This window comes from Trichomycterus rosablanca, chromosome 1 (assembly GCF_030014385.1).
Source record: "Trichomycterus rosablanca isolate fTriRos1 chromosome 1, fTriRos1.hap1, whole genome shotgun sequence".
Classification (NCBI taxonomy): Eukaryota; Metazoa; Chordata; class Actinopteri; order Siluriformes; family Trichomycteridae; genus Trichomycterus; species Trichomycterus rosablanca.
This window is the reverse complement of record NC_085988.1, coordinates 58,699,849-58,820,249: the sequence shown is the minus strand read 5'-3', so window position 1 is coordinate 58,820,249 and position 120,401 is coordinate 58,699,849. Positions and strand designations below refer to the sequence as shown.

General features: G+C 38.1%; 1 protein-coding gene across 1 annotated transcript; it reads left to right on the top strand.

Annotated features, from left to right (window-relative positions):
* The first annotated feature begins 3,236 nt into the window (after positions 1 to 3,236).
* On the top strand, positions 3,237 to 58,266 carry LOC134324859 (chemokine-like protein TAFA-2). The gene is made up of 5 exons (XM_063006777.1): positions 3,237 to 3,289; positions 28,675 to 28,775; positions 34,432 to 34,587; positions 47,076 to 47,200; positions 58,216 to 58,266. The coding sequence occupies exons 2-5, from the start codon at positions 28,676 to 28,678 to the stop codon at positions 58,264 to 58,266; spliced, it is 432 nt and encodes a 143-aa protein (XP_062862847.1). The 5' UTR covers positions 3,237 to 3,289; position 28,675.
* The last annotated feature ends 62,135 nt before the right edge of the window (positions 58,267 to 120,401 follow it).

Genomic DNA, 120,401 nt, shown 5'->3' with positions numbered 1-120,401 from the left:
GGGGATTTCATAATCAATAGAAAAGTTTGCTTCTCATCTCTCTGTAGTCTGAAAAGTATTATGCTCCCGATAGTTTGTCTATGTACAGTTTATTTCTTTCTTTATAAACTCAGCAAACTCTAAAGAAGCTCAGTTACACTAGCAATGGGTTAGACAAAATGTCTAAAGTCTAAAGCAGTTAAAAACACTACTTGGGTAACTGAGTTTGGGGGGGGGGTGGTATTGGGGTTGGGTTGTCATAACATGAAAATCATTATTTAATGACTGCCGTGAAATGTGGCACTTTTCTTTAAAAACCTAAAAACAAAAATTGAGGTATGTAAAATTAAGCACATTTTCCCATGGATTTAGTATGGCCCTAATTATTACTTTACTCCTAAAAACCTATACCAATATGTATCACACCTGTTACTAAGGTTGACTGCCAGTTGTCTCTTTAGTACTTCATTACCTAGGGTGAAGTCAGGTAATTTGGAACATGTTTTGATGGATTACGGACAATGTCAAAAAAGTTTAAAAGGACACCAAACAAATCAGCTTAATTGAAGAACAACTATATCATGTTTTTTGTATTTACCTGACTTTACCCTGTGCAATGAAGTACTAAAGGGACCACTAGCAGTCAACCTTAGTAAAAGGTGCGATACAGATTGGTATGAGTTTTAGGAGTACATTTATAAGTAGTATTTTTCATGAAGAGTAATTGAAATAATCCCAATGCGTGTTAATACTTTTAATAAACTGCTTCAGCTTTAGTGGGTATGTCTAAGTTAATGTGAATTACAAAGAGTAATGACTTATTTTCATTATTAGGTTTAGGCATATACTGTATTATTAATTTACATCTGAGCTTATAAACATCGTTTCGAATGTTAATTACTGGCATAATGTTCAAAGTAATGCTAAATCTTTCTAAACATTTCAAACATTATATATAAACTTGTAGGGCAGTTGTAGCCTAGCGGTTAAGGTACTGGACTAGTAATCGAAAGGTCCCTGGTTTAAGCCCCACCACTGCCAGGTTGCCACTGTTGGGCCCTTGATCAAGGCCTTTAACCCTCAATTGCTTAGACAGTATACTGTCACAGTCCTGTAAGTCACTTTGGATAAAAGTGTCTGCTAAATGCCGAAAATGTACATGTAGTTAAGTGGGAGCTGTAACTTTACCCACTACACCATGATACTTACATTTACATTTTCAGCGTTTGGCAGACACGCTTATCCAGAGCGACTTACAGAAATGATTTCACAAAATACAAACTCCGCACAGAAAGGACCTGGACCACTCCACCTGGAAATCAAACCCAGAAACATTTTTGCTGTGAGGTGACAGTGCTAGCCACTGAGCCACCCAACCTTACATACAGGCAAAGTTAATTTAATTTTTGGAACATATCAGCTACATAATTCAAGCTACTAGGTTTAATTTTTGTTTGCATTTGTTGTAGCCAAATAGAAAGTCTGTAATATGAGAGCGGCACACAAGCCACGAGCATAGTAACTCATGATTTAGCCTAAAAACCTGCTGGTTTCCTTTCAGAAAAGTGTCCCATTTTAGCTGAATGTTTTGTCCTAATTTATCTATTACATTTGATAGCCACTGAAAACTATTTTTCATTACAAGTAAAGTGTATTGTTACAATATCAGGTCAAATAATTAATAAATGCAATATTCTACAAACATTTTGTTTTCATACATTCATTGTTTTAGTTGCAGTACTCTTATTCTTCTTCCTCTGGTCTTTGGGATCATTGATGATCCATGGCGACACTGTGGATAGTAACTCTGTACATCCTTCTGTCTTCAGCCATTTTGATTAACGTTGATATCGTAGTGTTCATTGTTTCTGTGATGTTGTCGTTCCATCGTGTTGCAGGTCTTCCATGTCCGCGTTTTCCACTAACTTTGCCAAGCATGATATCTTTCTCCAGTGATTGGTGTCTAGCAATATGTCCAAAGTAAGATAGTCTTATCTTTGCTATTTTCGCTCGTAATCTCATTTCAGGTTCGATTTCGTCCAGTATCGATTGGTTAGTTCTCCTGGCTGTCCATGGCACTTGGAGAATCCTTCTCCAACACCACATCTCAAAACTGTCTATCTTCTTCCAATCAGTCTTCTTGATTGTCCAGCTTTCACATCCATACATCATAGTTGGGAGCACCAGACAGTTTACTAGTCGTACCTTGGTTCTAAGTCTGATGTCTTTGCATTTCCATACTTTGTCCATATCTTTCAGTGCTGTCTAGCGAATCTTCGTCTGATTTCTTCTGTATTCGAGGCTTTGTTGTTCACGATTGATCTGAGCAGGTGAACTCATTGACTATTTCAATGGTTTCCACATCTATCTCAAATTCATCCATGCTGTTTGTGGCCAGTATTTTTGTCTTATTCATATTCAGTGTCAGGCCCATTTCCATGCTGCATCTTTTCACTTTGACCATTAGATCTCGGAGGACTCTTATTACCATAGAGAAAATCAACATGCCACATGGCTTACATTGCATGTCCTAAGACAAGTAATTTTTTTAATCTTTCATTTGCCAAACTTAGTTATCTCAGATAACTTGTAATAACATGTTTGGTGATTGGCTGCCAATATTTAATCAGCCCATGATGCAAAACCTTGTCCCAAATATGTCTCATTATGCCAGATGTCCCATAAGTTACAGTTATTATATACTATTAATTCCTTTATGGTTTAAAATACAGAGTAACTCTTTCCCTACAGCCCACTGGGTTTGATCTTTTTCCTTTTTGGACATTTTAGGGGTGTTACCCAATTTGTAGCAAAAGTTCGATTGCGTTACCGAGTAGAGACAGACAGCACACAGTGTGTGGTGGAGGAGAGCTGTGCAGGAAGCATCTTTCAGACACTCACGGACACACTCATTTACACTCACTCACTGAAACAGACTCTCACCCTGACTGAATCCAGTACTCACATCAGAAATACACACATCGGGATTTTACCACCTTGACAGCACAGAAGGAGATTGAGAGGTTTCCACTCTGCAGTGTTGTTGGTTGGACGCACCGTCTCTGGACGCACGCTGAGCGGGAGCAGGTTTTTACGCGCATCCTAGACCATTTACAACCTCTGGATTGAGACAGATGTTGGGGCGAAAAGAAACAGACGTCTCAGTTGGGCACTGCGAACCCGGCCGGGCTGAACGATGCTGATATCTGGCTGGTTTGCTGGCGGAATTTGTTCGATCTGTTGGATTAAAGACGTGGAAAAGATACGAAGCCAGGGAGAGAAATAGTGCAAACTCGAAGCGGTGCAGCAGGTACAGCAGCATCCCAAATACACTACTGAATCACACTTTATCTAATCATGCTGTAATACTCAACACTTTATCCTCTAATACAGCTAGTCTGGTCATTCACTAAATTACTTAAAGAACTAATAACTGTTCGTTTAACCTATTTGTAAAATGTGCCTAACTTTAGATTTTGTGTATTTGAGTTTATTGCTTTTAGGAGATGTCGAAACAGGTGTATTTAACACACGTTGTATTACTTATTAACATAAGTTGTCTTACTTATTACTTATTAACATCTAGTTAAGAAGCCAGTGTGTCTCTTTATAATGTAACACAATGTGTGTTATAATGTTTTATTTTCTAATCCCAAAAGCACCACATAAACTCATTTTTACTAACAGATAAAACATACATGCAATTCAGTCAGTAGGTTTCTTAGATTACACATATAAAACACCAATAATTATTTATTTAAAATATATATTTAATAATTAGAAGTAGGACATCCTTACTTATCTTAGACTTACCTAAAGATGTTGCCAAAATATTGTCAACTCACTGATCTGTTACATAATACACCTATAAGTAATAAAACCTTTATGTAACATGATTTTAAGGAACATAATATATGCACAAACAGATCAAACATTGAGCTTCATTTATCTAAAGTGTGTACTGTATGTAAAGTTTACATACATTTGTAAGGGACATACTGTATATGCTATGACAGTCTTGGAATTTTAAAAGTTTCTCAAATTGGTTTGTGGTTAAATAATCGAAACACATACAGTCCTTTTTTGTCAGTTTATTTTGAGTTTTCTTTAATTCTGTTTAGTCAAAATGATAAAAACTGCAGCTTAGAATATTCATTAGTAATATAGACAGTTAGTTCTATGATATACTGTACAGTACTTTAACATACATGCAATTCATAATCAGTAGGTTTCTTACATTACACATATAAAAGACCAATAATTATTTATTTAAAATATATATTTAATGATTAGCAGTAAGATATCCTTACTTACCTTAGACTTACCTAATGAGGTTGCCAAAATATTGTCAACTCACTGATCTGTTTTACAATACACAATTTGTAACATGATTTTAAGGAACATAATATATGCACAAACAGATCAAACATTGAGCTTCATTTATTTAAAGTGTGTACTGTATGTAACGTTTACATACTGTACATTTGTAAGGGACATGTATGTTATGACAGTCTTAGGATTTTAAAAGTCCTTTTTTGTCAGTTTATTTTGAGTTTTCTGTAATTCTGTTTAGTCAAAATGATAAAAACTGCAGCTTAGAATATTCATTAGTAATATAGACAGTTAGTTCTACGATATACTGTACTTTAACTCCTGATTTATCACTATTGATTGTTATTGCCTACAGCTGGTGACCACTTTATTAATTAATGTATTAATTATTATTAATGTTTTTTTATTTATTAACTAGATAGATAGATAGATAGATAGATAGATAGATAGATAGATAGATAGATAGATAGATAGATAGATAGATAGATAGATTCAACTTTATTGTCATTGCTTAGTACAGGTACAAGGCAACGAAATGTAGTTAGCATCTACCAGAAGTGCTAATAGTAGCATAGTGCAAAAAACAGAGAATATTAGTAACATATACCTATGATTAATATGAATATAGAGTTATAACTATAGCTAGTTACATATATGAAATTATATCTATGTACATATTACTATATACATAATAGCAATAATAACAATAAGCATATTAGTAAAAATGAATGTGTAATATAATAATAACAGTAATAATAATAAAGATTAGTTAGGTATATATTAGTAATAACAGTGCTGGGATAAAGGATGTGTAAATAGTAACTATACAGCTGTAACTATAACTATATAGGATGGTGAAAATATAACTATAACTATACATATGACGGTTGTGTAAAGTGCAGGTGCAATGATAAAGAATTACAACAGTCCAGTGTGCAGTCCGGGGTGATGGTAAAGTGCAGGTGCAACTTGTGCAATGATAAATGTGCAATGATAAATAACACAACAGTCCAGTGTGTAATCAGAAGGTGCAATGATAAATAATAAATAATAGGTCCAGTGTTTAGTCCAGAATGTCCAGTGTTAACGGCGAATAGTGGTGTTCAGTAAAGTTATTGAGGTTGGAAAAAAACTGTTTTTAAACCGACTGGTCCTGGCACGTATGCTCCTGTATCTTTTCCCAGATGGTAGAAGGTTAAACAGTGTGTGGCTGGGGTGGTAGGGGTCCCTGATGATGCTGTGTGCTCTGCGCACACAGCGCTGGTGGTGAAGGTCTCCGATGGTGGGGAGCTGTGTACCGATGATTCGTTGAAACTAATACAATTAATAATCCATTTTGCTGAATAAGGTGAAAAAAAGACATGGCCAGACACATTTTTCCCAGCATAATGGACAGCTCGACAAAGACCACATTTTCCTGAATTTGTAAATAGGCGCAGTTAGTTAAAAAGTGATAATTAGTCACCAGCTATAATTAATCATAATAACTAGCAATAAATTAGGAAGTGGTCACACAAAGTTAAATGACAACTAACTTTTTCTACCATCATAAAATTTTAATTTATGTGGTTTTATGTACCAATTGCCAGAAATGTTTGGACATTTAGTAAAATGCAGTGAAAAGAAGAAGTATTATTTTTTTGGAATCTTCATTTGGGCATCACAGTGGTTCCATAGGTAGCACTGTTGCCTTACAGCAGGAAGATCAAAGCATGAAAAAACTACAGACTTCTCTCTAAAATCCCAACATACACCTCAGAATATTGGTACATCTAAATTATGCCAGTCATCCATGCCTTGCATTGATGCCTCCACATACCATGACAGATGTTGGCTTTTCCATCTTTTGCTGTAACAGTCTGAATGGTCATTTTTGTTTTTGGTAAGGAGAACTTCATGTCCCTTTTTCCCCAAAACAAGCTGTACCGTGGAGTCATCTGACCACAGCACACATTTTCAGACGTACCAGCAGTTCTGTATAGAATTGATGTATGGCTTTCTCATTCTTAATGCAGCGGCAAATTGTGTTAAGTAACTATGGTTTTCTGAAGTACCCCTGAGCCCATGTAGCTATATTTATTTCAGTAGCATCTGCTTTTTTTGGTAACAATTTAAAACACAGTGACTTAAATATTATATGAACTTTTCACTCTTAATTTGTCCTGTACCAACGTTTTTTAACTGTGCTACAGGAATTAAATTCTAAACATATTTATATTTACAAACTAGAATAATCAGTGAAAACACTGATTTTTTTCTACTTTTTTGAGTTAAAGATAAAGATAAAGATTCTAAAAGCAGATTCTTCTTTTTATTGCATTTTACTAAATATCAAAAAAAAAATTAGGTTTTTTTTATGAAATAGGGTTTGTATATTTATGAATCAGTATATTTTCATAGTATCAAATAACCTTATAAAAATGCAAATTCATTTTATTAGGAAAGAAAGATTCATTCCAAAAACAATGATTCAGTTACAGAAAAAAATACACACTGGCCAGTATGTCACCTACAAATGTATTTATCTTAAATCAACATTAAGCTTGAGGCATACATCAATTAGTTTAATTTGTTTTTATATATCTTTCTTAAAAAGCTCTCAAAGCCATTAAAGGTCGATGTATTGTTTAGGGTAAATAGTTTTACATTACTGGCTTAGTCTAATCCAGCCTAGCTCTTTACTTAGATAAGAGGGGAATAAGCTCTTAGCTGAATACAGAATATAAACACAACATTTAAAAATTAATACTCAGTATAATGTTTGTATAATTAATTTAGCACACCGTAAACACTACATACACATACTCAGAATGGAGATAATATGTGTTAACCTAAAATGCATTTTTAAAATTCATTATTTTAGGAGTGTACGTATTTCTTTAGGTTATTTTTGCTTCAAAAGTTTAAATGAATTAGTTATATAGAATGGAGTAAATACACATTGTACATAGTTGCATTACTTGACTAAGGTGGTAACACTGGTAATAATAATCTAGGTGAAATAAGACATAGTTTATTAAAGCAATACAAATTCATAGCTTTTTGTTATTTTTGGAGGTTTTGTTTCTTTTTTGTTTGAAAAAAAGTATTATTGTAATTTAACTGTGTACATTCTAACTACAATAAATGTTTTATTACAATGTTTTATTATTATAATAATTTATACAACAATTATGAGGTTGTTATGTAGTTTATTTATGTGAAAATAGTGTACACATTTAAATTATGTAAACTCAAGGTAACAGTTTTTTGTGCATTTACTTTTTAAATTTTTGCTTTTATTATCATTTACTGGTCTGTTTAAATTGTGTTTTACACTGGCTGGCATGGAAGTATTGTATTTGTATCTACTTTAATGAAATATACATTGTATTTTTGTAGTTTTATTTTTGTTTAACTGTAATTATCCATATGTAGCACTGCCCTTCTAACACTGGTAAAGTTTTGAATGACTTCCCATGATATTGTACGAGGTTAGTCTGCTATACAAAAAGCTAAAGAATGGAAGCCCTGCCAAAAATCCACCTCACATGTACTTTGCTGTAATTTAAAAACTTTAATGTTTTATTAATACAAAATGGTTGATTTAAACCGTTTGATGTTAATTCAACACAGTATTTGTATTGAAAACTATTGATACGGCACCAGTCCATTGCAGGACAATACTCACTTTATTATGTCAGTGTAGAACAATTATCGTGTAAGTAAATTTTAAACTTATGAATAATAAAGTGTATCTAATTAAAACAGGACTGAATAATACATTGCAATGAGATGCTGGACTTTCTGTGATTATAATGTTATAATTGTTATGGCATCATCTTGAAAATCCTATTTATAACTCATTTAAAAAAACACCGTAACAAGTTTAAAATAATGATAAGTATGATAAGTAAACATGTCAGGGTGCACTGATAATATGTAATCTGGTTTATTAACTCTTGCTTTAATGCTGTCATGGTATACAAATACAATATGAAAGTGATTTTTATGTATGCACAGTTTCTGACTGTTCATGCCCAAACAGCTTTGTGAATAGAAGGAATTTAAACGTCTGCATCTATCCTGTGTGTTTGCCTCAGGGTGATATTAGAGATAATGGCTGCAATGAAATGGATAAAATAATCAATACGATACATTTTTACAATATTAAAAGCGTTGTCCAATATCCAATAGCATTGATCGCCTGTATGATTTTAAGTCAAAATAAAGCCATTTAATAGCAACTTTTATTAAGTGGAGCACTAGTTGACATCTAGTCAGATTATTTTAATTGTTTAATTTTATTATGCGCTGTAGAAGCTGAAATATGCAAATCCCTTTAATTTTTTTTTCTGATTTAAGGGTGGACAATTAATTGCCACATGATAAGATAATATTGTTAAAAAAAAAAAAAGCAATTATTTTTAAGGGTATTTAGTAATCTTTATACATAAATATATGTATGTATTTTGCAAATAGTGATACATCTCTGGCAAATTGTCACAACCCAGTCAGTAATTGTTATAGCATTTTTTATACTAGTCTTTCCAGCACATTGTACTTATACGTATGCTGTATACCTGAATAAATTTGTTTAAAATTTTGCAGTAACTTTTGTTTATTATTAAATATATATTTATTTTTGTTAGAGACATATTAAACTATTATTGTTGTCCATTCGTGTTATGATAGATACTATTTATCAAAACTTATTATTTTAGTATACAGTATGTAGACAACACAAACACCAGACCAATACAATTATATATAGTATATAAATTTACATAACAAAACACCTGTATAGTACAAAATTTGAGACATTAGGAAAAATGTAAATAAGAAAAAGACAAAAATTAACAGCGAATTCTTTTTGAATTGTAATTTCATCACTTTTTGTCCTGGTCAGGGTCATGGCGGAAAGACTGGGAGTAGAAATTGTTCCATGAAAATGATAAGGAGTTTAGTGTACTTCAGTGGCCTCCCCACACACCAGGTTTTGATTTAATAGAACAACCATGGGAGGTGATAGAATTGAATACTCGCAGCATGAATGAGCAGCTGACAGTCTGCAGCAACATGGGCCAAAATCTCAAGAGATTCTTTTCAACATCTTGTGGTATCCATGCCACAAAGAACTGTTGCTATTTTGAGAGCAAAAATGAATCCTACTTTGTTTTGTGTAACTCCATCGACCACCTTTGGGATTAACTGGACATCAAACTAAGCCATGCCTTCTCACTCAACATCATTACCTGACTCACAAATGCTGTTTTGACTGTATGGGCACAGAAATCCAAAGGCATACTTTGAAATTTTGCAATATGCCTACATAGAAGAGAGAATGTCATTTTAGTCCATTAACTCCATATTAACGTCCATGGTCTTAATGTTTTGTTATGGGATGTCCAATCAGTTCATGGTCAGGTGTCCACATTCTTTTGAGCATAGGGTATATGCGCTTTTTTCTGCACTTAATGCTGCATGTTTTTATTAGAATATCAGATCAATTAAAGCAAATGAGTTCAGTTTTTATTTTATTGTTATTTAACTAATAAACACCAAAGTAACAGAAAGCACAGTTACAGTACATACGGCCTTTAGTGTGAGTATGTATTAGCAACATGGGTTTTGGGGACTTTGGGTTTTGATCCTTTACTTCAGCCATTGTCTGTGAGAAGTTTGGCATTTTCCTCCAACCTTTCAGAAAGATGCTAAGTGTGTAATGGCCTAAATGTGAGTGAGTAAGTGGGTATTTGATTTCCTGTAATATATGCAGTGTTTCTGGGTGGCAGACCCTGATTGGGTTGATGTGGTTAGTGACAGTGAGTAAATGATTACTATCACCCAAGTGCTACATCTGCTTATAAATAATATTTTAGAACAGTTTTCTGTTTCATGACATGGATGCATCATGTGCAACCCTGTGCCTGTAATGTTACAAAAAATATATCAAATCACATAATACTGAACCATGATAGAACAATAATGTGGTTAAAAAGCCATGACAATAGGGGAAAAATCATAACTAAACTTGTAGTTGGCATATCACAACAAAGACCAAATTGTAAATGTCATGCTACAATAACCAGCGCTCTTTGTGGTAACTGCTGTACCAACAGTGCAACAGTACGGGGTCGTTGTTGTCACATTTTTCTTTCAAAATTCTCCACACATTCTTTATTGGGGACAGGTCAGGACTGCAGGCAGGCCAGTCCAGTACCCGTACCCTCTTCTTCCACAGCCATGCCTTTGTAATGTGTGCAGCAGGTGGTTTTGCATTGTCTTGTTGAAAAATGCATGGACGTCCCTGGAAAAGATGACGTCTTGAAGGCAGCATATGTTGCTCTAAGATCTCAATGTACTTTTCTGCATTAATGCTGCCATCACAGAAAAAGTGTTAATGACCTTTGCCAAGGGCACTGACACGACCCCATTCCATGACAGACCCTGGCTTTTGGACTTGTTGCTGATAACAGTCTGGATAGTCCTTTTTGTCTTTGTTCCGAAGCACGCGACATCCTTTTTTTTTTTTAAAGACCTGGAATGATGATTTATCTGACCACAGTACACGTTTCCACTGTGTGATGGTCCATCCTAGATGCCTCCGAGCCCAGAGAAGTCGACGCCGCTTCTGGACATGGTTAACATAAGGCTTCCTTTTTGCACAGTAAAGATTTAAGTGGCATTTGTGCATGTAACTCTGTATTGTAAAGCTTGACAAAAGTTTGCCAAAGTAATCCCTCACCCATGTGGTTATATCAGCTATTGTTGAGAGGCGGTTCTTGATGCAGTGCCGTCTGAGGGATCGAAGATCACGACGTTCAGATTAAGCTTGCGCCCTTGGCCTTTATGCACTGAAATTCCTCCTGATTCCTTGAATAGTTTAATGATATTATGCACTGTAGAGGAAGAAATATGCAAATCCCTTCCAATCTTTCTTTGAGTTACAATGTTTTTAAACATTTTAATAATTTTCTCACACATTTGTTGACAAACTGGAGATCCTCTGATCATCTTTGCTCATCAAAGATTCAGCCTTTCCTGGATGCTGCTTTTACAATCACCTGTTGACATCACCTGTTTGAAATCACATCATTATTTTCTTTTTTTTTAGTTTAATTATTTATGTGTGAGTTACAGCAATGACAATCCCTGGTTTACAGCTAAGCTCAGGCGGTTAAAGTTGCAATCAAATAAAAGTAAAAGTAAGGGACACTGCATTTTTATTTTATTTGCATTTTCCATACTGTCCCAACTTTTTCTTATTTGGGGTCGTATAAGTAGTAGGGATGTCCCGATCCGATCTCAAAGATCGGGATCGGGGCCGATCAAGGCGTTTTTTAATTGATCGGAATCGGCTTTACTAAACCCGATCTTAATCCCGATCTTTTGTGTTACGTCATCATGTCCGCTGTGTGGAAATAGTTTAAATTGAAAAGTAAAACAAGTCCAACAGTGAAGTGTAACGTCTGCAGTGTGAGCGTTTCACGAGGCGGTGGGAGCAGAGCTGCGTTCATGTGTGAGAGTGAGTGAGTTAAGGATCACACCGGTTTACAAAACAACGTAGTGATGCACTCGTTTAATAAAGAAATAAATGCACAGTATATTCACATATTGTCGGGAGTAGAACACTTTATTAACTTCTTCTGTTACGGTACCGAATAGCCGACAGTTGAGTCAAGCACACTATTTCATGTTCTATGGAAGGCCTAAAGGGTCAAAACACACTTACTTCGTGTACAAACGTCCATCAAACCATTGTCACAATACAAGCACTTTAAGAACTGGCTTTCCTTCATAACAAAAGAGCCTTTCCATTTTATTTTGGTATTCAGGTTTTACTGTAATGCTTTTAAGTAACTTTTTTTCTTATATTCAAGTTAAGCTGCTACACAGATTTCTGTTCATTTTTAGTGTATCACTGCATTAAAAATTTTTTTTCTTTGAATGTAAAGTACAAAAACATTAAGCAATAGCTTGGATGCAGCATTTTTCCCTTCAGCACTGCAGAGCTATTTAGTTGTTAAACATATACACTGGATTAATTTGAATAATTGTAATGTACTTGAAGTGTGCACTGTGTGAACAGTATTATCTAGTTCTTATCTAGACAATGTCTAGAAAATACAAGTATCGGTTTGAGAATCGGTATCGGATCGGGATCAAAATTAATAATCGGGATCGGTATCGGGAACAAAAAAACGTGATCGGGACATCCCTAATAAGTACCATAATCATAAGGCCATGATAGGTGTAAGAAGACATAGTATAATAGTTGAAAGGTAAATAGATTCTCTAGATACAAAATCTATCCCACTTTCACCTCAGGGGAAATTGCTAAAAGTGATATGGTTGTCAGTATCTGGAAACCTCCGCACAGTTCATGAGGACAGGAAACTCTAATTACAGTGTGTCAGTGTTTCTTAATCCGGCAAAGAGGGAGGATTACAGAGCTTCTTATTGAGAAGCTGTTTTAACACCTCAGGTATTTTTTCAACACTCGATACAATGAGAATCTCCATTCAAAATGCTGTGTAGTGTAGGACTAGGCTTAATCCCTGTCTGTGAAACCAACCCTATATGACTGAAGTACATAGACAACTGACCATGTGCTTATTGGACATCCCATTCCAAAACAATTATTTTTGGAGTTTGTGCACAGTTAGAACAATGTCCACTTTTTGGGAAGACTAATGTTAAACAAAAAAGGACTGGCTCAAGTTGTCCTTCCAACTTATTTCAAAGGTGTTCCCTGTGATGGATTTTTATAAAGGGTAGTATGAGAAGTCATGCTATGCCCCATGTGAATCTCCCACAGCATCAACCAAATGTAGAGATCATTTTATGCAGCAGCAATAAGGGAACCCAAACCCCAACCATACTTCCCTTTTTAGATATGGCCAATTTTGCCTATTGGATACCCAGTCAGGATGAGAGCTTAATTGGTTAGATTGCTATACCACTGGAGTCCTATTTATTCCCATTAGCTCTATATGATCAAAAAATCTTTGTGAATGCGTATACTGTAAGGACTGGAATATTTTTAGGACTTCTACCAACAAGTTTAGTAAGGAGGTAAAAAAAAAAACGTAACAACTATACTCTGAGAAACCAGCAGCAATTCTCAAATAGTAACTTGGCTCCTTGACTGGAAGGGTTTCAGACATATTGCTAGCTTTAAACCAAAAAAACAATACTCTACAACCCCCCCCCCCCCCCCCCCCCCCCTTCCAACCACAATAACAACTCTCTCAGTTCTGGAGAGGGACGTAAACAGAATATTCAAAGACAGAACCCCTGCAAGGCAGCAGGACCTGACTCCCTTCACCCTGAGGCACTGTGCTGACCGACTGTCTTCAGTGTTTACATACATCTTCAACACCTCCAGCCTACCGGCCTGCTTCAAATCTTCTATAATCATTCTGTCCCAAGGTCCACAGAACTCAAGGACTACAGACCTGTCGCCCTGACCTCTGTGATCATGAAGTGCTTTGAACGCCTCATGCTGTCATACCTAAAAACCGCTGCTTTATTCCCAGACCCCTGCAGTTTGCCTACAAAGCCAACACATTTGTAAACGACGCAGTAAACATGACCCTCCACTTCATCCTACAGCACCTGGCCCAGAGTCCTCTTTGTAGATTTAAGTTCTGCTTTTAATACAGTCATGGGACAAGCTGAATGTGTCTGTTTCCACCTGTAGGTGGGTCACAGACTTTCTAATTGGCAGAAAGCAGCATGTGAAGCTGGGAAAATATGTCTCTGATTCCCAGACCATCAGCACAGACTGCCCACAAGGCTGTGTCCTTTCTTTTCTACTCATCTTCCTGTACACAGCTGTTCCTCCAGCCATGAGTGAGTCAAGCTGTGCCACAAGCCACTGATGAGTGGGCTTTTTGCTACATATGATTGGTGTGAAGATCTGATCATGTCTTATCATGTTGTTGGAAAGCCCAGACCCCTACCCTACTATTTCTGTTGGTTTCATCATACAGTGAAACTGTACCGAATGAACTGAATTAATTTACATTTGTAGCATTTCATTTTGAATGACCTTTAAAAGACCTTGCCACTTTAGATAAAACTAGGAATATTAATGTCTATTTTCATTGCAAATATAGGGTTTAATTTTTCATGAGGAAAAAGAGGTTGTAATGGGTTGTTTTACATTCCATGCAGCTGGCCAGTACATTTAATAGAAGATGTTTGAGCAGAAATTATTCAGCCGTTAGGCTTCTGGACTAGTGGTCAAAAGGTTACTGGTTTAAGCCCAACCACTGTCAAGTTGCCACTAAGCAAAGCACTTAGAGTATTTGGTAGGGCTGGCACCGATCTGTATCGGTCCGATATTGGCCCAAATCACTGGATCGGATATCAGAAGGAAAAAAACGTGTAATCTGAACCAATGTAAATAAAGCCATTGTTTGTGTGTAAAGGAAATAATACACGAAGATACATTCCAACAAAGTGCCGTTTATTGCCAGCTCACTCAGCAACTGCCGTAACATTTAAATTTTTGGCATTTAGCAGATGCTCAGAGCGACTTACAGAAGTGCTTCCAAAGTAGACATAACCTTGCTCTAGTTTAAGTAGACAACAGACCAAGAAGACAAATCTGCTGAAACTCTTTACCAAACTTTTTGGTAACAAGGTGTATCTTAATGACTTCATTAACCTGTCCCACTGATCTACCACTCATCTGCAACAGCCATTCAGAAATTAAAACACTGATTTACTTAAACTTTTAGCATTTTAAAAAATTATCTACTACTGCCACATCTAAAAACACTGTTTAAACACAATAAAAATCGCTTTATAAATGATAAATCGCTCACCTGAGATAAAGAAAACCTATCTTGTCCCGGCCTGGAGATCTTTCACATCCTCAACCATTAATCCATGAAATAAAACAAACGACACCGTTTCCCGTTTAGCCACAGATGTCCTCTCCAAAATCCAGCAGGGTTTAATAATCTAAAAATGTGACAGAACGGAAAATCTCAACTCTGCGTCAATTCTAATTGGTCCATCGCGTTTGATTGACATCCACATCTTCCAATTGTAGACACTTTTGTTAAACAAGCCAAAAATGCTGCTAAATGTTGTGTGTATAAAAGTTCAAATAAAAACAGCAGTTTTGCAGAAGTGTGATGTTGTAGATGATGTATTTATTCCTTTAGAATATTTGTTTCACAGTCTGAGCATTATTATTTAGATAGCTACTTTAACCATGGTGTGTTATTACTGCTTAGTTGTTTGAGAGGAGAAATGACGGTATCAGATTGGTATCGGTATCGGCAGATACTCAATTTGCAATATCGGTATCGGACATAAAAAAGTAATATTGAGCCAGCCCTAGTATTTGGTCTCGATTGTACTGTGAGTCACTTTAAAAAATCAGAATTAATCAAGACTTATTTCTAAAAAAAAAAGGTGAAGGTGTATGTCACTCCTGACTTAATTCCATTTATAGAGACAATTTGAATTTGAAAGTACAGTATGTACATATGTATTGGAACCCTTAAAACCTTGGAATACTTAAGATAATTTGCCAAAAAAAAAAAAGAAAGAATAATTGCTTAATGTAGACAGTTTAAAACTGTACTGTATTTGCCAGATAATAATAATAATAGTAATTTGTCAAACCAGAGCTTTTTTTTCTTTATCAAACCAACAAAACGGAGATCAAATACAGACATGAAACAAACTCTTTAAATTCTACCAGTCTTAAAAGTTTTACAAAGTCATTTCTAAAGCTCTGGGCCTCTAGAAAACCACAGTTAGAGCTATTGTGCATAAATTGAGAAAACAGTAGTGCACTGTGCTAGTGGCTGGCCTGCCAAGATTTTATGATGATTAATTTAGGAGGTCCCAAAAAACCCAGTCAAACATCTTACAAACTGCAGGCTCTTGTCTCAGTCAAGGTCAGTGTAAATTATTCCACAATAAGAAAGACCCTGAGTAAAATGGCATTTATGGGAGAGTTGCAAGGTGCAAACCACTGCTGATCATAAAAAAACACAATGGACACAAAATACATTTAGACCACCCTCAAAACATTTGGGATACTATTCTGTAGACTGATGAGTCAAGAGTAGAGCATTTTGAAACTTGGTATTATAACATCTGGCTTAAATAATAACATCAAACCAACAGTCAAACATAGTGGCAGTAACGTGATGGTCTGGTACTGCTTTTCTTTTGTGCTCGTCAGTTCATGAGGTAAAGCTCAAGCAGTTAGGTTATGCAGCATGACTGATATAAAGCACATCCAGTTCTGAATAGCTTAAAGAATCCGACGTAAGCTTTTGGAGTGGCTGAGTCAAGTTTTTGAGTTGAATTTCATTGAGATGCTGTGGAAAAACTGCAGAACTGTAACTGAATTAAAAATCCTCCAAAGCCTGCATGGGTGGAATTTCCACCACAGTGATGTAAATTACTTATCACAGTTATTGCGAACATTTGATTGCAGTACTACTTAGGGTGGCACAACCAGTTATTAGGTTTAAGAAGGGCAAATAATTTTTTACATGGGTAATATAGGTTTTAAGTAAATTGATCATTCAAAAGCTGCATTTTGTGTTTACTCATGTTGCTTTTATATTGAAATGAATCAGAAGATCTGAAACATTTAAATTTGTCAAAGAAATTGGGTAAAGAGTAAATACTTTTTCACAGCACTTGCTTATAAGTAAATTTCAGATCTTATAGATGTACGAAAGCTTATACATTTTAGATATGTAGAAGTTGTATTTATTGGAGTTCAATGGAACTAAACACCAACTAGCCCTGTGTGTAAGTTTATATGTACCTATAAACTTAATAACTGACTGTACTTCCCAATGTTGCCTCTCACTGGAGGTTCATCTTCTTTGTCACTTTGGAGACATTTAATCATTAATTGCAAGCATAACTTGCAAACCTTCAAGCAAGGACCTGCCACTACATCAGAATATGGTTCAAGTTAGGTCTTTGACTAGACCATTTCAAAATACCATTTTATAAATTTCAAGCCTTTTAGAGATGACAGGAAGCCATCTCAACAGCATCAAATTTAATTTACACTGTCACTCGTCCTCCATCAGACATGTTGCCATTAGTGCTCAGCTATTAGTAAGTTAGAATGTATTTGCAATTTTTTTTGTGCTCTTGGCTAAACAACAGATTTAAAAAGAACAACGAAATAGGAATTTAAAATTGCATAATATTTGATTTTTTAAATTAAATTTTATTATACAGTATAATAAATGAATTTGATTTCACGGCTGGTAAAAACATACAGTATTAACATACAAAATTAACAAAAAATGTTAAAAAGTAGTAAAAAGCAAGTTTTTTTTTTTTTTTTTTTAAGTATTGACACTATATTAATTCCACATTCTATATTTTGTAAAAATAAAATAAATAATTTTTTTTATTTCAGTTTATGCTTATAAAGACAATATTTGGCTGAAGACATGTGTGTTGAATATTAAAAAAAAAGTTAAATAATGATCAGTATTGTAAGTTCCAATAAAAACACAGTTCACTCACATTTATTACAGGTTTTATTTTTATTATTAATTTACCAAAGACCCCAGAAGCACCTATATACAGCGGGGAAAATAAGTATTGAACGCATCAACTTTTTTCTCAGTAAATATATCTCTGATGGGACTATTGACATGAAATTTTCACCAGATGTTGGTAACAACCCAAGTAATCCACACATACAAAGAAATCTAAACAAATAAGTCCATAAATTAAGTTATGTGTAATAAAATGAGATGACACAGGGAAAAAGTATTGAACACATGAAGAAAAGGAGGTGCAAAAAGGTATGGAAAGCTAAAACACCAGCTGAAATCTGTCAGTATTTAGAAAGCTATCCTGCCCCTATCAGTGCAAATTAATATCAGCTGGTTTAGTCCTAATTGATGGCCTACAAAAAGGTTTTTCATTATCAAGGTGTCACACAAGAAGCATCTCATGATGGGTAAAAGCAAAGAGCTCTCTCAAGACCTTCGCAACCTTATTGTTGCAAAACATACTGATGGTATTGGTTACAGACGTATTTCTAAACTTCGGAATGTTCCAGTGAGCACCGTTGGGGCCATTATCCAGAAGTGGAAAGAACATCATTTCACCATAAACCGGCCACGACCAGGTGCTCCTCGCAAGATTTCTGACAGGGGAGTCAAAAGAAAAATCAGAAGAGTTGTCCAAGAGCCAAGGACCACCCACGGAGAGCTTCAGAAAGACCTGGAATTAGCAGGTACAGTTGTTTCAAAGAAAACTATAAGTAATGCACTTAACTGCCATGGCCTTTATGCACGCTCACCACGCAAGACTTCATTTCTGAAGAAAAAGCATGTTGAAGCTCGTTTACAGTTTGCTACACGGCATTTGGACAAGCCTATAAAATACTGGGAGAATATACTCTGGTCAGATGAGACCAAAATTGAACTCTTTGGATGTCATAGCACAAAAACACCATACCAACAGTGAAGTTTGGAGGTGGGAACATCATGGTGTGGGGCTGTTTCTCAGCATATGGTACTGGTAGACTTCATGTAATTGAAGAAAGGATGAATGGAGAAATGTACCGAGACATTCCTGATAAGAATCTGCTGCCATCCACCAGGATGCTGAAGATGAAACGAGGGTGGACATTTCAGCAAGACAATGATCCCAAACACACAGCCAAGGAAACTCTCAAGTGGTTTCAAAGAAAGAAAATAAAGCTGCTAGAATGGCCCAGTCCATCACCTGACTTAAATCCAATTGAAAATCTATGGAAAGAACTGAAGATCAGAGTTCATAGAAGAGGCCCCCGGAACCTTCATGATCTGAAGACAGTTTGTGTGGAAGAATGGGCCAAAATCACAGCTGAACAATGCATGCGACTAGTTTCTCAATGCAGAAGGTTTCTTGAAGCTGTCCTTACCAACAAAGGCTTTTCTACTAAGTATTAAATAAATTTCAGTAAGCGTGTTCAATACTTTTTCCCTGTGTCATTTCACTTTATTACACATAACTTAATTAATGGGCTTATTTGTTTTGACTGCTTTATGTGTGGATTACTTGGGTTGTTTCCAACATCTTGTGAAAATTTCATGTCAATAGTCCCATCAGAAATATATTTACTGAGAAAAATGTTGATGCGTTCAATACTTATTTTCCCCGCTGTACATCTGGTAACATATAAATTAATTCATAATAAATTCAGTATTTCAATGTCTGTTAAATCTAATGAAAGGTGCATATTTAAAAGGAATTAATATCCTGCCTTCATTAACATTTCATTGTGAGAAAGGAGAGTGTAAGTAAAAAGATGCAGTAAAGCAGAGCAGTGACTTTTATATAACAAAAGTATAATTTAAGGGACAGTGGTAGCCTAGTGGGTCTGCCATGCAGCCACTGTTGGGTCCTTAACCCTCTCTGCTCCAGGGGTGCCGTACAATGGCTGACCCTGCACTCTGACCCCAGCTTCCAAACAAGCTGGGATATGCGAATAAATAATTTTGTTGTACTGTACATCTGTATATGTATATATGACAAATAAAGACAAATAAATTTGGTTAGTTGGACAAAAGTAGTGAAAGCTTCTGTACTGCATGTGTTCTTGCATGTTGTTGACTTTGAGAGTATTAATGAATAGGACAGCTGAGTGGTGGAAGTGCACAGTATGGATGTTATTTGTTTTTTAACTCTCCTGATATTTACTGTTTTAATAAGGAATTCAATGTTGCTTTATGAGACAAGGGGGCTGGACATGCTCCACAAGTGGTACGGTAATGAGTCTCACAGCCTTAACTTGCTTCCACTGGGCAAATTATCCATATAATGTCTTATTGTTCATATGTGGCACAGATACAACTGACTTTAGTCCTTTCTGAATTGAACACTAGAAAACAGCAGAGATGACTATGTCTATTTTACCTTTATAACTATGAAGCCTTAAATTAAATCATTGTCACAATTCCAGCCTCTGTACCCCTGTTGTTTATGTGCCACACCCAACACTCCGGGAGCACGTTTTGTGTTCAGCCTCAAGCCAACGCCCCTCATGATGATTGGTCCCATGCTGCTAATTGCTGGCAGCTGCACCTCAACTGGGAGCATGAGCTTGAGGCATTTAAGGAGGCAGTTTCCAAACAATCTTTGGAGACCATTTTGATTGGACCTTGTCCCGTCGGTCTGACTCTGACCGGTGGTTTGACTCTTTCTGTTTGCCTGTCTGCCCTTATCTTTTTGCCTTATTTGGTTTGTTTAGTTTGCCCCATCTGGTTTTTTTGTTCTGTTTGTCTTAGTCTAGGTCTTGTTTAGGTTTAGCAGTCATAATGTAGCTTAGTCTGTTTGTAAGCGTTACTTTAGCATAGCTTAGTCTGTTTGTATGTGTTAGCTTAGCATAGGGTTTAGGGTCATGTTAATATGTGTTTAGATTAGCTTTAGCATGGTTAGCATGAGCATTTAGCTTAGGTCCTTGGTCAATGTGTCTTGTCTTCAACCCTGTCTTGTTTATTGTTTAAAATATATTTCTGCGTGTGTCCGTCCCCTCTTGTCTCGGCCTAGCCCATATCATTACAATCATTTTTTAAAATACATTTTGTGCAATTTCTTGTTGGATTAATCACAAATGCAACAGCCTACATTCAAGGACATTAATTAACATACTTAAAAAAGCTCATATTTTAAAAGAAAAAAAAATTAAATCACACTCATACTTTTTCAGGCATAACAGTCAGGCACTTCATTTTAGTTGGTATACACCTGCAATTTATTCCAAAAAGCTTCACCGCATTTACCACCAGAATTGAGGGACAGTTGCTGATTAATTTAAACAAATTCCTCATTTTTCTTTTCATCTTACTTTCTGTGGCCCTGACATGCAGACTGTCTAGACACTAACATGGTTTCCTACGGAGGTGTCTGATTTCTCGGTGTGTGTTTGCACGGATGCCATGATGAATGTGTGGGTACACACATATGAATGAAGTGAGAAGAATCTCAAAATAGATGAAATATCAAATTTTGTAGAATGTTCTAATAAACTCCAATGAGACGAAAGTCAAAGCACTTAATAACTTAATAACTGCTGGCATTTCTAGCTTTAGCTGTGGTTGGTGTTTATAAATACACAATAATAAAAATACACAGCAAAATTGGGATTTATTAGGGATGTAACGATGCACCACAAGACAGTTTAAAATCGATTCACATGTGTAACGATTCAAATCAGTTTACATGGATAATGAATCGATATTCACTTTAAAAAGCAGAGGGCACTGGCGCTATTCACCTCGCCTGGTTGACGGCACTACAGGGTTGCCAGGTTCAGAATTTTCCAGCCAAATTTATTTATGTGAGGATACGTTCTTTATTTCTATTATTTATTTATTTATTTAATGTGGGATTTATTTCATTTCAGTTGCATTGTTTTGCATAGTTTGTACCTACCTCAATAATAAAAGGGCATTCATTATTTAGATTAATAAAATATAAGCACAAATACAGTATTTTTTCAAAGAGAAATAATGAAAGGAAACTTTGTCATAATTTGTCTTTTATAATTTGTCATAATTTAATTTTGTTTAAAAAATTTAGAACCCCGTATCGTAAATCGCATCGTATCGTGGGTAAAGTGTATCATTACATCCCTAGGATTTATAGACAACAAGCGGATGTTCTTTTGGGCTTTGTACCCTTTGACATAGGCCATTGTGCATTTTATGGGATTTATCCTGGTGAAATACAGAATTTATTTAAATCTATTTGTTCTATAATGACCATGTTTATTTTTCCAACTTGGTGCTGCCACAGTATGAAAAGTAAGTGCATAGTTCAACGCTGTCCTTCTGCCTTGTTGCAATTTCTAGAGTTCTTCACCGGACTCCCACCTTCAATAGGATAGTCAAACATATCTTAGTCTCCTCTCCCTGTTGTTCCCACACGCTCTACCAATAAGTTGGAAGATGATGAGATCCACTTTATCCATTTCTGTGGAAAGAGTTGTGGAAAAGGTGAATAGAAACTTGCATTAAAAACCCTTTGTAGGAGTTGGGATCCTGTCATATTTCTTGAGTTTGGTAAGCATAGAAGACCATGGGACAATAGGGAGTTGACTCACAAGTGGTCTTTACCTGGTGAGTGATGTTGGTCAGCATAATAGTTTGACCACCTTCCTGATATTGTGTTGGTCCCCAAAACAGCCCTGACCCATCGAGGCATGGAGCAATTTGAGCTACAGTAGCTCATCTGTTGATCGGACCACACAAGCCGGCTTTCGTTCCCCACGTGCATCAATGAGCCGTGGCCACCCATGACCCTGTCACCGGTTTACCACTTTTCCTTCCTTGGGCCACTTTTGATAGATACTGACCACTGCAGACCAGGAACTCCCAACAAGAGCTGCAGTTCTGGAGATGCTCTGACCCAGTCATCTAGCCATCACAATTTGGTTCTTGTCAAATCCTTACGCTTGCTCATTTTTCCTGCTCCTAACACATCAACTTTGAGGAAGATTATGTCAGTGGTCATAATGTTATGCCTGGTCGATATATGTACTATTGCAAGGTTGCAATTGCGATGTGCGGTCGCTGACTGGATATTTTCCTGACCTCAGGATGACTGAACTTATCAAAACGATGCTTAGAAAACCTGGAATAAACATGAACTATACATATGCACACATTTAAGTTTTTTTGTTGTTTTAACACAGGTACCTTATTGCTGGAAAGGATAACGTTTGATTACAGAGTATGCCTAGACCTTTTATGTCTTAAGGCAACACAGTAATCTCAAAGGCCCTTAGGAGTAAAGAGGATGTACAGTACATTTAAAAATCTTTAGGCATTCACATAAAACTATTAACAGATGAATCCTTCACCTTGACTCTTTCCTTGATATCACTGCTTCTTCTTTCAAAACACAGTGCTCTTTCTTAACATTAAGAGATGAGCCTTTGAAAAATGCTTTTGTAAGCTTTTCTAAAGTTAAACCAAGATACAGAAAGGCTTATGCAATTTTAAATATGCTACATTATTCATTTTACAGTGAGTGTTTGGTAATAATAACATGTATGCAAAGATGGTTTTTAAAGTTTACTTTTAGCTTCTACTAAATAAATGCTATCAATTCAATTCCAACTTCTGGCAACCTGTTTTCTTGAGTCACCCTAATAACGTTGGTGTTATTAACTACACTGAACTAAATTTACAAAGGAGCTCCTATGGCTCCAGTTCATAAACAAGTACAGTAAATGATTTGGCAATGAATTTAGCTTTTTTAGTAGTTTCAGTACAGTTTTCCTTTAAGTATAAAGTATAAAATAAAGTAAAATGTGAACATTGTACAACCCCAAATCAGAAAAAGTAAAATAAAATAAAAATGCAGTGTTCCTTACATTTACTTTGACTTTTATTTGATTGCACACAGGATGAACCTGAGATATTTCATGTTTTGTCTGCTCAACTTCATTTCATTCGTTAATATACCTCTATTCCTGCATTTCAGGCCTGCAACACATTCCAACACATTCCAAAAAATGTTGGGACAGGGGCAATTTAGGGCTAGTAATGAGGTGAAAAAACTAAATGATGTGATTCCAAACAGGTGATGTCAACAGGTGATTTTAATCATGGTTTGGTACAAAAGCAGTATCCAGGAAAGGCTGAGTCTTTGATGAGAAACGATGGACAGATGATGTACAGTTTGTCAACTGATGTGTGAAGAAAATATTGAAAGAAAGATTGGAGGGGGTTTGCATATTCTTCCATCTACAGTGCATAATATAGTCAAACAATTCCAGGAGTTACATTCACAAATGCCACTTAAATTGTATTATTAAATGTGTTTGGTGATTATAAGTGTTTATTAGTGTTGAACCTGCCTATGAGGTTGATTCATTTTTTAATTTCTAAAAAACAAGAATACAAAAACATCACAGACACACAACTCCAAAGTTGTTTAAGGGAAACCATAGAAAGATAGTGAATATCTACCAGTTGGTCATAGTCGCACCCAAAATAATTACACAGAAATACACACTGGACATTGGTAAACCAATCAGGGTTGAGAAGCGTCTAAGAATTAGACCAAAAACTGGGCGCAGTGTGGAAGATCACCCTTGATAGGTAACCCATATCATCAAATACTCTTATTTTAACTCACTTCTGTATAATGTTATTAGTTAAAATTTTTTAACAAACTGGCAAGCTCTAAATATACACTGATCATCCATAACATTAAAACCACCTCCTTGTTTCTACACTCACTGTCCATTTTATCAGCTCCACTTACTATATAAAAGCTCTTTGTAGTTCTACATTTACTGACTGTAGTCCATCAGTTTCTCTGCATGCTTTGTTAGCCCCCTTTTATGCTGTTCTTCAATGGTCAGGACTCTCCAAGGACCACCACAGAGCAGGTATTATTTAGGTGGTGGATCATTCTCAGCACTGCAGTATCACTGACATGGTGGTGGTGTGTTAGTGTGTTGTGCTGGTATGAGTAAATAAGACACAGCAGCACTGATGGAGTTTTTAAACACCTCACTGTCACTGCTGGACTGAGAATAGTCCACCAACCGAAAATATCTAGCCAACAGCGCCCCGTGGGCAGCGTCCTGTGACCACTGATAAAGGTCTCGAAGATGACCAACTTAAACAGCAGCAATAGATGAGCGATCGTCTCTGACTTTACATCTACAAAGTGGACCAACTAGGTAGGAGTGTCTAATAGAGTGGACAGTGAGTGGACATGGTATTTAAAAACTCCAGCAGCGCTGCTGTGTCTGATCCACTCATACCAGCACAACACACACTAACACACCACCATGTCAGTGTCACTGCAGTGCTGAGAATGATCCACCACCTAAATAATACCTGCTCTGTCGTGGTCCTGTGTGGGTCTTGACCATTGAGGAACAGAGTAAAAGGAGGTCAAATACGTATGTAGAGAAATAGATGGACTTCAGTCCACTAATTGTAGAACTACAAGATGCTTCTTGATGGTAAGTGGAGCTGATAAAATGGACAGTGAGTTTAGAAACAAGGAGGTGGTTTTAATGTTACAGCTGATCAGTGTATGATAAACAGAAATTAAATTGAACAAGAGGAAAAAATAGATGTCATCATTTTATAATCACGCTTGAAAAACTGTGCAAAAATCCTGTTCAATTTCTTCTAAAGTATTCCAGTGTAAATTTAGACTGAGCCATTAAAGTGTTATGAATATGAGTTTACTGAATTTATAGCCTGTAAATTATAGCGCTCTGACTGACTGGATGAATCTGGCCACTGAGATTAAAGGTAGTCAAGCTGAGACATCGGATGCATTTCCGAACCGTATTCATAATTGATGTGGCCAATGGCAATAAGAGCAATTAAAGCTGGATTAAAAATAGGCTGCTTGTATTACGAGCCCACATTGAAGAGGATCGCAAAATAAAAGCATGAAGAAAGAGAGGCATTTAGATTGATTGGTATGAATGAGCTGAACAGCTAATGGGTGCCAGGCGGAATTTTAGGGACATTGATTGAAATACCACACCAGCATTAGGTGCAACAGGAGTGGGAGAAAGAGAGAAAAGAGAAACCTTTAATCAAAAGACCGCTACGAAAGCCTTAAAGGCTGCCAAGCTTGAAATCTTTAAACAAGACAGGTCATCTTTATTACTGGGTGTTATTATAGATGTTTTCTTGCTGACGTGACAGGACAGTGTGGTATGATATCACCGGCAGGCTCCTCAGTCTTAACCTTTATGATCTATTTGGGTCACAATGGCCTATTTTACATTTTATAAAAAGTAGAACAAGAATGCTTAACACTCATTATAAAACTTAAACCCAGTATTTAACTTTATTACCTTAAACCAAGTGTTTAACTTAAAGGGGCCTTTAAGCCTATCCCAGCTTTTCAATAGACGCAAGGCACACAGTAACACCCTGGACGGGGCGCGAGACACACACATACACACACCCATTCACCTATAGGGCAATTCAGTGTCTCCAATTAACCTGACTGAATGTTTTGGACTGTGGGAGGAAACCGGAGCACCCGGAGGAAACCCATGCAGACACGGGGAGAACATGCAAACTCTGCACAGAAAGGACCTGGACCCGGACCACCCCGCCTGGGGATAGAATCCAGGACCTTTTTGCTGTGAGGCGACAGTGCTACCCACTGAGCCACTGTGCCACCCCCAATGATGCTACACTGCCTGACCAAAAAAAAGGTCACACACTCTAATATTTGGTTGGACGCATTCGCTGTGGCATCGTTTCCACAAGCTTCTGCAATGTCACAACATTTATTTCTGTCCAGAGTTGCATTAATTTTTCCCCAAGATCTTGTATTGATGATGGGAGATTTGGACCACTGCGCAAAGTCTTCTCCAGCACATCCCAAAGATTCTCAATGGGGTTCAGGTCTGGACTCTGTAGTGGCCAATCCATGTGTGAAAATGATGTCTCATGTCTCACCCCAGATCATAGCACTGCCCCCACAGGCTTGTACGGTAGGAACTAGGCATGATGGGTGCATCACTTCAGCCGCCTCTCTTCTTACCCTGATGCGCCCATCACTCTGGAACAGGGTAAATCTGGACTCATCAGACCACATGACCTTCTTCCATTGGTCCAGAGTCCAATCTTTATGTTCCCTAGCAAATTGAAGCCGTTTTTGCCGGTTAGCCTCACTGACAAGTGGTTTTCTTAAGGCTACACAGCTGTTTAGTCCCAATCCCTTGAGTTCCCTTTACATTGTGCATGTGGAAATGCTCTTACTTTCACTATTAAACATACCCCTGAGTTCTACTGGAGTTTTTCTACCATTTGATTTCACCAAACGTTTAAGTGATCGCCGATCACGATCATTCAAGATTTTTTTCCGACCACATTCCTTCCTGGAAGATGATGTTTCCCCACTGTCCTTCCACTTTTTAATAATGCGTTGGACAGTTCTTAACCTGATTTTAGTAGTTTCAGCAATCTGCTTAGATGTTTTCTCTGCTTGATGCATGCCAATAATTTGACCCTTCTGAAACAGATTAACATCTTTTCCACGACCACAGGATGTGTCTTTCGACATGGTTGTTTAACAAATGAGAAGCTACTCACTGCATCAGTTAGGGTTAAATAACTTGTTGACAGCTGAAACATAATCACCCATGCAGTAATTATCCAATGGGAGGCTCTCACCTATTTGCTTAGTTAAATCCAGGTGGTGACCTTTTTTTTGGCCAGGCAGTGTATAATAAAAACAATAATAATAATAATAATAATGAAATAATATGGAAGGAGGAAAGAGGAGAAATTTATTAAAAATGTTTGCATTGCAGAAGTCAGTGGCTGTAATTGAATATAATATTTATAGATCAACCAAATCCAATGTGGTTCACCAGTAGGGCCATAATGGAAGGTTAAACTCCCCAAAAGAAACCTTTTGACCTAAATTGTTAGTGGCATGTTTCTTCACATCGCACTGTAAAATAGATTGCTGGTGGCATTGTGTGATGCTTTTCAACAGTAGAGACTGAACGCTTTGACAATAGAAATGTGTGAATTTGTCATGTCAATAAAGCAAATTGAATTGAATTGACTGGCAAACAGAAGATTCATAAAAAACTTTTGGTGCAGAGTACAGCCTTCAAAAACTCGCTTTCCTCTGCCAGCTACACTGAGATAAAGTACACTGCCTAAATGAAAAAAGCTAATCAGTGGGTAGAATTCAAAAGTTTTGTATAACACTGTTCACAGACTTAGTTGACAGACCTTAGGAAAGGAATGGTGCAAAAGCACCATTTTGAACTCATACTCATGATTTTATAAATACTAAATAAATACTATTTTTATAAATACTTTTGTGAATAGATTTCAGTTTTTGATTAATAATTTATTTTCAAAAAGTTTGATTTCTAATTTATTTTTAAATAACATGTCAACGTGAATTTTTCACTTCATTATTATGGGTAAATAAGTGTAGATTGTTTGGTACAAATGGCAATTAAATCTATTTACTAACATAACACACGTATGCAAACTGGTGTCATTAAAATTTGTGGTTGATACCATTATTGTCTTTAATGATAATGTGCATAAGTCTGACAATTTGGAATCATCTGGACATGATGTTTATACTTCATTAATTATAGTGACTCTCTCAGTCATGTTGGGTCTGTGGCAAGTGGAAATGCACCTTGGACAGTAGTTCCTTGCAGTCCATCACACCTTTGCCTCTTATATATTATATCACGCATATTCTCAATCTGATTGTCAGTTCAGAGTAGCAAATACACCTACAGGCATGTTTTTGACTGGTTAATATTAAATGCTTAACCTTTTCTGGAATGCATGTTGTATTAATTTCTGCTATTAATCTGTCTTTCCTTTCTCTTTTCAGGATGATTAAAAAACATAGACAGAATGCTTTTACTCAACTTCTGCTGCTCATTTGCATTTTCACACTCTTGTTTTCACCAACCTACAGTGCAGGTCATAAAGGTGAGTGTGTATATCAGTTTTATACTAAGCTTGTAATCACATATCATTAGATTTACAATTACAATGCATTTAGAACATTGTTTATGAACTGGCAAATCACTAACAGTTTCTACATGAAGGAGCTACAAATGCAGACATTTAGAGAGTGGGGGGCTCAAAGGACTACGCCTGAGTTTTCGGTATGTTTTTAAAGCAGTGTCTACAGGTGTGGAGAGTAAGGTTGATTATGTACAGAAAATGCTCTAAAGTTCATTTTAAAGAGAACATGTTTCCCCTATCTCTTAAAAATGTCCCAGTAAGTGAATAGGTTACTTAAACTTACCCCTACCCCTCACTGAGTTAGTGACTGTATAATAACCTGTGATGGATTGATGGTCTGTTCATGGTGTATCCTGCCTTGCACTGAGAGTTTCTGGGATAACCTCTTAAAATCACTGCGACCCTGATCAGAATGAAGCAATATAAAGAAAATTTATTCGTATTTTTAACCTTACACTAATTTATTTAAATTATTAAGGTGATATTACGATTTACTATTAAAGCATATTGGTGTATGCAGTAGTGGTATTAATAAGCGGATTTTAATGCTACTCCTATACCCTACTGTCATGCTTTTTCCTTGCACTGATATTATTTACTGACCATTCATAAAGATAAACACTTGAAATAAAGAATAAAAAATGATTGATTTATCTTCAGTATCTTTATAATTATTAGGGTTGTGGTAGCAGCCTATTCTGATATCCTTGGGTTCTAGTTGGGAATACATTCTGGACAGGATGCCTTTCCATCAAACATCCATTTGCTTACTTGTTTACATTTTCAACCAATATAAAGAAGCTAATTTAGAGTAGACAATCCACCTTCTTCTAGGTGGTTTTTGAAATGTGGTAGAAAACCAGCATACACAGAGAAAACCCATATGGACATGGGTCAACACGTCGGGGCCACACAGTAACCAGAGAAACTGGAAGTATGCAGCATCCATACTACATGCTGCACAACCGTACTGCCATTTAATTAAATAGAACGAGAAATCAGAGATTTTAAAATTGTTTAATTATATGTTTAATTACCTTAAATGAAGGTTTATTACAAAGTCCTGAATACATATCAGCATTATTTAGCATGAATTAAACTACATAAAGCACTACATAGCCCATATGTTTATTATTAGTCAGAAAAACACTATTTAATTAGATAAGCATATCTGGCTTAAAACATCTTGAATAAAACAGTAAGGTAGTTGTATAAATTCTTTTAATTAGTTACCACATTAGCAAAAATAAAAAAATCCTTTATGCACAGAAGGAGGGCAACTGTCACACACAATTAAAAAAGCACAGTCACTTTTTAAATAATTCAGACATTAATGCTGGGTGAGCCGAGAACTGGCTAAAAATACAGAACACTGCACTTTTTAATTTTATTAGGACAGCTGCACTTTTCTTTGTCTGGATTCAACATTACTTTTGTAGTTTTTTCCTTTTTCTATATCAAAACCTTATAAAAATGCATTTTAGTCATAATTTTCTCTTCTCAGCATCCTGTTTGTGTGCTCCATAAATAGCTAATAATTCATTTTCATGTCACTTTGTTACTTTTCAGATTATTGTATACACATCCTTTATAATTAGTTGCTATTTTTAAAAATAGTATGTGCGGGTTATCTGGTTTTTACTGGATGATCTGGGGCAAGTTAGTGAACTGAAAGATAGAAAAAAGTATTCAACTACTTTTTGTTATTTTTTATAATTTTATCCTTTGCTTATTATTTATTGCTTATTAATATACATAACATCTAAAATCTTTTGATCTTGTAACTATAAAAATAAAACAAAAATATGTTGTTTTTTGGCATTGTTTAAGTAAATACTTTATTTGTTAAAATAAAGAAAAAATGGGGGAAAGTATTAAGACAAAAAATTAATGACATCGGCAGCTCTGAGATGTGTACACTAAGTAATAATAGGGAAATTGGACCCACTGCAACCCTATCAGAATAAAGCAGTGTTAAAACATGAAAATGAAATGAAAAAATACATATTCTTATTTGTATAGCTGTTGTTTCTGCTGTTTTTTGATCATCCTGCAAATAGTTTTGTTGGTTGCTATTGTTGGTCTCTTATAAAAAGTCAAAAGACAAAAACTCAAAAAAATATAAACTATGCAGTGAAAGTTGTTGTAGTTTGCTTTTTGCGAAAACTACACTGCAGACTATAAACTATGAATGTTCCTACACAGTTGTTTGTTTTCAATTAAATACAAAGATAGTGGACAAGATAATGAAAACACCATATAAATATTAGCTTGACTTTCAAGTGACTTACAAACACAGGGGAATAGTAAGTTAAATTATGTTAACATGAGAGATATTAAAGCAACACAAGGCAACTAACAGAGTTCCAATAAGTAGTGGGTGCCTGGAAAACTGGAAAAGTATTTCTTCAAGACTTACAGCCAAAACTTTTTGGACATTCACTTCCAAAACCATAAGCATACAAATGTAGCTGTCCTCTGCTTTGGGCTATAACAGCTCCTACTCCTCCTCCCTGAAGACTTCCGACATGTTTTTGTTGTTTCTATGGAAATTTGTGTCCATTAAGTCAAAAGAAAAATTGTAAGGCCTGACTTAAATTTACTATACACTTAAAATGTGTTAAAGAAGTCGAGGTCCTCCACACCAAATTTGTAAAACCTGTCTTTATAAACCTTGCTTTATTGCCAGAAAGTTGAAAGCAAATATTTGATTTACAGGCAAGGATAAAACCAAATTCCTCAGGACCCATGTTGCTGAGTGGCTAATACAAATACATTATCAAAATACAATATACTTTGTCATCAACCACTTTATCCTGGTCAGGGTCATAGCTGGTCAGGTTTTACTGGGAAACACTGGGTGCAAATCAAGGAATACCCGGGACACGGCACCAATCCATCACAAGGCTTCAGTTATTCCCCCAAATACATAGCCAATCATGTCTGTGTAGACACCCTGATGATAGCTGATAGCACTGCTGTGTTTCAAACCCAGTTGTGGGATAATGTAATAGACCACTGCATTACCAGAGCACATACAATTACTTATACTAGAATAAGTAAATATTAGATTGTTTTTAGTGCCTGTGTGGCCGCAACTGGCTCAGGCACATGACACAACCGCCGACTGAGGGGCAGTTCAGTTAATCTAATTGTTTTTTTTATTTATTCCATTTTGTCCGACAATGTCACCTAAGGAATTTCACCCTAGGAAATGTAATGCAGGTAAAACCCACAAACACACAGGTACGTTAAGAAATGTAAAAGATGTGAGATTGAGTTCAATGTATTCTTTTACTGAATATTTTAAAAGACAATACACATCAATAGTACGATAACCTAAAATTCATATATCTGACATCACAAGCAGGGCCTCATCATTCAGGTACTATGAACAAGAAAAAGGAAACAGGCGGGTATACTGGCTGTGCAAATTCTAACACTGGGCAAATGCTCTATTATTATCCCAGAGAAAACCAACTCCAAACTCTCCAACACTTGGTTCTATGTACCTGAAACAGCACACTAAGAAATCACACACATACCAGTTACAAAACCACCAAAAATAGTGACAATACTACAAGCTAGGTGCAAGACAAAGGTGCAAGAGCGAGGGCGCTACAGCCAATATACACTGCCTGGCCAAAAACAAGGTCACACACACTAATATTTGGTTGGACCGCCTTTAGCTTTGATTACGGCACTCATTCGCTGTGGCATCATTTCCACAAGCTTCTGCAATGTCACAACATTTATTTCTGTCCAGAGTTGCATAAATTTTTCCCCAAGATCTTGTATTGATGATGGGAGATTTGGACCACTGCGCAAAGTCTTCTCCAGCACATTGGATTCTGTGGTGGCCAATCCATGTGTGAAAATGATGTCTCATGCTCCCTGAACCACTCTTTCACAATTTGAGCCCGATGAATCCTGGCATTGTCATCTTGGAATATGCCCGTGCCATCAGGGAAGAAAAAATCCATTGATGGAATAACCTGGTCGTTCAGTATATTCAGGTAGTCAGCTGACCTCATTCGTTGGGCACATAACGATGCTGAACCTAGACCTGACCGACTGCAGCAACCCCAGATCATAGCACTGCCCCCACAGGCTTGTACGGTAGGCACTAGGCATGATGGGTGCATCACTTCAGCCGCCTCTCTTCTTACCCTGATGCGCCCATCACTCTGGAACAGGGTAAATCTTGACTCATCAGACCACATGACCTTCTTCCATTGGTCCAGAGTCCAATCTTTATGCTCCCTAGCAAATTGAAGCCGTTTTTGCCGGTTAGCCTCACTGACAAGTGGTTTTCTTAAGGCTACACAGCTGTTTAGTCCCAATCCCTTGAGTTCCCTTCACATTGTGTGTGTGGAAATGCTCTTACTTTCACTATTAAACATTTCCCTGAGTTCTACTGCAGTTTTTCTACCATTTGATTTCACCAAACGTTGATCGCCGATCACGATCATTCAAGATTTTTTTCCGACCACATTCCTTCATCAAAGATGATGTTTCCCCACTGTCCTTCCACTTTTTAATAATGCGTTGGACAGTTCCTAACCCGATTTTAGTAGTTTCAGCAATCTCCTTAGATGTTTTCTCTGCTTGATGCATGCCAATAATTTGACCCTTCTGAAACAGATTAACATATTTTCCACAACCACAGGATGTGTCTTTAAAAATGGTTGTTTACCAAATAAGAAGCTACTCACTGCATCAGTTAGGGTTAAATAACTTGTTGCCAGCTGAAACATAATCACCCATGCAGTAATTATCCAATGGGAGGCTCTTACCTATTTGCTTAGTTAAATCCAGGTGGTGACCTTTTTTTTGGCCAGGCAGTGGTACCTTTCACCATAATTATAATAAGAGAAAAAAAAATAAAAATAAAAGAATACATTCAAAACACAGCCATTAAGTAAAGAATCGGGTATGCAAAACCAATAAACCACATAAAGATTGATTTTAATTACAATAAACAACAGATAAACCTAAGCGAAATGCCCAGTATAGGTAAAACAGCAGTGCTTGAGTAGAACGCTCCATCCTTTACACCTGAATGCCACCTAGACCAGCCAGATGCTGCGCCGATGCAGAGCCTTTAAACTGCAGTTACTAGTCACAGCAAGGATGACCATGCTCCACACCAAAACCAGCGCTGATTCCTGAACCCACCCGTTATTCGGCACGCCAACATACACGCCGCCAGTACTGCCTACACCAACACCCAATAGCAGCTCCGACCCCAGCATACTAAGTATATGCTGCCGCTAATAACTAACAGCGTGAAAACTGAGAAGGGAGGAAGCGACACCCGTATCCAGTAAACACCTTCAGGCAAAATGTCCCCCAGTAGCAAAGCCCTGAAGAACAAGCCCCGTTATGGTGGTAGCACGAGCTCAAACGTCAAGCCTGCTGCCATACCTATATACTCACCGGTACTAATAACAAACACCTGGAGTACCAGGAAAAGAGGGACGGGGGCTCCTCTGCACTACGGTGGCTGCCACAGCCCATAATTAATTATTGGCCAGAGTAACAGCTCTATCTGTTACACCTGCAACTTATTAGTGCCTGCAAAATTTTTAATTTATGTCTGGTGTGTTTTGTTCAGCAGTTCATCAAGTTCGAGCAGGAACTTGTGAAGTCGTAGCGTTACATCGATGCTGCAATAAGAACAAGATTGAGGAGCGTTCTCAGACTGTCAAATGTTCCTGCTTTCCGGGACAAGTAGCTGGAACCACACGAGCTGCACCCTCCTGTGTAGATGGTACAGTTTTTTTCATTCAATTAACTCCTATTGCTTGTATTTTTTAATCTCTATTATATGTATACAGTATACCTTTAAAGGTTCATCAGACATATAGTCTTGTCTAAAGAAACGTACAGGAATGCAGTTGTAACATACAGTTGTAAAATAAATTGTGCACCCTTCAAGCATAAAAAGTACAAATGTAATGTGATTGGATAAGATAATGTGTTTGTAATGACTTGTCATAAATTCAGACAACACTTTATCGTAACAAAAAGCTAGAAGTGTTAACAGGACACAGGTGCATAGATGTTAAAATCATGGTGTTTATTAAAAAAACAGGCAATAACAAGAAAAAATGACTACACTTAATATAGAGGACAAGGTCATACTATGAACTATTATGCAAAGAAAAACTCATGATTCTGAAGAAATGGCTCCAAGTGACAGAAATTCCTGATTAGTAAGAAACTATAAAACACTTTATTAATTATGCTTAAATTCTGTGGCTTAGTCTAATGTGTGCAGTCTAATTAGTCTAGTTTGGACACAGAAAAATCACTAATGAGGAGTTAGAGAGGTATGCCAAGGTTAATTGCAGAATTATTCATTTCACCAAAATAATCATGTACAAATATGTTGAATTATTTAATAGATGGCAAAAGATTGTCCTTATGTCCTTATGTCTTTTTTACTACAAATATCTGAATGAGTTAATTATAATCATGCAGTATCCCAGCAACAGCAAAAAATACAAATACCCCATAGATACTAATTTACTGGGTGGTCAAGAAACTGAATTCTACAAAGTGTGTTAAGTAATCCTATGATTTTTTTAGAATGTGTGAAAGTTGATTGTGTAATGTTTACCCTCACTTGTTTCTGATTTTCTTGCTTGCCAGAGTCTGAACTGTTTTGTATAACAGTTTCCAGTTATTAATAGAAGCGTAAAGAATATCGTATTGGTGTTGTCCAAAGTGAAGAAAAAATTTGGTGCTGTACTAAAAAATGGTTGCATTTCCATATTTTGTCCACATGACCCAATAATGTACTGCATTATATTACCACAATGATTATTAAATAATCATTGTGTTCTTTTAAGTTCTTTTAATATACCTTCACTCTTGCATTTCAGGCCTGCAATTCAGTCCAAAAAAAGTTGGTTAAAAAGTAAGATTGAGTAATGAGATGAAAAAACTAAATAATGATGTTATTCCAAACAGATGAACATTACTGACTTATCAATGTAAAAATTATTTAATTCTAATATTGTATAATATTGTATATAACAGTCGAATTGTAATAAGTACAAGTACTGAGACACTATAATGAAAACTAAAACAATTTTATATTTATTCAATTATAATTATTTTACAAGCCCAAATCAGAAAAAGTTGGGACAGTATGGAAAATGCAAATGAAATAAAAACACAGTTTCTTACATTTACTTTGACTTTTATTTGATTGCAGACAGTTTGAACCCAATATATTTCATGTTTTATCTGCTCAACTCCATTTTATTTGTTAATATACCTCCATTCCTGCATTTCAGGCCTGCAACACATTCCAAAACAAGTTGGGACAGGGGGCAATTTAGGGCTAATAATGAGGTGAAAAAACTAAATAATGTTGTGATGTCAAACAGGTGATGTCAACAGGTGATTGTAATCATGGTTTGGTACAAAAACTTTGTCAACAAATATGTGAGAAAATGATTGAAATGTTTAAAAACAATGTACTTCGAAGAAAGATTGGAAGGGATTTGCATATTTCTTCCTCTACAGTGCATAATATCATTAAACGATTCAAGGAATCGGGAGGAATTTCCGTGCGTAAAAGCCAAGGGTGCAAACTTAAGCTGAACATCCGTGATCTTTGATCCCTCAGACGGCACTGCATCAAGAACCGCCACTCAACAATAGCTGATATAACCACATGGGTGAGAGATTACTTTGGCAAACCTTTGTCACACACTACAATACGGAGTTACATACACAAATACCACTTAAAACTTTACCGTGCAAAAAAGAAGAAGCCTTATGTTAACCATGTCCAGAAGCCGCTGATTTCTCTGAGTTTGGAGGCATCTAGGATGGACCATCACACAGTGGAAATGTGTATTGTGGTCAGATGAATCAGCAGTCCAGGTCTTTTTTGGAAAAAATGGACGCCGTGTACTCCGGACCAAAGACGAAAAGGATCATAGAGACTGTTATCAGCAAGTCCAAAAGCCAGGGTCTGTCATGGTATGGGGCTGTGTCAGTGCCCTTGGCAAAGGTCATTTACACTTCTGTGATGGCAGCATTAATGCAGAAAAGTACATTGAGATCTTAGAGCAACATATGCTGCCTTTTGAAACAAAAAATGCGACAACGACGACCCCGTACTGTTGCACATCTTAAGACGTGTTTGCAGGAAGAATGAGACAAATTAAAAGCTGAAACACTAAATCACTTGGTATCCTCACTGCCAAAACATCTTTTAAGTGTGGTGAAAAGGAATGGCAACATTACAAAGTGGTAAATGCTTTACTGTCCCAACTTTTTTTGGAATGTGTTGCAGGCCTGAAATGCAGGAATGGAGGTTTATTAATAAATGAAATGAAGTTGAGCAGATAAAACATGAAATATCTCAGGTTCATCCTGTCTGCAATCAAATAAAAGTCAAAGTAAATGTAAGAAACTCTTTGTTTTTTATTATTTGCATTGTTCCATGCTGTCCCAACTTTTTCTGATTTAGGGTTGTACATATTAAAGCTTCCAATGATTCTTGAAGTAATGTTCAAGAATGTTTTGCACAAACCTGGTGTAATAGACATTTTTCTCATCAGTAATTTTGACATTGAATAGTAGGACAAATACAGGTGTTAAATAAAATTAATTAAGGATTCCTATTAGGTAGGGTTTAAGAGAGCCAGGTTCCTGATATTGCTCAAACTACTTAATAAGGAAAGAGAACTCCTTGAAAAGGGAACAGAACTCCTTAAGAAAGGAAGTGGAATGAGCTTCAGGTATTGTTATGACACGTCCAGGGTTAGGTTAAACAAAAATTGGGTGTGGTTAGATGGAAGCAGTTTTGTTCTAACTGGAAATACTGTGTCATACAGAACTCAAAAAACAAACAGATGAAACTGAGACGTAACATAACAGTATTAGAGCTCAGGCGATAATGAGTGCGATCCACGCATCCGAGGGCGAAGCTTGCCGTGGGGCATGTTGGGAATTGGAGTCTGTAACACATTGTGGTGGCAGCATCATGCTGTGGTAAAAAGGCAATGAATACATTGCATTTTTAAAGAAAACCTGCTTCAGTCTGCCAGATATTTGAGACTGGGATGAATGTTTACCTTCCAGCAGGACAATGACCTTGATCATATTGCTGTACTACACTACTGGTTTAAAAAGAAATATTTAAAGTGTTGGAATAGCCTAGTAATCTAGTTAAGAATCTGCAGCATTACTTTGACTTATGCACACTAAAGATGTCTGGGGGGTGCCTTAATTTTTTTCCCTCAAATTTTACTCCCAATCTACCAATTAATAAATGCAATTACCCGATTGCATTACGCTTCCTCTCTACTGATATTGATCTCCACTCCTGATTGAGAAGAGCGAGACTGACACACGGTGCCGGTATGAGTGGATAAGACACAGCAGTGCTGATGGAGTTTTTAAACACCTCACTGTCACTGCTGGATTGAGAATAGTCCACCAACCAAAAACATCCAGCTAACAGCGCCCCGTGGGCAGCGTCCTGTGGCCACTGGTCTAGAAGATGACCAACTCAAACAGCAGCAATAGATGAGTGATCGTCTCTGACTTTACATCTACAAGGTGGACCAACAAGGTAGGGGTGTCTAATAGAGTGGACAGTGAGTGGACACGGTATTTAAAAACTCCAGCAGTGCTGCTGTGTCTGATCCACTCATACCAGCACAACACACACTACCGCACCACCACCATGTCAGTGTCACTGCAGTGCTGAGATTGATTCACCACCTAAATAATACCTACTCTGTGGGGGTCCTGAGCATTGAAGAACAGGGTGAAAGCAGGTTAAAAAGTTATGTAAAGAAATAGATGGACTACAGTCAGTAATTGTAGAACTACAAAGTGCTCCTATATGGTAAGTGGAGCTGATAAAATGGACAGTGAGTGTAGAAACAAGGAGATGGTTTTAATGTTATGGCTGATCAGTGTATGTATATATTACAAAAAAAAAAGCATTTTTCATCTTCTGCATTTGTAAAAAGCACCTGGATATATCCCCAGATGTTCCATGGACAGACAAAACAAAATTGTAGCTTTTCAAATTTTTTTGTCTGGCTAAAAGCAAAAACACAGCAATTCATCGAGTGGTGTTGGTAGTGTGAATATGTGGAGGTGGATTTTCTGTACCAGGACTCACTCAGTTTCACAGGGTCTAACAAGATATAAGCCTGAAGAATCTGTTTGAGAGTTGGACTCTGGCAGCTTGGCCTTGCAAGACTAGGACCTTGAAGACTTGCTGTAATTAAAGAATTGATAAATTCCACTCTTTATCAGAATTTTTTAAAGAATTTAATGTACAAGCATGCAGTGCAACAGTCCAAAAACATGAAAGCAGTTCAACATGTAAGTAGATTTAAAAAAAATGTCATAGTTTTGGAGTCGCGATTCACAGCAGCGGAAGACAAATTGGCTCTGCTAAATCAGGAGAAAACGGGAGACAATGCATAAATAAATAGAAAATAAAATGCTAAATAAATAAATAAAAAAGTTTTTTTTTTGTTTAATAATATGAAATTTATTAGTATAAGAAAATATGTGATGATAAAGGTGCTCTGCTGGGCATTAATATTAATTAATAATAATAGAATATTTTAACATCAAATTTGGCCCTGACCAATATTAGGAAATGTGACTTTCATAAAAAAATATAGTAAGAGTAACAGGTGTGCTCATTCAATGTGCTATTAAAGGCAGTTTTACAAGATATGAGGTGTAAGCAAATTTGTGAATATTTGGGTTTATTTTAGGCTCGACTTTGGATAATTCATTAGCTGTTAGATAGCTAGTATGCTTTTAGAGATTGCAGGAGGTCATAAAAGCAAGATTGTACTTTCTTATACTTACTGATGTTGATATTTAAAAATGGGTATTGACCATTTATTATCATTTTATAGGCATTGAAAAGCGTTTAAAAAGTTTTTGTACATAGACTAGATTTAATGATTTAAAACTTCAGGCTCAGGACTATGTTTGATTGATCAGATTGAATAATTGAATAATTGACATGCTTTGGCCATATAGTGTACATATAAACAAAGCTACCGTGAACACCTGACCATGAGCCTGATAGATACTGAATTCCACAACCATGTGCATTAATTAGAGTTCCTTTGTTCCGATAACAGCCTCTTACAGCTTCTTTCTTGAAGACTTTTTACAAAATTTTGGAACGTGTCTGTAAGAATTTGTGTTCATTCAGTCAAAAGAGCATTTTTCGGGCTCTTTTCCGCTAGAGCACTAGTGCTGGAATCCTGAACTACCCGGTCGGCTGGGCGCAGTGCCTGCAGCAGCCAAAATTGGCCACCAGTCTGCTGGGTGGATAAAGACCGGACTAATAAGTGGGTGCGGTCTTCGGCGCTGTATAAGGACCCTGGTTATGTATTTAAGAAGAGATGTCAGTGGCAACACAACATGAGCAAAATTTGGGCAGAATGATCGATAGTATCCCACCATACCAAGAAATCGACTTAATTCACATTTCATACTAAATATCGTACTGAACTATAACTGAGACTTTAGTCTCAACAGGACGCCTTTGTCCTTGTCCATCTTGTTTGCCAAGATACACCGACCAGGCATAACATTATGAGCACTGACAGGTGAAGTGAATAACACTGATTATCTCTTCATCACGGCACCTGTTAGTGGGTGGGATATATTAGGCAGCAAGTGAACATTTTATTCTCAAAGTTGATGTGTTAGAAACAGGAAAAATGAGCAAGCTTAAGGATTTGAGCGAGTTTGACAGGGGCCAAATTGTGATGGCTAGACGACTTGGTCAGAGCATCTTCAAAACTGTAGCTCTTGTGGGGTGTTCTCGGTCTGCAGTGGTCAGTATCTATCAAAAGTGGTCCAAGGAAGGAATTGTGATAAACCGGCGACAGGGTCATGGGCGGCCAAGGCTCATTGATGCACGTGGGGAGTGAAGGCTGGCCCGTGTGGTCGGATCTAACAGATGAGCTACTGTAGCTCAAATTGCTAAAGAAGTTAATGCTGGTTCTGATAGAAAGGTGTCAGAATACACAGTGCATTGCAGTTTTTTTGCATATGGGCTGCATAGCCGCAGACCAATCAGGGTGCCCATGCTGACCCCTGTTCACCACCAAAAGCACCAACAATGGGCTTGTGAGCATCGGAACTGAACCACAGAGCAATGGAAGAAAGTGGCCTGGTCTGATGAATCCCGTTTTCTTTAACATCACGTGGATGGCCGGGTGCGTGTGCGTCACTTACCTGGGGAACACATGGCACCCTGCCACAAAGCAAAAATGGTTCAGGAATGGTTTGAGGAGCACAACAACGAGTCTGAGGTGTTGACTTGGCCTCCAAATTCCCCAGATCTCAATTCAATTGAGCATCTGTGGGATGTGCTGGACAAACAAGTCCGATCCATGGAGGCCCCACCTCGCAACTTACAGGAGTTAAAGGATCTGCTGCTAACATCTTGGTGCCAGATACCACAGCACACCTTTAGGGAGTCTAGTGGAGTCCATGCCCTGACGAGTCAGGGCTGTTTTGGCAACAAAAGGGGGACCAACATAATATTAGGAACGTGGTCACAATGTTATGCCTGATCGGTGTAAGTAATTGTAGCTTTCCCAAATTGACATGTAGCCAGGTTTAATGTAGGAGATGCATCTCTTAAACAACTGAACACTGTCTTTAATGCAGCAATGTGATCACTCCAATTCGAAGAATAAATCAGTTCGTCATCCAGATATGCGTCACAATTATCAATTCCAATTAACAAGACATTGGAAGGTAGCTGGGGCATTTTTTAATCCAAAAGCCATCACTTTATACTGAAAAAAGACATCTGGAGTTACAAAAACAGACATATCTGAAGCACGAGGTGTGAGCGGAACTTGCCAATATTCTTTTAACAAATCCAATTTGGTGACAAACTAAGCGAAATCGTCTAGGGTCGTAAACCCCCCCCCCCCCCCCCCCCCACACACACACACACCCACACCACCACCATAAAACAATATAGGTTTTCTGTAATTAAACACCTAGCCATGATAGCACATCTGCCACCAGAGCCTTTATTATTATAATTAGTAGTAGTAGTATTATCATTACTTTATCAGAGCCTTTCTTATGCTGAATGTCCAGATAAAAGTCTTGGACCAGTAAAGCCCAACGCATCAATCGCTGGTTCAAATTTCGCATTCGATGCAAAAACCCATGTGTGTTTGGTCAGTATACACAACAACTGGCAACAAACTGGAGCCCAGGTATACTTAAAAATGTTGTAAGGACATTAAAAGAGCAAAAGCCTCTTTTTCAATAGTGCTGTAATTTAACTGATGTTTATTAAACTTCTTGGTAAAGCAACACACAGGCTTTAAAATTCCATTTTCAGCTTCTTGAAGAAGCACCGCACAAGCACCCACATGACTCGCATCCACCTCCAATTGAAAAGCCATGGAAAAGTCAGGAGCTGCTACAGCTGATACAGTCAAGGACAATTTTGTATCTCCAATTCACCTCACTTGCATGTCTTTGGACTGTAGGAGGAAACCGAACCACCCAGAGGAAACCCACACAGACACGGGGAGAACATGCACTGCACACAGAAAGGACCCAAATCGCTCCACCTAGAAATTGCACCCAGGACCTTCTTGCTGTGAAGCGACAGTGCTACCCACTGAGCCGCCCAAAACACCTGATTTAAACAGAGTAAATTTGCTGTGGCAAGACGTAAAGGGAGTTGTTTTTACCCATAAACCTACCCATGTGTGTTGATTTAAAGTGGTTCTACAACGAAAATGCAGTTTCTTATTAGTATAAGAAAATATGTGATGATAAAGGTGCTCTGATGGGCATTAGGTACTTTTTCCACAGAACTTTACAAGATTTAATAATAATAATAGAATATTTTAACACCAAATGTGGCCCTGACCAAGATTAGGAAATGTGACTTTCATAAAAAAATATAGTAAGAGTAACAGGTGTGCTCATTCAATGTGCTATTAAAGGCAGTTTTACAAGATATGAGGTGTAAGCAAATTTGTGAATATTTGGGTTTATTTTAGGCTCGACTTTGGATAATTTATTAGCTGTTAGATAGCTAGTATGCTTTTAGAGATTGCAGGAGGTCATAAAAGCAAGATTGTACTTTCTTATACTTACTGATGTTGATATTTAAAAATGGGTATTGACCATTTATTATCATGTTATAGGCATTGAAAAGCGTTTAAAAAGTTTTTGTACATAGACTAGATTTAATGATTTAAAACTTCAGGCTCAGGACTATGTTTGATTGATCAGATTGAATAATTGAATAATTGACATGCTTTGGCCATATAGTGTACATATAAACAAAGCTACCGTGAATACCTGACCATGAGCCTGATAGATACTGAATTCCACAACCATGTGCATTAATTAGAGTTCCTTTGTTCCGATAACAGCCTCTTACAGCTTCTTTCTTGAAGACTTTTTACAAAATTTTGGAGCGTGTCTGTAAGAATTTGTGTTCATTCAGTCAAAAGAGCATTTTTCAGGCTCTTTTCCGCTAGAGCACTAGTGCTGGAATTCTGAACTACCCGGTCGGCTGGGCGCAGTGCCTGCAGCAGCCAAAATTGGCCACCAGTCTGCTGGGGGGATAAAGACCGGACTAATAAGTGGGTGCGGTCTTCGGCGCTGTATAAGGACCCTAGTTATGTATTTTTTTTTTTTTTTTTTTTTTTTTTAATTTTTACCCCTTTTTCTCCCCTTTTTAGCGCATCCAATTGTTCAATTAGCATCGCGCTTCCTCTCTGTCTATGCCGAACCCTGCCCTGACGGAGGTGATTGAAGCTAACCCGTATCCCCTCCGAAACACGAGCAACAGCCAGATGCATCTTTGCCACCCACACATTGACGAGTTTGGCGCCACCTAGCGTTGCATGCGGAGAGACACACCCTAAGTGCACCCCCTCCCATCTCTGTGTAAGCGCCTCCAATCAGCCGGCAGAGAACGCAACCGCATTCTGACAGAGAGAGACCCACATCCGGTTCTTTGTCCCACCCCCGACATGAGCAACCGGCCAATCGTTGCTCATATAGCCACTCAGCTTCGAGCCGGTAAAACAAGGCTGGATTCGATACGACGCTTCTCAGAATCCAGCCCTGGTTGCAGCGCGTTTCTTTTTACCGCTGCGCCACCTGAGCGGCCTCCTAGTTATGTATTTAAGAAGAGATGTCAGTGGCAACACTACATGAGCAAAATTTGGGCAGAATGATCGATAGTATCCCACCATACCAAGAAATCGACTTAATTCACATTTCATACTAAATATCGTACTGAACTATAACTGAGACTTTAGTCTCAACAGGACGCCTTTGTCCTTGTCCAACTTGTTTGCCAAGATACACCGACCAGGCATAACATTACGACCACTGACAGGTGAAGTGAATAACACTGATGATCTCTTCATCACGGCACCTGTTAGTGGGTGGGATATATTAGGCAGCAAGTGAACATTTTATTCTCAAAGTTGATGTGTTAGAAACAGGAAAAATGAGCAAGCTTAAGGATTTGAGCGAGTTTGACAAGGGCCAAATTGTGATGGCTAGACGACTTGGTCAGAGCATCTTCAAAACTGTAGCTCTTGTGGGGTGTTCCCGGTCTGCAGTGGTCAGTATCTATCAAAAGTGGTCCAAGGAAGGAATTGTGATAAACCGGCGACAGGGTCATGGGCGGCCAAGGCTCATTGATGCACGTGGGGAGTGAAGGCTGGCCCGTGTGGTCGGATCTAACAGATGAGCTACTGTAGCTCAAATTGCTAAAGAAGTTAATGCTGGTTCTGATAGAAAGGTGTCAGAATACACAGTGCATTGCAGTTTTTTTTGCGTATGGGCTGCATAGCCGCAGACCAATCAGGGTGCCCATGCTGACCCCTGTTCACCACCAAAAGCACCAACAATGGGCTTGTGAGCATCGGAACTGAACCACAGAGCAATGGAAGAAAGTGGCCTGGTCTGATGAATCCCGTTTTCTTTAACATCACGTGGATGGCCGGGTGCGTGTGCGTCACTTACCTGGGGAACACATGGCACCCTGCCACAAAGCAAAAATGGTTCAGGAATGGTTTGAGGAGCACAACAACGAGTCTGAGGTGTTGACTTGGCCTCCAAATTCCCCAGATCTCAATTCAATTGAGCATCTGTGGGATGTGCTGGACAAACAAGTCCGATCCATGGAGGCCCCACCTCGCAACTTACAGGAGTTAAAGGATCTGCTGCTAACATCTTGGTGCCAGATACCACAGCACACCTTTAGGGAGTCTAGTGGAGTCCATGCCCTGACGAGTCAGGGCTGTTTTAGCAACAAAAGGGGGACCAACATAATATTAGGAACGTGGTCACAATGTTATGCCTGATCGGTGTAAGTAATTGTAGCTTTCCCAAATTGACATGTAGCCAGGTTTAATGTAGGAGATGCATCTCTTAAACAACTGAACACTGTCTTTAATGCAGCAATGTGATCACTCCAATTCGAAGAATAAATCAGTTCGTCATCCAGATATGCGTCACAATTATCAATTCCAATTAACAAGACATTGGAAGGTAGCTGGGGCATTTTTTAATCCAAAAGCCATCACTTTATACTGAAAAAAGACATCTGGAGTTACAAAAACAGACATATCTGAAGCACGAGGTGTGAGCGGAACTTTTAACAAATCAAATTTGGTGACAAACTAAGCGGAATCGTCTAGGGTCGTAACACCCCCCCCCCCCCCCCCCCCCCCCACCACCACCACAAAACAATATAGGTTTTCTGTAATTAAACACCTAGCCATGATAGCACATCTGCCACCAGAGCCTTTATTATTATAATTAGTAGTAGTAGTACTATTATTACTATTATTACTTTATCAGAGCCTTTCTTATGCTGAATGTCCAGATAAAAGTCTTGGACCAGTAAAGCCCAACGCATCAATCGCTGGTTCGAATTTCGCATTCGATGCAAAAACACATGTGTGTTTGGTCAGTATACACAACAACTGGCAACAAACTGGAGCCCAGGTATACTTAAAAATGTTGTAAGGACATTAAAAGAGCAAAAGCCTCTTTTTCAATAGTGCTGTAATTTAACTGATGTTTATTAAACTTCTTGGAAAAGCAACACACAGGCTTTAAAATTCCATTGAAGAAGCACCGCACAAGCACCCACATGACTCGCATCCACCTCCAATTGAAAAGCCATGGAAAAGTCAGGAGCTGCTACAGCTGATACAGTCAAAGACAATTTTGTATCTCCAATTCACCTCACTTGCATGTCTTTGGACTGTGGGAGGAAACCGGAGCTCCTAAAAAAACCCACGCAGACACGGGGAGAACATGCAAACCACACAGAAAGGACCCAAACTGCTCCACCTGGGAATCACACCCAGAACCTTCTTGCTGTGAGGCGACAGTGCTACCCACTGAGCCGCCCAAAACACCTGATTTAAACAGAGTAAATTTGCTGTGGCAAGACCTAAAGGGAGTCGTTTTTGCTATAAACCTACCCATGTGTGTTGATTTAAAGTGGTTCTACAACGAAAATTAGTTCTTTATAGTCATGAAAAAGTATATTATTAAATAAAAGATCTACTTGCAGTCACTGTATAAGCAATAAGTGTATAAGCAATAAGTATGGCTGAAACATCTAAACTAATAAAGCTTTTGACCATATCTTCTTGATATAAAAACAACCATACAATATAATTTGTATGTTTGTTTAATTTCTAGATGTTCTACAATAGTTGAGTTGTAATAAAATGTCTGAGAACAAAGCAATTGGAGAACAGCCCCTCAAGAATAGCCCCTCAGTGCTGTCTGACCTATAGGATGACATTTTGTGTCTGACATTATCTTCAAATTAAAGCATAGCACTAATGTGCTCACTGCAGGAAATCTTGACAAAACGATAAGTACTTAACCTTTTCATTATCTCCATTACATATTTAGATATAACACCTTTTTTAGCTGTATGCAATATAATGGCTTCTTAGAAGGGTTTGTATTTCTGTTAAGGCTAGAAAAGAAATCCTGTTCTTAGTGATGTAACTTAAGTAGGTGTGGCAGGTTCTACATTACCAGACATTACATACATAATTTCCAGAGCGGACATATCTGACAACCATCAGAACACCTTTTAGACCACAATATTGATGTTCCCTATCAGTCCACATCAACATATATGCTTAATCTTCAGGCTTATTGATATACTCAAATTAAAAGAGTGCATTTATCCTCCCACAGCCTCCATAGTGGAGCAGAAGTGGTGGTGTCAGATGCACCCGTGCTTGGATGGGGAGGAGTGTAAGGTTCTGCCTGATCTTAAAGGATGGAGTTGTGTCTCAGGAAACAAGATCAAGACCACAAAGGTACTTACATAACATACTGTCGGTTTTCATAATATGAGGTCACTGCTATGATGTAACATGCACAATGCCCCATACTGAGTGTACAGTAATACTAAATGATCACATACTGATATTTAAATCACAGGAGTATCTCCAGACATATGTCTCTGTCAGGTATAATTCACAGAGCGAACTTGCATTTAGTAGCAGACGTTCAGTTGTCTATGCTGTACAATATTTTACAATACCTACAGAAATTTACCCTTTTTTGGTCAGGGTTGCAGTGGGTCCCCAGACACAGCCATCATATCTGTATCTAGATATCTAGATGCCCGAGCTGCCAAAGACACCACTGGGATTAGAACCCTGAATCCCAGAGCTAGTGTGATAGCATAATTTAATTCTGCACCACCCAAGTGACACATATTTTAAAGATGTTTTTTTTGCATACTTCCCCAATTTTCCTCCCAATCTAATCGTATCCACTTACCCAGTTGCATTATTCTTTCTCTCTACTGATGTTGATCTCCACCCCGAGACTGACACATGCCCCCTCCAACACATGTGCAGTAGCCGACTGCATCTTTTCACTTGCACGAGGCAAGTTCAAATGCGGATCAGCTTTGTGTACGGAGAGCCACACCCTGATCCTCATTATCCCTCATCTCTGTGCAGGCGCCATCAATCAGCCAGCAGAGGTTGTAACTGCATCAGTTATGAGGTCCTGTCCGGCTTCCCTCTTGAACAACAGCCAATCATTGTTCATGTAGGTGCCCAGCCTGACGGATGGCAGAGCTGAGTTTCGAACCGACGAATTTGAAATGTCAGCTCTGGTGTGCTAGCATGTTTTTACCTCTGCTCCACCTGGGCGCCCCGAATATGTTTTTTTTTTTTCTTAATTGTTGGGCATCAAGAAGGTTCTTGGTTCGATCCCCAGTTGGAAAGGTCCAGGTCCTTTCTATGTGGAGTTTGCATGTTCTTCCCGTGTCTGCTTGTTTTCTCTGGGAGCTCCGGAGTCCACAGACATGCAGTAAGTAGATACTAACAGTCTGTCTAGGTATGAGTGTGTGTGAATGTGTATATGTATTGTTGTCCTGTGTTGGACTGGAAACCTGTTCAGAGTGTTTCAAGTTTTTTGCCCAGTGAATTGGACCCACCGCGACCCTGAGTAGGATTAAATGGTGGTAAAACAGACAATGAATAAATGAATTTTTCTTTTGATTAGCACCAAGTTAATACTCTTTTGATACTGCTGTATCCAAATCAAGGTTGCAGGGGTCTAATACATTGGGCGACCTGTCCAGAAACACTTCGGACAGGTCACCAGTCCATCACAGGGTGGATGGAGTGAAATGTAGCAGAATTGTTGTAACTAAATCTGACACCTTTTATATGTAGCCTTTTATATGAAAAAGGCTCATTCAATTTCAACGAATACTCCATTTAACTGATACAACTGATTCTTTATATTCAATTAAGACACCTGTATTTAAAATCTCACAAATGTGCATTTATATTTTTCTTTTATGCTGGCTGTTTCAGTACCATGAAAGTAATAATTGAAAGAAGATTCAGTATCAGGAAAGACTTGGCAATCACATGCATGTGTTTCTATAATGGGTGGGCTGCAGAAAATTCATGTGGGTGTGCACTGCAAGTCTGGACACAGAAAACATATCTTTTAATCATGTTGCTTACTTGAATTACTGTATTTGAATTTAACCCCATGTTGCATTTGTGGTCATTTGAAAATATTGTCACTGTCGCTGAAAGATTTTAAGATAGTTGCTATATAACAGTAAAATATGTTGTGTATGAAAATAATAATGGAAAAGGAAAACTACGTTCTGACCAGTGGCGGCTGCTGGTCTTTCAAAGAGGGGAAGCTCATTGTCGGCTTACATCATAAAATTTGTCAATTTATTTATATATAAATTGTGCCCTCTGTTCCTTTTCAAGAAAATGACCTGAAATGGGTTGCAGTTTGTCTTTCGACTTCACTCGCAAAATCCGCGATGGGACTGAAGCTCCCAGTGATAGCTGTCAATCAAAACGGGATTCAGCCTTTCGACTGATCCTCCAATCATCTTGCAGAAGCTCAGCGTCCAGACCCGCCCACAGCTCCATTCACCCCCAGAGACGCTCAGCGTCCGAGGGCGGGACAAAATCGTGGCATTTATCCAATGACCGGCGAGTTTCGATGCAATGAAAAAAACCCTCCCATGCAGCCCCATTGAAGTGAATAGACGCTCAGCTTCTGCGGGCAAATGCATTGATGCTAAGGGAATGTATGAGAAGTTCGAGTCAGTCGATTTGTGATAAGTAGCTGATTCTGAATGAACTCGTCTTCGAGATGAACGTGTTCTAACACATTTGTAGTCAATGAAATGTTAACACAACTGTACATATTTGACCATTTAATTTTTGACATTTTAGGGGAAGCTGAGCTTCCCTTGCAGTCTTAGAGAAATCGCCACTGGTTCTGACAGATTCAGTAACAGATGGTCAGTAGAATGTGGATGCCTGTATCATTCCTCCTCAATCTCAGTTTCGTCATCACCTCGGTTTTCCAACACATTTTCAGACTTGTGTTATATTCTTGTAACTCTGCCCAGGACGTTTTAATACCCTGTGTGTCTGCCACATCCTCTGATTGCATCTTCGATAATTCTATCCCTTCTTAGGAGCCTGATTACATAATGTCAAAACAAAAGTTGTAGCTTTTCAGCTTTAAAGGTTCTAAGCCTTCTGGACACTTTTCAGCTTTCCAGGCTCTTGACAGCCATACCAAAATCAAGCAAGCCACATCCAACCTTCTACAATAAATACCCCTTTTTTCCTTTGTGCCTTATCCACTCCATCTACTAGAGCTGGGTGTCCAAGGTCTCAATTAACCCGGATCCTATGAGTCCTCTGATTGGCTTCTGCAAAGTACACCGGAAACACAGCAGACTCCGATGATTTGGCTGAACCGGCTTCACCCAGTCCTTGAATCTAAGTAATAAGTTAAATATTCCAATAAACAAGCGGTTAAACACACTGGTGTAGTTTATTTGGCTACTTTAGGACTGTACCACTTAAGGAGTACCATGGTTATCTATCCAAAGTGCGTGAGTTGGTATTTTGAAATGCCAACATGTTTGTTTGTTAGGATTTTAACGTCATGTTTAACACTTTCGGTTACATTCATGACAGAAACGGTAGTTACTCATTACACAAGATTCATATCGAACACAGTCGTGGACAATTTAGTGTTCACCTCACTGCATGTCTTTGGACCGTGGGAGGAAACCGGAGCACCCGGAGGAAACCCACGCAGACAAGGGGAGAACATGCAAACTCCACACAGAAAATACCTGGACTGCCCCACCTGGGGATTGAACCCGGGACCTTCTTGCTGTGAGGCGACAGTGCTACCCACTTAGCCACCGTGCTGCCCAAAGGCCAACATGTAGGTGATTTATGCATAAATGATGTGTAGTTTTTGCACATTTTTGTCTGCATTTTTGCACGTTTTATTGTATATTTATGTATATAGTTCTATACTTTTTTGCACATTTTGCCTTTTTTCAGCTTGGTTGTACCAGCTTCAGCAGTGCTTCTGTGGAAGTTTGTGCCTATTTAAACAATATTCTTCTGAACTTTTTGCACAGGGGCACAGTGATGCTAAAAAGAATACCTCCTTCCTTTTTTTGCACCCAAAATCATGCTCAGTTGAAACTCAGCTCCCTCTTATCACTGCCGCTGAGGCTGTCACATGCCCCCTTTGACACTGTCGAAGCTGATTGCTTTTTTTCATCTGTCAAGGATGAGGTCCGACAGAGTAAAGTTTTGCACACAGGGAGCCACGCACTGCCATCTGTGATCAGCCGCCCCTAGTGCATTCACCTTGACCGTTCACCAGACATACCTACACCAGTGATAAGAAATCCTGTTTAAGTCATTGTCCCTTCTTTATAGACACACAGCCAATTGTGTGTCTGTGTAGGTGCCCAACCAGCTGATAGTAGAGCTGAGATTCGAACTTGAGAGCTTGAGATCTCAGCACTGGTGGTAGCACGTATTAGCGCTGCATCACCCAAACATCCTAAAACAAGAATAATTGCCTCAAAGTTGGAGGTCACCTTGAAAATCAGTGTCAATTGGTTCTGGGAATGGCACTGAGTTTAAAAGGTGTTGAGTTTTAAGGTATTTTTTCCCATAAGGATGTATAGGAAACCTGTTAATGCGTTCCATGGTCCAGTGGAACTGCATATATTTTAGGCTAATGTAAAATAATGTGGTTGTTTTTGACACTATTACACTGAAAATAACACAAATATAATATAAGAACACTGAACTACAATAAAAAAAAAACATTAAATATTATCCTGCACTTTACCTTTACTTCTTTATTTTTTCCTTATGCTTCTTAATCATGGAGACATTTAATCTTGGAATATTCCGTTCAGTAAAGGCGCATTCACAAGACAAGTGGCAAAATAGCTTTTGTGCCAGCTATGCTGTTTTTTCCTATGAAGAAGTCCAATTATTTTTTGCTAGTTAGTTCAATTTTAGTTCAGTTTAATTTTGTGTATGTATGATTTGTTTAAATCCTATTTATTTAAAGTATCCTCCAGGCCACCCAAGGAGGATGGGGGTCCCTGCTGAGTCTGGTTCCTCTCAAGGTTTCTTCCTGTAATTTTAAGGGAGTTTTTCCTTGCCACAGCTTGCTCAATAGAGGTTTTTGGTCTGTTGGTCCTGGATTCTGTAAAGTTGCTTTGAGACAATATTCCACATTTTTACATTCTACAGTCTGGATGCTAGGGTATCATGACAACAATAAACACTGAAGTGACTTTCTGTAGTGATAGTGTTATCACACTTTTTCCCCTGCACATACAACAGTTATTCAGTTTCACACTTCTGCTTGCTGCTTTAAACTAAATATATATTCAGCACAACAACACTAAAATAGATGTTTGCAAAATCTGTTGAAAAGTGTAACTGTAAACAAATTCTAAAATGTTTGTCTGGTTGGAAGCTTAATTTAATGCTAATCTAATAATGAATGTGTATGAAAAAGAAGAGCATTTTTCTAAAAATCTTGGGGTCATAAAGGTGTTTTGACAAATGTGAGACAAGCCTTTGTGTTCCTCCTGTAGTCAATTAAAAAGCTCAAATACTTTTGAAGTCAATCTGATCTGACAATATACCCCTGCTGGTGGCAGAGGCTGTCACATTCTGATTCGTTATTTTACTTCCACTTGCAGAGGAATTCCCAGATAAGCTCCTGGTCCAGGATGTGGTGGACTGAGATGCAACAATGACCCACAAGACTACTGGTGGTAACCACGGGACAATGGTAGCCTAGTGGGTAGAGCTTTGGGCTATCAACTGAAAGGTTGAGAGTTTAAATCCCAGCTCTGCCATGCAGCCACTTTTGGGCCCTGAGCAAGGTCCTTAACCCTCTCTGCTCCAGGGGTGCCATACAATGACTGACCCTGCGCTCTGACTCCAGCTTCCAAACAAGCTGGGATATGTGAAGAAAGAATTTCATTGTATTGTACACCTGTATATGTATATATGACAAATAAAGGCATTCTATTCTATTCCACCTAGTTATCAAGGTATTGGGGTCCACTTTTCACCTGTTAAATGTCTAGCAATTGACTGACAAAGTATGCCAGCTAGTAATTGAAGTTGGGTAGAGTTTTAATTTTAGAGAAAGTTAAAGGGGCCAACCAGAATCTTAAAAGGTCTCACTTATCTGGGACTCAATTTATTTAACTTTAAAGGAAGAGGCTAGTAGCCAGTCTCATTGCCCTGGCCTAAATGTGTATTCTGGTTTGTGCCAGATGTCTTGGACACAGTTATTGTTCTAAAAAGGAGGTAGTCCCCCTAATGAAGTTGAGAAACACAGTGACAGTGTGGGACAGTGGCGGAATGTAAAGATCAATATGAATGAATGTCAATATGAGTGACAGATCTGGAGCCTGTGTTAAGAGCAGCAAGATCCTCTCAATATGGTTGCTCAGATTCATGGTAATAGGGTGAATCTGATGGGTAAACACTTCAGATACCGAGGATTGAGCATCAATAGCTTAAACAGGTTTTAGAATTGACCTGCAGGTTCCTTTAAAACCCTGAGGTCCAGGGGCAGATTTCTGGTTTGTTACAGGTTTCCCTCCCAGGGATGGACACTGTTTTTTTAACTTGAGCTCTAGACTGGCTGGTTGGAAATGCTCCATCCTATCATAGTTGTAGCCCCAGCTTTTGTCGAGGAGTGGATTCTGGTTTGGAACAAATAGTATAAGCATCACTCTGGGTGGGCTATGCCCCAGTCTGGTTCATCAGTTTGCCCTGCATCTCTATTTACATTACCAGAGATAGCTGACCAATTGGATGGCTAGGTGAAACAGAACTTTGTGGTGGGTTATGGGTGGCTAACCCATCTTTAGCTTTCTCTGATAGCCCCTCTTGGAAAACGGCCATAGGTGTCTTAGAGTTCCACCCACTCTCAGCTGCTACATTATGGAAATCATAGGTGTAGTCAGCAATTAATGGCCCACCAGAGAGTAGTACAAGAATAAGGGGAAGCATGTGGATAAGAGGAAATATGAACACATTTCAGCTACACTAAACAAGAATGACTGATCAAAAGAAAAAAGGAAAATAATCCAATCTCCCAAAAGTCTTTAATACCATGCTGTAGAGCATCAGGGATAACCAGTCTACCACGTGATCTATCTGGCAAAAAAAAAAAAAAAAGTATTAAAGCCTGAAAGACGAGGAAGCAAGCGTGATTGTTTTCCTGTAAAGGAGCCAAAATGCTAAGTGGAACTGCAATCTATGTGTCAGCTCCTCAATCCACCAATGTGCCATGACTTGATTACAGACTAATGCTTCTCTCTCAAGCCCTAACTATAAAGAGAAGGTAATAGGGAAGACACTTTAATGCTTTCATATTTTCTATTTGTAGCCTTGGAATTTACTTTTTGTTACTAAACTTACACATTTTTAGTTTACTTTTTAGTTTTAGAAAGATCTATAAATCAGGAAGGAAACCCAACATTGTCTGTCTACCTTAGTGGCTGTGTCAAGCACAATGCAAAGACTCAGCACTGAGCCAAACTGAGAAACGGTTTATAAAGTATTAAGTTTAAAGGCAGTACATTAGCACTACTGAGCGCTAAAGCCCGTAAAACATGCAGTTTGCCTAGAACTACTTCTTCTGACCTGCATTTTGCTGGTGGCAGATGGTGTCACAGGCCAATTTTTCACTTCTATGTTACTCAGTGTGTAATCAGAATTTGAAACTCTGGTTAGTATCTGTTATGTTTTCCCATGTCTGCTTGGATTCCTTTAAAGTATTTTTGATTCCCTTCACCTGCCAAAGACATGCTAGTCAGTGTCCCTGAATGTGGGTGAGTAAATAGGTAAGTGTGTGGTGTCCTGCAATGGACCGTCATCCTGTTCTGGGTGCACAGTAGATTTGTAGCACCACCACAACCCTGATCAAGACAAAACAGTTAATGAATAATGAATACAGCTCAATAATTGCCACTTGATTTAAAGGTTTTAACATTCCTGCCTCACTAGTGGAAAGAAAATGGCTTCACCACAAACATTCACAATACCAATCCTATTACTGACTGAATATGGTAGACCTACTGGTTCCTTATACAGTGGTACCCTGTAACTCAACGTACCCTTAAACTCGATGTTTCCCTTTAAAAAAACAAAAAAAATTCAAATTAACAATGAACAGCCACTTTGTTCAGCACTCTGCTTAAGCGTTTGAGGTGAAACTTCATCAAAGTGAAGATGAATTATGAGAAGTGAAGTATGAGACGAATCTGCATTATAGCTCTGGGTTCTGAGAAATTGTGAGAATCACCTTTTCAAGGAAATCAAGTTTAAAACTCTTACTGTAAAAAAAAAAAGCTTAATGTGGATTAATGTACTAAAAGAACAACACAGGAACACCAAACTTCTATTAATTATTACTGATCATAAGTTCTTTCCACTAATGAAATTTCTCACTCGTTGTTTTAGTACAATAATTTTATATAAAAACACAAATACAATTGAAAAACAAATACAAATCAATATACAAATACAATAAAACCTGCACTTTACCTGTACTTCTTTAGTGGAGATGCTTGATCTTGGAATACCGTATTTCGTTCAGTAAAGGCGCATTCACAGGCAGTGCACAAAACTTAATGTGCAAAAAAGCAGAAAAGCTATTTTATCACTTCTCATGTGAATGCGTCTCGGTACTCCAAAATCAAGCTTCTCCATGATTAAGAAGTGACCATGAAACAAATTAACAGGTTTTCCATACAAAAAATACCGTGAAACTCAACGCCTTTAAAACTTGACACCAGTCCCAGAACCAACTGACGTTGATTAAACTGCCAAATCATATTTAATTAGAATAATTAGTTGATTATTCTATGCATGTAAAATACAACATGTAATATGCAAATGGGTAAATGCTTACCTAATCCATCGGTCAGAGATGATCTGTTTTGACCTCAGTGAGGGTGAGAACCTTTTAGCTCTCTCACTGATGGCAGAAAAGGAAGCAGCCTGTTACCACAACAATCTTACACCTTCACACGTTAACATACTGACTTTAATTAGAACCTTTTAATTGTAAGGTGATGCCGATGCCCTTGTCCTAGTTATGATGACTGTACTGCTTCACTTCTTGTGCCACATACTATCAATTATTTAAAGTGCTACACCAATCCTGTCTGGAGCCCGCATATTGATTTGAAAAAGTCTTGGACAGAATAATACCAAGTATCTCAATTTATCCTTTTTTGGTTTTTTGTTTAATACATTTTACATTTTAGGCATTTAGCAGACACCTTTATCCAAAGCGACTTACATTACAGTTCACAGTCTGAGCAATTGAGGGTTAAGGGCCTTGCTCAAGGGCCCAACAGCAGCCACCTGACATGTTTTGTAGTGAACAATAAGGTCAGAACTACTGTAAAACTTGTGTGTGTGCCGATGTATTCTGATATAAACTATATTATGCCCCTGTCCCACCTTTTTACAACTTCTCCCCTGCATTTCCCCTCACCCCGTATCTTGCGTTCTCATTGGCTGTTCGACATAACACTCATTGCCAGTCGGGCAACTCAGATCCAGATATCTGACAAGCTAGAAATCTTGCTTCGGTCGCCGAGCACTCGGCGAGCTGCTCAGATCGAATTGTTGAGTAGTTCACACATTGAGAGCCGAGTTCACTCAATTGAGAGCCGAGTTTTGATCACCGAGCAAACGTCGAGTTGCTCCCGGCAAATCTAGTTCTGACCAGTTGCCAAGCGAAAATCAGGGCAAAAATCATGTAGTGTGAAGTAGGCATAAGCAGCACTGACTATATATTTATCAGAATATCTATTTGAGCGAGATGTGAATGGAAAATTCATAAAACTTGGACTTGGGCTATTTGCCCTTTTTTAATGTTATTTACATTTACATTTGGATGATTTTTGGATGATTTGTCACTATACCTGTTTAATATTTTAGCAGACCGGTCACTCTTGGGTATACAGTATTTACTATCGTTCCAACTTTCATTATTGGGAAATCCATTTGTAACTCTTTTTAGACTTAGGCTCAAAGGGTGCAATGCCCCTCGCTTGGTCTTACCAGTGCTTCTTAGGGAAAGTTAAAAAAAAAACTGTTTTTTAAACCTTATTAAGTACAGTAAGCTTGTTTAAGAGCAGATCTGATTTCAGTTCAAACCCCACCACTGACAAGTTGTCACTGTTCAGCTCCTGAGCAAGGCCTTTACTCAATTGACAAACACGAACTGTATTCAGTCATAATTGTAAGTCGCTTCGAATGAAAGCACCTGCTAAATGCCACCAATGTAAATTAAAGTAAGGGAGCAGTTGGTTGACGATGTCCACCTGACAAGCAGATGTGACCTGAAACATATTTAATTATTAGGATTTTAACGTCATGTTAAAACACTTTGGTTACATTCATGACAGGACAGGTAGTTACGTGTTTCACAAGATTCATCAGTTCACAAGTTTAATGTTAAACACAGTCATGGACAATTGAGTATCTCCAATTCACCTCACTTGCATGTCTTTGAATTGTGGGAGGAAACCAGAGCTCCCGGATGAAAACCATGCAGACAAAAGGAAAACAAGTAAACTCTACACAGAAAGTACCCGGACCGTCCCACCTGGGGATCTGTGAGATGACAGTGCTACGCACCAAGCCACCGTGCCACCCTCTGAAGGAGTAAAAGACATAAAGAGTGATGTGTTGTTAGCATAGGAATTATATGATGTAATGATGTAAAAATAAGCACACAAAGTACTAAGTGTTGTGGGTTATGCCTCAGGTTAAGAGTATGGATAGTGCAGACATAGACATAAACATCACTCCAAGTAAGAAGCATACCACCAACCATTCTAAGCTAATGAATTCAAGTCTGTGAACAGGATGTTTTTGTGGTTAAGCTGAAAAGTTTAAAATCACTGATGCTATGGCTGCTTCGAGGATCTCGATAACAATCACAAGGGCACTTTAGCTATTAGTGACTAAAGTTTTCATGTGAGCTTTTTGAGAAATAAAAATAACTCTTTCAGGCATTAAAGTTGTAGGAACATCACCATAAGTCAAATGATTATGAAAGATGAATCTAATAAAGGGGAAGAGGTCCTGTGATTCTAAGCATTGTAGGTAGAATGGAATGCAGTGGACAGGTGGTAGGAGTGCTAAACTTTGTAGATAAAGATAATCATGTAGGAGAGATGAAAAATGGCATATTTAGTGTAGGAATAGCAAATAGAGCAAGAAAAGTCAGATGGTAAGAGGTAAAAATCTTGTTGTAAGAGGTCTGCAGAGGAGCAAGATTGATGAATGAGTAATTTTCCTCTTTGTAGATGTTCTTTGCTGCAGTCACATCCAAGGTGAATTTGGCCAGAAAAGTGTGGATGAAAAAAGAGATCAGCATTAAGATCTGACATCCTTCTCTTTCTTCCAGCTGCTCTAAATTCTCTTCTGTTGCCATACAGCACATCCGACAGCCAAAAGCAGACGTAGAAAAGGCCAAGAAGGTCAAATGATGAAAATAATAAAAGGAAAAGAGTACTGATGGATGATTTAAGAGCATAAAGAAAACCTGTTAGTGTGTGGTAGTGTTGTTAGGATGCTGTGCTCAGGATGTGGTGAATGTGAGAGTAGTGATGGGGAAGATGACAGTAAGTAAATGATGCATTGTGGTGACCTGAGGTGAAGTGTTGTAATATTGATATTAAGGACTCAGGAGGTTGACAGAAGACAATGTACTGAGTAGACTGAAAGACAGTTCAAACTGGCACTGAAAGACAGTTCAAGTCATTATACAAAGGGAAGATACAGAAAAGCTGGACTGGAGAAAGGCAAGTCATTACATTTTCTAGCTCTAGCTGTTTTGGAAGTCAGGTTCCTAATAGATAGTGAGAGTATGATTGGAAAACTGCAAATTTCGTAGAGAAATTTGTACCCTTAAACGTGATGTTTATCTTAAACTCGACCTGAGTGTGAGGTATGTTTTACTTCAAATAAGTGAGGATAAAAAAATCAATAAAAAGTTCAATATTTGATAATGCTTTGCTATCATTGCAAAATGAAAGAACCCGGTAAACAGCAGCACAGCGACCCAGATCATCCACACAGCAGCATAAATCATAACTGCTGCTTACCTGAGCTTCTCTTCTTCAAATTGAGACCAAATCTGTATCTCTGTGTTGTTCCATTAGGGATATAATCCACTTGTTTTTCTTCTTGGTGGCCATCCTGTATGTTTCCAGAATATTTCCAGAATATATAAATTCATTTCCAACAGTGTTTGTCCACATAACTAACGAAAACCGTCTTCAAATTTTGTGGTAAAAAGACCTGAACCATGACTGAATCTTTGAAACAAATGTGCACTGATCCATGGAGTTGTTTACGAAACGAATGAATCTTCACCATAGATAAGAGCACAGCTTCCTGATTCGATTACAATGAATTATTTGTTTGAAAAGAGTCGTTTTGTTCAGTGATGGTTTGCTTTTTCACAGGCTGATGTGAAGAAATGGGGAAGGGGTAGATTTCATGTGTATACACAGAGTCTGACACAGCTTTAGAGCCAAAAAGGCACAAAAGTATTAAATAATGACACTATTAAGTACAAACAATTTATCTTACATATCTTTCTGCAATATAATCTGTTTTTTTGTGTTGGAAAACTTTGGAGACCAACATGGACACTTTTTACTCCAACTTCAATAACTCCAGATCAGAATTAGTTAGAAGCTAAAAAATTCGATATGGTGATTGTAAACAACATTTGCCACATGAAAAATTGTTGGTAATGGAATATAATATTATATTATTATTATTATACTGTATATACCATATAATATTCATATAATGAAATATATGCAGTTCCAAGGGACCATGGAATGCATTAACAGGTTTCTCATACGTCCTTATGGGAAAAAAACTCAACGCCACTCCCAGAAACAATTGGTGTTGAGTTTCAAGGTATCACTGTACCTTAATTAGCCAATCAATCAAAAGTTTGTATACATACAGTGTATCACAAAAGTGAGTACACTCCTCACATTTCTGCAAATATTTTATTATATCTTTTCATGGGACAACACTATAGAAATGAAACTTGGATATAACTTAGAGTAGTCAGTGTACAACTTGTATAGCAGTGTAGATTTACTGTCTTCTGAAAATAACTCAACACACAGCCATTAATGTCTAAATAGCTGGCAACATAAGTGAGTACACCCCACAGTGAACATGTCCAAATTGTGCCCAAAGTGTCAATATTTTGTGTGACCACCATTATTATCCAGCACTGCCTTAACCCTCCTGGGCATGGAATTCACCAGAGCTGCACAGGTTGCTACTGGAATCTTCTTCCACTCCTCCATGATGACATCACGGAGCTGGTGGATGTTAGACACCTTGAACTCCTCCACCTTCCACTTGAGGATGCGCCACAGGTGCTCAATTGGGTTTAGTCGATCACCTTTACCTTCAGCTTCCTCAGCAAGGCAGTTGTCATCTTGGAGGTTGTGTTTGGGGTCGTTATCCTGTTGGAAAACTGCCATGAGGCAGGGAGGGGATCATGCTCTGTTTCAGAGTGTCACAGTACATGTTGGAATTCATGTTTCCCTCAATGAACTGCAGCTCCCCAGTGCCAGCAACACTCATGCAGCCCAAGACCATGATGCTACCACCACCATGCTTGACTGTAGGCAAGATACAGTTGTCTTGGTACTTCTCACCAGGGCGCCGCCACACATGCTGGACACCATCTGAACCAAACAAGTTTATCTTGGTCTCGTCAGACCACAGGGCATTCCAGTAATCCATGTTCTTGGACTGCTTGTCTTCAGCAAACTGTTTGCGGGCTTTCTTGTGCGTCAGCTTCCTTCTGGGATGACGACCATGCAGACCGAGTTGATGCAGTGTGCGGCGTATGGTCTGAGCACTGACAGGCTGACCTTCCACGTCTTCAACCTCTGCAGCAATGCTGGCAGCACTCATGTGTCTATTTTTTAAAGCCAACCTCTGGATATGATGCCGAACACGTGGACTCAACTTCTTTGGTCGACCCTGGCGAAGCCTGTTCCGAGTGGAACCTGTCCTGGAAAACCGCTGTATGACCTTGGCCACCATGCTGTAGCTCAGTTTCAGGGTGTTAGCAATCTTCTTATAGCCCAGGCCATCTTTGTGGAGAGCAACAATTCCATTTCTCACATCCTCAGAGAGTTCTTTGCCATGAGGTGCCATGTTGAATATCCAGTGGCCAGTATGAGAGAATTGTACCCAAAACACCAAATTTAACAGCCCTGCTCCCCATTTACACCTGGGACCTTGACACATGACACCAGGGAGGGACAACGACACATTTGGGCACAATTTGGACATGTTCACTGTGGGGTGTACTCACTTGTGATGCCAGCTATTTAGACATTAATGGCTGTGTGTTGAGTTATTTTCAGAAGACAGTAAATCTACACTGCTATACAAGCTGTACACTGACTACTCTAAGTTATATCCAAGTTTCATGTCTATAGTGTTGTCCCATGAAAAGATATAATGAAATATTTGCAGAAATGTGAGGGGTGTACTCACTTTTGTGATACACTGTATGTACAGTGCCTTGCAAAAGTATTCAGCCCCCTTGAACTTTTCAACCTTTTGCCACATTTCAGGCTTCAAACATAACGATATGAAATTGTAATTTTTTGTGAAGAATCAACAACAAGTAGGACACAATCGTGAAGTGGAACGAAATTTATTGGATATTTTAAACTTTTTTTAGAAATAAAAAACTGAAAAGTGGGGCGTGCAATATTATTCAGCCCCCTTGCGTTAATACTTTGTAGCGCCACCTTTTGCTGCGATTACAGCTGCAAGTCGCTTGGGGTATGTCTCTATCAGTTTTGCACATCGAGAGACAGAAATTTTTGCCCATTCTTCCTTGCAAAACAGCTCGAGCTCAGTGAGGTTGCATGGAGAGCATTTGTGAACAGCAGTTTTCAGCTCTTTCCACAGATTCTCGATGGGATTCAGGTCTGGACTTTGACTTGGCCATTCTAACACCTGGATACGTTTATTTGTGAACCATTCCATTGTAGATTTTGCTTTATGTTTTGGATCATTGTCTTGTTGGAAGATAAATCTCCGTCCCAGTCTCAGGTCTTTTGCAGACTGCAACAGGTTTTCTTCCAGAATGGTCCTGTATTTGGCTCCATCCATCTTCCCATCAATTTTAACCATCTTCCCTGTCCCTGCTGAAGAAAAGCAGGCCCAAACCATGATGCTGCCACCACCATGTTTGACAGTGGGGATGGTGTGTTCAGGGTGATGAGCTGTGTTGCTTTTACGCCAAACATAACGTTTTGCATTGTGGCCAAAAAGTTCGATTTTGGTTTCATCTGACCAGAGCACCTTCTTCCACATGTTTGGTGTGTCTCCCAGGTGACTTTTTATAGACATCTTTGAGAAATGGCTTTCTTCTTGCCACTCTTCCATAAAGGCCAGATTTGTGCAGTGTACGACTGATTGTGTCCTATGGACAGAGTCTCCCACCTCAGCTGTAGATCTCTGCAGTTCATTCAGAGTGATCATGGGCCTCTTGGCTGCATCTCTGATCAGTCTTCTCCTTGTTTGAGCTGAAAGTTTAGAGGGACGGCCGGGTCTTGGTAGATTTGCAGTGGTCTGATACTCCTTCCATTTCAATATGATCGCTTGCACAGTGCTCCTTGAGATGTTTAAAGCTTGGGAAATCTTTTTGTATCCAAATCCGGCTTTAAACTTCTCCACAACAGTATCTCGGACCTGCCTGGTGTGTTCCTTGGTCTTCATGATGCTCTCTGCGCTTTAAACAGAACTCTGAGACTGTCACAGAGCAGGTGCATTTATACGGAAACTTGATTACACACAGGTGGATTCTATTTATCACCATCAGTCATTTAGGTCAACATTGGATCATTCAGAGATCCTCACTGAACTTCTGGAGTGAGTTTGCTGGACTGAAAGTAAAGGGGCTGAATAATATTGCACGCCCCACTTTTTAGTTTTTTATTTCTAAAAAAAGTTTAAAATATCCAATAAATTTCGTTCTACTTCACGATTGTGTCCCACTTGTTGTTGATTCTTCACAAAAAATTACAATTTCATATCGTTATGTTTGAAGCCTGAAATGTGGCAAAAGGTTGAAAAGTTCAAGGGGGCTGAATACTTTTGCAAGGCACTGTATTAGGGCTGGCACCGATCCGATACTCTGTATCGGTGTCGGTCCGATATTGGCCCAAATCACTGGATCTGAAACGTGTAATCCGATCCGATACTGTTGCTTAAAGTAAATTTAATGTAAACTTAATGTAAATAAAATCATTGTCTGTGTCTAAAGCAAATAACACACAAAGATACGTTCCAACACAGTGCTGTTTATTGCCACTCACTCTTGATGACATAATTAACATGTGCCACTGATCTACAACTCATCCGCAACAGCCATTTAGAAATTAAAACACATGAATTTTAGCATTTTAAAAAACCATCTATTATGGCCACATCTAAAAACACTGTTTAAACACAATAAAATCACTTTATAAATGATAAATCGCTCACCTGAGATATAGAACCTATCTTGTCCCGGCTTGGAGATCTCTCACATTCTCAACCATTAATCCATTAGTGTTATGAAATAAAACAAACGATACCATTTCCCGTTTAGCCACAGATGTCCTCTTCAAAATCCAGCAGGTTTTTTTTATAAGCGCGCTTTGGTTTTTAATAATCTAAAAACGTGACAGAATTTTAACGGAAAAGTTCAAGTCTGCGTCAATTCTAATTGGTCCATCGTGTTTGATTGACATCCACGTCTTCCAATTGTAGACACTTTTGTTAAACAAGCAAAAAATGCTGCTAAATGTTGTGTGTATAAAAATTAAAATAAAAACAGCAGTTTTGCGTAAGTGTGATGTTGTAGATGATGTATTTATTCCTTTAGAATATTTATTTCACAGTCCAGTCTTTCTTTGAGGTACATTGTTTTTTTAACATTTTCAATAATTTCCAGACCAGGCCAATAGCACAGCTGAGATTTGAACTTGAAAAAGATGGTGTTTTTTTTTTTTGATGGTCTGGGCTAAGCCCCTTACTTTCACTAAAAGAAAATCAAATTGCCTCAGTGAACTGTGACATCATATCTGTCAACAAAACATGTATGACTTCATACTTTTTTAATGCCATATACTGCATTGTAGGGAATTTTCTGCTTCTGACATGCAGCAAAAGTTTGGATGTCAGATCTTTCTGCTCCACTTCAGTGCCCAACTGTACCAATGCTTTTGTGACTAATATAAAATGAATTTAAATCTGGTGGGAACCTTATACAGAAGAATTGAAAAAGTAATAGCAACAAAGGGAGATCAACTTAATGCCCATATGTTATGGATGTACGGTGCTGGGAACACTTTGTGCTGAGTCAAACCACCCTGGGTAACACTTAAAAATATAAATAAAGAAATGATAAAGAAATGATAAAGATTTCGTTTACAGAAGTGCTTATACCTTTAATTTTGCCTTTAATTTTTTAACAAATATTTCACTTTTTGCTTGCTGCAGCACAAGGGTAAGGACAGGAATTCTTTAACATCACTCATATAACTTGCAATGACAAATAATTCTGAATTAGCAACTCATTAATCTTGGTGAGAGTGTATAATATGATTAAAATTTGCAGGCAGGACGAATATATTTGTGTGTGTGAAAATGCATTTTGACCAAGTTCATTCACATTTGTGATGCTAACCTAAATATGAACCTGTTATTTGTGATTAAAATGTGAGAATTTTGTTTATCTGTTGTAGTACCTCAGTGTTTATATTAAAAATATATATAGATATTGATTCACATACTGTATTTATTAAGTAAATAAATAACCGGTTGCTGTTTTCATTTTAATTCTATAGGCAACTTTATCTGTTGTAACTTATTTGCCCTTTATTAAAAAAAAATCAATAATTAAAAAGGTTACTGTACATAAAATGTTGTGTATTTACTTATCAGGCAGGTGTTTTACCACTGCATTTTTTTCTACATTTTATGGAGTAGAATGTGCCCAGAAGTTCCTGGGGAACTGGACCTATTATGAACCTGACCAGGAGAAAGCAGTTGATAAAAATAAAATGCAAAAGTTAAATGAACCATCCTCCTTACTCTGCATGTGGTCAATATAGACATACAATGATCAGGCATAACATGACTACATTCCTAACATTTGTGTGGGTCACACCTTTTGCAGCCAAAACAGCTCTGACCCGTCAAAACATGGACTCTACTAGACCCCTGAAGGTGTGCTGTGGTATCTGGCACCAAGATGTTAGCAGCCGATCCTTTAACTCCTGTAAGTTATGAGGCGGGGCCTCCATGGATCAGACTTGTTTGTCTAGCACATCCCACAGATGCTCGATTGGATCGAGATCTGGGGAATTTGGAGGCCAAGTCAACACCTCAGACTCGTTGTTGTGCTCCTCAAACCATTCCTGAACCATTTTTGCTTTGTGGCAGGGCGCATTATCCTGCTGAAAGAGGCCACAGCCATTAGGGAATACCGTTTCCATAAAAGGCCATCCATGACCCTGTGGCCGGTTTCTTAAATATCTTTATTATTGCCCTGATAGTGCAAATAGGCATTTAAACTGTTTATCTATTTTCTTGCATCCATATCAAATTTCTGCAGCTCAACAATATTTCATCGCACATCACTGCTGTATTCTCTAGTCTTCTTTATAATGGTCAATAGGTAGGAGAATTAAAAATTCAAAAGGAGTGAAACAAAACACCCCTGCTAATCAATAAAAAAAATTTAATGCTTATTTCTCATTTGCAAAGTTGTGTCTTGCAAAAAGCAACTACAGCATTTTGTAGTAAGACCATTTTGCCAACAGTCAAACGTGCAATGGTAATGGTGGTGCATTGCTGCAAACAGCTTTTCATTAGTAACATTAGTCCAATTTAAATTATTTAAAAGTAACATAATTACTGAACCCAAGAGAGACTCTGTGAAGGAAGCTGATATGAACATTTTATGTTCAGAGCATTTAAGCTGTTCTGTGCAGCAGAATGCTCCATAAACTCCACATCAGTAATTAAAAAGCCTAACATCAAATCTTAGAAAGTGTTTTGTAGTAGTCATTGCTGCTAATGTGACCAGGTAAGAAGTTTAGAGGTGGATATAGATGTTGTGTAACTTTGCCCCCTAAATTTAAAAAGAACAAATGTAATAATATGCAATAACTGAGACAGTGTTAACTGAGACAGGTGCAAATTACAGCACTGTAAGTTAATGGCATGCTACATAATTAAATACATGATTAAATAAATAATTTCTCATAAAATAAATGAGAAAATGTTGCTAATTCTAAAATTAAAATATGTTTATTTTTGCTTCTAGGTGCCTTTTAATTCTAGATGTAATTTGAATATTCACTTTAACTTTTTTTGGTATTATGGTAACCTTTTTGACCTATTCAGTTTTTAAAAAAGCAAATTTAATAAATGAATACACAGTTCATAATTCTGCATATTCAATGACATGCAGGCTACCAAGATATTGCTTCCAGTCTACAGATGGCAAATTCTATTTAGCGAAATATTTAGCTCAGATGACACTGCTTATATGGTATATGTCAGGGGTGTCAAACTCCTTTTCACTGAGGGCTACATCTGCATTATGATGGCCCTCAAAGCCGATTGCAATGTATCCTGCTGTGATTGCCTTTTAAGTCTTAGACAATTTGTTGTTTTTCTTGAAGGCTAAATTTTGTGTTTGGTGTCAAAATGCCAAATTTATACTGTATATTTATAATATAGATCTCTTATAAATATATTGTACTCCTTTACCACAGACATGGCCTCATAACACAAGAGACGTCCCGTTTTTTCTTCTTGAAGCACAAACTTGTATTCAGTTTCCCATCTTTCATTAAATTACCTCCTTCTGCTTCAACTTTCTCTTCTTGTACATTTTGGGATTATTTGTAAATATTTCTCAACATCACTTGTTGGAAAACCGCCTCAGTTAAACGCTGATGTAGAAACACAGCCATCTAGTGGCGTGATGCGGTCACTTTGCGGGTCACAAAATGGTCATGCATTGTGGGAGATGCAGTTTATGTATGATTTTACAGTGTATTTTAAGAAAATCTTACATCTCTTAAGCTCCTGCGGGCCACGTAAAATGACAGGCCTTGAGTTCGACACATGTGGTATATGTCTGTATATTCTCGAAAATCTGTGGCATTTTGTGACATGCAATAAATCAAGAATATGTAATTTGTTTAATATGTTAAACCTTTGTTTAACTGATTAAAGTACTAAATATATATTTTGTAAATTTAAACAAATTTGGAATATGATGCCTGCAACTCACTCCAAAGAAATTGGGACAGGGTCAAATAAGTATGAAAAGCTAATAGAATATTTAAGTTACACCGTTTTGAAACGTTCCACAATAAGCAGGTGAATTGGCATATAAGGGACTGGGTAAAATGTCTTAATGCAAGATTGTAAATTATTTAGTTATTTTACCAATTGTCATACATAATATTCTGAAAATATTCAAAGAATCCAGAGAAATCTCAGACTGTGTATCACAAGACTAGAAAACACTAAATGTGTCACCTTTGAGCCCTCAAATGGCACTGCATGTGAAACTGTCAAGCTATTGTAAAAATATAGCCATATGTGCGCAAAAGTATTTTGAAAAACCATTATCACTTAACACAGTCTACCACTGGAGCAAGAAATACAGCTTGAAACACAGTTATACAAAGAAAAAACCAAACATCAGTTCTATGCAGAAAGACCACTGAGTTCTCTGGGTCAGGACGTAATATGTCGACCAGTTGATTGAAAGCTTTGCCTTATGGCTCAGCTCCCTCTTCATCACTACAGTCTGGTACAGTGACCACATTAGTGCCGACACCGCACCCAAACCTAGATTAGACTTGGAGGTGTTGATCAGCATACCTGCCACTTTACACTCTGCTGCAACCCTGTCAGGTGTGTGAAGGAGGCCCCCATATAAAGAAGCCAGAAGGGTATCATCTGCAAATAGCACATATGACACCTTATAAACCCCCCACCAATAGCCCTCCTGTCCAAGGTTACATGAATATCAGGAACAGGAGTGGAGACAGAGCACAACCCTGATGGAGTCCAACACCCACATCGAACAAGCATGACTTACTGCACAGAATGCAAACACTACTTAAACACCAAGAGTGCAAGACCCTAAAATACAATAGTACAAAAAGGTACAAAAAGAAGACAAATTCTCCTTCCCAGTACCCTTTCTAATAATGGGAACAACCACCACAGTTTGCCAATCCATACAATATTGTAGAGGCATGTCAGCCAAGACAGCCCCTGAACATCAAGGGCCTTCAGCAATTCTGGTCGAATCTTATCCACTCCAAGGGTCTTATTACTCTGAAGCTTTCCAACTACCTCAGTGACTTTGGCCAAGGAAATATAACCCAACACCCCAGATACCTCTGGCCCTACCTCCTGCAGGAGGCATGTCTCTCGGGTTTAGGAATTCCTCAAATCGTTCTTCCAACTTTTGCAAATACACAAATCATTCTCAATGGCCTCTTTTCCAACTCTATCACCTATGAGGCATAACATTAAAACCACCTCCTTGTTTCTACACTCACTGTCCATTTTATAAGCTCCACTTACCATATAGAAGCACTTTGTAGTTCTACAATTAGTGACTGTAGTCCATCTGTTTCTCTACATACTTTGTTAGCCCCCTTTCATGCTGTTCTTCAATGGTCAGGACCCCCACAGGACCACTACAGAGCAGGTATTAATTTGGTGTAGAATAGGTGGGGGTGTGTTAGTGTGTGTTGTGCTGGTATGAGTGGATCAGACACAGCAGCACTGATGGAGTTTTTAAACACCTCACTGTCACTGCTGGACTGAGAATAGTCCACCAACCAAAAAACATATCCAGCCAACAGCGCCCTGTGGGCAGCGTCCTGTGACCACTGATGAAGGTCTACAAAATGACCAACTCAAACAGCAGGAATAGATGAGCGATCTTCTCTGACTTTACATCTACAAGGTGGACCAACTAGGTAGGAGTGTCTAATAGAGTGGACAGTGAGTGGACACTATTTAAAAACTCCAGCAGCGCTGCTTTGTCTGATCCACTCATACCAGCACAACACACACTAACACACCACCACCATGTCATTGTCACTGCAGTGCTGAGAATGATCCACCACCTAAATATTACCTGCTCTGTAGTGGTCCTGTGGGGGTCCTGACCATTGAGAACAGGGTGAAAGCAGGATAAACAAGTATGTAGAGAAATAGATGGATTACAGTCAGTAATTTTAGAACTACAAAGTGCTCCTATATGATAAGTGGAGCTGATAAAATGGACAGTGAGTGTGGAAACAAGTATGTGGTCTAGAAGATCAAGACCAACCTTTAACCTTCAATATCCTTTAGAATGATGTTGAACTTCAGTGAAACAGATTGCTGCTTAAGAGTTCCTAGACATTCAGACCAACTAGAAAAAGTTACATTTTAATTTCAATAAATGTTTATAAGAATTTCTAGGGATGCTAATAATTGGACACGTGATTTTTTTAACAATTGGGTTTTTTATAGATAAAGATTTTTGTCCTAATAAATGTACTTTTTAAATTAAGTATGAGACTAATTCACAAAAAATTTTATAACCCGTTTTTACTCATTTTTACCAAGGGTGCCAATAATTGTGGAAGGGAATTTTATGCACACACACAAATGCAATTATGGCCCTAAATCTTAAACAATCTTAAAACAGTGGTACATTAAAATATCTTCTTTATTGCTGCTGCTTCTGTGCTGCTCTCATTTTTCTTGTGGTAGGAGGCCCATGGGATCTGGCTTAGTTGTACAGAATTAAAGTTTGTCCTTGATAGCTATGCAAAATGTAATGCCACATGAATTATAATGATGTATTACTGATGTTTTGTTCTCTCTTTGTATTCTAACTAAGAACATGTTCTGTTTTAGATTGCCTGAGCCTAATGGATCGTTTGCTGTTTCCTTATTGTTACCTGTGGATCTGATCTGTGAAATGACTGTACGAGCTGAAGATTGAACAATACTGGATGGTACTGGATAACAGCTACAGCTTGCAATAAGGGAGAAAAAAGATCTACGATGACTGTCAGACTTTATGTCTATAATGAACACAGTTGTATGGTGGAACAGGTCCTGCTCCTTCTGCTTTGTACAGCTTGTTGTGGACCACAGTAGTTAGTAGTTATAACAGGTTTGCTTGGACATACGGAGCTGATGCAGAATTTAATTCGGAAGGATTCATAACCTGACAGGTTAAAGTAAACAATAACCGGCAGCATTTGCCTGAATTTACAGCTATTTAGTCTGCTACACAAAATTGACAAATTTACTTAAAATATACACATTTGCAGGGTAAAGCTTTGTCTTAAAACACAAAGATCTGCAAGAGATCAATATTTGTGACCTTTTCTTCTGTAGACGCCTTTGGGTTTCAAATGAATTTTAATGTAAGTTATTTGATTGCAATTTATTTATTGCAACTCTATCAAATTATTATACTATGACAATTGCAGGATAGTTCGAATAAAATGAAATGAATTATAATTTTTTCTTTTATATGTGTATATATATTTATATGTGCATATATTCTCCATAACTGTAATAAAATGACCATATAATAACATAGTATTGTCTTTTAATTATGTCTGTGTACCAGAGCACAAAAACAGTAATCACATTCTTTTCTTTTCTCTTTTACAGTTGTAGTCAGAAGTTTACATACACATGTAGGTGACATGTATGCCATGGAAGTCATGAGCTATCAAATACACCGATCAGCCATAACATTACGACCACCTCCTTGTTTCTACACACATTGTCCATTTTATCAGCTCCACTTACCCTATAGAAGCACTTTGTAGTTCTACAATTACTGACTGTAGTCTATCTGTTTCTCTGCATGCTTTGTTAGCCCCCTTTCATGCTGTTCTTCAATGGTCAGGACTCTCCCAGGACCACCACAGAGCAGGTATTATTTAGGTGGTGGATCATTCTCAGCACAGCAGTGACACTGACATGGTGGTGGTGTGTTAGTGTGTGTTGTGCTGGTATGACTGAATAAGACACAGCAGCGCTGATTGAGTTTTTAAACACCTCACTGTTACTGCTGGACTGAGAATAGTCCGCCAACCAAAAATATATCCAGCCAACAGCGCCCCATGGGTAGCGTCCTGTGACCACTGATGAAGGTCTAGAAGATGACCAACTCAAACAGCAGCAATAGATGAGCGATCGTCTCTGACTTTACATCTACAAGGTGAACCAGCTAGGTAGGAGTGTCTAATAGAGTGGACAGTGAGTGGACACTGTATTTAAAAACTGCAGCAGCGCTGCTGTTTCTGATCCATTCATACCAGCACAACACACACTAACACACCACCACCATGTCATTGTCACTGCAGTGCTGAGAATAATCCACCACCTAAATAATACCTCTAGGTATGTAGAGAAACAGATGGACTACAGTTAGTAATTGTAGAACTACAAAGTGCTCCTATATGGTAAGTGGAGCTGATAAAATGGACAGTGAGTATAGAAACAAGGAGGTGGTTTTAATGTTAAGGCTGATCAGTGTATATCTGCAGCTGTTTGTGTGTGTGTGTGTTGGGGGGGTTGGAATGAATACAGCCCCAGGTATGTGGTGATCTGGATGCTGAAACATGAGAGACACTGTTAACAGTCTAGCAAGTTTTATAGTTATGGGCTTAGAGGCTGCCGGGCAGCAAAAAAGTACCTGTTCTGTCTTTCTTCTTTGTCCATATAATAAGCAACAATCTTTAGCTAAGCTTTGAGGTGCTAATTTTAAAGCAAGATTTTAGCATGGCAGTCCAGGGATGCTACACTTGCTTGACTGTGGACAGTTTCACCCTAGTTCCAGTACCTTTTTATTCAGCACAGACTTGTTTCTTGGTGTTTCTTGGATTATGTCCATATTTAAGTATTTATATTTACATCATTTAACAGACACTTTTATCCGAAGTGACTTACAGTTCTGACTATATACTATGCAAACAGTTGAGGGTTAAGGGCCTTGCTCACTGGCCCAATAGTGGGCCAATATTTATATTAAAGAACCTAAAGATTTTTGTACCAAACTGAAGTAAAATAGTAGTTTCTCTGGTCCCTATAACACATATGGAATCATTGTCCAAATGTATTTTTCATACTGTAAAAAACAATTAAATTGTAATTAGCCCACTGGCCGTGGAGATCGGCAGTGTGGCTTGGTTACAGAACCATGTCCATCTGCCTTTTCAAATTTGGCTACCAGATGGGGCACGGTGGTGCAGATGATTTACATGTCAGATCCACTTAATAAACAGTCACCTGCAGCTTGTTGAGTCTTAATTCGCTCCAGGTGTGAGTGTTTGTATATATCTTGGGCTCGCATACTTTCATACTAAACAGTACGCAAAAGCTGTACACGAGAGCGGGTAGTGCGTACGAATACGTAGTATACATTAAACAGTACGTGAAACATACCCAGATGACCTACTGCATGGGTAGCCATTTTTGAGTATGCAGACACAGCACACTGCGGTCCAATAATCTATTCCATAATTCAACTGGAGCTGCAAAGGCTTTCAAAGAGGATAAAGAAAGATGGTGGAAAGAGGAGAGGAGTAAGACAAAAATGAAAAATGTTATGATTGTGTACAACACTGAATAACATTATCAGTATAGCTTTGTGAAGAACGACAGAATTAATTTTGTCAGATTTTAAAATTGTTTTAACTGTGACATCATGCATCACGCTGGTAGGATGCTGTGCTTGGTCAGGTCTGGTTTTAGCTAATGTGATGTCAGCATAGCTTCATCTCTCATGGAAGTCTGGCCAAGATTGTGGTGCTTTTTGGGCCTTATGATGTAACCGTGGCATGATGGCCCTTTTTCTGAACAGACCCCACATATCCTATAAACAGATACAGTCTAGTGTGAGTCTATAAGGTGCCAACTTCATTAATGTCATCACCAGCTGGCTCTGGGTTACCTATTATTCCTCTATTATTCCTCAAGAACTGGGTTATCTTAGTTCTTTATTTTTCTATCCACTTTCTCCAGGTGTTTTTGTGTCATTCAATTGTTACTTTGTTTCTATTATTTTGGCCACCACATTTATTTCTTCATTGCCTCCTTTTTGTTAGTGGCTTATAGAGACAGGGTTGTCTACATTGTTCTACCTTGTGGAAGCATCCTCCACTTGGGCTCTTTTTAAATTCTTGCAGGTCCAGGGCACTTCACCTTGCACTTTAATAGTGAGGTGTGACCCACCCTGTTATACAAATAAATCATACACATGCTAATGATTATTATTTTATTGTGTTTTCTGAGTATTTTTATTACGTGACACAAATAAGCACTTTTTATGTATTGAAAGCTTAACATTTGTATTATTGTATGCAAAAGGTTAAATAAATTGAGGTGCTTGAGCTTAAAATAATTGAAGAAATGTCTACTCCTGGACACAATGAACCAACAAAACTGGTGTAATCAGATACCCACCATAATTCATATTTCATCTCTTTCTAACTTTTCATCTCCAAGCTTCATGTAGCCTACATATTTCTGCCAAAAATCTATAATTGAAGGGACAGTGAATTAAAAAAAAAAACATCATTCTTTTCTTACTCTTTCAGAGTGCAATGGTGAAGCTTTGTGGTGTGTTCTGTCTTTACCACTGAGAGCTTTCCCCCTTTTACTTTGTGACACTTTATACATAAAGTGGTCCCTTCAAGGCATGACATAGGTCACCTCTGTGTATTAGTGGGTTTTGCTTTCAGCCATCTGTCTCAAGACCCTGACAGCTCCATTTATGTCTCTTCTGACCACAGAACCTAGTTTCAATGACATTTCTGCACTATCTATCTTGCTCATCTTTACTGAGGGTTACTGATAAGTTCAGAAAGCTTTGTAAATGTTTTTGATAGCGTTAATTCTAAAACATTTACTCAAAATAGTTTAATTTGGATGTGTTTTTGGCTGTTTTTGAAATGATATGAGAACATAAGAGTACATAGGTACTACTCGGGACAGCTATACACCATTTTATCATGTTACTTGTATTTTGGAGACTATGAATAAAGTTGATATAATTTAAGGTTATTTTTAATTATTCTTTTTGTAAAATGCATTTAACATTCTGGCCATGTGGTCTTTACATAAGCGCATGTTGTGAAAAAGTTTTAGTATTGTTGTATACTACACAAGACACATGCTGGGTCAACCTAGCACAACGTTAAACGTTGAGTCAGCTGAAGGGATGACACAAGATTAGGGTGCTCAGTCATTCTTTTTGATTCCACAGAGCACAGATGAGCAGTCCAAAAAAATGCCACACTGGCACGGATGTCACTCAGGATAAAAGGTCCATGATACCCACTGTGTATTACTCATCTAAGTTTGCAACAGAGAGAGAGAGAGAGAGAAGACACAGTAAAGCACAAAGAGAGATGAGATGCAGAGACGCACAAGCTAAACATCAGACTTAATGTCAAGATAGAGCAGTGAAATGTTCAGGGTTTTAATTTGCTCAGCATGTAATCAGTATCTTGTAGTGAATTGAAGAGACTGAATATCAGCATTTGTGAGCTGTGTGAGACTACTAAGATGTTTAATGGACAAACAGTGCTGCTTTCAGGCAAAGAGGATTGTGAACATCATGGAGTGGTTGTCTAGGTTCAAAGAAATGTTGTTACATGCCTAACATAGTATCCAGTGTTACACACCAACTACTGCCAAACCAGATGAAGATATTAAACAATTTTATGAGGATATTAAACATGTAGGGTCAGACAATGGTGGGTTTTTGTGCTGAACATAACATTATCACCAACACACTGTTCCGCCTACACAATAGGCACAGATACACTCAGAAGAGTCCAAATCAAGAGACTGAAATCAGTCAGCAGTGGAAACAGTCGGGTAATAATGCACATGCCAAGTCACTGTGACTCTGATCACAGTGTCGTGATGTTGACGATGAAGCTCAGATTTAAAAGAAAGCAAATTAGGAAGTCACTACTTGCCACTACCACTTAGCATCCTTTTTTTCTAAAAGAAATACTGATTTGTCTGACCACAATACATATTTCTACTGTGTGACAATTATCAGTTCATCAGATTTACTGATAGAAAAAAAAAACATAGAAACAAAAACATAGAAAAAAAACAGAATTATCAAAAATAGTTAATACACTCTCAGGTTTAAAGATCATAAACAGCAAAACAGTAAATGCTCTACAGGCCTCCCTGTAATCAAATGTCAACATTCATTTTACTTACTAAAATAGAAGTAATTAAATTAAATAGCTGTAATTGTGATGCAGGAGATCAAATCATTTTTTGGCAAAATGACTTGATCAGGAAATGTTAAACCATTAAAAATAATATTTTCAAAATTGTAAATTGTTAACAGTATTTTAACTACATAAATATACAACATTAAGGCACACAATGGCAACCTCTATAATTAGTTGTAATTTGGTTACTTTATTTACTTAAATGTTTTACAATAATCATGATCACCTCTTTTAAATAGTGTGGTAAGTCAAATGTGAAAACAAAAGACTAACTATCAATATGTGCAGGCCCCATAGTTAGGTATGCTAAATTTTCCATCACTTATTTATTTATTTAGTTATTTATTTATTGAGGCTTCATCAGATTTGGCACAGCTTATTTGTTATACCCAGTGTTCATTATGAATTGTGTTTACAGTAGAGTGAGAAGTTCAATTTGGGCAGTGTACTATCAGCACTATTATCATTTATTCATTAATTCAGTGAGTGACTTTAAATAAACATATGTTTGGCTTTGTGGTGGTTTATTACCATATCAATGGCCAAGCTAAATTTTAGCCCAGACCTTAATAATGACAAATTTGTTTCATAGATATAGTCTTCTTTAAAGCTTTATTAATGTTAAACTTCAAACTCAATGTAATTACAAATAGTGTTGATTCATTAATTGATTAGACTTTTTAATATTTTTAAAACAAGCAGCACTACTTACGTGTTACAGTATATGAAAACATATTTAATTTGTTATATAAAAACAAACTAAAGGTACAACATGGCAAATCATGAGAAATAATACACATATATACACATATTCATTATCAAGAAAATGGATATTTTTTGTAAATGAATTTTGAAATGCTTGAAATGACTATGTCCACATTTTAATCAACATGTTGCATCAACTCCCTTAACAACACAACATTTTAGGCTGTTTTTAATGCATGACATGCTATAATAACTACAAGCCCCATCAGACCCTGCATACCAAGTCACCTGATCATTCCAAAGTCACCTGATCACCCCACCTGTCTTTCATTACCATTACTCATCAAGCTTCTATTAAATTTGACAAACTCCTTTATGAGTGTTGCACCTGTTCTTGCTACTGGTTTTACCTTTGCTATCTGAGTGTTTCCTTGATCCTGTGTTTTTATTTTATTTTAAAAGTTTGTTTTTCTTTTCTTTTTAATTAGTATTTAGCATAGCATTAGCATAGTACTAGCATCATGCCTAGGATTTTGTTCTGTGATTAATTTGTTCAGATAGATCAATTTATTAGTTCTAAAGGGAAAGTCAAGAGAGAAAGGGAAATTTTATTATTTAGTATTTAATCAACCTTCAGCCTTGCCTGTTCTTTTAGATATGTTTAGTGTACTATTACTTGGTACAAGTGTTTGTTTTCGTCCATATTTTGTGTAGTCTCTCTTTACTTGTCCAGCTATTACAGATTGTTACTTTTGATATTCCTTATTCTTTCACTATAATAGTGACAGTAATTCTATTTTCACATGGTTGTGGATTTTTTTTGTATCGTGTGGTTTGTATTTATATTTTGTAAATAAATAAGACCTGTGTTAGCATTGACAATGTTGAAAAAACGAATTATTACTTCTGTAAGTAACTGCATTACAAATGATAAATTTAAAGCAACAGTAAATAAACAGCATACAATGACTAGGAGCTAGTGCTATTTATGACCGTGTGGGCTTCTTGGCAAGATCTGTATTAACGGAGTTGTTCAGTCTGTATTTTTTAGGAAATAATTTGTTGTGCCAAATTTGGGTTCTTGGCATCACATATTTGTATCTGGAACACAATTTTAGCAGAACCTGATTTTATACCAAAACATTCTCAGTAGTTTAGCAGCTTTAGTTCAATGGATTCAAGAGCACATTTTGTTAACAGTTCTGCCCTATGCTGTGATTACATTAAATTCTGCTAGTCCTATTAGTTCCTAGCCTGATCTCAAACAGGATGCAGAAGTATTATTTATACCACTCAACAAAGCCTCAGTGTAAAGTCCCCACAATTGTTTTTATTCTTAGGGATCCCACACATTTGGTGCTGGGATTCTAATTATTATTATTATTAGGGGTTCAAGCACTGAGCTCAGGCTTGATGATGGCACTATAGCATACTGTCAGACTTTAAGCTCCATATCTCCTACCCCATATGACATAGAGATAAAGTTCTTTGCTACAAAATGCCTCAAGAACCAAAGAGCTCTGCCCACTTAGATCTTAAGTTAATTTGCACAACATGTAAAATTTTACCACACATACACAATTGTGGTATTAAAATAACCCTACACACTTAAATTTATTGATTTAAAAAAATGCTGGAATTTCTATAGTGTCTTTGACAGATGCCAATCAAAAACATGGGTGGAGCAATCCAAGCATAAAACAAAGATACTGCTCTAATTCCGAAAAAACTTTAGTTCACACTACACAAAGTGTTCAGATCACTGTAAAGTTTACACTACACAACTTGATCTTTTGTAATCGGGAATCTTTTAAGTCATTGTGGTTTTCACACTACACGACTGATCTGCGATAGGGGGTCACACACTACATGATCTATCACCAGGAGGCATCGCAGACAAGTCTGTCTGGTCTCCCAAAACACGGAAACACATGTGAAAAGTGACCAGGGCTTTAATGATACCATGTGTGTGACGGGCTTTTTCCTTCCAAGCATGGACGTCAGCAAGAAGCAAGCGATCCAAGTTCACCGATATGCGGCAAAAAAGCAAAGAGGAAAAAGAAAACAATCTAGGTAAAGGAGTGGATTTGACTACACGGTAAGCAGGGATTGTCAGTTGTGCAGAGAGGGTTCGAGATAAATAGTAAATAAATATTTGGTTTTGAGTGGATGATGAGGTCACAAATACTGTAAAGCTTGAGTGTGTGCCGATGTATTCTTTTTTTATGCATTTTCTCCTCATTTTCCTCCCGATTTAGTGCAGTCAATTGGTCTTCCGCTGCTGAGGAATACCCGATTGCATCCGAGGAGAGAATGTCGCTGCACACGCCTCTTCCGATACGTGCACAGCCCTCCTCTTCTCGCCCCTGCATTCTGCACAGGCGTCTCTTCCACCAATCAGGGTCCTTACACAGCGTATGAAGATCCCACCCACACATAGTCCGGTCGTCCCACCCTAGCAGATATGGTGGTCAGTTAGTATCTGCTGCAGGCACTGCCAATTATGCCCGCCAGATGGTGCCCAGCCGACCGGTGGCAGTGCCGATGTATTCTGATACAAACTATGTTATGCCCCTGCCCCACACACAAGTAGATGCATTATAAAACTTAGAGTTTAGGGAGTTGCTGAGGATGACAGCAAAAGAGTTCAATTTGCTGGGGTGGGTTAAATACCAGTAGATGTGTCCATGTATGAAATAAAATCAACCTTCTGGCACAAATTTTCTTCTATTGCCAGACACCATCAACAGAGGCAGAATGGCAGAAAATAGCCCAGGACACACATTCATGTGCAACCTACAGCAAAAAAGTGGCAGTATTTATTACAATTACAAGGGCAAATTCTCTGTGATAATAATGGCTGCTGTGGCTGCTAACTATAAGTTTAGCTACACAAGTGTGGGTACCCAAGGTAGGGTCTCAGACGTTTGGACCGTTTGCTCAATCTGACCTGTGTAAAGTGATGGACCATGGCCGGCTGAACTTCCCTCCACCTGAGCCTTTGCCCAATTCTGATATAATGATGCCATACATGTTTGTGGGTGATGATGCATATCCTTAAGGGCATTACCTTATGAAGCCATATCCATTTAGGTAGATGGACCACAGTCCATCCAAAGGGTACTAAACTACCATCAGAAAAATGCATTTGGCATTCTCACAAACAGATTGAGGGTTTTCAGATCCACCATACGCATGGAGCCAGACAAGGTGGTAAAGATAACTATGGCTTCTCTATGCATCCATAACTTCCTCTGTGAGGCATATACACCTCCAGCCTTTGCCTACTAGTAGAATGCTGACCACAAAATAGTTGATGGAGCCTGGAGACAGTAAGGGATGGGGACTTTACACCCAACACTCACTGCAAAAATGCAACGAGACCTTCTGCATTATCATTTTGTCTCACCTGCAGGTAGCGTTCTTTGGCTGGAGGAACACATTTAGTATTGTAGAGATGTCATAGTAGTTAATTTTGTGTACTTTTTTGTACAGCAAAGTGATGTACACATACAAATTATTATTATTAGTTGATTCTACACCTTTAGTACAAAATGCCTTGTCTAGTTGTATACACAAAATGTATGTAGTAATTTTTTTCAAGTGTTCACACTATTTTTGCAACCTTTGATTTAAACATTTATTGAAGAGATAAATGAAATAACATCCTGCTAATTACTGTACAAATTTTTTAAACTCTGGGTTGTCAACATTGCTTTAATTTCTTTAACGACATTGAAATAAATACAAACTTGTGTTCACACAACTGACAAAGTAACAGCGTTGTCACTGCAATAGAATATTTAGAAAATAAACAACAATCTACATCTAGTATAAAAGTAGTATAAAAATATATTATATAAAAAGAAATACTGTTAAAATAAAGAAAATTTTAAAAAGCATAATTTTAGAGGCTTTTCTTCAAGTAATAGTGTTGCAGTGTTTGCAAAAAGCTTTGAGGTTGAGAACCCTGATGTGAAATGTAGTGAGGATGGGACTGTAGTGGTGACTGAGGTGGATAAGATGGGCTGGAATGTGTACGGTGCTGGTGGTGCATGTGATGGGAGGATTTACTCTTCAGTGTCTTGAGCATCATACATCATATTCATATGTTTCTTTTTTAATGTTATTATAGTTGCTGGGTATTGTATTTGCCTCAATTCAAATACTACCTGGTTTCCAAATATAGTAAACACATCAGGAGTAGAATCAGCATCAACCTTTGCTGTGAGTTGCTTTAAGACAACAAGTTTCTGCAACTATACATCAGATTCTGGCCTCCTCTTGTGTTTGACCCTCCTTGCACTTGACTCCCTGTGTGTCTTCCTGCTGCCAGATGATGAAGCAGGTGAAGGACCTTCCCCTTCCTCTTCAAAGGGGGAAGCAACACATGATGTACTAGGTCATGGTGTTCCAGGTCTTAATGGTGGTTTTGGTGACTGTTCAAGTTTGAATGATTCAGATAATTCTGATCATCCAGCTCAGAAACACATCAAGCTTTCAGAAAGATGAAAGTAAAAGTGTTACTCAGGTAAACATATCATATCATATATATTTGATAGTTAATTATGTGTTGTAATTTTCATTTTCATTAAGAAAATTAAAAGCATCATTTAAATATAATTAAGAAAATAGAAAAGTAAAAAAAAAAGAAAATAGTAGTTAAAATATCTATTGTTGTCTGTTCATTGTGAATACTGAAAAACGTTTGTAGACTATATGATAACTTACAGTGGTCTCACATGGACGGTGAACAATATACTGTTTAATGAAATCCATCACCCTGAGGAACCTGTGTGGCAAGTGTTCGGTCCCACTTGGTTTTGGTTTTATCAACCTGAATACTGTGTTCGTAGAGCATCTGCTCTGGTCTTAACCTTCTTAACTGAAAGACAAAATTTAAAAAACGCAAACAAGAAATCAAACACATTGTCAATCGTCATGCATTACAGAATTTAATTTGCATGCATTCCATCTCAAAACAGGCGCATCTGATTTGGGTAATCAACCAGAGACACAAAATGGGTGGATAAAAACAAGGCTGAAACTCTGGGGACTGAGAATGGGTGGGAAGTGCAATCAAAACCAGTGTGAAACCAGTGTGAAGCGTTAACAGTCTACTATATGGTACATTTGACACTTAAGCAAAAAAGTGTTGTGCTTTCCAGTAAACAATGGATGTCATAAAACAATGGATGTCAAAGTCTATTGTTTTGTGGTAGAACTGATACATGAAAAGTGATGCTGTTATTTTGACAGTTGTTGACAGTGTTAGTGATTACTTGTTCCTCATGGACAGAAAAAATGTGCTAGTGTTTTGAAGGAATGACTTGATATTGAGCTGTGTTAGCAATGTTTTGATAGAGTTAGTATGTAAAGAGAAAGTATTGAGCAGAAAATGAACTATTTCGCTAACTGTGTGGTGTGATAGTTGTTTTGCTCTAGCAGTTTAAAAGTATTAATTGTATTCACAAGACACAACTGTAAACTTAAAAAAAAACTTAGACATGTTACAGACATCCCAAGTTGCAAAAACTCATTTCAGGGAGGTACCCCCCGGACCCAGACCTCGACCCCGACCCCCCAAGCCCCCAAAAAAAGCTACTAAGCTAACTGTTTGCGTCACAAACACATTAATGTGTACTACATAGTGCACTAGATAGTGTGAAAGATAATAGATGTATGTTCCCTACATAGTGCACTAGATTGTATAATAATTGTATAACATATATATGTTGTTTTTTCCAATTTCGTTGTGCAAGTGTACAAGTACAATGTGCAATGACAAGATAGATAGTGTACTGGATAATAGACTTATGTTTATTACATAATGCTTTAGGTAGCGTATTAGTTAACAGATTTAGGTTCCCTACATTGTGCGCTAAATTGTATATCAGATAACGAATTTATGTTCCCTACATAGTGCGCTAGATAGTATTTTAGATATGAATTTATGTTCCCTACGTAGTGCACTAGATAGTAAAGTAGACAATTGGTTTATGTTCCCTACATAGTGCACTAGATAGTGTATTACATAACGCATTCATGTTCACTACATAGTGCACTAGAAAGTATAACTAGATGATTTGTGTTCCTTACATAGTGCACTAGATAGTGTATTACATAATTAATTATGTTCTCTACATAGTGCACTAGATTGTATATCAGATAACAGATTTATGTTCCCTACATAGTGCACTAGACAGTATATTAGACAATTGATTTATGTTCCCTACACAGTGCGCTAGATTGTATATCAGATAACGGATTTAATACGCGATCGGGAATAAAGTCTGTGTTGCCTGCGTGCGCATGTGTGCGCTCTTGGCCGCTTGTTCTAGATTCCGGGAGATTTTATCTGACTTGCGGGCATCAGGGAGCCGCTATGTACAGTGTATCACAAAAGTGAGTACACCCCTCACATTTCTGTAAATATTTCATTATATCTTTTCATGGGACAACACTATAGAAATAAAACTTGGATATAACTTAGAGTAGTCAGTGTACAACTTGTATAGCAGTGTAGATTTACTGTCTTCTGAAAATAACTCAACACACAGCCATTAATGTCTAAATAGCTGGCAACATAAGTGAGTACACCCCACAGTGAACATGTCCAAATTGTGCCCAAATGTGTCGTTGTCCCTCCCTGGTGTCATGTGTCAAGGTCCCAGGTGTACATGGGGAGCAGGGCTGTTAAATCTGGTGTTTTGGGTACAAATCTCTCATAATGGCCACTGGATATTCAACATGGCACCTCATGGCAAAGAACTCTCTGAGGATGTGAGAAATAGAATTGTTGCTCTCCACAAAGATGGCCTGGGCTATAAGAAGATTGCTAACACCCTGAAACTGAGCTACAGCATGGTGGCCAAGGTCATACAGCGGTTTTCCAGGACAGGTTCCACTCGGAACAGGCTTCGCCAGGGTCGACCAAAGAAGTTGAGTCCACGTGTTCGGCGTCATATCCAGAGGTTGGCTTTAAAAAATAGACACATGAGTGCTGCCAGCATTGCTGCAGAGGTTGAAGATGTGGGAGGTCAGCCTGTCAGTGCTCAGACCATACGCCGCACACTGCATCAACTCGGTCTGCATGGTCGTCATCCCAGAAGGAAGCTGACGCACAAGAAAGCCCGCAAACAGTTTGCTGAAGACAAGCAGTCCAAGAACATGGATTACTGGAATGCCCTGTGGTCTGACGAGACCAAGATAAACTTGTTTGGCTCAGATGGTGTCCAGCATGTGTGGCGGCGCCCTGGTGAGAAGTACCAAGACAACTGTATCTTGCCTACAGTCAAGCATGGTGGTGGTAGCATCATGGTCTTGGGCTGCATGAGTGTTGCTGGCACTGGGGAGCTGCAGTTCATTGAGGGAAACATGAATTCCAACATGTACTGTGACATTCTGAAACAGAGCATGATCCCCTCCCTTCGAAAACTGGGCCTCATGGCAGTTTTCCAACAGGATAACGACCCCAAACACAACCTCCAAGATGACAACTGCCTTGCTGAGGAAGCTGAAGGTAAAGGTGATGGACTAAACCCAATTGAGCACCTGTGGCGCATCCTCAAGTGGAAGGTGGAGGAGTTCAAGGTGTCTAACATCCACCAGCTCCGTGATGTCATCATGGAGGAGTGGAAGAGGATTCCAGTAGCAACCTGTGCAGCTCTGGTGAATTCCATGCCCAGGAGGGTTAAGGCAGTGCTGGATAATAATGGTGGTCACACAAAATATTGACACTTTGGGCACAATTTGGACATGTTCACTGTGGGGTGTACTCACTTATGTTGCCAGCCATTTAGACATTAATGGCTGTGTGTTGAGTTATTTTCAGAAGACAGTAAATCTACACTGCTATACAAGTTGTACACTGACTACTCTAAGTTATATCCAAGTTTTATTTCTATAGTGTTGTCCCATGAAAAGATATAATGAAATATTTGCAGAAATGTGAGGGGTGTACTCACTTTTGTGATACACTGTATATGCGGGAGACTCCCGGAACTTCCGGGACACTTGGGATGTCTGATGTTAGAATTGTCAGTAATGGCCCTAAGTCATAAAGTAATAACTAGTACCAGGTACCCGTAACAGGTACTTTTTTGGTTTGTTTTTTCATTCCTGGTAATGTATGTGTTCTCCCTTAATGTTGTTGTGTTCTCAAGGTTTGTTTGCTCAGCGCCCTTCACCACATGGACCTTAGAGATAGACTACCTATTTTCATCCAAAACTTCTTGTCTAATTGCCACTTCAAAGTGGCACTACACTACCCAAGAAACACACATAAGAGACTGGAGTCCTTCAAGGCAGTATCCTGGTGGTCACCCTTTTTAATAAAAAAATAAACAGTATCCCAAACGTAATAGATCCCAATATAACGTGCAGTCTCTATGTGGATGATTTCTGCCGAGTAACCTGAATAAAATTCATAAACGGACAATAGAAAATGGCTTCAACGTCTCCAAAACAAAAACTGTCTGCATACATTTTAGTCAAAGAACCTTACCTTAACCAGATCCAGATTCCTAGGCTTAGGTAGAAAGTAAAACAAAACTCCTAGGTCTCACACTAGATAACAGATAATCTTTTATTCCTCATCTAAAAGCCATAAAAACTATATGCCTAAAATTATTAGACATTATAAAACTCTAAGTGGGGAGCACTAAGCACTAGATGGGGAGCAGATTATAATGTCCTTCTCTATATACAAACTCTATAGAACACTGATAAGATCTTGGCTTGACTATGCTAGCATGATCTATAGAGCAGCCCAAAAATCCTACATCAAAATGCTGGACTCCATTCACCACCTAGACCTAGAGCTTTCAGAGCCCTAAAGCTAATGAGCCAATCAGACATCTAGAAATAGCTTTTAAATAGGAAGTCAAAAAATCACCTAACATATTAAACCCAGCATATCCACCAGTCATCCACCCAAAACTTAGCCACAGTTACACACTAAACCCTAGATGGATCCAGCCCCCAGGCCTGCAAATAAACCACCACATTAGGAAAATACACCCCAGCCATCAACAAATATCCCAAATATACATAAGGAAATTTCAAGATCTAGATATCATCCTCAATCTCACAAAAAATTCGCATCCCCCCCATCAAGATTATAGTTTTGGATTTTTCATTATAGTTCAGTTTTATTTCATTGTGACTTTTTTTTCTCTAATTCAGTTAGTTTTAATTAGTTCTTAGAGTGGGTTTGCTAGTTTTTATTATTTATTATTTTTTTTAATGCTTAGTTTTAGTTTAGTTTTCATTTGTTCTAGTATTAGTTTTAGTTTTTTCATACTTTGGGTTATTTTTCAGGTGCAGGATTCAAAAAGGTCAGAGTATGTATTGTGTAATAAAAACTCAACAAAAGATACCATTTAAAAAATGTATTCATTTACTGTTGAACAACCAACTGTCCACAAAAACTGTAACAGTCCACAAGATAGCAGCCTTAAGTGCAAAATGTGTGTAATACTGCTGCTGAAAATAGTCAATAGACTAAGGACACACATGAACATAATAATATAAACTTATTCATGAGACACACATCAGGGAGCTCAATCTGAGAAAAACATAAACTCAAAAACCCAATGAACTCTAAAGGTTTTATAAAATTTTTGACCAAAATTACAAACTCAAAAATAAATTAGGAAGTGGAATGCCCAGCACTAGATGCAGGTACAGCTTTTTGGCATATCAGTGCAGTAGAACTAACAATACTGTACCTCGCATGTTGTATATAACATCAGAAAGTGAACACACAGAGAGAGAGAGATAGAGATATGGGTGTACTTCAGTCAATCAACAATTTCTTGTTGATTTTGAGGAAAACACGTTGCTCCAGAGATGTGGTTGTTCTGTTTCCACTACAAGACACTTGCTTTTATCTTTCTCGCAGTCATATTCAAAGAAATCCCATACAGGACTCTGGCACTTTCTCCCAACTTTTGCCATCGTCCACCATGAGGTACCGTACGGTGCCGGCAGCTAACGTAAAACTGCTCGAGTGGAAAAAATCTATTTCATATCAGTTCACAAGGCTTATAAATAAATTGACAAACACGAAAACGAAGGGTATTTTTTATCTATAATTTTATGTTAGTTTTGTAAATGCATAATACAGTTCCAGTTAGTTATCGTTTTTCTTTTAATTACCGCTTTTATTTATTTCAGTTAACGAAAATGTTTTTTCAATTTCAGTTTTCATTATTTTGTTTGTTTTTGTTAACGATAATAACCCTGCCCCCATTCCAACCAACTTACTTACCTCTTACATCCCTCTCTACACAGAATCACCGCTGACATAGCCAGATAATTCAAGAAATCTGAAACCACTGCTCCATCTTTATGGCAGAGGCTCGAGCCTTACAACCACCCCTAGACTTTATCCAAGATAACTAACCACCAGTTTAACTTTTTAATCTGCACGGATTCAAAAGCCTGTCTTCAGGATTTAGCATCTCATAAATCTACACACACAAGAATAGCAATCATCACCCAACAACTAAAGCACCTAAAAAGTTGCAGTCTTAATGGATATGAGCCAGCAAACTTGGCAGCAAAGCAAGTAGTAACACAAGTAGTCTATGTAGTCTAGTAGTAACACATCCTCTATGCATGTCAAAAGATGACCAATGACAAATTTCTACAATGCAAATAACTACATTCTTAAATTCTAAAATATGGAAGACCAATTAAACTCTACACTCTCACAGTCACACAAACAACACACTAATTCCTACATACACAAAGAAAGAAACAAATTGACCCTCACTGGCTATTCAAAGTCAGTCACGATAGTAGCCTTTTTTTGCATTCGGTTTCAGGAGATAAGCAGTTTCTAAAGTATTTAACCAAGCCTGTATAAAAGTATGCACTGCTTATTGATTTGACCCTACAATAATACTATGCACAATTATTATTTATCAGTAGTTCTAGCTGTTCTACAGGTCCCTGTCTCAGTAAGACTGAATGTTTTCCTGTGTGTTCTCCTCTGAGCCCTCCCTCCATCCCCAATATATTCCCTTTACCTCGTCCCTGTGCAAGTGCCTGTCTCATTACATTAATCTACATGATTTACTCGGTGGAAAGATGAGAAAACAAGTGAACAGAAGAAAGGGACAAACATGTTGGTAATGCTTTCACTTAAACACACCCTTTAAATATAATTAAACAGTTTAGTAGGAAGTTGTAAAAGGTAAAACAAATATGTAAGCATTGCTGTGTATTATGTAAACAATGACAACTGTCATTTTACAATGCTAAACTCAGAGGCACTGGGTAATTTATATTTATTATTTACAACCCTAAATCAGAAAAAGTTGAGACAGCATGGAAAATGCAAAATAATAAAAAAACTGAAAAAAAAGAGTTTCTTACATTTACTTTTATTTGATTGCACACAGGATGAACCTGAGATAGTTCATGTTTTATCTGCTCAACTTCATTTCATTCATTAATAAACCTCCATTCCTGCATTTCAGGCCTGCAACACAATCCAAAAAATAGTTGGGACAGTAAAGCTTTTACCACTTTGTAATGTTGCCATTCCTTTTCACCACACATTTTGTCATCGAGGATACCAAGTGATTTAATGTTTTAGCTTTTATTTTGTCCCATTCTTCCTGCAAACACGTCTTAAGATGTGCAAAAGTGCAACAGTACGGGGTCGTCATTGTCGTATTTTATGTTTCAAAATTCTCCACACATTCTGTATTGGGGACAGGTCAGAACTGCAGGCAGGCCAGTCCAGTACCCGTACCCTCTTCTTCCACAGCCATGCCTTTGTAATGTGTGCAGCAGGTGGTTTTGCATTGTCTTGTTGAAAAATACATCCCTGGAAAAGATGACGTCTTGAAGCCAGAACATGTTGCTCTAAGATCTCAATGTACTTTTCTGCATTAATGCTGCATCACAGAAGTGTAAATGACTTTTGCCAAGGGCACTGACACAGCCCCTATAACATGACAGACCCTGGCTTTATCAGTTGCTGATAAGTCTGGATGGTCCTTTCCATCTTTGGTCTTTGTTTTTAAACATTACAATCATTTTCTCACACATTTGTTGACAAACTGGAGATCCTCTGATCATCTTTGCTCATCAAAGACTCAGCCTTTCCTGGATGCTGCTTTTGTACCAACTATGATTACAATCACCTGTTGACATCAACTTTTTGAAATCACATCATTTAGTTTTTTTCACCTTATTACTAGCCCTAAATTTCCCTAGTCTCAACTTTTTTTGGAATGTGTTGCAGGTCTGAAATGCAGGAATAAAGGTATATTAATAAATGAAATGAAGTTGAGCAGACAAAACATGAAATATCTTGGGTTCAAACTGTCTGCAAATAAAAGTCAAAGTGAATGTAAGGAGCACTGCATTTTTATTTTATTTGCATTTTTCATACTGTCCCAACTTTTTCTGATTTGGGGTTATATAAATGTAGTTTAATGTAATTTATAAACTACTGATACAATTATCAAACTGCTACTCTATACATATAATATTCTCTAGGTAACATCCTTCACTAGTATAAAAACAAAAACAAAGCTAGGTCTACATAAAATGACATTTTCTGGCTTCATTGGTGGTGCTAAATGATCAATCTTATTGATTAACTTGCAGAAGTAAATGAAATGTTTCTGGTTTGGACACTAACTTTCTGTGATCCCTTCTGCCTTTTTGTCAATTTGTAATTATACAGGTGAGTGATCGTGGGCCATTGACAGTGGCCTGCTTCAAAAGCAGATTTATGCATGTCATTTAAGCTTAGTAAAAAGTATACAAGCTGTTGAGGCATTGCACTGCTTTATTAAACCTTGACGTGCTAGTAAAGGTTAACACCCTGATCAGAATTTATGTATTTATTTATTATTTAGAAAGCCTTTGACAGACTTAATATTAATCTATAAGGTAAAAAGAGATGTATGGTTGGTCCTTAAACATATCTTTACTTATTTTACAACAATAAGAATAGCATTGCTCAAGCACCTTTGAAATATTTTAATAATCAACACCTCGAAGAGGTGAAGCAGAGACTATATAAGGAAGAGACAGGTCATTTACAGCAATTCATTCTGCTATGTCTTTAACTCCAACTCCAAAACTGTACATTCCCAAAAATGTATGTTTTAAATTGCAAAAAAAAAGACTCACCAGACTAATCAGGGGAAGAGTGTTTTTGGCAATAAACTGATTCCTAACTGATCACAGCAGCCTCACATCTGTTGTCTGTAAGTTATTTTACACATTCATATTTACACTAGCCAAATCAAATGTCTTTTTGGTGTTTGCATAACAAGAATTTCTGAATTGCCCTCAGAAAAGGGCTTAATTGTTACAGCTTCAGCCCTGCCTGGCTCCAAGAGCATATGGACTTCTGTTTATTGTTTGTCCACAAATCTTCTGAAACCCTGTTAAAACACTTTTTTAAAAACACTGTTAGTTCTCAGTGTTTTAGGAAATAGGTAGGTTTTTAATCGTCTTTTGAAGACGTTCAGAGACTCAGATGTTCGGACAGACAGAGGAAGTTTGTTCCGCCACTTACAGAAAAGAGCCTTGATGCTTGTCTTCCTCGAGTTCTAAGTGGAGTGTCAAGTGTAGAGACTAGTGGCTCAGAGTTTGCATGGTACAGAGCGGGGTGTGATGAGTTCTCTAAGGTAGTTTGGAGCTGGTCCATTTTTGGCTTTGTAGGCAAGCATTAGTGTTTTAAACTGAATGCAGGCAGATACAGGAAGCCAGAGAAGAGAACGCAGCAGTGGGGTGATGTGGCAGTGTTTAGGTTGGTTGAAAACCAGGCGAGCAGCTGCATTTTGAATGAGTTGCAAGGGTTTATTAGAGGAAATGGGAGCACCTGCCAGGAGGGAGTTGCAGTAGTCCAGCCGACATATTACAAGTGATTGGACTGGAATCTGAGTGGCTTACATAGAGAGAAATGGCCGAATGTTCTTGATGTTGTAAAGTAGGAACCGACACGATCTTGTCATGTTGGCAACATGAGGAGAAAAGGACAGCTGGTTATCCAGGACAACACCAAGGTTTCGTGCCTTGTCAGATAGTTTGATCTAAAAATCATCGAGAGAGGAGACTAGGTCTTGGGTTGGAGCTTGATCTCCAGAGATAAATATCAGCTCCGTCTTGCTGGAACATATAAGGTAGCAAGTGAACAGATGTGGTGGAAGCAGGAAAAATCTGAGTGATTTTAACAAGGACCACATTGTGATGGCAAGACAGTTGGAACAGAGCATCTTTAATAGGGAAGGTCTTACAATGTATTCCTGGAATCCTGGTATCTATTGAAAGTATCTGAAGGAAGAACAACCATTGAACCAATAATGGGCCAAGGTACATTTATCTGCATCAGGGATAAGGTCTTGTCTACTCCAACAGATAAGCCACTTTAGCACAAATAGCTGAAAAAGTTATGCTGGCTATTATAAAAAAGTTACAAAACACACAGTGCATCCCAGCTTGATGGGTCTGCATAGTACTGGACTGGTCAATGCTCTGGGGAGCGTTCTCTTCATATGCCCTGTGACCGATAGTCATTGTACCACAATCCTTGAATGGTGAACGCTATAGGGACCTGTTAGTTGACCATCTGTACCCATATATTCAGGAGGTCTATCCCGACAACAGTGCGATTTTGAAACAGGACAATGTAATCAGGTTCAGATCTCTCAGGAATGGTTGGAGGAACACAACAATGGATCCTCCACAGTGCTTTGCCCCCAAACTCACCTGACCCCACAAAACCCCATTGAACATGTTTGGGATATGCTGGAATGGACTATGCAATCCGCTCCCACTCATTTGCAAAATGTCCACCAACTAACAGAGCTGCTGCAGCGAGCATGGGTCGGGTTGCGTATGGAGGATGTTTGCCACCTTGTGGAGTTTGTTCCCCAACTTCTGCATGCTGTAGACCAACCTGTTATTAGCCAGGTGATTCCTAATCCAGTGATCGTTCAGTGAATTAGGCTGTTGGTTTTAATGTTATAGCTGTTAACTATGCACATAAGGAAAATTATGTTATGTCGCATTTTTGATCACCACTCAGCTATTACAAAAATAAATAACTTCAACTTTAGAGTTTAGAAAATATGCAATTTTGTTTTACTGACAAAAATGGTTTATTTAGGGGTTACATATCTGTACATACCCTAATACTTGGTTGATGCACCTTTGGCAGCAATTACAGCTTCAAAGCAACTTGGGAAAAAGCTACGAGCTTGGCACACTTGTTTCTGGACATTTTTGCCCGTTCCTCTTGGCATATCCTTCCAACCTCTGTCATGTTGGATAGGGAGCGTCGGTACACAGCCATTTTCATCTCCTTCCACAGATGTTCGATTGGATTCAGGTCTGGCTTCTGGCTGGGCCACTCAAGGGCATTCACAGACTTTCTCAGAAGCCACTCCTTTGTTCTCTTGGCTGTGTGCTTTGGTTGGTTGTCATGTTTGAAGGTAAACCTTCGCCCCAGGCTGAGGTCCAGAGCACCCTGGAGCAGGTTTTCTTCAAGGATCTCGGTGCACTTAGCTGCATTCATCTTTCCCTCTATCAGGACTAGTCGCCCCGGTCCCACTGCTGAAAAACATCCCCACATCATGATGCTGCTACCTTCATGCTTCACTGTAGGGATGGCATTAGCCAGGTGATAAGCGGTGCCTGGTTTCCTCCAGATGTGATGCTTGGTATTCAGGCCAAAAAGTTCAATTTTGGTTTCATCATGTGCCTTTTACTGCCTGGATGGTTGATCTTCTGATCTTCTCCCATCTCCACAAGAATATGCTGGAGCTCTGTCAGTGACCCTCAGGTTCCTGCTCACCTCCCTGGCCAAGGCCTGTCTTCCCCGATCACTCAGTTTGCTTTCACTTTGTTATTGTGGGCTATTTTGGGTAGAATTTTGTGACAAAAATGAACTCAATCTATTGTAGAATGAGTCTGTAACGTAATAAAACGTGGAGACGGTGAAAGGGGTGTGCAGACTTTCCGGCTTGACTGTATGTCAAAAAATCATATTATTTTGGGTTCCTTTGTTTCCATGATTCAATGATCTTTTATTGAATGCTTTATTATCATTGTGCTCGACTCACAGCAATAAGGTGTCCTGAGTTTGATCCCCAGGTGGAGCCGTCCGGGTCCTTTCTGTGTGGAGTTTTCATGTTCTCTTTGTGTCTGTGTGGGTTTCCTCTGGGAGCTCCGGTTTCCTCCCACAGTCCAAAGACATGCAAGTGAGGTGAATTGGAGATACAAAATTGTCCATGACTGTTTGATATTAAATTTGTGAACTGATGAATCTTGTGTAATGAGTAACTACCATTTCTGTCATGAATGTAACCAAAGTGTGTAAAACATGACGTTAAAATCCTAATAAATAAATACTATCATTGTGCACATTCGTCACACACTTGATGCACCGGGTCTAAAATATTTGGCCTGCCACACTTTGAAAAACAAGTGTGATGACTAATAGCCTTTTGCATGGCGCAGATTGTTCCGTGCGGTTCACATAGCAACCAGAACCTGCAACCTCTGGAGTTTTGTCACCAGGGAATTCTGGGAAGCTCCACTGTCAGATCTGGCAGCCATTCATGCAAAGAAAAAGAAAGCACACACACATTTTCATTCACACAACATTTCTTTTTCATTTCTTCGAGAAACTATCTTGGCAATAAGGCCTTTCTGAATAGCCTTTACCAAATCAAGTCTTTAAAGGGATTGAACTTGGCAACAAGGGGGATGGAGTGAAAAGCAGAAAATTAATCAGGAAGAGCAGAGATAAACAGAAATGCAAGGAGATGTAATTAATATCTTTCGAAATGGCCACACCATGAAAGTAATTAGAAATAATCCGAACACCAAGAGTAATAGCATACTTCCGATTTGCGCCGAGGCTGGTGAGATGATAGCGGGGCGAGGACGAAAATTAATCACAGTAACAAGCTTGTAATATTGATTCCTGCAGCAGAACAACGATCAGGCTATATTTTGACACAGCTTTTCTTACACATCCTGCATTAATTGTTAATATTAACCAGAATAACGTGTCCTGTAATAAGCGCTGTGGTATTTGTGTGCTTATAATGGAAAATGGGTCCAGTATTATTCAAATAATTATTTGCATCTCTTTACAGCCAAACTACTTCAGATAAAGTGAAGAAATAAAAAAAAAACCACTTTAGAATTAATTGTACTTTTAAAGGATCTTATTAAAGATAATATATTGATCTGCTTTATATACTGGCGGCACGGTGGCTCGGTGGGTAGCACTGTTACCTCACAGCAAGAAGGTCCTGGGTTCGATCCCCAGGCGGGGCGGTCCAGGTCCTTTCTGTGTGGAGTTTGCATGTTCTCCCTGTGTCTGCGTGGGTTTCCTCCGAGAGCTCCAGTTTCCTCCCACAGTCCAAAAACATGCAGTCAGGTTAACTGAAGACAATTAATTGCCCTATAGGTGAATGGGTATGTGTATGTGTGTGTGTGTGTCTGCACTGCAATGGACTGGCGCCCCGTCCAGGGTGTTACTGTGTGCCTTGCGCCCAATGAAAAGCTGGGATAGGCTCCAGCACCCCCCCCCCTCCCACATGACCCTAATTAGATAAGCAGTAAAGAAAGTGAGTGAGTGAGTGCTTTGCATACGCTGATCAGCCACAACATTAAAACCACTGACAGGTGAAATGAAAAGCATTGGTTATCTTGTTACAGTGGCACCTGCAACAGGGTGGAATTTATTAGGTGGCAAGTAAACAATCAGTTCTTAAATTTTATGTGTTGAAAGCAGGGAAAATTAAAGTGCAATGATCTGAGGAACTTTGACAAGGGTGAAATTATAATAGCTAGATGACTGGCCAGAGCATCTCCAAATTCTTGTGGGGTGTTGCTGGCATGCAAAGGTTATTACCTATTAAAAGAAGTAAACCAGCAAAAAGGTCATGGGCTCCCAGTCTCATTGACTCGCATGACCCCCCAGTCTAAGCTTGTATGCACTCAGGAGGTTTTGTTTTACAACCCCATTTACTTTGACTTTAATTTGATTGCAGACAGGATGAACCTGATATATTTCATGTTTTATCTGCTCAACTTCATTTCATTTATTAATAAACATCCATTCCTGCATTTCAGGCCTGCAACACATTCCAATTGGTGGCAATGTAGGGCTAGTAATGAGGTGAAAAAAACGAAATAATGATGCTATCTTTAACAGGTGATGTCAACAGGTGAGTGTAATTATGGTTTGGTATAAAAGCAGCATCCAGGAAAGGCTGAATCTTTGATGAGCAAAGATAATCAGAGGATCTCCAGTTTGTCAACAAATATGTGAGAAAATGATTGAAATGTTTAAAAACAATGTACCTCAAAGAAAGATTGGAAGGGATTTGCATATTTCTCCCTCTACAGTGCATAATATCATTAAACTATTCAAGGAATCAGGAGGAATTTCCGTGCATAAAGGTCAAGGGCGCAAGCTTAAGCTGAACGCTGTGATCTTCGATTCCTCAGATGGCACTGCATCAAGAACCGCCACTCAACAATAGCTGATATAACCACATGGGTAAGGGATTACTTTTGCAAACCTTTGTCAAGCACTACAATACGGAGTTACATGCACAAATGCCACTTACAACTTTACTATGCAAAAAAGAAACCTTATGTTAACCATGTCCAGAAGCGGTGTCGACTTCTCAGGGCTCAGAGGCATCTAGGATGGAAACGTGTATTGTGGTCAGATGAATAAGCATTCCAGGTCTTTTTTGGAAAAAATGGATGCCGTGTGCTCCGGACCAAAGATGAAAAGGACCATCCAGACTGTTATCAGCAACAAGTCCAAAAGCCAGGGTCTGTCATGGTATGGGGCTGTGTCAGTGCCCTTGGCAAAGGTCATTTACACTTCTGTGATGCAGCATTAATGCAGAATAGTACATTGAGATCTTAGAGCAACATATGCTGCCTTCAAGACGTCATCTTTTCCAGGGACGTTCATGCATTTTTCAACAAGACAATGCAAAACCACATGCTGCACACATTACAAAGGCATGGCTGTGGAAGAAGAGGGTACGGGTACTGGACTGGCCTGCCTGCAGTTCTTACTTGTCCCCAATAGAGAATTTTGAAAGGAAAAATGCCACAATGACGACCTCGTACTGTTGCACATCTTAAGAGGTGTTTGCAGGAAGAATGGGACAGAATAAAAGCTGAAACACTAAATCACTTAGGTATCCTCGGTGCCAAAACGTCTTTTAAGTGTGGTGAAAAGTAATGGCAACAATACAAAAGGGTAAATGTTTTACTGTCCCAACTTTTTTTGGAATGTGTTCCAGACCTGAAATGCAGGAATGGAGGTTTATTAATAAATGAAATGAAGTTGAGCAGATAAAACATGAAATATCTCGGGTTCATCCTGTCTGCAATCAAATTAAAGTCAAAGTAAATGTAAGAAACTCTGTGTTTTTTTATTATTTGCTTTTTCCATGTCGTTCAGGCCTGCAACACAAAAGTTAAGATGGTAAAGCATTTACCACTTTGACAACACCTAAAGACATTATGGCACTGAGGATGCCAAGAAATAAGTTTTTCATATTTTATTTTCTTCCTTTTTTCCTGCAAACACATTTTAAAATGTCCAACAGTAGTACAATGATGCCATTGTCTAGTTTTTTGTTTCAAAATTCTTCACACATTCTCTATTAGGGACAGGTCAAGACTGTAGGCAGGAGAGTCCAGTACCCGTACCCTCTTCTTCTGCAGCCATGCCTTTGTAATGTGAGCAGCATGTGGTTTCGCATTGTCCTGTTGAAAAATGGACGCCCCTGTAAAATATGTTGTTTTGAAGGCAGCATATGTTGCTCTAAAACCTCAATTAATACTGCCAACCCAATAGTGTAAATTATGTGTGTGTTTATATATTTACAGACCACCATCTCAGTGAGTATCAGGGAGGCTGACCAATTGAATGGCGACACTGAGACGACTCGCAGGTCCCCAGCTGTTACATGAAACTCAAACTGATTCCCGATAAACACATTTCGGTCAGAAGCAGGCGAAGTGAGTTTTAATAAGGACCCTGGAGGAATACAGGGCCAAACAACCAAAGTCAAACATGATTTGTGAACCAGACGGGAAAAGAAATGTGACAGCAAAAGGCGCAGCTGTTTCACCTGAGTGGGAGTCCTGATCATGAAACGGCAAGATCTCAGAGGAGAGCAAAATCACAAAAATCCACTAAATGCAATTTTTCATTTCTAAATTTAGAATTTTCTTTCATAGCAGTAGTTTGTTTTTAGTCTGCTTACTTGCTTTATGAGTTCATGCTTCATTGCCCATCTTTATTGCCCAAAGTTTTTCACTCTTTAATCAGTTATTTTCTGTGTGTAAATTTTACGTGTCTGGATTCAGAAAATTTATTCAGAATCTTCCAAAGTCTTTCTTTTTTTTTTTCTTTCTCTGGAAATAGCATTTGCTACAGTGGTACCACAAACCCCATTTCCAGAAAAAAATAGGATCATTTGTAATATGCAGTAAAAGCAAAAAATAAAAAAATAGTTTATGGCCTGACCTGACATTGTCTGGTTGGAATAATTACAGGAAAAGACGTTGCCTTGATGGCAGTATCTCAAAATATGCCTCTAAATCAATGGTACCTTTACTCATATGCAATTCACCCATGCCATGGGCTCTGATGCACCCCCATACCAGATGTTGGCCTTTCACCAATAACAATCTGGATAATCCTTTTCATCTTAGGCACAAGGAACTTGACATCTGTTTTTCCTGACAACAAGCTGAACAGGGGATTCATCTGACCACAAAACACGTTTCCTATGTCCTCCGCACCATCTAAGATGAGATTGGGCACAGAGAACTCTGAGGTGTTTCTATATGGAATTGATGTTTGGCTTTCTCTTTGTACAACAGAGTTTTAGGTTGCATTTCTTGATGGAGCAGCGCACTTTTGATGAAACAGGGAGGAGTGCTGATGTACTCATGTGCTATAGCCCATGTAGCTATGTTAATCATAGTATCATGACAATTTCTCATGCAGTATATATACAGTACATTGTGAAGTGGAATCATCTAGATACAACAACAGCTAAGGCCTGAAGCAGTAGGCTACATAAAATCACAAAATAAGCTCAAAAAGGAACGATGGAGGAGGAAATATTTGTTGTTTCAGGAAAGCAGCCACACACAGTACCATACTTGGTGTAAAGCTGTATGGGTTTAAAACTGAGCCAAGATTTGAACCAGGGAGTTCAGAATCTCTGCGCTGTGTGCTAGCGGATTATGCGCCACTTGAATGCCCACTACAATCATTTTTTTTTAAGTTTAAAAAAATCAAGGTAGACACTAGACAAGGGGGCAACTTCATAAAAATGCCTATGGTTTGGATGTAATTTTGGGTCTGGTGTCCACAAACTTTTGGGCATGTATTCATATACATCCTACATATAAATAATGATATTTATCTATTTAATATTTAGTCAAATTATGTGTAAAATTATGTTGCCATTATTTTTCTTTAAATAAAGTAATTCACAAGGAGAAAATATTTATATAATTTAGCTGTAAGGTCAAATTAATTACCTGCAATTGGAGTCAATCCAAAAACAAATGATGTGCACATTTTTAAAGATTAACAGCCCTGCCTTAATTAAACATCAATCCTAAGGTAATATTTGTCTCTGAGGTGTGGTGAAACATTGAGCTAAGGGCAGAAGCACTCCCTTGGGTTATTAAAAAAACTTAGTACTGTGAGGACGGGAAGGGTTTCAGGTTAATTTTAAAGTTGTTTGATTTTACTGATCCCACTATTTAAAGGATGTTATATACATGTGGAAAATTTAATACAGCTTGCATAGTACTTACAGCAAATATGTGTCAAAAGCTAATCAAGAAATGTTTAAATGGCTAAGCAAAACAATCAGACTAATAATTCGAGATTTATGTGTAAATTCAGTTTCTAGGGATCTTTACTTGCCATCATAATAGCAAATTCTCACAGCCAAACTTTATGAACTTTTACAAACCATGTGTGAACTGTTACAAATTGCTTATATAAGGTTTAACTCAATGCCGCTTCTAGACATGGTTAACATAGGGCTGCTTTTTTGAACAGTGAAGTTTTAAGTGGCATTTGTGAATGTATGGATGTCTATTAACAAATTAAGCTGACCAGACAAAACATGAAATATCTTCAGTTTCATTCTGTCTGCAATGAAAAAGTAAATGTAAAAAACACTGTTTTCTGCTAACCTGTTTGTAGCTAGCTGCTAGGTAGCTAATTGTTAATTTATTTTAGTTCTTATAAGTTAGTAGTCTTATATAGTTTCTCAGTTGAAGTTGCACATTTTGTAGACTGTGTATTTCTTTGAAAGTTCAAGCTCACTTGTTGGCCATTGGTTTAGTAAAAATGTGTTGTAAAATTAACTACTTTTTTAAATCAAATAAATGTATAGTTGTTGGTTTTTTTTTCTACCTTGCAGGACTTTTCTGTTATCTTTCTTGTTTTCATAATGAGCAGATGGACTGGGTGGGATTGGTGGAATTGGGGCTCCCTTTTTCTTTTCATTTATGTGTCAACATGTTGGCTATTTTACTGTCATAATAATAAATCTGGCCATACTTGAAAAATGACTGTGAACCTTTATTTAAATTAAATCATTTGAGAGTGAAAAGCATAGTGGCACAGTGTGTAATGCTATTGCATAACAGCAAGAAGGACCTGGGTTTAATTTCATGGCCAGGCAGCCAGTGTCAGTTCTGTGTAGAGTTTGTATGTTCTTCTTATGTCCACATGGGTTTCCTCTTGTTGCTTCGGTTTCATCCCACAAGTCCAAAGAAGTGCAGTCAGGGCAATTAGAGCTACTACGTATAATTGTCCTAAGTGTAAGTGTGTATGTGTGTGAATGTGTCTGCCCTGTCATGGACAGGCGACATGTCTGGGGTGTTTCCTGCCTTTTGCGCAGTGCGCATGTATCAGACCCACCATGATCCTGACCAGGATAAAGCAGTGGTTAAACAGACAATTAATGAATAAATAATGCACAACACATTAAATAATAGGCATATAAACACACCTAACCACATATAATTACCATTAATTAAAGCAGAAATATCACCAGTCAATAAAATTTAATCTATATGATTGAACTTTACCTAGCGCACTGACATTTGAGGAATTTTGCAGTGTCTGACATTTAAACTATCCCTAATTAATCACAGCCTGCTCATTTAGGTAATCCAAGCCCTGAGCACTCTGCTGATAGCAGGGAAATGCTGCCTGTATGAGTAAACGTAAATAATATCAGTAAGATCAAACGTTAATTGACGCAGTCAATGCCTTTCATCTTATCAAGTACTTTCATCTGAATTTATTGATGTACTGTTTCACCGTAGTAAACACGACCAAGAAATACAGACACACAGTGGCACTGATTCGAAACACTAGGATGACTCAAGTGCCAATATTTCTCCCAGGAGAAACGTTAGCACTGTGAGTATGTGAGTGAGAAGAAGGAATTTGAAAGCTATTAGTCCATGAGGTAATTTGCCTTAATCTGCCATTTGCTATGATCATATTATTCTGAGTCTGAAGACTGCTGGTGGCTAAAATTATCATAACTAATCACTACAGCTTGCAAAAATGAAGCATAAAACACAGAGAAAGAAAGGCGAGAACAAAGCAAGCCTCCTGACTAAATAAAGTCTATCACTCATGTAAACAGAGAGATGTGCCGAACTACTGGTCTCGATACGCTTCTTACCCGAATTTTAAACAATCGGACTGGACATTTGGTTTTCCAAATTTGGTCCGTTACATCTGAAATTCATTAAATAGAGGTTCATTAAATCAAGGTTTCACTGTATATATTTAAACGCTCTGGGTTTACTTATGTTAACAATGTTATCTTTGAAAGATTTCTTTACACATACCTAAAAAAAAAATAATAATAAACAGTGTCACCGGTAACTGTGGCACCCAAGTTGTGCAGCAGTCCAAGCAATCTAGCTCACCACCACAAAGATCCAAGTCTTAGCTCTTCAACCAATAAGACATGATTGGCTCCTACTGAGGGAGGGAAGACTGAATGGGAAATCACTTTTTTGCTGCGAAAGCAAGTCATGCTGCCCGGTGAATGCTCTAAAGCAGTGGTCCCCAACCACCTGGCCATGGACCGGTACCGGTCCATGGGCTATTTATTACCGGAACAGAAACAATGAATAATTAGAGATTGCTAGAAAAGCAGTTTTCTATTTCTGCTTCTATTTTCGGTTGGGAAACGCTGCTCTAAAGAATAAAATACATAGTGCATATCGTGTTTTTTCGTACGTATTAAAGGCTCTCTATAAGAATCAGCTGCTGGTGGGTATAAAGAAGCGGTCACTGGCACTATACTTATTGAAGTAGCCTACATCTTTTGTTATCCATGCAGCAAGAGGCAGCAGAGTGCAAAAGTAGGAATAAAGTGCTGTGGTGAGGTGTACAAATCTGATTTAGAGCATTTGCACCTGATTTGGAAGCATTGCTGTGAAAGCACTTGTTGCTCTCGATAAGAGCGTCTGCTAAATGTCGAAAATTTAAATGCTGTATCCTGGTCAGAATCATGGTTGGTCCGGTTCCACCAGGAAACACTACTAAGGCAGGAATTCCATGGATAGGACACCAATCCATCACAGAGCAGCCACTCTCCTCCCTCTCAGACGTATAAAATCATGTCTGCGTAGACACACCAAAGCACCACTAAGATTTGAACCATGGATCTCAGCAGCTGTGGGTTAGCATAAAAGGCATCAGTACCACCCAAGCGCCATGTGTGTCACACTTTCATACTCAAGGTGTTCATAAAATACCTTTACTGTCTGTGCCTTTATTATCGGCAAGAACACCTCTACAACTCGCACCACTAATCTCATGTTATTAATTAGAAAAATAATGTGACATTCGCAAAATGACAAGACATTAGCCCACAGGTTGATATAGTTTTCTCACATCCTATACTGTGAATTATTAATTGTACAATTAAGACATGAAAGGTACAAAAATTAGCTGTTTTAGTTCATTTCTATTTGTTTTGCTAAAAAGTGTTTTTCTATTAGTATGACAAACCTTTATTGCAATAGTTTCAAAGGTATTCTTATCTTCTTATACTGAATGAGACATCTATAAATCTTATTAATACTGTTTTCAAAAAATTCTAATTTTCATGTTTGAAGTTTTAAGCGTATTATCACTCTTTATTATTATTTTTTTTTTATTTTGATTTGCCTCTGTATCCCAACCACACAATCAAACATTTCTCTCAATAACAAGCCTATTGTTTTACGATTTCAAAAGAACAAAAGCCAATACTTCTGGTAATCCTCTTTTTTTTTACCCGTCTTGATTCAAAGCTTGCGTAATTTTGTTGTTTAATTTAGAACTGAGGGATTTTATACTTCAAAGCAGCAATATTTCCCCCTGGGGTCCAGACTCGTGTGTTTGTTTGCTTTTCTCTTTCCCTTTTTCCTGACTGATGATGAGGCTGACATTTAGCATTGCCCCCACCCCCATCCTGTCTCAATTCGACCAATAATTTGCTGACAAATAATCTACAAGGAGCACATTTACATATAAATTATATCCAGGCTTTTTGAGACAAAAAAACAGACTTATGAGTCCATAGGTTCTGCTATGACAGTCACAGTGGCAAATACTGGGTGGAAAATGACAATAGGAAATACATTTACAAATGCAGATGAGGCTCCATATAAGAAAAAAGAAAAACATACAATTTTCATCAGCACTGTATTATTTAATAATTCACATAATCAATATTGCCAGGATAGGAGAGCTCAATACTTATTATGTTTTAGTAAAAATTAAATCTCAAAAAGCATTAGCACAGCAGAAGAGCAGAGACCCTTGAAAATTAAAGCCACCAGCAAAGATTTTGTCAGCTCACACATTGGGGTTCTGTATAATTTTAAATGTTGCTTGTAAAATACTGAGCATGATAAGCTTTTAAAAACCAAAAATACATAAATCCAAAGTGTGAATATTTCTGTTAGACAGTTTATTTTATTGAAGTTAATAGCAAATTCTTCAAAGTGTTTAGAGAACCATTTAGCATCCAGTTTAGAGAACCATTTAGCATCAAGACTACACATAATCCAGTAGACAGCAAGAAAAAAAAGACAAATAGGCTCGAACCACCCTTAACATCCCTTACTACTAAATTATATTTTCAGGCTTCATTTTTTCATATTAAATATAAAATTATTACAAATTCATTGTATTAATACAGAACACTGAGTTGCTATGCGAAACCAAATGATCTAACTATAGAAACATTGTAATACATCTGGATACATCACTGTTATATGACATTACATTACCTTACATTACAGTAAAATTAACTGTAGAATCATTGGGCCACATCTGGATACATTACTTTTACATGACATTACATTATATTACCTTACCGTAAAATTAACTGTAGAAACATTGGGCCACATCTGGATACATCACTGTTACATGACATTACATTACCTTATATTGCAGGATAATTAACAGTAGAATCATTGGGCCACATCTGGATACATTACTGTTACATGACATTACATTACCTTACATTACAGTAAAATTAACTGTAGAAACATTAGGCCACATCTGGATACATTACTGTTACATGACATTACATTATCTTACATTACAGTAAAATTATCTGTAGCATCATTGGGCCACATCTGGGTACATTACTGTGACATGACATTAAATTACATTACCGTACATTACAGTAAAATTACCTGTAGAATCATTGGGCCACATCTGGATACATTACTGTTACATGACATTACATTACCTTACATTACAGTAAAATTAACTCTAGAATCATTGGGCCACATCTGGATACATTACTGTTACATGACATTACATTATATTACCTTACCGTAAAATTAACTGTAGAAACATTGGGCCACATCTGGATACATCACTGTTACATGACATTACATTACCTTATATTGCAGGATAATTAACAGTAGAATCATTGGGCCACATCTGGATACATTACTGTTACATGACATTACATTACCTTATATTGCAGGATAATTAACAGTAGAATCATTGGGCCACATCTGGATACATTACTGTTACATGACATTACATTACCGTACATTACAGTAAAATTAACTGTAGAATCATTGGGCCACATCTGGATACATTACTTTTACATGACATTACATTATATTACCTTACCGTAAAATTAACTGTAGAAACATTGGGCCACATCTGGATACATCACTGTTACATGACATTACATTACCTTATATTGCAGGATAATTAACAGTAGAATCATTGGGCCACATCTGGATACATTACTGTTACATGACATTACATTACCTTACATTACAGTAAAATTAACTGTAGAAACATTGGGCCACATCTGGATACATTACTGTTACATGACATTACATTACCTTACATTACAGTAAAATTATCTGTAGCATCATTGGGCCACATCTGGGTACATTACTGTTACATGACATTAAATTACATTACCTTACATTACAGTAAAATTACCTGTAGAATCATTGGGCCACATCTGGATACATTACTGTTACATGACATTAAATAACATTGCCTTACATTGCAGAAAATTATCTGTAGAATCATTGGGTCACATCTGGATACATTACTGTTACATGACATTATATGACATTACCTTACATTACAGTAGAATTAACTGTAAAATCATTGGGCCACATCTGGATACATTACTGTTACATGAAATTACAGTACATTAAATTACTTTACATTAAAGTAAAATTAACTGTAGAATCATTGGGCCACATCTGGATACATTACTGTTACATGACATGACATTGCCTTATATTTCCATAAAATGAACTGTAGAAACATCATTTTGTAAATGAGTCAAATGAGTCCAAATGAGGGACTCTGGCATTGTACGGCCCCTGGGCCACATCCAGCCCTTTGGCCCGCATGAGGTCAGTGTTAATTTAAAACCAGATGTAAATAATTGTACATCATACATGCAATACAGTGGCATTGTTTTTAATTTTGAAGGGACTGCTATTTTTTCAGTTTACATAAGTTACAATTTACGTGTGTGTAAAAAAAAAAGTGTAAAAGCCAGCATCTGCTATGGCATGGGATACTTGTATATGTCTAAGATATAATGCAGATATCTTTTCCCATGGAGGTCCTCATCCTTCATGTGCTACAACAGCATGGCTACACAGATAAGGAGTCCAGATATGGACAGTCCAGATCTGTCCCCTGTTAAAAATGTGGCTTATCATTTAAAAAAGAATCAGACGATGCCAACTATGAGTGTTGAACAAGTAAAGTCTTGCTTCAAGCAAGAAAGGGCAAAAATTCACTTGCAAACTGCAATAATTAGTATTCTCCGTTCCCTAAATGACTTAAATTAATTAAGTAATTTTTTAATTAATGAATAAAAACGTGATTTAACATTGTGATAAACAAGTATCTGTCCCAGCTTTTTGAATGTGTTACAGGTAACAAATTCTCTTTATAATTAACAAAATACAGTTTGTCAGAGAGAACACTGAAAATATATATATATTTTTTTTATTTTTGTCAATTACAAGGGTTCTTCAAAAAGTTTCTGCACTTTTTAAAACTCTATTTATTGAGAATTTCCCAAATTTCCAAAATAAATTACATAACTTTTCCAAATCTTCACCTTCCGATGCATTTTTCCCAGCATCACACCAACTTTTTAATGCCATCAGCAATAAATGTGTTTGGTTGAGTGTGTAGCCACTGATGCACCTCTGCTTTCACATCATCATCACATGAAAATCTTCTTCCCCTTAAAGCTTCTTTGAGCGTCCAAAAAGGTGGAAATCAGATGGTGCTAAATCTGGACTATAAGCTTTCTCTTAGTCTCTCAGACACGACCAATTACTACTTACATGAAATAGGGTTTGTAGAATCAAATGATTCTGAAAATATATATACTTATTTTTTATGTCATCAGATAAATCAGCCAGACTTCATGCTTCATGATTTCTGAAGCTATCAATGCCAAAATAGTGGTTGGAACATGAGAGCCAAAAAGGATTACTCTATACAGTTTAATATGCAAACCAACAGTTTAAGGCCAAATTTAAACTACCTTAGTCTAACTGTGCAAGTAAAAAAAATGACCAACCATCAAAAGTAATTGCAAATAAAAATGGGGTAGCATATTGTATATATTTAATATATTTCCATGTATGTTATTTCCAATAAGTCCACAGCTTTTTAAGGGTATTACTCCTACAAAGCCTCTTAATAAAATGTAAAAGCTCGTATTAAGAGGCCCACAAATACTTGCAAGCTTTTATTGATTGCAATTCTACATCCTGATGAGATGAGAAGCACTGGTCTTAAATTACACAAGCTCATGGCCATGCAAATTATACCATCATGGTGTTCTCAGTGTGTGTGTTCAAAGAACTGCTCCAGTTTAGTGCAGATGTGTATACAGTTGCAATAAAATTGTTAAACCTTAATTAAATATCTTAACTTCTGCATCACTTTGTAGTATCTTTCACTTGGGTACCAATGTTAATGTAGTTTCGGTTGCACTACATTACAGATCGGTAATAAGTAGGACATTATAAAATAATATAAGGAATTACATGTCAATTTCCTAGTTGTTACTTCATTCAATAATACAATTATAAAAAATTAAATAGGTGACATGGTGACAAAGCTAAACTTCTGCACTATGGTCATGAAGCATGACATTTTAACACATGGTCTCAATGACTGGCTACCACATGCATCGTTTACAGTTAAAGACTGTTATATACTGTTGCTTATATATAGCTGTAGTTATAAATGTTACTTCTCGTAGTTTTTGCTCAGCTATGTGTTTATGCTTAATACACATGGTGTGTTCATCTAGATGGCATTCCCCTTTTTTAGTTTTTTTACAATAGTTACTAAACTACCCTGAAAAGGTTTTTCAAAGTCACTATATTCAAGCTGTTGGTAAAGAACTGCTGGTCAAAGTGTTTTGTGAGAAGTACAGAGGGAAAAACCCACAGAAAGGGCTATAGTGTTTTAGCCGTAATTTAAGGAGAGAACTGAAAAAAAGGTCATAAAAGATAATGAAAATAAAGGTTGATTTATGGACTACTTTAATAAAGAAAAAAATATGATCATGATCATCCTCATCAGGGCAGATTGGTTGGTAATACTAGTATGTTTTTCATTATTAACCTCTAGAATATCTATAAAATTCAGTTAAAATAATTTGCTTTCACTTTTCTAATTGCTTTTACCTACATTTGCTTGGATTTATTTATGGCTCAGCACATTCCCAATGATCCTTTCCTCTGTCAATTTATCCCAATTCATCCTATCCAGTGCCAGTTTTCTCTTGCCAAACAGTTTACTTCTTGTTGTTCTTGATCTCTTGGGGTTTCTCATAGAGTGAGACAGGTTAACAGACCAGTTCTAATATTTATCTGACAGGGACTGACTGTTTTTTCAAGAGACTAATATAAGAAATATTTCACTGAGAATCACTGGTTGTTAATAATCAATGCCATTCATATGCTGTTCATTTTCAATGCATGGTTCATTCCATTTCCAGACCAACATATTTAGACTTTTTTTCTGAATTTGTAAAGTAAACTTAATAAGTTTGTATCTTATGTTTCCCTTGTGAATAATCAGAAAATATTTAGCATGCACTATCAATAAAAACCTTTATTGTTTTCTTACGCTTCTTAATCATGGAGATCCTCAATCTCGGAATATCGTATTCCGTTCAGTAAAGTCGCATTCACATGAGAAACGGCACAATAGCTTTTGCGCTGACTGTGTGAGTGTGCTGGTGCACAAAACATAACGTGACATTGTACTAAAACAACGAGCGAGTAATTTCATTAGTGGAGAGAACTTATGAGCAGTAATAATTAAGACAAGTTTAGTGTTCCTGTGTTGTTCTTTTATTACTTTTAATACTCAGGTCAAGTTTCAGACTCAGAAAAGCTGATTCTCACAATTTCTCAGAACCCCGAAAAACAAGTTACACAAATAACACAAGTTAAAAAGTGAAACATGAAGAAAAGTCCAGCTAAACACAGATACATGTGGAGCTTTCAGAGTAAATTTGACTGTTATTCCACACAAATGCAGATTTGTCTCATATCGCATATGCACTTTCATGATGTTTTACCTCACCACTTAAGCCAAGCGATGAACAAAGCGGCTGTTCATTGAATAATATAAAATGAAATAAAATTCTTTTTAAAAAAAGCTAAACACGTCGAGTTTAAGGGTACAAATTTCTCCACGAATGGTGTTGAGTTTCAAAGATTTTCAGTTTATGGGACGTTGAGTTTCAGGGTACCACTGTATTTCAATATGAATTTTCATGAAGTTGAAAAATGTTCTGTATGATACTACATTATGCAAATTATTCTTCTTTATTTTCTGTTTAACTAGACACTGGTTACATTTGTTTATGCTATTTCAGGCAGAAAATGATTTTACAATTTTAGCTTGATTTGAGGGGTTGTAAGTTGTAAGATATAGTACTACCTTAAAATTTCTTAGCCTTGAATTGAAAAAGATCCAACATAATTTATAAACCCTTATAAATTGGTGTGTGCGTGTGTGTGTGTGTGTGTGTGTGTGTGTGTGTGTGTGTGTTAAACACCACTGCTTGATCATACACATGCTTATAATGCTTTACTGTTTAGTGGTCCTTTTAGAACAACATTTAAAACAACATCTACCTGTGTTAGCATAAGAGGAATAAATAGTAAGGGCTCTAATTATAATCTAAATAAAGCTTTAACCACTTCTCATAGAAGATTATAAAAATAAATACGATTTATGTTTGGGACATTCTTTTAACTTCACCATGCTCTTTCTGAATCATATGAGAGTCTAATATTTGCTTAATGGCCTAGACTGAAGCTCCATGTATTTTAATAAGACACACATCCTCGTTTTAAAATCAGGTGTGACTGCTATACCTCATCTGAAGCCAGATAAGAAATATGTGCTTGTCGCTTGAATTTCAAACATTTTCTATTTACTTATCTCAGATGGCAGCTTATACAGAGGTAATTCTTTAAACAGGTCAAGAAATTAATGGCAGACTTCATAGTAAGAAATAGAGGGAAAGATTTAGAGAGTTAATTAGCAGACGGTACACCTTTAAGCTATTACCTGTTTACATATTTAATCACTTCTGTCTTTCTCCTAGTGAGTAATGCCTAATGGTGTGTGTATTTCTTCTGTAGTGTGTGCTACAGTGACAGTATGAAGGAGCTGACTGGATGAAAAACTTACAAATACAAAAGAAAGGATTTATGTTTACAAAAGCTTTTACATTTCTTGGTAAAGTCTATGAAAAAACAACCTGGTTGCTTGTCTTTATGTTGTTGTGTGAACCTGTTAAAATGGTGCCAAAATACAAGAATAAATCTTTTCTTTGTACTTTTATCAGTCAGATTAAGTTTTAAGAAAATTAACAAATCACAGTTGTGTAATTTTATTTTATTTATTGATTTTTTTATGCATTTTTCTCAATTTACCTCCCAAGTCGTATCCAATTACCCGATTGCATTACGCTTCCTCTCTACCAAGGCTGATCCCCACTTCTGATTGATGAGAGCGAGACTGACACACACACCCTCAGACACGTGTGCAGTAGCCAACTGCATCTTTTGTCCTGCACGAGGCGGTTCATATGCGGATCAGCTTTGTGTATGGAGAGCCACACCCTGATCAATGCATTATTCCTCGACTCATCAACCAGCCAGCAGAGGTCATCATTGCATCAGTTATGAGGACTCTTCTATTCGGCTCCCACCCTGTATGAACAAGCCAATCGTTGTTCATATAGCTGCCCAACCCAGCCAGATGGCAGAGCTGAGTTTCATATCGACGAGTTCAAAATGTCAGCTCTGGTGTGCTAGTGTGTTTCACCGCTGCGCCACCTGAGCGGCTAAACTTGTGTTATTGTATCGTATTTTATTCAGTTTACAAAAATTTGGGTTTTAGGTGATTTAGGTGTTGCACAAATGAAAAAACGATGATAAATTAAAAAGAATGTTTTCTGTTTCTGTTTTCCTTGTCTTATATTACATTCTGTATTTATTGTATTTATAAAGATCTGAAACCATTTATTTTTATGTAACAGAGTAGGTATTATTTGGGTGGTGGATCATTCTCAGCACTGCAGTGACACTGACTGGTGGTGTGTTAGTGTGTGTTGTGCTGGTATGAGTATATAAGACATAGCAATGCTGCTGGAGTTTTTAAACACCGTGTCCACTTACTGTCCACTCTTAGACACTCCTACCTAGTTGGTCCACCTTGTAGATGTAAAGTCAGAGATGATCACTCATCTATTGCTGCTGTTTGAGTTGGTCATCTTTTAGACCTTCATCAGTGGTCACAGGACGCTGCCCATGGGGCCCTGTTGGCTGGATATTTTTGGTTGGTGGACTATTCTCAGTCCAGCAGTGACAGTGAGGTGTTTAAAAACTCCATCAGCAATGCTGTGTCTGATCCACTCATACCAGCACAACACACACTAACACACCACCACCATGTCAGTGTCACTGCAGTGCTGAGAATGATCCACCACCTAAATAATACCTGCTCTGTAGTGTTCCTGTGGGGGTCCTGACCATTGAAGAACAGCATGAAAGGGGGCTAACAAAGCATGTAGAGACAGGTGGACTACAGTCAGTAATTGTAGAACTAAAAAGCTATGGTAAGTGGAGCTGATAAAATGAACAGTGAGTGTAAAACACAAGGAGGTGGTGTTAATGTTACGGCTCATCGGTGTATATATGTAAAAAAATATATATATTATATAATTATACATTTTAATGCTTATATAAGAGAATAAGGTAAGAGTAAGGTAATCATTTAAAATAAAAATAAATGAAAGTTGCCTGCACTGAATCATAGGAAAAGAACATTATTTACAAATAAAATTAAAATAAATAGATTTTTCTATAAAAAAAAACTATGTCACAACGTTTAAAAAAAGGAACACACAGAGGATAGCTGTAGCACTGTACTGTGAAATGTGAGCTGCCTCTAGACCCTGATCCTGAGCCTTAGAGGTGCTGCAGAATTTGATCATGGAGCATGTATTCTCAAGAGGAGCTGCTCCAAAACCATTACTAGTGCTTTTCGGCTTTTATCCTCCATTAAACGCTGGATCTCATATAATATTTACAGAGGATACATTAGAACCTTAGCCTCACCCCATTACCATTTTCACTTCAACTTTCTCTCCTGCTCTTATTGTTTTTTTATGTTGACTTACATAAATTGGAGAATCTGTGTTTTATTTCAATATAAAATACATTTATAAATTACAAATACACTAAAGGTACATAGATGCCTCTAATTAATATTATTTCTAGTCTTTAGACTATTTTTACATACACTCAAACATCTTGTGAAAAGCCCTCCACGCAGGAAGTTTTAGTGCAAGTATGGATAAGAAAAAGAGAGAGAGAAAGAGGGAGAGAGAGGGAGAATGAAATAGATGCCAGACAGGGCGTATATCAGTGTTTATGATCACTGTCTCTCACCTCTCTAGGTGTTATCAGTGCTGAGTTCCTCCTGCGGTTGGTGCTGATATGCAATAGGAGCATTCCGCTGTGCCCTCTGCTTCCACCAGTACACGCCAGTGATCCACAGCACACAGATCTACACTGCTGATAGCAGAATAGTATACCTCAGTGCTGCTTTTCAAACAAAAATACCTTTAAAATGACAACAAAAAACACAGATTTGTAGATTTACTTAAACATTCAGATATATCATGCCTCCTGTTACGGCCATTATATTCTAATGCAAAGTAAAACTTAAAATATAAATATAAACAATCTGGATTAAATATACTGTAACAAACCCACCTGACATGGGGATCAGTGGTGTGGCTTGGTTACATAATCATGCCCTTCTGCCTTGCCAAATATGGCTGGCAGATGGAGCATGGAGGCACAAATGGTTGATACGTCAGTTTCTCTTAACTGACAGTCACCTGCACATTGTTGCGTTTTAACTCACTCCAGGTGGAAGTGTCTCAATTTATCAGGGTCTTTCTCTCACAAATTTGCCAGCTTCTTTGTTAGGAAACATGCTTTGTTGTTGAATATGTGATTTTTGGTTCTTACAACCCCAAATCAGAAAAAGTTGGGACAGCATGGAAAATGCAAATAATTAAAAACACAGAATTTCTTACATTTACTTTGTCTTACGTTTCCATTTGTGATGGTCCATCCTAGATGCCTCCCAGCCCAGATAAGATAAGATAAGATAAGATAAGATTCCTTTATTGATCCCCATGGGGGAAATTCGAGTGATACAGCAGCTCCAGTACAGTGTAAGTACAGTAAGTAGAGTAAATAAAAATAGAATAAAAAAGAAAAAATAAGGAAAGAAATTTGCTATGCAATGCAATTACTATTACACATCAGTATGGCAATTACTACAATATAATACAAACACTATATATTCTAATATATACATATGAGTAAATAATGAAGCAGAGTCCAGTGCTGAGCAAAAGGGTAGGGGGAGATCTTGAATTGTATGGGGAAAGCTGGCTCATTAGTGTGAGGACAGTCTGTGTATTCTGCTATTGTTATGCAGTCTGATGGCGGTTGGCACAAAAGAACGTCTGAAGCGCTCCGTCTTGCTTTTTGGTGGAATTAGTCTATGACTAAAAGAACTACCCAGCCGCCATAGTTCCTCATTGAGAGGGTGAGAAGGATTATCCAGGATGGCCCTGATTTTGTCCTTTGTTCTTTTCTCACATACCACTTCCAGACTGTCCAGCTGTAGACCCACCACAGAACTGGCTTTCCTGACCAGCTTATTTAGTTTGTTGGCATCTCCAGCCTTGATGCCCCCACCCCAGCACACCACAGCAAAAAAGAGGGCACTGGCAACCACAGACTGATAGAAAGCTTTCAGCAGTCTGTTGCACACATTGAAGGACCTCAGCCTTCTCAGAAAAAACAGTCTACTCTGTCCTTTCCTATAGATGGCATCAGTATTATGTGTCCAGTCCAGTTTGTTATTTATATGTACCCCAAGGTACCTGTAGGAGTCCACCCTCTCCACCTCCTTTCCCTGTATGAAAACAGGGACAGGGGTGCTTCTGTTCCTCTGGTAATCTACCACAATCTCTTTAGTCTTGCTGATATTGAGCTTCAGGTGATTTTCACTGCACCATGTAGTGAAGCTCTCGATCAGTCCTCTGTACTCCTCCTCGTTGTCCCTGGTGATACATCCAACAATAGTGATATTGAGCTTCAGGTGATTTTCACTGCACCATGTAGTGAAGCTCTCGATCAGTCCTCTGTACTCCTCCTCGTTGTCCCTGGTGATACATCCAACAATAGAGGTGGCAGGAACCAGAGTTAAATCGAAAATCCGAGGTGTATACCGTGAAGAGGAATGGTGCTAGTACAGTTCCTTGGGGTGCACCAGTGTTGCAGATCACAGACTCAGAAACACAACCATCCACTCTGACATATTGTGGTCATCCTGTGAGGTAGTCTGTAATCCATGATGTGGTATCGGGGTGCAGGTGCATCTCCAGCAGCTTCTCACTCAGTAGGCAGGGCTGGATGGTATTGAAGGCACTGGAGAAGTCAAAGAACATAATTCTCACAGTGCTTCCCTGCTTGTCCAGGTGAGAGAGGGCCTTGTGTGTTAAATAGATGATCGCATCATCCACCCCGATGTGTGGCCGGTATGCAAACTGCAGTAGGTCCAGGAAATCCGTCAGCTGAGACCTCAGGTGTCGTGGAACCAGTCTCTCAAAAGTCTTCATGACATGTGATGTCAGAGCCACAGGTCTGTAGTCATTGAGATCGCTGGGACGATTCTTTTTCGGCACCGGAATGATGCAGGAGGTCTTCCACAGTGTAGGCACCTTCTTCAGTCTCAGAGAGAGATTAAAGAGGTGCTGTAGGGGAGCTGCCAGCTGCCATGCACATACATTTAGCATCCTGGGGTTGATGTTATTAGGTCCACTGGCTTTGCTTCTCTTAAGCCTGGAGAGCTCCCGCTGTACCTGGTTGATGGTGAAGGTAGAGCATGGTGGTAAAGGAGTTTGCATATAGCTGTGGGTTACTTGCTGTGGGTGAATAGTTGGTAGAAGAGATGGTGTGAGTGGTGAATTGCCAGTGTCCAGTGCTATGTTAATGAATGCTTGAGTGGAGATTGTAGAAGAGTCTGGGCTGTCAGAGGTCAGTTGTCTGCTAAGAGAGGGTGTGAGGGCCGAGGTGTCGATGGGTTGGAATGCATTGACTCCTGCAGAGGTGTGAGTGGGGCTATAGGTGTTGAGTGAAGACCTGTCCTCACTGTCTGAGCACCCAGTGGTGGGGGCTGTATCAAACCTGTTGAAGAACAGGTTTAGCTCAGATGCAAATTTCAGGTCTCCCTGTACTCACCGCGCAGGCCGACTGCAGCCTGTCATCTGTTTCATCCCGTTCCACACCTCTCTTGTGTTGTTCTGTCCCATTTTAGCCTCCATCTTCTCCCTGTAGCAGTTTCTAGCCTCTCTTAGTTTCCTCTTAAGTTCCTTTAGAACAGCCCAAAGTTCCTCTCTGTTCTTACACATAAAGGCCCTCTTCTTCCTGTTGAGAAGGTTTTTAATTTCTTTACTTATCCATGGCTTGTTGTTCTGGTAGCAACAAACCTTCTTGGTGGGTACAATAGTGTCCTCACAGAAGCGGATATAGTCCGTAATGCAGTGAGAGAGGCCCTCGATGTCTTCCCCATAGTCATTCTGGAATAGCTCCCAGTCTGTGTTCTGGAAACACTCCTGGAGAGTCTCCTCAGCTTCTCTGGACCAAACCTTTACAGTCTTTGTGTTTGGCATCTGTTGCATAACCAGTGGCTTGTAGGTGGCCACAAGATGTACAAGGTTATGGTCAGATTCTCCAAGTGGGGGAAGAGCAGAGGAACTGTATGCCCTTTCCACATTGACGTAAAAGAGGTCCTTGTTCTCTCTCGTTGCACAGTTGACATACTGTTTAAAGTTGGTCAGTACAGAAGAGAGGGGGGCATGGTTAAAATCCCCGCAGATCACTGTGAGGGCGCTGGGATGTTGTGTCTGCAGTCCCGAAGTGATTGAGTGAATGACGTCTCTGGCGTTCTTTGCTGCAGCCGATGGAGGGATGTAAACAACAATAGCAATGGTGTGTGAGAACTCCCGTGGTAGATAGTACGGTCTCAAACCTACCGCCAGAAGTTCAATGTCCAGAGTACAGATATGTTTCTTCACAGTCATATGTTCGGGATGACACCATTTAGAGTTCACAAATACAGCAAGTTCTCCTCCTCTCTTCTTATTGCTTTGCTTTCCTCTGTCTGCTCGAACTAGCGAGAAACCAGCTAGCTCAATATGACTATCCGGTACATTCTCATGCAGCCAGGTTTCCGTGAAGCACATTAAGCTACATCCCTTGTAGATACGCTGGCTGTTCACCAAGCTGATAGTTCCTCCGACTTGTTAGTGAGAGACCTTACATTTCCAAAAATGACTGTAGGAAGAAAAGGTTTAGTTCTCCTGTTCCTCTCAATCCTCTCCCGTACCTTCACTCCAGCTCTTTTTCCACGATGGGGTTGTCTCCATATCTCCTCAGGTATGTGAGCAGAGGGGACACCGACTCCCTTCCGGTACTGTAGTAGCTCGTCGCGGGTGTAGGTTGCCATGTTTTTCTTTTTTAGAAATAAATACTAATCACTAAAATTAAATTAAAAGTGTACAAAAAGAGCAAAAGATAGAACAGAAAGAAAGAGCAAAAAGAGCAAAAAAAGCAAAGTATGTAGGAGCTGCTGCACCAGGCTGCTGATCCCTCCAGCGCCAAGGTGTGAATGAAGTCAATTGAAGTCAACGCTGCTTCTGGACATAGTTACCATAAGGCTTCTTTTTTGCACAGTAAAGTTGTAAGTGGCATTTGTGCATGTAACTCCGTATTGTAGTGCTTGACAAAGGTTTGCCAAAGTAATTTCTTGCCCTTGTGGTTATATAAGCTATTGTTGAGTGGTGGTTCTTAATGCAGTGCCATCTGAGGGATCGAAGATCATGGTATTCAGCTTAAGCTTGCCCTCTTGGCCTTTACGCACTGCAATTTTTCTTGATTCCTTGAATCGATTAATGCTATTATGCAACGTAGAGGGAGAAATGTGCAAATCCCTTCCAATCTATTAAATAAACATTTCAATAATTTTGTCATGCATTTGTTGACAAACTGGAGATCCTCTGATCATCTTTGCTCATCAAAGACTCAGCCTTTCCTGGATGCTGCTTTTGTACCAAACCATGATTACAATCACCTGTTGACATCATCTGTTTGGAATCACATTGTTTAGTTTTTTCACCTCATTACTAGCCCTAAATTGCCCCCGTCCCAACTTTTTTTTTGAATGTGTTGCAGGCCTGAAATGCAGAAATGGAGTTATATTAACAAATGAAATGAAGTTGAGCAGACAAAACATGAAATATCTTGGGTTCAAACTGTCGGCAATCAAATAAACGTCAAAGTAAATGTAAGGAACTGTCACACTGGCTGTGGCTGCTCCTCCACACCACCAGAGGTTCCTGTCTCCAGAGTTCTAAGTGCAGCTACTTCCTGCTTGGCGGCCATTTTGTGAGGGTATAAATACCCCACATGTACAAACACATGTTGCAAAGTCTTGTTTGGCATTACCTGCATTCCGAGCATTTTCTAGTGTATCTGTTTATCGTGTATGACCTTGTTTATTCTGTTTCTTGATTATGCACCTGATTCTAACTGTTGCTTGTGAGTACTTCATGACAGGAACTCTAATATTTTATTTGCATTTCCCATACTGTCCCAACTTTTTCTGATTTGGTGTTGTAGAAACCTTCATGTAAACAAGGCACAATATTTTAAGCATCTTTAAAATAAAAAAAGTTCCACACTGCCTTGATAGTGCCTCAATGAACATAATTAACATTTCAAAAATTACCTTGAAAAATGTAAGAAAAAACAGCTGATAGGCTAGGCACGTGGTGCCAAGTGTCTTAATGTCTTGTCCATTATTGTTCCATTCAAATTAACCTTAGCAAGGTGATTGTAAGAATAAGCAGGTCTTTTTTGCATGAAGTACACCTTGGTAAAGTAGCCAATTGAGACTGATAGTTTGAAAGACTAAACCAAAATACAAAGCAAGAAATACTTTCTACATTACTTTAGTAAGTATATTTTCATTCATTTGTTCAACCTTTATTTTTATGAAGCATACTTTTCAGCTGCTGGTGGTTTAGACAGGACATTTTCTATACAGGGTTGTGTTTAAACAAATGCTGTAGTTTCACCGTTGTTGATTTTTACTAGTGAGAATGGGTAGATTTAAGAAATAGGCAAGATGCAAGTGCAACATTTTATCATCAAAGTATGAAGCAATTATAATAGCACAAGTAGACAAATAAAGACTAATACATAATCATAGTTGACAAAACAGGTAATAGTAATACATGTCAAGCATGAACAAATGGACCATGCCTTGAAAACACAATAAAACAACAACTCGATACTAAGAACACAGACACACTGAGGGCTTAAATACACACAATAATCACCAGGGGACACTGACAACAGGTAATACACTTTAGGGAATCCAGCAATTAACTGAACAGGGAGAAGAAAAATGCAAAACAAAACTAAGATGTGCATTACGGCAACACAGGAACCGTGCGTCAAGGGGGGAAACCTAAAACCATGAGAGAATTCAATAACTAACTAAATACCACACTGCCTTAAAAAGGATTTATCCCTTTGTTTACATAAATGGTTGTTACATGGGATTTGTATCAGTTTGTCTAGAAATCTAAACAGGTAAACTAAAGGACATGATTTTTTATTTACTTGTTTCAATGTTAATTTATTTATTTTTGCTTTGGTAGTACACTTTGAGTGTGTGTAAACTTTTTATTTTTTGTGGGAAGTAAGGCAGGTAACTTTCACTCAGCCAGAATAGCAGTTTTGCTTTAAAGCATCCATGTAATATGAGACCCCCACCATGTTTTACTGTGGTGATGGTAGGAACTGGTTGATATGCCTTATTAATGTATACCAAACACACTTCTAAATATTTAAGCTTTTTACATTTACATTTTTGGCGTTTAGCAGATTCTCCTACCCAGAGCGACTTACAGAAGTGCTTCCATAGGAACATTACCTTACTCTTTACAAATCTGCTGAAACCCTGTTAGAATTAAAAAAATTTTTTTGCAAGAAATTAATAAGAGCATTAGTAAGTACGTACATGTCAGCTTAAGTGCTTAGTAAAGAGGTGGGTTTTTAATCGTCTTTTCCAGACAGTGAGAGACTCAGATGTTTGGACAGACAAAGGAAGCTTGTTTCACCACTTGGGTGCCAGTACAGAGAAGAGCCTTGATGCTTGTCTTCCCCGAGTTCTGGGAGGAGGATCAAGTCGAACGAGACTAGTGGCTCGGAGGTTGCATGGTACAGAGCGGGGTGTGATGAGTTCTCTAAGGTAGTTTGGAGCTGGTTCATTTTTGGTTTTGTAGGCGAGCATTAGTGTTTTAAACTGAATGCGTGCAGCTACTGGAAGCCAGAGAAGAGAACACAGCAGTGGGGTGATATCACAGTGTTTAGGTTGGTTAAAAACCAGGCGAGCTGCTGCATTTTGAATGAGTTGCAAGGATTTAATAGTGGACATGGGAGCACCTGCCAGGAGGGAGTTGCAGTAGTCCAGCCATGAGATTACTGGACAAATGACTGGACAAGAATCTGAGAGGCTTCCATGCAGAGAAATGGCCGAATCTTCCTGATGTTGTAGAGGAGGAACCAGCATGATCTTGTCATGTTGGCAACATGAGAAGAGAAGGTCAGCTGGTTATCCAGGACAGCACCAAGGCTTCTTACATTATCAGATGGTCTGATCTGGAAGTCATCAAGAGAGACGACTAGGTCCTGGGTTGGAGATTGATCTCCAGAAATAAGTCACAGTTCTGTCTTGCTGGGATTTAGTTTAGGATGAGGAGCTGACATCCATTGTGAGATATCTCGCAGACATGCTGAGATGCGAGCTGAGACTTGTGTGTCTGAAGGAGGAAATGACTGAATGAGCTGAGTGTCGTCTGCATAGGAGTGGTAAGAGAAGCCATGGGTGGCTATGACCTTACCCAGAGAGCGGGCGTAGATAGAGAATAGAAGTGGGCCAAATACAGAGCTGTGAGGAACACCAGTTGAGAGAGAGCATGGAGGGGATACAGATCCCCTCCATGACACCTGGTAGGAGTGCCCTTCCAGGTAGGAGGCCATCCACTGCAATGCTGAACCAGTTACTCCAAGGTTGGAGAGAGTAGACTGAGAATGCTGTGATTTACTGTGTCAAAGGCTGCAGAGAGGTCAAGAAGAATGAGGACTGAGGACAGTTTGGCTGCTTTGGCTGCATAAAGCTTATCAGTAACCAAGAGCTGTTTCTGTGGAGTGTGCTGCCTTGAAGTTAGATTGATACGGATTGTGGAGGTCATTCTGAGAGAGAAAGAGGTCTGTACTTGTTAATGTTAGTGGTGTCTAGTGTAGGTTTCTAAAGAAGGGGAATGACCTGTGCCTTCTTGAAAGCTGTAGGGACAACACCCGATGTCAGGGAGTTGTTGATGATTGGTGTGATGAAGGGAATTAGGTCCTGTGAGATGTCTTTTAATTATAGCCACATACTACTGCAACTTAAAGTGGCTTTTAGTGTCATACTACCCATTCTAATGAGAACCCTCCTTGTTTGTTGACTAATTTAATTATAGGATCTGATTTAAACTGATCTTGGCAGTGTGGTTGTAGATTTAATTTCCTCTGTAGTTTTAATATTGTATTGTTCTGAGCTCTAATGAAAGTAAAGTGGCATTATTGAGGTCTTGTATTGCTCTGTAGGATTAGAAATGAGTTAATTTTGATTTGTTTGTTTGTCTCTAACAGTGACAATTAAATTCCATTTAAAAAATAATTGAAATATATACATCTGATTACATAATTCCTCACAAAAGTGTTTACCATAAACTTGTAGAGTTGGTTTGTAAGATACTGTGTTGCATGAGATTATCATATCGTCCCAAGGTCTAGTGCCTATAGAAAATCTTAATACCCTTTATAAATAATCACTTTTTTGTCTTGCAGCTTGAAATAAACACAAAAATATCTTTATTCAGCCTTATTTTCAAAATTCAAGTAATGACAAAAAATAAAATTAAAAACGTAAATACGTGGGTTGGAAAAGTAATCAATTCCCTGATATAGTACTGAGTAGAGCCACTTTTTGCTGTAATTATAGCTATCAGTCTGTTTGGGTATGTCTTTCCAGCTTTGCACACCTGTACTGGGCAATATTTGTTCATTTTGTCAGAATTGTTCAACTTCAGGCAGATTTTGTCCATCCACAAATTTTCCATCAGATTTAGTTCAGGGCACTGATTTGGTCACTGAAGGACATTCACCTTCCTATCCTTAAACCACTGTATTGTTTTTTTCAGTGTGTTAAGGGTTGTGGTTTAGGGTCACAAAGACATGCTTACTTTTCTAAGTAAAAGATATCTTTTCAAATAATTTCATATAAGGATTTTTCTTATTTAGTGTCTTATTTTAATGTTATTTAACATATGCAAACTGTATTTTGACTCAGAGCACTTCACAGAGGATGCACAAGGTTTTGTTAACTCTGATGTTAGGGGCGCAGACCCCAGGTTGGGAACCATGGAGTTAGGCAGTACTCAGCCAGGATTAAATGAAATACGAGGGTTACGTATACGTACACTCATCACAGAGACAGTGGGAAACAGGTGATGACAATGAACTGGAACAAATCTCCAACAGAGGTCAGACAAACAAACTCTAAACTGAAATAACAGCTTGGTGTAGTGCAACAAAATCCCAGCACTTTGAAAAGACCAAAGACACTGAGGGTACAAAAATAGATGTTAATCAAAGGGGAAATAAACATCATATTAGAGAATTAGCAAATGGGGGAGGGAAATGAAGACATAATGAACTGACACAAATATGATGTTGTTATAGGAACTGCAATGCAAAGGTGAGGTACTTAAATGTGACAGTTCATTTTAGTTTGTATATAATTATGATTATAATAAATATATATTCTCAGTCATTTATAACAATGAAGTGCAGTGTTTTTAAAGGTTTATGATAATAAAAAAAATACTGAAATCTCTTATTCACAAAATATTTAGACCTTTTGCTGTGGCAGTCATGGTTGATGTGTCCAGAACTTAAATAAAGTCTACCTGTTACAAGGTTCTGATGAGACGAAAATCAAACTGAACTGGACAGAACAACAAGTACTGGTAAAAACAAACACCGTCTGGCAAAAAACAGCCACTACACAACACCTGGATCACACAAGAGATCTTCAAAAAGTTTCTGCACTTTGTGAACATTACATTGAAAGGTAACAAAATTAATGTTTTATAATGAATTAAAAAATGTAATTTATCTTGGTGCATTAAGTGGAA

Coding starts and splice junctions, on each gene's coding strand:
- LOC134324859 (XM_063006777.1), top strand. CDS start 28,676: ATGATTAAAAAACATAGACAGAATGCTTTTACTCAACTTCTGCTGCTC. Junction 28,776..34,431: donor CTACAGTGCAGGTCATAAAG/GTGAGTGTGTAT, acceptor TGTTTTGTTCAG/CAGTTCATCAAGTTCGAGCA. Junction 34,588..47,075: donor TGCACCCTCCTGTGTAGATG/GTACAGTTTTTT, acceptor ATCCTCCCACAG/CCTCCATAGTGGAGCAGAAG.